Below are 144179 nucleotides of genomic sequence, written 5' to 3' on the forward strand. Positions count from 1 at the left end.
CTTCAACGTACCTTGATTGTTCTGATGATATGAGCAGGGGTAACAGCGGCTTCGGCCTGTTTGCAATGACTTTAGAGATGAACTTGTAGATGACATTACAAAGTGAAATTGGGCAAAAATTTTCTGGAGTGATAGTGCTGTCTTCTTTGGGGATGAGAGCAATAAAAGTTGAAATGAGCGAAGGCAGTAGCCAGTGAAGAGATCGAGATTCCTCCATCACTTGCCATAGTTCCCCTTTTATGAGCTCCCAGAATGAGTGGAAGAAGGTGGTGGAGAAGCCATTCGGACCTGGTGCTTGGCCTTCCTTGAGCTACTTCATAGCTAAGTCCACCTCCTCGGGCATTACAGGTCAGAGAAGGAGTTGGTTGTGTTCTTCAGTAATGACTTTTGGCACATGTTGAGTGATCTTTTCTATGGCATTCCTTCTGTCAATTTGGGGTTCTTGTAGGACTTCCTGAAAGTAATTGATAAATTCCTGTTCGAACTATGTATGATCCTCCACTCTTTCCCCCCCTTGCTTTTGGATAAAGGAGATAGTATTGTGCATTCTTCTTTGAATAGTGGTTCTGTGGAAGAATTTGGTGTTTCTCTCGCCTTCTTTCAGCGATCTGATTCTGTATTTTTGCTTCTAGAGAATTTCTTCCTGCTTGTTTCTCTTCTCCATTTGATTATGTATGTGCTTCTCCTGTTCCAGAGTTCCGTTCTTGTACCCCTCTGTTATTATCTGTTGTTAGAGATCCCTCATTTCCTTGTTGAGGTTTTGTTGGGCCTGAAAGATATTGCCAAAAGTCTCCTTATTCCATCTTTTGATTTGGTCTTTCAAATATTTGAGTTTCTATTGGAATTGGAACATTTTTTATCCTTCTGGCGCCGAGAAGTTGTTCCAAGTATGTCTGATGAAGTCTTTGAAAGCAGGATGAGATAACCAGCATGCCTCAAATCTGAAAGGACGTATGGTGGAGTTGCCTGGTCACTGCCACTGGAGCGCTATAGGCCAATGATCAGAACCAGAGTATGGGAGGATGGATGTTGAGAGGTCGCCTCCGAGATGTATTGCGCTATCCGAGATGAGGAATCTGTCAAGTTTCGAAGCAATTTGATACTTCCCAGCCCTACAATTTCTCCAAGTGTGCATGCCATTGGGTGTTTGCATGTCGATAAGCATGTTGTTGTGGATAAAATCTTTGAAGTGGTCTGTTTCCTGATCCAACTTGGCCAGGCCTCCCTTCTTTTCCTCTAACTTGGTGATCATATTAAAATCTCCACCTATGAGCCATAGAGAATGTTCTCTGTTGGAGTTGAGAGTTGCTATGGTGTCTAAAAGAGCAATTTTATTGGGAGCATCCTGCGGAAAGTAAAAGTTGGTCAGGTGACCATGTATGTTGGTGCCAATTATATGAAACGTTGCCTGGATGATGTTGTGGGATGTGTGGAAATTTGACAGAAATATTGCTTGCATATTCCATACAATTGCTAAGCCTCCAGATGCACCTGATGCATCCACTGCTACTGAGTGACATCCTGGCCAAGCTTTTGAAAGGATGCTTCCCAAGGTGTTATTGTTGCACTTTGTTTCCTGTAGGAAGAATATCTGGGGTTGTTCCTACATTATCATATTTTTAATCATTCTAAGTTTCCCAGGGCTATTGAGCCCTCTTACATTCCATGAGGTGAGCTTCATTGTTGACTGTGTGGAGTGGGCCTATAGTACTTTGTCAATTTAGCATATCTGCCTGAGTCGACCAAGATTTTCCCTACTACTATAGTTCTCTAGAGATATGTCTTTCTTCCCCTCTTTTTGGAGTCCTTTGGAAGGAGGTTGCCATCACATTGACTTCTCGGTTGTATACCCAATTGTTGTTGCTGATATGCTCTAGATAATATAGTATCCAGAGTAGTGAGCTGATGCTCTTGGATTTTATCATACTCCTTCTTTCTACAAGCTTGCTCCAGTCCAAAAATGTCTATCCCTTTTAGATCTATGCTCTCTGGTTCTTCATCCATATGCTGCGCTTGACTGATTTCCTCTGAGATAAGCGCTAATTTCCAGGATTGATTTTGTGGTTCATCCGTCTCCACGACTTTGGATGTTCCTTTAGGGTTTTTTGGGTCTGCTATGGGAGTTCCGCTTGATTTAGATTGAGCGCCCTCAACTTCCATATCCTTTAATTTCTCATTAAGTCCCTTTTGGCTCTCTTTGGGGGTTGCATTGTCATCCCTGGGGAAAAGTGATGCATGGGAAGAACCAGGGGGGATGGAATGTAGAGGAGGAGATGGGCATGGAGCTGTGCTTCGAGTTCAAGGGTTGCTCTTCTGAGGCTTGTGCTAGAATTTCAAAGTTATTACTCGTGGAAGGGATAGAAGCCGTCTCTTGCTGGGGTTTTTTCTCGGTGGAAGGTTTTTTGTGCGCTCGTTTGCGGCTAGGGACCTTGGTAAAACCATCTTGGGTCGGCAATTCAGAGGGATCGGAGGCAGTGGCTTTGGCATTTAGTGAGCAATCCCTAAAGAGATGCCCATGAGCATGACATTTGCAGTAGCAAAAAGGTACATGTTCATAATCCAAGGGTTGAATCCATTCATAATCATCATGAGAGAGACTTACCGAGTCCGGTAGGGCTTTGTCCAAGTGCACGAATACACAGATGTGGACATGGGATGTGTATCTTCAGAGCTTCATCTCTTCCGCTACTTTTATGTATTCCCCCAGTCCATTTCCAATGTCTTTGAGCAGCCCTTCATCCCAGTATTCCTCTGGAAGCGAATACATTCTCATCCACACTGGAGCCCAGGTGAGGTCTTCCTTATCCGGGTTAAATCTTGCTACCCAATCCCTTAGATACAATCCTTCTAAGTTGAAAAAGTATGGCCCCTCATCCATGATTCTGAACTTGTCTTCTAGGCACAAGAATATCACAGTAAAGAACCCCTTCGGTCCTAGCTGCAATGTTATATGGCCCTTGGGTTTCCATTTAGGGGCGATCCAGCCATACAAGTCTTTTTCTGTTGGCTAGAATCCTATAAATTTTCCGATGAGTGCATGATCCGTCATATATTGGATTCATTTATTGATCCTTTGATTGGGTAGTTCTATCTTGGGTCTTTCAGCTGCTATTGGTTTTCATGTTTTCGAGGTGACCTTGGTCGTTTCCTCTGGCTTGTCTTTTCCTTCTAGCGTTTCACTGCTCTTGTCTGACTGACTTGCAGGTGCATTGGGCTTATGCTGCTTCGGCATCTCACTGTTATCTGCCTCTGCATAGATCGATCGAAAGACTAAAGACCCTGTTTGCCTTGGCGGTGAGGTATTGGATGAGAGGGAGGGCTTTGAGGCCCCCCCCTGCGAGGGATCCATGTGCTTTGTTGTTATGCCTGCGGTACTCTGCTGAGACCAGGAGGTCAGGCCCTCGGTGGATGCTGAGTCGTGCTTGTCTGTGTCATCTCAGAAAGTCACTAGAACCCTACTTGCAGAGCTCTCCAAAGCCAAACCTTCTTAGAAAATCTTCCATTCAGGAATACAAATCTTTACGAGCTTGCTTCAAGCCATATAAATCCTTCTTTAACCTAGAGAGATGGGATTCCTTTCCGTGGACCTCAAGTTCTTGAGGTTGTTCAATGTATGTTTCCTCATCAATGTGTCATTAAGGAAAGTGGTCCTCACATCCATTTAATGTATTGTCCATCCCGTAGAAGCCTCAGTAGAAATAATAAATCTAATTGTTGTGTACCTGGATTTAGGAGCCAAGGTTTCATCATAATCAACTGCTTCTTGTTGCGAGAATCCTCTAGCTACAAATATTTCCTTGTATTTATCAATATTTCCATAAGCTACGTGTTTGATCTTATACACCCATTTGGAAATCACAACTGATTTGTCTTTTGTTCTATAAACAATTTCCCAAACATCATTCTTCATAATTGTCTCATATTCTTCTATCATTGCATTCTTCCAAAAATTTTGTTCTAAAACCTTTTCATAGATAGAGGGTTATGATTTAATGAATTTGGTCATATATTTTGCATAGACAAAATACCTCTTGGGTATTTTAGTTTCTCTAAATGTTCTACTTGGAGTTGAATGTCCTTCAACTTCCTGTAAAGTTGTTCTAAGCCAAGGAAGTTTTTTTCTTTTCTTTGGAATGATAACATGATCCATAGGTCAGCTTCGTCCTTCAGGTTCTTCATGATGATCAACTGAGGGTTTTCGATAAATATTCATTGTAGTATGTTCATTGGGAAAGAGAAGTTATCCTTCTTCATCAGAAATAATGGATATTTCTTTGGACCTTTTTTATGCAATATTTTCATCAAATGTGACATCTATGATTACTTCAATACGATATTTTTCTTTGATGTTTTCATGTAATATTTAGATGAATTACTGTAGCCAATAAATATTCCTCTCATACTAGTAGTTTCCAACTTCTTTCTCGTGTCTTTGGGAATGTGAAATAAGACTGGACATCCAAAAATTTTGAGATAATCAACTCTAGGCTTCTTTCAAGTAAAAGCTTCCTCTCGAGTCATATCACTAAGAATTTTATGAGCGCTTCTATTTTGAATGTAGACTACAGTCATAGAGTCTTCTCCCCATAGGAATTTGGGGAGATCTTGATCATATAACATGGTTCTTACAAATTCTTTGATGGATTGATTCTTCCTTTATTCTACACCATTATGTTGGGGATTATAGGAAACTATTAGCTCCCTCTTAACCCCATCTTCTTTGTAAAAGGACACAAGTTATTTAGATGGATATTAAACTCCATTATCAAATATCAAGGTCCTGATATTCCTTTCTATCATATTTTCAACTTCAGATTTGAACCCTTGTAATTTCTCGAATACTTCATCTTTAGAATTCAAGAAATATATCCAAGTCTTTCTGGAATAGCCATCAATAAATGTTACATAGTATTGATGACCGCCAAGTGGTTTTTCAAACATAGGGCCATAGACATTAGAATGGATTAGATCCAAAATTTCCTAGGATCTTGAGTCACTACTAGGAATGGTTTTTTCACACTTTTTCCAAGAACACACCCTTTGCATATTCCTTCATGTTCTTCTTTCGATTGAGGCATACCTATAACCAATTGACTTAAGGATGGAAATATATTGTTGTGGAGATGGGAATATCTTTTATGACATAATTCACATGGATTGATGTCAATCTGTGCTAAAGCTTTAGGAGGAGTTAGAACTCTATACAACCTCCCCTCATGAATCCCAATATTTCTAGCATTATCTATACTTGATCCCTTACCCCAAAGAATTAATTTTCCATCAACAAATTCTATCATGTTTCCTTTATCTTTTAAACAAGAAATAGGAAGTAATTTCCTTTTCAAACCTATAACATAAAATATGTTGTTGAGATGAATGTTTTGACCATATTCTACCTTGATGGAGGTGCATCCAATGCGATTGACTGGATAGTTATTTTTCAGTACCAACCCTAGGTTAATTTTTCATGTAATAAAAGATATTAATAAAAGAAAATAAGACTAAGGTCATGGGACACATATTCCAAGATAAATGTTGGGCCTACACTATAGTGGGCATCACTTGTGGTTAATAATGACTATGGAAATTGGCAAAGGAATTGGAAAAGGAAAAGACACAATAAATCGAATTTAATTATGAAAATAAAGGAAAAAGAGAGAAAATGAATTTGAAGAGACACAAATTTAAATGCAAGGAAAATTAGAGGAAAATGAAAGAAAATGAAGAAAAATGAGACATCAATAATAAAACGATATTAGAGAAGCAATTCATAGCTTTTATTAGTTCAGTTTTGGCTCTCTCCTTTCATCCTCTCTCTATCACACTCTTGCACACTTAGGTTATTCTTGGAGAATTTGCGCATTCACTTAGAATTGGAGAAGGGAGGAAACGTACAAGCAAAAGAAAGAAAAGGAGCAAAAGGGGAAGGTTGGATCAACAACTTTAGTAGGAAGATTTTGAAGGTAACAAGTTGCATGTGTGATTTCCTTGCTTGGATGTGAATGCATGGTACATGCATTTGTTTATATGGTTTATTTGATGTAATTGGCATGGTTTATCCTACTTTAATAGTGGTTTCAACATTTTCTTTCCATTTCTTGGATAGCCATGGTGTGATGGGATTCATTCTTGGTTGAGCTTTGGGTTGTCGAAAGGTTTTGGAACGAGATGATGTGGTCTCAAGAAAATACCAAGGCTTGGGGGTGGAAATGGTTTTCTCTAGGATGGACTTGAAAGGTGGGTGGAGACATGGAAATTCATTAAGGTATGGTGAAGAAATTATGAGGCATCCAAGCTTGGTTTGATTTTGTGATCTCGAGACTAGTTTAGGTGAGATCATGATAGCTTGAGGGTGGAGGTGGTTTAACCTATGGAGTCCCTATTTTATTATGTATTGGCTTATCCAATGAGATCCCACATTCATGCTTAGAATATGGCATAGGGTTGAATTGCTAAAAGAAAGATTTGGTTCAACCCAATCTATGGTCAGGTGGTATGTGGAAGCCCCTGACTTGGTTGGATTTTGCATAATTTAATATGAGCTATTATTATAATGTAATCAATGAGAAAATATACTTGTTATTATGTGGATTTTATGGCTGATTTGTCGTGGTTTCTATTCTGGTTATATGCATGCTTCTATGATGTTCTCTAGTTATGGCTCTTGTTCATGATTTGATAGTTTATTGAATGGTTGATCAATGCATGTGCTAAAAAGTGTTATTATAGCTATATTAAGTGGGAATCGAGCCTTGTTGGTGATTCTCAGATGAATTTCAAAATTTTATGATCAGATATGCATTCATGACTTGTAGCTTTCATGTTTACCATATGTTTAACAAAATGCATGTCATGTACTACGCATGTTCTAGTCAATATCTTGCTCAAGTATTGATTTTTTAGCATTATTATCATCATTTCATGATTATGGAATGTTAAAAGTAGTTCTAGGTAGTCGTTTGGAGGATTTCCTGAAAATGTGGCATAGATCTCGTGATTGCATGGACTGAATAAGAGATTTTGAGTCATAACCACTGACAGACATGCTTGTGGGTGTAGTTATAGCCTCATAACCACATGCATGAAGTGTCAATGGTGCATTTTTGGATTTAGGTAAGTGAAAAGGAGTTCTAGCTCAGGGATGGAATGCCTGCGATGGTTCTTATGCCCTTTAGTGATCTATAGTCCTTGAGGGATGGTAGTAAGATTTTAGTTTGTAGGCCCCACTTCCATAACTAGAACTTGGAGGTCGGGTCATGTCATAGTATCACTAAGCTCATGTTTACCTTGGAGATGTTGTAAAAGTGGATAAATGTGAAAGGGGAGTTATATATTGGTATCAGAGATTCTAGGTTCAAACACTTTGACTAGATGGGCTAGATGTGATTGTTATGCATACATTTCAATTTTATGTGTGTCTACTATGCATGCATTGCAGTACCTATGGTTGTCATGTATATAGATAATGTCACCATTTTTTGTTATCATGCCCAATGTTCATATGTGGATATGTTGATGTCATTATATATACATGTATATCATGCTAATCTAGACTAATATGTGTAGACGAGATATCCTCCCCTAAAATGAATTGAGGTATAAGTTTTATTATGTTTCTGTTTGGTTTATCTAACATTTTATGTTTGTAGGAAAGAGAATGTCAAAGATTAAGAGTAGAATGGTGGATTATAGTTAACATGACTCCCCTTATAGGCCTGATGTGAATTCCATGGAATGGGAAGAGTTAGTTCAGATGAAAGGAGAAGATTACTCTTTTGATATACGAGATACACTGAGGAGTCTTGAGGGAGAGATAAAAAGTTGCAAGAAATACAATAATAGGTTAATTGAGTCATAAGAAATACTTTCCAGAGCTCAGTAAAAGTAGGCAAAAGTTAATGTAGTGATTCCACAGAGTCTTTCAAAGCTGCATATTCAAGGATAGATGGTGATCAGTCATGGAGATGGGCAGGAGGAGAAGACTAATGGGGCATATGGTAGTAGGTCTCACAGGAGACACAAGTTATAAAGACATGGTACAATCATAGGTTCATTCTTAAATACATATGATATTGGGATTTGTACATATTAATTCTATTATAGTTCTTATTCTAGGATACATCATCATTATCACCTCTAGCACCATAGGAGGAGTGAATAATTTCCAGAGGAGTTTAAGAAAGTCAAGCCTCCTATTTTTTATGGAGAGACGAATATATTAGAGGATGAAGAAGCATAGTTTCTTAGGATCAATATGCTCTTCAGATTGCATAACTACTCAGAGAACATGAAAACCAATATAGCTACCTTCACTCTCAAGGGGAAATCACATATCTGGTGGGAAGATGTGAAGAATGTCAGAAGCATTGGAGAAGAGGAGCTGATTTGGGATGAGTTTTGAGAGACTTTTGAAGGAGAAATACCTATATAAAATATAATTTGATGATAGGGCCAAGAATTTATACAAGTTTAAGATGGGTTCTATGACAGATGATGAGTACACTAGAATATTCTTGGATTTATCAAGGTATGTGCCTTACCTAAAGGATGATAAATAAAATATTCAAAGGTTCATCAACGGGATACTAGTAGTATTCAAAGACCAGATTGAGTTTCGTGAGCCTCGGTCGTTGTAGGAAGCCATAAAGAAATTGAAGCATTGTTATTAGTATTCAAAGTGCAAGTCTGAGAACAAACGTAACTATAAAGGGAATGAGAATACTAAGGTAAAATGGCCTAAGAAGTGGGGAATATCTCAAGATGCAATTGAGAAAGAGAATGTGGATCCTTACAAGAAGTTTAATGTAGCTGAGAAAGGAAATGGATCTCAGCCTAAAGAGAAGCAAAATAAACGTAATGGTAGCAGACCATTGCAATGTTGTATTTATGGCAAGGATCATCAAAAGAAGGATTGTCCTTTATATAAGGGTGGTAGAACTCATATATACAGTGCCTAGAAGGCACATCGAGTTAGGGACATTGGTTAGAGCATTCCTTGGATCTATACAACGATTGATAACAGGTAGGTGGATCATTAGGCATTTATTATTGAGATGGAAGGTAAGCTATTTGATCAAGCTGTTTCCATTATTATTGATATTGGATCTAATTTTAGTTATGTTATACCTGACATGGTGAATAAGTGTGGCTTGATTAAAGAAGTGAATGCAAAATCTTGGTTGGTGCAGTTAGCTACAGGGACCAAAGGAAGAATTCATCATTGGGTGAGATCTTGTGCATTTGAGTTGAATGGTATGCCTTTATCAACACATCGGTTTCCTTTGGGTTCATATAACATGATTTTGGGTATGGAATTGTTTTTTACTCATAGGACCATGGTAGATTGTTATGAGAAGGAAATTGAGTTCCTGGATGATGATGGAGAAAGGAGAATCTTGCAGGGAAAGAAGAAACCTACATTAATGAGAATAGTTGCAACTATGAAAGCTAAGTGCAGTAGTAGGAAGAGGTGTGTAATGTTTGTAGTGCATATTTCCAACGAGAAAGGGAAGGATGTGGAGAATGACGAAGTCCTTAGGAGGTACCATATTTTACAGTAATTTAAGGATGTGTTTCCTGCAGAGATTTTAGAGTTACCACCTCATGAGCAAGTGTATTTTTATATTCAGTTGATGCTAGGAGAAACACCAGTATCAAAGGCACCTTACAGGATGAGCACTCTAGAGATGGTGGAATTGAAGTTGCATCTTAAATAAATTCTTGATAAGGGATACATAAGGCCAAGTGTGTCACCTTGGGTTGGACTAGTGTTGTTTGTAAAGAAGAAGGATGGTACTTGTTGAGCCTCAGTATTGCAACAAGGATGATGCAACTCCTAGGTCTACTAACTTTACTTTATCAACCTGGGGTTTCATACAAACTTGGAGGTGAAAGTGCTATATGCAGAACAGATGCAACAATATACTCTTGTCACTTTTCAACTGGGGTGATAGACCACTAGGGTTTTCAAACCAGTGTTCTATGGACTAGAAGGGGTTTGACTACTAATAGTGAATATAAAGCTAATATTTAATATGAGAAAGTAAATTCTTGTTGATTTATTAAATGAAAGTGCTAGATGAAAAATTCTATGAAATGCCATGAAATCATCTAGGTAGGAAATGACATAAACTACTTGCAAAAGAGAACTAATCTAACCTTGCATTTTATCTTCTAGTTATTTGGAGTAACTAGACATGGAAAGTTATTCTATCACTCTACTATTTATATATGCTTGCAAAAACTATCTCATGTTGAGATTGTAGAAAAAGAGCCTTTTAATTTCTAAATTAGAAATGTAAATGCTATGTTAAATAATTTAATCTTTGTAGGGGATAAAAGCATAGAAGAGCTGGTATAAAATGACACTTAGAGGCATGGAAGTCAAGTGTAGGGCCTACCCTATGCTCAAACTATCATTTCTGCTCAAAACAGGTTTAAACAATCTGCTACAGGAGATCCTGTAGCTGCTACATGAACTACTACAGGATGTTCTAGTTTACTATAGGATGTCCTGGTTTTCTACAAGAAGTTAGCTAAGGGCCATAGGAAGGTAGGGAAGGTGAAATGAACTTCTAGAAATATGTCTGATGGTGAAATAGGGTGTAGAAAATTTTCACATTACCCAAGGCTCATCCCATCACTTCAGGATGGTTGAATTTGCCAAAGGTGGTTGTCCACGGTGGCTACAAAATAGAAATTTGGATTAGGGGTTGGTAGCCCTTGGCAGAAGGTGGAGAAGACTTGGATGCGCCTGGTGGGATGAGTTCCTCCCTGCAGATCAACAATCCCTACAACAAAACATGTTCTTCCCTTCATTTATGCATAATCTCATATAAACAGGGAAAATATGAGTTGAATTTGAGAAAATTGATTTATTGATGGATAATGACTAGATCTATGAAATGAAATTCCTTTTTAAACTGCAACAAACTCAAGAAACAAAAGGAAAACTGGAGGTGTTTCCAAGAAATAATAAACAATGATTTATTCAATAATGAACCCTAGGCTATGCAATGATGAAAAGATAAATCTATTTTTGGGGTTGTGAGAGTGGGGATCTCAAACCATGATCCGATGAAGGAGATGAGGAAGAGGCCACTATCACAAGATTTTTTGACATATTCTTTCTCACTACTGTACCCTTGATCTACTTCTTCAACTATTGGAAACAAAACTAAATAATCATTCAAATACTTGTTAAACTAAACAAAGCTAAAATAACTTCAGTAACTAAATATGATTTTAATCTAAGAATACATCTACAAAAAGAGGAACCTCTGCTAATAAGGTTGGGCCCTAACCCAAGAGCTGAGTCAAGTTAATGTTGGATTAAGGTAAACCTTCTCATTATAATCAAAATGTCAATTACAACAAAAAATTAATAGTTACAATTTTTCATCTCTAAATTGCCTCTTTGCTATATGAAAAAGTCAAATCCTAATGAGGCCCTTGGCCTTATTATTTATACAAACTGAATCTACCAACATATTCCTAAAAATTAGGAAGACCTAGCTCCCAAACTAGAGAATGACTTGTCTTCACTGTCACTCGCTTGGCTTCCAATGAACTCAGTTGGCTTGGTTGCTTGTAACTCTGAGCTGATGAGATATGATGGAGGAATCTTCAAATTATTTGAGGAGATAAGGAGGGATAAAAATGTCCTAAAATCCCTCTTGCTTGTGCACTTCAAGTTCCTGCACTTAAATGAGCACAAAACTAGTCCAATTCTTGCAATTAATGCATATTATGCCACATGATATAACATCTCAACTTTACCCTTCTCACTAAGAAAAATATAATAAAATATGTAAATAAATGTGAGAAAAGTTGATTTTAATAAGCCAGAGAGTGGCATTAAGACCTATATAGTTTACTTATTGATGAGCCTCATAATCACCCCCTACTAAAGGTGTTGCTCATCCTTTGAGCAACTTAGTCTATGTTGATATCTTTCATAGCTCTTATGGCCTCTGTAACATCCAAGGTCTCTGTTGATGGAGTTTCCTCTTGAGGATAGAACCCTGCATGTTTCTCTATTTTTTCCCACTTCTTTCTTTCCTCCTCTTCCTTCCTACCTTCTAACAAACCCAACAACAAGGGTGGACTGAGTTTCAAACCAATCCAATTGATTTTTGGTCTCTACATGGAATTATTATACAGTGGGATCCTTTCCAGTGCATTCCTCGACCTCTTAGGGAAATGGTACTCTCTGATCCTTAGATTGTTTTGTAGGTTTCTGCATCTCCTCTAGCATGCTTTCTAGCCTTGTTTTCCCAGCAACCTTAAGGTATTTTCAAAGTGGGTGATGGCATGTTCTTGTGTAGTTAGTTATCTTGGTGCAATTTGGGCATCATTGGATATGATGTTTTGGCTGCTAATGAAAGCCATAGTATTTATTTTTTCTACTTTGATGTAAAGGGACTCCCCTTCCTCTGTTTCCAATATTCTCTTCACCTCCTTAGCCATGGCCTCCTCATGAATCATCCATGATGCAAGGGCTATTAGTTGTAAATCTCCCAACTTTGAATTTGGGTCCCACAAATTCAAATTTGTTAAGGCCAAGTTGTGTAGGTAAAATTTAGATATCTTGGCCTTATCCTCTAGGGTTCTTTTGTCACATAGTTCAATTATCTTGGAAAGGCATAGTCCCCATTTGTGCTAGTGCCTTGATCTTAAATTTCAACCATTGATGCTAGAGGTATAGTGGATACGATCTTGATGGCATCCTGTACTAAAGTCCCTCCATGGAGTGGCTTTCCATGGTGGCTAATTGGCTCTCCCTTTCCTGCAACTACTTCCTTAGCCATGTGCTTTCTTCCTGTAGTTGGGATCTCATCTTATTCTCTATATCTCATATCACTCAACTCCCTACCCATCTCTAGGAGTTTTTGTTCCATATATGATCCAAAATAGATCTAGAATAGGCTTCTAAGTTTAAAAATGTTCCTCATAGAGGAAAATGAAAGTCAATGGCTACTCTTGGAAATAGTCCCATTACATAGATCTTGTCATTGTGAATCTACTGCAATTTGAATGGGCTAAAATGGACTTCAGATGAAGAAGTTATCGTAGAAAGAAGATTGCCCATTGTCCTTTGAAAAGGAGGCAAATTCTTAGAAAAATGGCATAAAAGGCTCTTTAAGGAAAAATCACATTGGAGGGTTAAAAGGAGGACTTAGACCGAAGGCAGAATGACTCCCCTAATTATTGATCTCTGATATATGGGATCGGAGGTAGGCTACATGCGATATCAGGACCCAGGCAGAGCCGATTACGATAAAGCAGGATCAGATCTGCGGATCGGGTCAACACAGTCCATGGTATATGGAAAGAACCCCCGAGCTATTACATATGTGATATGCTGATGTGATATGCCATGATGTGATATCGACCATCGGATCAACGAGTCAGATCAACGGTCAGGATCTGATCGAAGTAATCGACGATCAGCGATTGGTGATCCCTGATACAAAGGGCCAATGCACATTGCAACTTGCAATTGTGATATGCTAATAAAGGGTAGACATGATGGGAATTATAAGCGAGAATGCATAAAATTTAAAATCTGGTTTATTCGGATTTTCTTTGTATTTCACGTATATTGAGGTTTTGACCTCCTGCCTAAGCGATTGTGATATGTCGATAGAAGGTGGACCCGATGGGATTATAGACGCAATTTCATAATATTTCAAATCTGGAAATTCAGATTTTCAATGGATTCCCGTGTATTGGGTTTTTTGGCCAATACACCATGCAATTGCGATTTGCGATGGAATGGTGGACCCGATAGGTTTATAGATGCGGTTGCATTCTATTTGAAGTTTGGTTTTTGCGCACGAAAACGTTTTTCCTATGTATTTCCGTGATGAGCCAGAAATGGGTTATTTCATGGATTTCATTCAGAAAGAGGCCGCCGGTTCATTTTCCATTAGAAACAACCATCATTCCTTGTGCCACGCTTCAGGCGGGCGTTTCTGTAATAGGGATGCATTTTGAAGCACGAAGAGGCAGAGGCGGGAAAAAGAATGAATCCTTATGATTGAAGGGACAGAGGAATGGTTGTGGAAGCCGCAGAGTCAAAGGATGACTTTCAAAAGCCAGAGAGCACAATTGACAAAGAGAGCTGAAAACTGAAAGCTGGGAGTCACTTGGAGGTAAAGCGAAACTAGAAGCTCACTGCAAGAGCCGAGTGCCAGAAAGCTTGAGAGCTTCGGAGCCAGAGGGCTTAGTAAAGGTAGAGCCACCAGATGTTGGAGGCAAAGCCAAATGGATAGAGCCAGATAGCTAAGAGAGCCAGAGCCAGACGAGCCAGAGAGCTGAGAGCCAGAGCCAGTTATCTAGAGAGCCATAGCCGCAGAGCCAGAGAGCTTAGAGAAAACTTCTAAGAGCCATGGGCTGTAACGAAGTTGGAGAACATAAAAGAGATCAAATTATCAAGATATTGTTGTTGTCCAAAGTGTGGTGAAGATAGAAAAAGGTGTTCTAGAGACAGTAAGAGAATTCTGAGGGAGCTGGTGGAGGCAAGAGCTCAAGATAGCTCAGAGCACTGATTGAAGGAGTCAAAGTCCAGAGAAGCCTAGATCTGTCTACAGAGTATGGATAGCCAGGGGTAATATGGTATTCTAAACCCATAGGTTCAGTTGTAAACCAATGGAGTTGAGTGTGGAACTTGTAAAATAAAGATTACCATAATCCGAGAGAGCCTAGTATAGTTGACTAGAGCTCACGGAGATGTAGCCCAAGAGTTTTGGGTGAACTCCTAATTATATTGTTGTCTTATGTGTTTGCTAGTTTGCTGCTTTATTTACTATTATGTATGTTTTACATCAGCATAAGCAAATGTACATAAGCACTTGAATAGTCTAAAAGCAAACACAAGCATACACCTATTTCAAGCATTATTAATTCTGCAATTGGTTAATCATAAGGTCTTGGAAATATATAAACTTTGGAGTGGGAGAGGTTCTTTAAGCTTGAAAAGAAGCTTTTAGGTCCCCATTTCAGATTAGGTGGTATCAGAGTGAGTTATATTAAAGCATCAAGTTGGTTAACCCCACCTTCAAATAAGGTGATATCAAGGCTAAGTTATACTAGAGCAGGTTGCATCATTCAACAAGTGGTATCAGATCAGAATGCTAGTTGACAGAGCAAAAGATTGCTTGTCTGAAAGGTGTTTGGGTAGTCAAGGATTGATTATCTGATTGATTGTATGTTTGTTTGTAGACTAACTATTGTGTGAGTTTGCAGAGGTGAAGGGAAAGCTACTGATAGTTAAGTCCATGAGAGGACAAGAAGGAAGGAGGGATGAAGGCATTCTTCTTATTGAAAATGACCTCAAGGCAATCCTTGAAGCACAAGAGGTTTGTTGCAAAAGGTTGCTTGAGTAAATCTCTTTGTTAATCTTGTTTGAAGTTCTTTTGTTCATTGGCATAATGAAAACTTCTACAAGTGAGTCCTTAAAGTCTTCTTTCTTCACAAGATTCTTTGATGCGGACATGAAGCAAGACTTGTTCATCATGATGGACAAGGTGAGAGAAATGTATGAGGATGGAAGGAAGAGCAACATATTTAGAGAGAAGTTGAATTCCATGGAGGAAGAGAAGCAGTTTCTTTTTGACAAATTGTAGGAAATGGAGAGGCAACTTCATAATGCAAATGTGAACCTGGAAAGGATGCATGAGTTTGAGACACAACTCTTTGTTGCTAAAGAAGCCTTACTCAAGTATCATCTTGAAGAAGAGGTAAACAATTCCTGTTTATCTTCAAATTCCTCTAAGAATGTTTGGATTGGTTCTTTTGAAAAATATACCAGAGGCATAGGTTCCAAGTTAATGTCCAAGATGGGCTATGAAGGAAAAGGCTTGGGCAAACATGCACAAGGTATTGTTGAGCCAATAATGGTTGAGGAAAGGCCTAAGTATTTGGTTCTTGGCTATGGATAGTCTTATGGAGAAAGTTCCAAAGCTTCCTTGAAGGCCATTGAAACAGTTCCAAGGAGTTTCATTTCAGGTCTTATACCTCAAGAGTGTGAAGATTGTATTTTTGGGGAATGCAATAGTGTGAAGCATACTTTGCAGGAAGAAGGCGTATATCATCATACACTTGAACCAGAGAGTTGTGGAAACTCTGAAACCATTGAAGAGGTTGATGGTGTTCCAAAGGGAGCTACTTCTTGAGGTTGATGGTGTTCCAAAGGGAGCTACTTCTTCATTCAATTCACCTCCTCATGAAGGCAATAAAGGTGAAAGAGAAAGGTATAAATATGGTTCTAATCATATTCCTTTTTATGTAAAGCATGATAAATTTCCATGTAAGAATTGGAAAAGAATTGCATGTTCCTTTTGTGGTTTGGATAACCATCATGTTTCTAGATGTTGGAAGAGAATGGCCACATACAGGAAACTTTTGAAGGAAAGGAAGCAAGAAGCCAAAGGTTCGCTGGACAGGGCAAATCATGCTATCAAGAAGGTGCACATGTGTTGCACTTACTGCCAATATAAAGGACATGTTGCTGCAAAGTGTTATACTTTGAATCCAACAATGCTTCCACAAAAGTTGAAGAAGGCGGAAAGAGAAAATGGCAGGAATGGAAAGAATGTTTCCATGAATGATGTGTTTCAGGATGATTGACATGTTGATGCTGATGTACAGACAAAGGAAGCACCTTTGAAATGGATTGGTAAGAAATGGTAAGAGTTCTTATCCAATTAAGATTGCATGTCTATTGAAGAATCTATTTGCATTTCTTTGTTAATGGGATGCAAGTTGCTGGATTTTACCAAGAAGGTGAATGGAAAAGTTGAGTATGCAAACTCACTTTATTTCTACAACATTATATTTCATTTCAGCTTTGAAAGCATAGTGTACTTAAGCAAAAGTTGAAGGATTAAATGCATGCATGAGCATGATATGCATGAACACAGGGATGTTGATGATTTCCTTGTATTTGAACATGTAAGTGTAATTAACATGAAAGTTTGATTGCTTTGTTTAAACATGCATGTAATATTCACTTGGGAAAAGTTGATTTACTCTCCAAGATGGAGATAATGATGAAGTGTTTCATCTTTTCAAAAATATTCCTAAAGGTCTTTTTCGACATGCTTGACCTGAAGGGTCAATTGTTTTAAAGGCATGTTTTGTTGACTTGTTATCTAGTCAATCATTTGTATGCAGATGTAAAGACATGGAGGTGTTCACAAGATGTGAAATCTATTTCTTTTGTTGAAGTAAGAGTTTACGCCATCCGGTTGTTGTCTGTAACCCTTTTGTTGTTAACAGTTGTTGTTAGCAGTATGTCAAACAGGTACAAATGAAAATTGTGTGAAGCATATGTAACTTCACATTGGTTTTAGCCACCTTGGATCAATGATCAAGGCAGAGAAGTTATAACTACCTTCTGTGACCTTCTCAGCAGGAGTTCTGCATGAAGTCAAGGAGGAAGACAGTTCTTCCCACGAGGACCAACACATCCAAGAAGGAAAGTGGTTAAAGGATTTGGTTCAGAGGAACTATGCAAGGCAAGTGTATTGAGGCAGAAAGAAGAGGGTGATGCACTCTCATCTACTGTTCAGATCAGTATATCAGACTTTTGGGGACCAAAAGTTCTTTTAGTGGGAAGGGGTTATCGAAAATGGATCTAGAATAGGCTTCTCAGTCTAAAAATGTTCCTCATAGAGGGAAATGAAAGTCAAGGGCTGCTCTTGGAAATAGTCCCATTGCATAGATCTCGTCATTCTGAATCTATTGCAATTTGAATGGGCTAAAATGGACTTCGGATGAAGAAATAATCACAGAAAGAAGATTGCTTATTGTCCTTTGAAAATGAGGCAAATTCTTAGAAAAATGGCATAAAAGGCTCTTTAATGAAAAATCTCATCGAAGGGTTAAAAGGAGGACTTAGACCAAAGGAGGAAGGACTCACCTGATTAGCGATCTCTGATATATCAGGTTGGAGGTAGGCTACACTCGATATCGGGAGCCAAGCAGAGCCGATTGCGATAAAGCGAGATCAAATCGGCAGATCAGGTTGGCACAGTCCATGGTATATGGAAAGAACCCCCGGGCTGTTGCATATGCGATATACCGATGCGATATACCATGATGCAATATCAACTGTCAGATCGAGGAGTCAGATCAAGAGTTAGGATCTGATCAGAGTGATCAGCGATCGATGATCGGTGATCCCTGATACAAAGGGCCAATGCACATTACGACTTGCGATTGTGATATGCCAATAAAGGGTGGACCCGATGGGAATTATAAGCGCGAATGCATAAAATTTGAAATCCAGTTTATTCACATTTTCTTTGTATTTATCGTATATTGAGGTTTTGACCTCCTACCTAAGCGATTGTGATATGCTGATAGAAGGCAGACCCGATGGGATTATAGAAGTGATTTCGTAATATGTGAAATCCAGAAATTCAGATTTTCAATGTATTCCCATGTATTGGGTTTCTTGGCCAATACGCCATGCGATTGCGATTTGCGATGGAATGGCGGACCCGATAGGTTTATAGATGTGGTTGCATTCTATTTGAAGTCTAGTTTTTGTGCCCAGATAGTGTTTTTCCTGTGTATTTCTGTTACAAGGAATAAATGTGAAGTTTCGTGGAATTCATTTGAAAAGAGGCCGTCGGTTTGTTTTCCATTGGAAACAGCCATCATTCCTTGTGCCACACTGCAAGTGGGCGTTTCTATAACAGGGATGTGTTTTGAAGCATGAAGAGGCAGAGCCAAGAAAAAGAATGATTCGTCATGATCGAAGGGACAGAGGAATGGCTGTGGAAGCCGCAGTGTCAATGGATGCCTTTCAAAAGCCAGAGAGCACAATTGACAAAGAGAGCTGAAAACTGAAAGCTAGGAATCGCTTGGAGGTAAAGCGAAACTAGAAGCTCACTGCAAGAGCCGAGAGCCAGAAAGCCTGAGAGCTTTGGAGCTAGAGGGCCGAGCAGAGGCAGAGCCACAAAAGGTTGGAGGCAGCGCCAGACAGATACAGCCAGATAGCTATGAGAGCCAAAGCTAGACGAATGAGAGAACTGAGAGCCAGAGCCAATTAGCTAGAGAGTCGGAGCCGTAGAGCCAGAGAGCTCAGAGCAGACCTCTAAGAGCCATGGGCTATAATGAAGTTGCAGAATAGCAAAGACATCAAATTATCAAGCTATTGTTATTGTACGAAGTGTGCTGAAGATAGAAGAAGCTGTTCTAGAGACAGTAAGAGAATTCTGAGGGAGTCGGTGCAGGCTAGAGCTCAAGATAGCTCAAAGCACTGATTGAAGGAGTCAAAGTCCAGAGAAGCCTAGATCTGTCTATAGAGTATGGACAGCCAAGGGTAATATGGTGTCTAAACCCATAGGTTCAGTTGTAAACCAATGGAGTTGAGTGTGGAACTTGTAAAATAAAGATTACCATAATTCTAAAGAGCCTAGTTGAGTTGACTAGAGCTCACGGAGACGTAGCCGAAGAGTTTTGGGTGAACTCCTAATTATATTCTTGTCTTATGTGTTTGTTGATTTGCCACTTTGTTTACTTTATGTATGTTTTACCTCAGCATAAGCAAATGTACATAAGCACTTAAACAGTCTAAAAACAAACACAAGCATACACCTATTTCAAGCATTATTAATTCCATAATTGGTTAATCATAAGACCTTGGAAATATATAAACTTTGGAGTGGGAGAGGTTCTTGTAAGCTTGATAAGAAGCTTTTAGGTCCCCATTTTAGATCAATATAGCCCACATCTTCTACCTTCTTTGACTTCACAATTTGCATCGAGTGATGTGTCTTTCCTATTTCTTTCTCAAGCTATGAGAAGAGAGGGATTGAAAGTTTTTGTGGTATTACTCTGCCTCCCTCAATGAACTTGTAGTAAGAGCTTATATTTTTCTGTGGGCTAGGATCCTACAGCTCTTGGAATCACCCCTCAGATGTTTTTGGAGAAGATGCCCCCTCTTTCACTTGTGGTGTTTCTTCCTTAACTTCCCTTTGCCCTTGATGTCCTTCCTATATATTTTTCTGTCTTTCCTGTAGGACTGATAAAGTTTCTTGTGGAAGGAGTTTTCCTCTCTGTATTGCTGTCACAGGTGCCTTCTCTTGCTTTGCTGATGTTGACCTAGTGAAAGGATTCATAACATAGGTGATGGGAGACTTTGGGGTAGCTCATTTTTATGTTTCCTCTTCAACTTTCATTCCCAAGGAAAGTAGTTCTTCCTATTTTTTATGTGACTCTTCAATTATGATGTGAGTCCTTGTGGGTGTTCGTGGCCTCCGTTGCCTGATTCGGGTGCTTCTTCCTGTTTTGAAATAGAGGGCAGTCTCCCTCTGTCTTTTCCCTTTTGACTTGATGGGTGTGCTTAGGGAAGTCAAGGAATCAATTACATCCTTCTCAGTGGGCTCATGGGTCAACCTTGGAGATTTCTCCCCTTGTTTGGTATGTTCCTCAGGGCTTGCCTCTTCCTTTTGCTCTTCCTGTTCTTCTTCTTCTACCTCCTCTTCTTCTTTTTCCTCTTCTTCTTATTCTTCTGCCTCTTCTTCTTCTTCTTCTTCTTCTTCTGCCTCCTCTTCACCATTAGAGGTTGGGCCCCTATCATATTCAAGGGCTTGGATTTCAATTATATCCACTCTATTCATGTCTCTAAATGTGGACCATAGAATATGAATTCTTAATTGGCTCAAGGCATCCTCTAGTATTAGATTAATGAGTCCATGATGTGCCAATTGTTGATGTTTCCCTTCTTGTACCTTTTGGCTCATGTCTATCATTGACTGCAACAAGAAATAAGGCACACTGAGCCTTTGGTTTATGGGTAGCTCCTCTCCAAATCTCAACTCATGGAGGAGTCTAAATTGGTAGCCATAGACTACACTGAGCCTCCCTTCACAAGAAATGTATTTGAGAATGTGATAGCTCACCTCATTCCAAGGATAGGGAAGGCTCTCCCTTCTGACCCCATTTTTATCCTCAATTGGCTCTTCGTCATCTAGGAAAAATGTTTTCTTAGAAAAAGTAATTCTAGCCTTATCCTCCTTTCTCCATTGCACCCCTTGAGGAAGTGTGGTGACTCTGCTAATCACCTTAGGGTTGATTGTAATTGATATCCCCCTCACCACAGTAGTAGCACTGGTTCTAGCCTAAGGTTTGAGTGCCATGGAAAATTCCTGAGCTATATCATCATTTTACCATATGATCAACTCAAATAAGCCCAAGCAGTGATGCTTCCTAAATATATCTACCAGAGGGGGATTAAGATGGATTCTGGATATCTCTGTGGGTTCCGTTTTGTTGAACCTTACTGCCATTTCTCTTCTCTGGTTAATTGACTATAGGAGGCTTTCTAGGCTAGCCTTAGTGTGAGCTCAAGGTGATTGAGAGTTTAGAATTTTTGGTGGATGACTGCAATTTTTACCCTTTCCTATCTCCACACAATTATCTTTAAACTTCACAAAAATATGCCTAAACCCTAGGCCCATTGTAATTACTAGAACATTTTAGACTTGTCCTTTTTTCCTTCCCTAGTTATCAAGTCAAAAACACAAGAGAGATGGGCCACCTACCTTTCACTGTGATGCTCTGGATGATGAGAATTGCTTGCCAACTGGATCCTAGGCATCCCCTTGTAGATTTCTAGTGAAATTCCAGTTCTTCCTATAGCTCCCTGAGCTTCATGTAGTTCCTGTAGCTCTGCTTCCTATAGGGTGGCCAAAACAAGGTTTTCTTACTCGATGGCTCTTCAAGGTGGTACTAGTCTCTCTGATCTGGAAATGAACATTTTTTGCATAAAAGTTTGGAATTTTTTCTATTTATGGTCGATTTCTTGGAATGTTGTGTTGGCTGGTAGTTGTACGAGATTTCCTCATTGGGACCGTTGGTGAACATTCAGTCTCCCCTCACAATTATCACCCACTCTCACATAACTAAATCGACCAAATTTTGGATTGGTGCTCGTTGATGTGACATTCCAACATGGCATGCTGACTAGGAGTTTACTTTTTGTCTTCGAGCTGAGGGTGTCCAAGTTAACTGGCCACCTCCATCTTATAAAAAAGAACTTTTTCACTTTCCTACACTTTTATCATATTATTACTTGGGGAAGAGTCTAGATGGGGTGCCATACCTATGCCTACTTTTTCTAGTCGATGCATGCTAAAGGATGACCTTGTTGTTCTTCTTGTTTAGGTAAGTACTCTTCTTTAGTCACTTTTTTGTTGATTTCTTCTTGTTGATGTGTTTGTCTACTTGTTGTTTCTTGTGTGCAGGCACTTGGTATCCTTGCTGCTGCTGCTAAGCTCTGGATAGGAGTAAAAAGTGATACTAGATCTCTCTATTTTCATTGGTGGTGAAGGATACTGCAGCTTAGGCTTGTTGTACTCATAGCATAGGCTGCTACATGAGATCCTGTAGCTGCTACAGGAAACCTTGTAGTTTCCTTTCCTTCATTATTTTTTTTTTCTTCACTTAGAGGGAGGTTGGGTGGTGGTGTAAGAGTTAAGAAATCGTGGTGAAGTAGATGGAATGATGGATGGGTGAGGCCAATGATGACATGTCCTTTGGATTCTCCCTTTTTTTGTATTTTTTTGGCGTTTTCCTGTGTTTTCCTTTTTATGGACATAGGGTCATGTATGGACATGAGTTGATGTTGGGTGAGAGATGGTGAGGTGTAGGGTCCTTTTTTTTAATCTAGAATATGCCTACATCATTTTTTTCTAATAGGTACCCCTTTCATGTAGTATTTCATGACATCCTATAATGTTACATGATCTTCCTATAGCAGCTATAGGACATCCTATAAAAATCTAGAAAACTACTCGAAAATTGGTTTTTGATGCCTGAACGTGGAGATGGATGATGGGGACATGGTAGGAATTCATGAGATGAAGTGGGTGGAGGATCAATTGAGGTGATTCTTAGCTTGTTTTCCTTGGAACTCTTTGTCATTTTTTGTCTTTAAAAATCTACAAAATCACAAAATTTTATTAGTGATCAGGTTTGAGGTCTCTACCATGGAATTTTTGCTTTTTGCTTTTTCTCTTTTTCGTCTTTTTTTTGAAAGACACACTGGTCGCCTAAAAGGAGCTTTTCAACCTGTTTTCCTTCCCTAAGCACCTCAAGGAGGTTTTCAACCAGGGGATTTTTATTGTCCTTTTTTAGCTCCTGGGATGACTCAAGGAGGTTTTCAACCCAAGAGTTGGCCTCAAGTGCCTCATAGAGGTTTTAACCTAGGTCCCTTATTGTTTTTATTTTTTTCCTTTTTTTTTAAAATAAAAACAGTCTTCAAGAATTGGGTGAGTTGGAAGTTGATACACTTCCTTACTGATGGTATTGATGAACTCCTCCTATGATAGAGGCCTTTTATAGGCTTTTAATCTATACCCATTGATAAGCAAGGGCATACGTTCTTCATCAATGGACATGATTTTCATAACGCATTGTCGCAGAAATTTTTTATCATATATGGGCCCAACAGTCATATAGCAAAGCCAAATCTCCTTCTTTAAAAACTTTTCCCTTGATGTTTTTGTCATGCCAAACCTTTCTCTGTAATTGAATAACTTGAGTGTGTAAGAGGGCCTGCATACTGAATTCATCCAAACCATTGAGCTAGAGAAACCTTTCCTATTGTGCCTTTGTAACATCCAGATCCAACTAGGCTTCCATTCTCAAAGCGTTTTAGTCAAGCTCAATGGGCAACATAGCCTTCTTTCCATAAACCAAGTCATAAGGGGTGAAGTGAGTGGTTGTCTTCCAGGTTGTATTATAGGCCCAAGTGTCCTCCACGAGTCTGTTAGCCCAATGTTTTCTGTTGATTCTCATAACCTTGGTGAGGATGCTTTCCAATGCTCTGTTAGTAACCTCTACTTGTCCATTGGCTTGAGGATGATAAGTAGTTGAATTCTCATGTTTGATCTTATGTTGCCTCAACAAATTCTCAATCAGGTGTGATGTGAATTAATATCCTTGATCAATGATTAGTTCTCTAGGTTACCCAAATTTTACAAAATACATTCTCCCTTAAGAACTCAACCACTTTCTCTGTTTTTTCTACCTTAACAACCTTGGTCTCAGCCCACTTTTTCAAATAATCAGTGCATACAATTATGTACTTTTTTGCCCTGATGGTGGATCAATGGGCCCAATGAAATTGATGCCCCACTTGTCAAATGGATTTAGAGTCACCTGAGGTTGTAGAGTAATTTCATCCTTGGGAGTAGGTTTCCCCATTCTCTGAAAATCATTACATCAACTGGTGTATCTTCTTGTATATTGGTGGAGAGTGGGCCAGTAGTAGCCAACTTCAGTACCTTGAAGGCTATCCTCTTGGCTGCAAAGTGACCTCCACAAGGCCCATCATGATAGGCTTTAAGGATTTCAAATACTTCCTCCTCCCTAACACATCTCCTCAAAATTTGATCTGGGACTAGCTTGAAGAGATTGCTCCTAATCCAAGTGAATGGGGCGCTCTTTCTTAAAATTCTTCTTTTTTCCTTGGAGGATAGATTTGGAAGGAACTGTGTAGCCACTAGGTAGTTGGGTATGTTAGAAAAACACGGAGGGAGAACTTAAATAGAAAATAAACACTCATCTGGAAGATGATCATCACCATTCCTTCCTCACTTGTAGGCAAAGAAATTTTAGACAAAAAATATGTAACTACATTTTCCCTACCAGGCTTATAAATGATAGTTAGATCAAATATTTTTAATGAAAGAAACCATCTAATGATTATGGCATTCACATCAGGCTTGTTCATAAAACATTTGATAGCAGCATGGTCAATATGTACGAAGTTTTGGTAAACATTGATGTAGTGTCTAAATTTTTTCAAGTTATGGACAACAGCTAGGAGCTCTTTTTTTAGTTATAATGCAGTTTAATTTAGCCTTGGATAAATTTTTGCTAATGAAGTAAATGGGATAAGGAAACTTGTCATCTATCTAGCCTAGAGTTTCTCCTATAGCTTTGTTAGAGGCATTAGCATGGATGTGGAAAGAAAGAGCCCAATTTGGGCCTTGGAGTATGGGTGCAGTAGTCAACTTGTCCTTTAAGGTTTCTAGGGCCTCTTGGCATCTTTCTGACCAACAAAATTCAGAGTCCTTGGGTAGTAGTCCAAACACTGGTGAGGCTACTTTACTGAATTCCTTTATGAATCTCTTATAATATCCATCTAATCCCAAGAAACTTCTGACATCACTCTGCCATAGAAAAATTTAGGGGCGAATGTTAGCCCATGGGAAAAATTTAAGGGGTTATATGTTTTGGAGGGGCAAATTTTATATATTACATCCATTTTCTATAATTAGCCAAAAAATTATTTATAATATAGATACTTATAATATTTTAGCCAATAAAAAATAAGCACAAATAAGCCATCAATCCCCGATTCGCCTGGTTTGTAGGTCATATTTGCTTCCATCCCCCGATTTCATGTCACATTTGTTTCTAATCACCTTGATTTCCACTAATGGAACTGGTTAGGGGATATTTCACCCTATACCATTCTGGAAATCGAGGGTAGGGTTCAAGGTATTTTTCCTCCATAGAGAAGTGTTACTGACTCTTCTATTCGGTTTTCGAAGATTGGAGAATGGTGATTAATGGTTCTCAATATCTCCCTCAATTGACCGAGTTTGCAGGATCTTAACCAAGCACCCAATGACCTTATCGAAATATGGAATGCAGGTGACCAAATTCACCCTAGAATTTAACGGTTTTCTTATCAAATGATGGAATGCAGGTGACCAAATTCGCCCTGGATTTTAGGGTTTTTCTGTTTGTTCGTTTGTCTAAATTTGTATCTTTAGACTAAAGTCCTCATTGTTGAGTTGCGGGTGTGTAGGAGTCCCCTATCTCACTAAGTTTTGTACCGGAGATGCTCCTACATGATTGATATTCTTGTTACCTTACAATTTACTAGTCATCTGTGAATTTCACTCTACCTTGAACAAAGTAATCAAGGATCACACCTTGATCAGAGTTTCCCTAGAAGTGGACCTCCTGTTTCTTGCACAGTAAAACCTATATGGAATATCCAAATTGTGTACAAAGGTTCCTATATGTGGTGATGCTGCATAGATTTGACGGAATTATGTTTGTGTACTCGCATCATAACGGTTTACCAGACCTTGACCTTTAGTGATCTACTTGTAGGACACCACCATCAACCTAAAAAAAGTGAATTAGGGTTTAATACGTGATAGCTAGGGTTTTGTTTATTTGTATTCATTGTTTAGTTGGTTTCTTGAAGGATTAATTTATAGCAGAAATTCAGGGTATCGTTGGATAGTGGATTTTGGTAACAATGGTTGTAGAATCTTATGAAATACATATCTAGGATTGTACTATTGAAATTTGAAGGATATTTTTGATTTGGAAAATTGGTTTTACAGTGTCTTCAATTGGAAGTTGTAATTTGAGCAGAACTGTAATTATGCAGATGCATAGAATTTACATGCCAAATGTTGGATGGAATGTCGAAAAGATATGTAGTTTCATGGAATGCAATGCTTGTTGGATATGCCTAGAATGGGTATGCTAGTGAAGCCCTGGAGCTCTTCAACCAAATGCATTTGGTGAACATGACAACCAGTTCAGTAATGATGGTGTCTTTAATCTAGGTGTGTGCTCATTTAGGAGCCTTGCCACAAGGCCAGTGGATCCATGAATACATTGTTCACAATACAGGGTTTGAGTGGGATGTGTTCGTGGGGAGTTCTCTAATAACTATGTATGCCAAGTGTGGGAGTATAGAGCTTGCACGCCAAGTTTTTGACAAAATGCCTGAAAGAGATGTTGTAGTATGGAATGCAATGATTGTTGGATATGTTGAGAATGGAAATGTTAATGTACCTTTAGCACTCTTCCATGAAATGCAGCTTGCACAAGTTACACCTGACTCAGTCACCATGTTGAGTGTGGCACAGGCATGTGGTCATTCAAGAGCCCTGTGGCATTGTAAGTGGATTCATGCTTATGTTATTAAAAGGGGATTCAACTTAGATGATGCTTTGGGGACTACTCTAATAGACATGTATAGCAAATGTGGGAGTATAGAAATTGCACGGTAATTGTTTGAAAAAATGTTAAAGAGAAATGTTGTCTCATGGACTACAATGATCGTTGGGTATGCCCAACTTGGATGTGTTAATGAGGCATTAACATTTTTCTATCAAATGTGGTTAACATACATGAAACTAGACTCAATCACCATGGTGCATGTTCTGCTTGCATGTCTCCAAGTGGGAGCTTTGCGACAGAGCAAGTGGGTTCATGGCTATATAGTTAAAAGTGGATTTGATTCAGATGTTGTGGTAGAAACTAACCTTATAAATCTCTATGCAAAATATGGAAGCATAACTACTACACACCAATTGTTTGACAAAATGTCTAAAAGAGACACTTTTTCCTGGAATGAAATGATTGATGGCTATGCCCAAAATGGACATGTAATTGAGTGAATAGAACTTCTTAATAAAATGCAACTCACAGATATGAAACCTAATTATGTTACTATGGTGAGTGTGCTCCCGACATTTTCTGATCTATCAATTCTACATCAATGCAAGTGGATCCATGGTTATATCATTAAAAGATGATTTGAGTCAGATGTGCATGTGGGGAATTCCCTTATAGACATGTATGGAAAAGTGGGAAGCATAGATTTTGCATTCTGTTTCTTCAATAAAATGCCTATAAAAGATGTGGTCTCATGGACAACAATCTATCCATGATTCGAGGATATGGAATTCATGGCTACAGTGATGATGCCGTTGCTTTATTTTGGCAAATGCAACAAATAGGAGTGGAATATGAAGGAGTCACTTTCGTGTGTTTCTTGTCTACATTCAACCATACAGGTTTGATTGATAAGGGATGGAAAATATTTGATATCATGATTCAATATTGTTGTATTACACCCAAGGTGGAGCACTATGCCTACATGGTTGACCTTTTTGGTCGCTCTAGGCTTGTGGATAAGGCATATGATTTTATTGAAAAGATGCCATTAGAAACTAGTATTAGTGTATGGGGAGCCTTGTTGAATGCTTGCAGAATTTATAACAATACTGATCTAGGAGTACGAGTTGCAGAACACCTTCTTGACTTGAAGCCTAAGAATTATGCATGTTATGTGTTATTGTCAAACATCTATGTTGCTGCTGGTAGGTGGGATGATGTAGCAAAGGTGAGAACAATAATGAAAGAGAGGGTTTTGAAGAAGAATCCAGGATTCAGCTCGATTGAGGTAAACAACAACGTGCATACATTCTTTGTGGGAGAAAAATTACATCCAGAATCTGAGAAAAATTATGGAATTGTAGATTCTTTATATGGGGAGTTGGAGGCAGTAGGGTATGTGCCTCATAGAATTTTTTTTTCATGGCGTAGAAGAGGAAACAAAATAACATATTCTCTATAGTCACAGTGAGAAGATGGGTATTGCATTTGGGCTTATCAATAGATATCCAGGAATCCCTATCTGAATTATGAGAAACCTTTCATGTATGCAATGATTGCCACAATACTCCTAATTTGATCTCTAAGTTTGTTTGTTGGTAGATTATTGCGAGGGATGCAAACCATTTTTACCATTTCAAGGATGGATTGTTTTCTTGTAGAGATAGTTGGTTCCACTAACCTAAAAAGGTAACATGATTGAGACAACTCATCTACAGATATGGCCTACCTTTGCTTTAGGCGTGCATAGATAATTGTTGACACATGTTTGGCTACTAAGACTCACTAACTCGAAATCAAGATGGATAACAAGTAACAAGTATTATATCTAATCCTTCACCAACTCAAAATCGAGCTTGATGACAAATAACAAATATTATGTTTAGTTTCTACAGGCTTATGTATATTGCTTGCCTAGAATCAATGCTTTTGACTGTAGATGGTGTTTTTATTTCTAGTAAAATATTGATGTGCATTGGCTTTGACTAGGAAAATTCTTGTATGAGATGACTATATTACCTAAAGTCATGAGAAATATACATAGATATCCCATAGCATACTCAGAGGATTTCTAGTAAAGTATTTTGGACCATATCTGTAATGTAAAGGTTGCATTCATTATCATCATGCAGTTTACTGATTAATTGTATATGTTAGAGTTCCAGAATTATTGCATATGATATTCCCAAATCAACTTTTATATGGTCATATTATATCTCTGTATCAGTTGTATCACAAAAATGTGAGTTGAATTTGAATTGAGATTGTTGCCAATTTGAATAATATTAGAGACTACAAGTTAACTGATAACTTCATTAACATTTCCATTGCTCAAAATGGTTTCAATATATGATTATTTATATAATCTTCTTACAACTTGTATATTTTTATAGAGAAGTGTGGTTTCCTAGCATGTTTATGTATGAAATTAGGCTAAAGATAAATGGAAGGAATTTGACAGATTTTAACCTTTGAGCATTCCCAAAGTATTTCAGGTTTATCTAAATAAAATACTTAGCTTGTTGTTTTTCTACTTTATGATTTCGAGAAGCAAACAAAAATTACTTTTATACTCAACTCTATCCTTGAACTCTTAAATGAAACTCTACACATGTATCCTTTCTATTAAGAGTGTTGATTTTTGTTGGTTCATTTCCTTTTCAATTGTGACTGATGCTTGTTCCAAAAAATGTTCTCAGTCTCAGACTCCTGAATCTTTCCAAGTCCACTGAGTCTCCACTAAGAAGAGTGACTCCTAGACAGTCTTCTGTCATAGTCCCCACTCGCCAGACTCCTCTGAAACTTGCCAACACATATTATGAGTATTTTTTTTCTCTTTCCCAAGTCTGAAAGATTCTACTGAGTCTTCCTAATTCATAGCCCAGTTGAGTCTCAGAAGAGTCCAGGTCTGGCGACATTGGTTTGAAACAATTTCTTTTTCAAGTCAAGTCATCACATCTTCCTGTCCTTCCCACAATATTTATGTATGTCTCTATGTGTGTAGGATGCGTATGTGGATCTATTGTGTAATTTATTTTGTTTGTGTTAATCAATCATTGCTAAGATGAACTTTACAACAAACTAGTTTGTAACTGAGGTGTAATGAACATAACTCTCCACAAAAAAGTTGAACTCTTGTGCAATGAAGAAGTTGTTTCATCTATGGGATGAAAATTTTGTTTGATAGTACTAGATTCAAACCTTGTATAGTGGAGATAATTTTACAGCACTTGTTGAACTTCATGTTCCAATTTTGGTGAGACTTTGACGTGGTATTTTATCCCAGCTTTCCCAAACTGTTGGGTATTGCAAAGAAAACTTTGAGGTTGAATTACTAAGAAATTTAGAGTAGAGGCTCGGAGGAAATACAACAGTTTCAATTATGTTTCTTTTTGTTATTTTAGTATTTTCACTTCTTGAAATTCTCTTTAGACCACCATATGTTGGGAGAGGATCTTCAATTTCTCACATGCATTGTAAATGTGGTGATGTAGTAGTGCTGTTTACCACTAAGGAAATGGCCTTGTACTTACTTGATGGTAGAATTGGTTAATATTATTTCTATGAATGACTTTTACCATAATGAATATGGTCTTATTTTCTTTTCATGTGTCTTTTGTTCCATAAAAGATAGCAGATTTCTAATATGTTTTATTAGATACTAACTTGTTGTCAATGTACCAACTATACAAAATTGCTAATTCAAAAAAGAAAATTTATGATATGTTTTATTAGCCTTGAATTTGTGAGGTACATGTCAAAGTCCCCAGTGCCACCTTTAGTTGTACCTGTAACACCACTTGAACTCTCCTTCCCCATAAACACCAAATAATTCAATCATCACTACTATAATTGTAGAAAGAGGCTTTATAATCATATATTGAATAATGCCAAATTTAACAACTTGGAAGAACCACTGCCCAACCCTCCTTGGACTGAAGAAACAATTTAGAGGGAAGGGTTTCTCTACAAATCCCTTTTCACAAAAACACACCAATATGGGTGTTGTGGCATTTGAATGCCCCTGCCTCTTCGTGAAATCAATAGTTCTTTCCTCCCCACCTAAGCAAGCTATGAGATATCTTCCAACACAATACATGGCAAAGGACTCATAGCAGTCTTGTTGGATTTCAACATCAACTTCAATTGCAGGTTTCGCTAATGAGGAAAATGATTCAACTCAGGATTCTTGTAAGATAACAGATACTCAAAGAGAAGGAACATTCAAAGAGAGCGCAAGAAGTACATAAGTGATAGTAACAATGATTGCCCACATGTGGAATGTATTCCCTTCTCTACTGAAAAAAGAATTCAACAATCTTCAACGAATTTGTATATTTTGCAATACTTCACATAATTTTGTAAAATTTCCATTCCTCCCTTCCTCCCATTGAATCAATTGTTCACAAGTAAATCTATTTATACGCGCAACTAAATCTCATCATTGATCATAAATATTTGAGTTTCCTTAAACCAAAATGTACACTGAATATTAAAAGGGGTCACCACAGATTTTTTATTTTTTATTAGAAATGTTAGCCTATATTTCAATATCCTTGTAGTAATACTTGATAATTTATATTCAACCCATCAAAAAAACTAGTTGGATTTTATTTTCGGCAAACCATCAATCTGTAATAACCCTAAAAAAAATTAGAAAATATGGAAACTTCTATGGTAACCTTCTTGTGTACATAGGTTTAATTTGGTTTTTGACTGCCACCATCGCAGGAAGGAAAACAATAAAAATCACCTACAGAAAGAGAGCACGAATCCACATCTATATGAATGAGGGCAATGGTATTACACATATAAGATAGAGAAAAATGGTCAATTGTTTCAGAGATACACCTTTTCCATTTTTTACCTAGAATGAAAGCATGGAAAACCACGAAGTACTTCCACAAATCCACTTCTATATGACCAAGGGAAATGGGATTACACATATAAGAAAGGGAACAATAATGAATTCTTTTGGATATATCTATATATATATATATATATATATATATATATATATATATATATATATATATACTTGGAATGAAAGCATGGAAACCCCAAAGTACTTCCCCACATTTCATGGATGGTACCGCAGGCAAATCATTGGCCCTGATCATGGGGTCTCACTCCAAGGGAATTGGAGAGAGTTGAATCAACAAAAACTAGCAACAATAGTAAAGAACTTCACACAACATGTCTGAATCTACTCTAGACCATCAATCCAACCCTTGGGGTTAAAATCTTGGTGATATATCTATATGTAAATCCTTTCCATTCCCCTCCATGGTGTACCCTTTAATTATGGTAGTCCATGATGTCACATCTGTGTGTAACTATTTTGCAAACAATTATTGGTGTACATATTTCATATTCCCATATTTAACGTTTATGTCAATGAGTGTATTCTCGACGAAAACATTTAGCTTGATCCGATTGTTCAAGATTATTTGAGAGGCCAGATGCCCCTATCATATGGTAGACCCTGTGGAGGGTAGCTGATAGTCTGCCAATATTTGAACACCTTGTGTCGTATATCTATTGAATCTCGGCCTTTTCATTGTGGGGTGGGAGGGCATTGAAGTATTGTTTCCAAACAAGGTGTGCTTAGGAAGATATAGAGGGTAAACATTGAGATCTGAGCAAGGAGTAGTGGTATTAGCTAGGTCAATGAAAATTATGTATTAATTTCTTGCAAGCTACAACAAGGCAATAACAATGCTTGGCACAAATGGTTCTTTCCAAGCAGTCTAAGCTCCACCTAAGTTTAGGAAGATATGAAAGGTAAATCTTGAGATCCAATCTAGGACTAGTGGTATTAGTTAGGTCAATGAAAATTATGTATTAATTTGTTTCACGGTAAAGCAAGGAAACAATAATGCTTCGAAAACATTGTGGCTACATTTGAGAGGCCACATGCCACTGTAATATGGAAAACCCCATGCAGGGTAGTTGATAGCCTGCTAGTATTTGAACCTATTGTGTTGTATATTTGTTGAACTCTGGATTGTGGGGGAGAGGAGGGAATTGAAGTAATATTTCCAAGCAGTGTGAGTTCAAGAAGATATAAAGGGTAAAACCCGAGAGATGAGAATGGTCTAGTGGTATGAGGTAGGTCGATGCAAATTATGTATTAATTGCTTGCATGTTACATCAAGGAAACAATGATTCTGGTTACAAATTGTTCTTTCTGTTAGTTTGACAACGAATTAGTAACTTTAGGTAAACTGTAAATAGACAGTTGTATACCGAATAATTAGTTATGTAACGATAGTTGGTGATATAAAACTATCAAATGCTCATGAAATAAAACACGGAGAATCATTGTTTAATAAAAGTTCCTATTAATTCATTCAGTCTCGTGTCTTGGCTATTCAGTTATTATTTAGTTATTGCTTTCTTGTTTTCTTCATTATTTGGATTTCTTTTTCAACAATTGGTATCAGAGCTCCGAGGGCGGTGTGCCTAGGCGTAAAGAATTGGTGCTGCTGTTTTCTATCCGCATGAGAAGCCTTGAGAACCTGCGCTGTAAGAACTAGCGTGACCTGTGCTAAGAAGAGGCCAGAATCTGTGGCTGTGCTGTGCGTTGCGATTTGTTGCATGAAGCGAAGACCCACCTACGCTGAGAAGAGGCCAGAATCTGCGGCTGTGCGTTGATTAGTTTTTTCCCTTTGTTGTGTTGGAAAGACCAGAGTGTGTTCTCTGCGTGAATTGCTGTCTGGAACACTGTTAAGAGTTCAGAACCTGCGTGTGTAAAGACGAGAATGTTGTTTCTCCTGCGTGAAAGGCAGATTGATGTGTGTTGGAGCAGAAAGGGTGCTACTGCGTCCTGCGTGAATTTTTGTCCAGTGCCGTGGGGCAGAGTGAATTATTGTCTGTGTGTTGGAGCAGAAAGGGTGCTACTGTGTGGCGTGAGAAGGAAGAATGTGAATCAAGTGCTGCGTGTCCTGCGTAAGTGCTGTGTGTCCTGCGTGAAGGTTCAGAAATCTGCTTGTGCATGAGGGAGAAGTATTGCGTGTCCTACATGAAGGAGAGCACTGCCTGCGTGAAGAAGAGGTTCAGAAATCTGCCTGTGTGTCCACCTGCGTGTGAAGGAGCAAAGGATGTCCCGGTGAGAAGAGCAACACTGCTTCGGTGGAGGAGCCTGCTTGCTGCCAGAGGCCTGGCATGTGGAACCGGGTAATTTTTTTTATTATTATTTTGAGAATTTTTCTCAGAAATTTGAATTTGGAGGAAAGCAACTCAAAGAAATCCAAGAATTATTTTTCTTTTCCAGAAATTTGTGAAAAGAAAGGGTGAAAGGAAACAAAGGATTTGAAATTTTTTTGAATTGGGGAATTATTTTTTTTTACAAAATTATATATAGAAAGACTGAAACCCTAGGAAGGAGGAGAAATGGCCAAGATGTCGAATGCCAAATTCGAGGTGGAGAAATTCACCAGAAAGAGCAATTTTTCTCTTTGGAAACTGAAGGTTAAGGATCTGCTTGTGCAACAAGGGTTGCAGAAGGCATTGGATGGGGCAACTAAGAAACCTGCAACCATGACTACTTCAGACTGGGAGGACTGGGAGGACTTGGATGCTCAAGCTCTCAGTACCATCTGGTTATGCCTAGCGAATGAAGTTCTCTTCAACATTGTTGAAGAGACTACGGCGTCAGGATTGTGGGAAAAACTTGAAAACCTCTATATGACAAAATCATTAACCAACAGAATTTATCTGAAACGATAGTTATACAGTATTTGAATGAAAGAAGGTTCAAATGTTGCAGAACATTTGAATGTTTTTAATACACTAATTTGTCAATTAACAGATATGGAAGTCAAAATACAGGAAGACGATAAAGCCATAACCTTGCTGTGTTCTCTGCCTGAATCATGGGATCACTTCCTAACTTCAATCAGCTTTAGCTCTGCTGATTCTTTGAAGTTTGAATCAGTCGTGGGAGCTCTTCTGTCTGAAGAAGTACGAAGGAAATCCAGCACTGAAACAGCTGCATCAGAAGCCATGGTCACTAGAGGACGCTCAAAGGAAAGAGGAGAAAAACCAAGGGGGTCTTCCAGGTCGAAATCGAAGGGCAAAACGTGTAAGGAAAAATGTTGGAACTGCGGTAAAGTTGGACACTTGAAGGACTGTTGGAAACAGAAGGAATCTGAAAACTCGAAGAACAAAGCGAATCAGGTCGATTCAGGTATGATAGACGAAGTTTTATCTGCTGAAGAATTATGTATGATAGATGAAACTTCACCTGAATGTAATGTTTCTTAGAGTTTTGATAGCTGGCTGTTAGACTTTGGTGCTTCGCATCACATGTTCCCACATAGAAATTGGTTTACCTCGTATGAAAATGTAAATGGTAGTTCTGTGTTTATGGGTAACAATGTGTCATGTTAGACTCTTGGGATGGGAGATATCAGGATTAAGATGTATGATAACACAGTTAGGACATTAACTAGTGTTAAACATGTACCTGATTTGAGGAAAAATTTAATCTCTTTGGGAGTGTTGGATTCAGATGGTTATAAGTTTACAGGTCAGGATGGCGTCTTGAAAGTCTTTAAAGGAGCCCTTGTGGTTATGAAGGCAGAAAAGGTCGGAAATCTTTACAGGTTAAAAGGAAGTACTCAGGTCAGTGAAGCAGCGGTTGCGTCAGAAAAGGAAGAAGCAGGTACTCGTCTGTGGCATCAGCGATTGGGTCATATGAGCGAGAAAGGTCTTCATATACTGATGAAACGTAAATCTCTTCCCGGTCTGAAATCCTTAAATTTAGATTTTTGTAAACATTGTGTGTATGGCAAATAGTGTAAACAGAGATTTAAAGTTGGAATTCATAATAGTAAAGATGTTTTAGACTACATTCATTCTGATCTGTGGGGGCCTTCCCCTATTATGTCATATGGAGGTGCATTGTATTTTTTAACGTTCATTGATGATTACTCCTGTAGAGTTTGGGTCTATATGCTAAAAAGGAAAGCTGATGTATTAAATGTCTTTAAACAATTTAAAGTAATGGTAGAGAAAAGAACAGGCAAATCTATTAAATGTCTAAGAACTGACAATGGTGGTGAGTTCACTTCTGTTGAATTTGAACAATACTGTAAGGATGAGGGCATTGTTAGACACAAAACAACTGTATATACTCCTCAGCAAAATGGTGTTGCTGAGCGTATGAATCAGACTCTTATGGAAAGATCCAGAAGCATGATCAACAACGCTAACTTGCAAAAGGAGTTGTGGGCAGAAGCAGTATCTACAGCTTGTTATTTAGTTAATAGATCACCTTCAATAGCAATTGACTGTAAAATTCTTGAAGAAGTTTGGACAAGTCAGTCTTGTGACTATTCTCATTTGAGGATATTTGGCTGTGATGCTTATTCTCTTATTTCGAAAAATCAGAGTTCAAAATTAGATCCAAAGTCGAAATGTTATGTCTTTGTTGGCTATGACTATGCAGTGAAAGGATATAGGTTGTGGGATCCTACATTGCGGAAGATAGTCATTAGTAGAGATGTAACATTTGATGAATCTTCTTTGTTAAAATCAAATGTTGAAAGAATTGAACAAGAACAGGTATCACCGAGTCAACAAGTTCAATTGGAGGCTAGACCTTTTGGTGACAGTCGAAAGGAAGGAGAAACTTTTCGAGAAAAAGGTGTTGAAGACACAAAGGAAGCCGTTGAAGCTTCTGAACCAGTGCAAGTTTCTGAACCAGTTTAGCAACCAGTCGCTCTGAGAAGGTCTACAAGGGAAAGGAAAACTCCCAAAAGGCATGAAGATTTTGCTTCATCTTTTGCTTTGATTACTGAAGATGGGGAACCTTCTTGTTATCCGGAAGCAGTAGATGATACAGATAGCAAGAAATGGAAAATGGCTATGGAAGAAGAAATGGACTCCTTAGCCAAGAACAATACCTGGGATCTTGTAGAGCTTCCTGAAGGAAGAAATCAACAGGTTAAAGGCTCAACTCTCTAGGACGTTTGATATGAAGGATCTTGGAGCAGCAAAACATATCTTGGGCATGGAGATACATAGAGACAGAAAAAATGGTAAGCTTTGGTTATCACAGCAGAAGTATGTGGAGAAGGTACTTGAAAAGTTCTCTATGAATAATGTGAAACCTGTTAATGTTCCTCTAGCTTCCCATTTTAAGCTTTCTTCGGTTTTGAGTCCTAGAGCTGATGAAGAAAAGCACTATATGTCTCATGTACCATATGCAAATGCGGTAGGCAAGTTATTGTATGCGATGGTATCTACAAGAACTGACATTTCACATGCAGTTGGAGTTGTCAGCAGGTTCATGGCACATCCAGGTAAAGAGCATTGGCAAGCAGTGAAATGGGTGCTTCGATATCTAAGAGGCACAAGTGATCATTGCATCGTCTTTAATGGTAGTGAAGGATCAGTCTGCGGATATGTAGATGCTGACTATGCTGGTGATTTGGACAAAAGAAGATCTACTACAGGTTACGTCTTTACTCTTGCAGGTGGAGCAATTAGTTGGATGTCAAAGCTTCAAGACACGGTTGCATTGTCCACTACTGAAGCCGAATATATCGCTGCTTCATATGCTAGTAAAGAAGCAATCTAGTTAAAAGGTCTGCTCGATGAAATTGGAAGAACGCAGGAGAAAGTGAATGTACTTTGTGACAGTCAAAGTGCTATTCACTTGGCTACAAACCCTGCCTATCACAGCAGAACCAAGCACATTGATGTAAGGTATCATTTTCTGAGACATGTGATCGATGGCGGAAAAGTAGCTTTTAAAAAGGTCCATACACGAGAAAATTGCGCAGACATATTCACAAAGCCAGTTACAGTAGAGAAGCTGCGGTGGTGTTTAGCTTCTCTTGGCTTGCAGGAAAGATGATGAATCAGAAAATTGTTGTCAAGGTGGAGTTTGTTAGTTTGACAGCAAATTAGTAACTTTAGGTAAAATGTAAATAAACAGTTGTATATCGAATAATTAGTTATGTAACGATAGTTGGTGATATAAAACTATCAAATGCTCATGAAATAAAACATGGAGAATCATTGTTCAATAAAAGTTCCTATTAATTCATTCAGTTTCGTGTCTTGGCTATTCAGTTGTTATTCAATTATTTCTTTCTTGTTTTCTTCATTATTTGGATTTCTTTTTCAACACTTTCCAAGCAGTTTGACTTTAGAAAGATATGAAACGTAAACCTTGAGATCCGAGCAAGGACTAGTGGTACTAGTTAGGTCAATGTAAATTATGTATTAATTTCTTGTAGACTATAACAAGGAAACAATAATGCTAGGCACAAATTGTGGCTACATATGAGAGGTCGCATGCCCTTGTAATAACATAGACCCCATGCAGGGTAGTTGATAGCTTGCCAATACTTGAACCTGCTGTTTTTATTGGATTGATATTTTGTATCCATAGAAAATTTTAGGATTAAATCTTAGCCCATGGGTGAAATGGAAAACACTCTAACTTGGAAATAGACTACACATTGCCTCACCAAAATTATGTGTTTTGGTACCAAGTTGTAATAAACATACAATAATTATAATATAACAATTAAAAAAATAAATCAATTGACACATATTACCTAAAGTATGTGACTACCTATCAACCATTATGACTACTGAATGCCAAGTACACCATCACATGACTTTCTAATTATATCATTCATCTAATATCCTCCTTTTTTTTTAATACATGAGAAACATCTTTATATTCCATAGGAGGAATACACATATTTCAGTCCTCGAGGGATTACTTAGACAAAAATGCTCATATCCATTACAATAAATACTCATTATGAGTTCAACACATTGTCACATGTAGGCTTTCTCCCTACCACCTATGGTAAACCTAGTTGACTTTCCGTGATAAATATCTTTATATTCCATATAAGGAATATACTTATTTCTATTCTTGATGGATTGATTAACAAGCCTTGAAACCATTACAAGAAATACTCATTTTGAACTTTGTTAGCCCTTTACAAAGTTTTTATTATTCAGTGAAAGATTCGCCAAGATCTTACAAGATTTTATAATACATTGAAAGATTCGCCATGATTTTACAAGATAATATAATCTGGTGAGAGATTTTCCACGATTTTACAAGATAATATAATATGGTGAGAGATTCACCAAAAAAATTATATACACATATTATATTATTGATAAAATCACCTTTCATTTTTCCATGTATCATGGGGATTCGCCCATTTATTACACATATAAATTTAGGGGGGTTCTTAAAATTTTCCCTGCACTCTGCTTCTGAGTAGGGACCCTATTTATGATAGAAATTTTATTTGGGTCTACTTGTAGTCCTTCCTCGGATATTGAGTGACCTAGAACAGTGCCTACATTCATCAATAACTCACACCTCTCAGGACTAAGGGATAGGTTTATTTCAATGCACCTATTTAATACTTTCCCAAAGTTAGAGAGAGCCTCCAAGAAATCACACCCATAGGGAGTGAGTCATCCATATACATTTCTATAGAGTCATGGGCTAGCTCAGTAAAGATGTTCAAAACTACCCTTTGAAAAGGGGTAGGGGCATTACATAATCCAAAAGGTAGGACCCTAGAAGAGAAGGTATCCCAAGGACATGTGAATGTGATTTTATCTTGGTCCTCTGGGTTGATCTGGATCTGATTGTGACCACTGAATCCATGCAGGAAAGAGAAGAAATTCGTTCTTGCAAGACCATCCAAGACTTGATCAATGAAAGGTAAAGGGAAATTGATCTGAATTTGAAACTACTTGTAAATGGTTTGCAAGGTATTCAATTCAATTATATACATGTTTAAAAGATGTCCATGTCTTGCAGAAAAGAAACAAATGAAATTTTCAGCTATTCATGACCCATTTAAGTATAGCAGATTTATTTCCTTTTACTGTTTAACACACTAAAATGAATTTGTTCTGCAAAATAAATCAACCACAGATGCAAAATAAGTTGATGAAGTAGTTCACCCCTCCTGGGCTACGTCTGCTGGGTCCAAGGCTCCCAAATGGGCCTGTCCTCGTTTTAATTAAATGCTCAAAATGAACATATAACTGAATAAAAGTATCTACAGGTGGAATAGACTGTAAAAATGGATTCAAAACACTTGAATCCTTCAGGATTGACTACTGGTTCACCTCCAATGGATACCTGCAACCCTATACGGTTCTCCCAATACTGGGCCCTAGTGGCTCCTAGAACTTCCACGGCTCCAAAACCTCTGTGAATGACCTCATATGGCTTTCAAACCTGTACCAATGACTTCAGAAGGTCGAAGATACCCAAAATCAAAAAAAAATTCGTTCAAAACGGACTCTCCTAGCCAAAGTTATGGCTCATTAAAGATTCCCTCCAGTTTGGCCTAAAAAAACTCAAGCTAACTATAATTGGGGCCAGTTAGCTCCGCCAATTATGGCGGGACCGCCCAAATTTGGTGCTCCGCTAGAATAACCGTAATGGTTTGGTTGAACTGCAGTTATAATAAATAACATGTGAACAGTCCCGGCGGTTTTTGGTTTACCTCGGAGTTTGAGCCGAACTGTTCGGGCTAACTATTTGCTTACCATTGATGTCCGCATATATGTGACCACGTATTTAACACATAACTGTTATGTGCTAGCGGGTTATGAACAAGCTCCCGGTTCTGTTCACTATGGTCATATGTGTGCGGGCTGGCCCCCTTGGGCCCCGCCCTTAACCAATTGAAACTTTAATGCAAGTTTGTTCCACACGTTAAACAAGTGTTGCCTGTGTGGTGCATTGGTAAAGAATTGTAATTGTGTTTGATAGGTCGTGCGTTCAGTTCACAACAACACCAAAATTTTAAACATATGCGCCCGCATACCTTTGCTGATGTCACCCAGGCCACGTGGCAGCCTTTCGGCCTGCCACGCGGCAACCTATGATTGGCTGCCCAAAAACGAATATTCCAAGGAATATTTTGTGGAATATTCTTTTTTAATTTTTTTTTTTGAAAAATTCAAAAATTAAGGGTTATTGGGCGATTTTGTTTTTGGCATAACTTTCTCATACGGCGACCGTTTTTCGAACCGTTCATGGCACCGGAATCAGGAGGACAAGCACTTTCCAGTCGTTTAATTTTGAACCAGTTCTGAGCACTTTCATTTTTGAGCATTTTACGACACTTAGGACATCAGCACCTGATCACACCTCCCCATTAGGAAGCTTTTGGACCCCAAAAGCCTTCAACTACCTGTTAAAGAGGTGAGGGTACAGCTCCCTCACTCTCCCCACCTCCATCCACTTTTCCTTGTTCGGTTTGCTGCCTTTGAAACCAACCCACACATAATCTACATTGCCCCTCCTTGAAGTGCGTGTCCTTCTGTCAAAGATTGTATCTTCTTTCAGCTCATCTAAGAATTCTGGTGAGAAATCTTCTATAGATGGTAGCTGAACAACACTTTCATGATCAGCAATAAAAGGAGGTTCATACAAACGTAAGTTCTCCACATTGACAACAGAATACATTTGCATGTAGGAAGGCAAATCTAATTGAAAAGCATTATTTCCAACCATCTTGAGGATTTTGAATGGACCATAATGAATAGGCTTTAGCTTTTTACCTTCTCCTTGCATCCTTTCCTTACTAATGTACAACCATACCTCATCCCCTTCTTGAAACTTGTGATCGACTCTATGCTTGTCGTGTCTTTCCTTGTACTTGCCTTGACTCTTCTCAAGTTGTTCTTGAATTTGCTGATGTATTTGTTGAATTCTTTCAATGAATGAACGAGCTTTGTCAATATCACTATGTCCCTCAATGGTGACATCTTTCTCAAGAATGAAATCAAGAGGTGATTTTGGCAAGTAACCAAAACAAGCTTCAAACGGTGAGGTGTTTGGTGAAGAGTGCTTGGCACGATTGTAAGCATGTTGTATGTAGTGCAAATGTTCATCCCAAAGATTTGGATGCTTTCTACAATATCCTCTCAAGAGGTGCACAATGGTTCTGTTCACAACTTCGGTTTGTCCATCTGTTTGTGGATGGAAAGCAGTACTTTTCTTCAACTTTGTGTCCATCATCTCCCATAGGTTGGACCAAAAATTCCCCACAAATCTGGAATCCCTATCACTAATAATGGAAGTAGGCAAACCAAAGTGAATCCATAAATGATGAAAAAATAATTCAGCAGTTTCTTCAGTAGTTATAGTTTTCTTACAAGGCATAAGTATACACATTTTGCTGAAATGATCAACTACTACATATAAATATTCATGCTGCTTTCTAGATTTTGGCAAACCTCCTACAAAATCCATAGAGATGCTCTCCCATGGTCTAGAAGGTACCGACAAAGGAGTATACAAACCAAGCTTCCTATTACTAGGCTTGCTTGTAGCACATAATAAACAACCTCTTATGAATCTTGAAACAGAATCTACCATGCGAGGCCAATAGCAATACCTCTGTAGATGTGCAACTATTTTGCTTACACCAAAATGGCCAGCAATAAGAGAAGAATGAGCTTCTCTTATGACATTTATTCTCTCCCCCTGTGGTATACACAACTTTCCCAAATGAAACAACAAATTGTGATGCATGTGATAGTCATTTTCCTCTACATGATTCCCTTTACTCAAGTTAGCATACACATCTTTAAAGTCATCATCAGATGCATATTGTTCTATGTAACTATCATGTACAATGGAATCATTCTTAAGTAAAGTAACAACACCAATAATAGACCTTGAAAGCATATCAGCAACTTTATTCAAAGTACCTTTCTTGTACCTTATTACCAAATGGAACTGTTGCAAGAAGCCCATCCATCTGAAGTGTCGTGATTGTTGTAACTTTCTTTGTGATTGCAAGTACTGTAAGGGTTGATGGTCGGTATGTATAACAGTTTCTTTGCCCATCAAATAGTGTTTCCACTTTTTGACGCTTTGTACCAATGCATACAACTCCTTATCATATGTAGGATAATTTACAACAGCACCATTAAAAGTTTTAGAATGAAAAGAAATAGGCTTACCATGCTGTAGAAGAATTGCACCCATGGCATAATCACTAGCATCAGTTTGTATCTCAAATGGCTGTCTCAAATCCGGTAATGCAAGGATCGGAGCTAAACTAATCTTCTCTTTCAAAGATTCGAAAGCTCTTTGTTGCTTGCCTCCCCATTGGAAAGCATGCTTCACACTTGTCACTGCATGCATAGGAACTGCTATAGAAGAGAAGTTAGAGATGAACTTCCTCCAATATTGAGCTGCACCCAAAAAACTTCTTACCTCTGTTATGGATTTGGGAGTAGGCCAATTCATAATAGCCTCTATTTTAGCAGTATCTATTCTCAAAGCATCTCCTCCTACTATGTGTCCCAAATAAACCAAAGAAGTCTTTCCAAATTCACACTTTGACATTTTAAGAAATAACTGATTCTTCTTCAAACCATCAAGTACTTTCCTAACATGCATGAAATTATCTTCTCTAGACTTGCTGAAAATTAAGATGTCATCTAAGTAGACAATAACGAAATCATCAAGAAAAGGACGCAAGACATCATCCATTACCCACATGAAAGTTGCAGGTGCATTGCACAAACCAAACGGCATCACAAGCCACTCAAAGAGTCCTTGTTTGGTTTTAAAGGCTGTCTTGCAAATGTCACTTTCTTCAATTCTTACTTGATGATATCCACTGCACAAGTCTAACTTAGTGAAATATCGAGCATCTTTCAGTTGGTCTAGCAAATCATCTATCCTTGGGAGTGGGTAACGATTCTTTACCGTTATCTTGTTCAAGGCCCTGAAATCAACACACATACGCCAAGTGCCATCTTTCTTTGGAATCAATACAATTGGTGACCCACATGGCGAAGTACTTGGCCTTATGAAACCCTTGTCCAACAAGTCCTTGATTTGCTTCTTTATTTCAGCATTCTCCATAATAGACATGTGGTACATGCCTATGTTTGGAAGAGGACAATCTGGATGCAAATGGATTTCATGTTGAATCTCCCTCTTAGGAGGCAAACCTGTTGGCTCCTGAAACATCTCATGATATGCATCAACTACATCATATAGATCTGATTTAAGTTTTGGATCACAATTGTCAAATGACTCATGATTCACATCAACCTTGGGCTTAATCATAAGAAGAACAAAATTGTTACTTGAATTGACCAGCCCTTTTACCTGTCCTGCATTCACCACACTATATTTTTCTTCTTGCGATGAGTTCTAACAATGAACTCCTTGCCATCTTTGAAAATATGATATTTGTTTTCATGGCGATGAAAGATAGCTTTCCTGTCAAACATGTAAGGACTTCCCAAAACAATTCCTGCTATATCAAAAGGTACCACATCAAGTTCAACTGTGTCAATAAAATGTGCAGTAATTGCAAAGCGCAATGTGCACTTTCTTGAAACTTGTAAATTTGCATCCTTGCAAATCCATCCAAGTGGATATGGTTTCGGATGTGGAATAGTCTCAAGTTTAAGCTGCTTGACCAAGTCCTCTAACATAAGGTTTGCTTGTGACCCACTATCAAAAAGTGTGTCAATTTTAGTATGTTTTGAAATCACCCTCACATGGAACAGTTCAATTCTTTCTTCCTCATTAGGAGCTTGTACATGGCAGTTTGAGGTACTAGTGCTGGCTTGAGTTTCAATTTCTTTTCCCTTCAATTTTTTCAAACCCATGGCTGCAATTTTGGTTTCATCACCTGAATCATCCCCTAAATCCTGTGGTGTAGATGTAGTACCAGCAGTTTTCTGTTTCCCTTTGGATTTGTTAAATTGAGGTCTTTTTTCAGGATGTAATTTCCAATAGTTTTTCTCCTCATGGCCTGGTTTAGAACAGTGTTTACAAATCACTTTCTCACTCTCCTGTTTGACAGATGAATTCTTTTTGCCCTTTCCCTTGGAGGCTTTTTCTTTGTTTTTCTCCTTGGGGGTCTTGTTTCTACCCTCTTCAAATGTGTTTTTTCCCCTTGCCTCTAAATGGGTAGCTTGGACACAAACCTCGTCCATGCTAGTAGGGTTAAACATCAAGATGGTGTGTCTAAGGTAGCTATGCAAGCCACCAATGTATTTCAGCAAGGTTTCCTGGGTCTATAAATCTACCCCTAACAAGAGATCTCTTCTCCTGAATTCTTGGGTGTAGTCTTGGACACTCTAACCCTTAAGTTGTCTGAAATTTGCCAGTTCATAATGGCTTTCTGCATGTCAGCAAGAGGATAAAACTGTTTTTTAATGGCTAATGAAAATTCAAGCCATGTTAAGGTAACCTTACCAAATTTCTTGATCTCCTCTTTAGTCTTGGCCTCCCACCAGACCAATGCTGCTCCATCCATTCTCAAAGAAGCCAACTGAATCTTGGTGGCATCATCATGCATAGTCTGGATCCTCAAGTAAACTTCCAACTGCCTAATCCAGTTGTCAAGCTTTTCTGCATTCACTTCACCATTAAACATAGGTAATTCGAATTTTACATCAAGCTTCAAAAAAGGAATTTTTCTAGAGGATCTATGCTTATGCACAGAAGAAGAAGACGAGGATGAAGAGGAAGAAGGTGACGATGGGGGTGGTGGATCACCATTACCTCCATGTCCTTTCTTGGAATGATCATCATCCTTCTTACCTCCTGAAGAGCCCTCTCCTTCATGTGGATGTTTGGACCCTTCTCCAGCCAATTTCTCATTTCTTTCTTGGTACAATATCCTCACCATTTCAGTGAGGTCTAAGAAAGCCTTTCTGAAGACTCTTTCTTCTTCTTTTGGATCCATATCTGCAGGAATTTCTCCTTCATGTTCAGACATTCTTGAAGCTTCTACTGAGACTCTTGAGGGTGAAATTGAAGGTGGAGGGATGGCTCTCTAGCCTTCCTTGACTGAGGATTCTCTCGTTCTCTAGTCAACTGTCCTTCCCCTCTTTTAAGTTTCAACCTGGTAAGCATCAATACTTGCAAGATAGTTAGAAGATCTTTGCACAAAGACAATCAAAATACAACTACACCAGAGATTGACTGAAAGAGCATTTATCTACTTTGCAATTGTATAACAAGAGCATTTCAAAGGCTTCCTGGCTCGTTTCAGGCTCTGTCTATAGTTTATTTGACTGCTTTTGATACAAAGAAACAACAACATAGCTCTGATATCAACTTGATCTGAATTTGAAACCACTTGTAAATGGTTTGCAAGGTATTCAATTCAGTAATATACATGTTTAAAAGATGTCCATGTCTTGCAGGAAAGAAACAAATGAAATTTTCAGCTGTTCATGACCCATTTAAGTATAGCAGATTTATTTCCTTTTACTGTTTAACACACTAAAACGAATTTGTTTTGCAAAATAAATCAGCCACAGATGCAAAAGAAGTTGATGAAGCAGTTCACCCCTACTGGGCTACGTCTGCTGGGTCCAAGGCTCCCAAATGGGCTTGTCCTCGTTTTAACTAAATGCTCAAAATGAATATACAACTGAATAAAAGTCTCTACAGGTGGAATAAACTATAAAAACACATTCAAAACACTTGAATCCTTCAGGATTGACTACTGGTTCACCTCCAATGGATACCTGTAACCCTATACAGTTCTCCCAATACTGGGCCCTATGGCTCCTAGAACTTCCACGGCTCCAAAACCTCTGCAAATGACCTCAGATGGCTATCAAACCTATACCAATGGCTTCAGAAGGTCGAATATACCCAAAATAAAATAAAAAATCGTTCAAAAGAGACTTTCCTAGCCAAAGTTATGGCTCATTAAAGATTCCCTCCAGTTTGGCCTAAAAAAACTCCAGCTAACTATAGTTGGGGCCAGTTAGCTCCGCCAATTATGGCGGGACCGCCCAAATTTGGGGCTCCGCCAAAATTTTCCGCCAGAATAACCATAATGGTTTAGTTGAACTGCAGTTATAATAAATAACATGTGAATGGTCCTAGCGGTTTTGGGTTTACCTTGGAGTTTGAGCCGAACTGTTCGGGCTAACTATCCGTTTACCATTGATTTCCGCATATATGTGACCACGTATTTAACACATAACTGTTATGTGCTAGCGGGTTATGAACAAGCTCCCGGTTTTGCGCACTATGGTCATATGTGTGGGGGCTGGCCCCCTTGGGCCCCGCCCTTAACCAATTGAAACTTTAATGCAAGTTTGCTCCACATGTTAAACAAGTGTTGCCTGTGTGGTGGATTGGTAAAGCGTTGTAATTGTGTTTGACAGGTTGTGCGTTCGATTCACAACCACGCCAAAATTTTAAACATATGTGCCCGCATACCTTTGCTGACATCACCCAGGCCACGTGGCAGCCTCCGGGCCTGCCACGTGGCAACCTGTGATTGCTGCCCAGAAAGGAATATTCTGTGGAATATTTTTTTTTTTTTTTTGAAAAATTCAAAAATTAAGGGTTATTGGGTGATTTTGTTTTTGGCATAACTTTCTCATACGGAGACCGCTTTTCGAACCGTTCATGGCGCCAGAATCAGGACGACGAGCACCTTCCAGTCATTCAATTTTCAACCAGTTCTGAGTACTTTCATTTTTGAGCATTTTACGACACTTAGGACATGAGCACCTGATTAGAAATGGTATTTTTTGGTGGCCTTGTTTAACTCTATGTAGTCCACACTGATCCTCCATTTTCCATTCTTCTTTGGGACTAGAACTAGAGAAGACACCCACTCACTATCTGAGATGGGGTAAATGAATCTTGCATCCAACAACTTCTGTAGTTATTCTTTAACTATGTCTTTGAGGGTTGGGTTCATTCTCCTCTGAGGTTGGCGTACTTGTTTGCATCCTTCCTTAATGTAAATGTGGTGAGTACACACTGAAGGGTGAAATCCATTCATTTTCTTATAACTCCAGGCAAAGGCATCCAGGTTCTCTCTTGACATGTCACATAACTCCTTTTCCTGATGTGTAGAGAGAGAGGGGTTGATTTTCAATGTTTTAGCTAGATCAAATTATATCATTTTGACATGAGTAGGACTTGAGTCGGCTAGGCACAAATCAGTCCAAGGGTTATCTTCAGATTTATTTACTAACTCATCAAGAGACAAGGTGTTGTGGGGCTTATTCTAGAGGTTTTGATTAATTAGGTCGTATTCATCAGGTTGGCCCTCTCCTATAATAACATATAGGGTAGAGATGGGGTAATATGTGGCATGGTATACTTCATCTTCCTTTTCCTCTTCCAACCATAAGGGTAAGTCATGCTCTAGATATGGTTGAGCAGGAGGGTACATGACCAATTGTTTGGACTAATGCGCATTTTTAATGGTCATATTCCCAGCCCTGCAACTTATGTAAGCATCAACCATGGCTAGCCATGGCCTTCCAAGGATGAGAGGATAACTATTGAATTTGTTCTTACGTTGGAGAACTAAAAAGTTAGCAGGGTATTCCCAGGAATTAATGGAGACCATCACATCCTCAACATCTCCCTTAGGAGCTAGTGTGGATCTATCTACAAGATGGAAGACTATTGTGGTCTTCCTATCGATGGTGCTAGACCTGCCAACATGTTAAGGGGATCTCCCCAGTAAGAAGTCCCAATTAGACCTCAGACTGTTTGGTGTAGGAGTCCCAGCAGTGGTTTGTAAGGTAATGCCTTGAACACAATGTCACACAAAGGCAGGTAAGATAACTCTGTCAGTAGCAAGGGTGTGACTGATGCAGAGAGTCAAGGAATGTGTATGAGAGGTTACAACACTTCGAAGGGAGAGGAAGGTGAAGGTGAGCTCGAGGTTGAAAGGGATCAATTCTAATTTGGCTAGGGACACACCACACAAAGGACATCCACAACTTCTGATGGAGCAGTCCACTCGGATGCGGAAGTCACAACATACAAGGTAAGATAACACGAATAGCACTCATGGATTAGTCCGAGATGAGTGTGATGGTTGATATAGCAAGGTTCTTCAGAAAGGTTTGTCTGATGTCCGGCAGAACAGTCAACATGGATGGTGACATCATTAACAACATATGCAACACATTAACAAAAAGATACATATAATTTTATACAAATTAGTTCATATACAAGTACGCAAGTTAAACAACATATATCATTAAGGAAACCGAAACAGTCCAACTACAATAACAACATATGCATGAAAATGTGTTCGCTCTTATTATTAAAGGAGTGTCAGTCACAATCATACAATACACCATGTAAACCTGCTAGCTCCGACAGTGGAACATTATAGCCACATCCGCCTGTTCCTCTAAAGAGATGTACTAGCTTTGTGCAGTGGAGAAGCCAAGGCGTGTTACAATACTATCCAGGCCTTCTTCAAGATAGTATTAGTACAAGCTTGGCTGACCAAAAGCCTATACAATGAGTTATGAGGGACTATTTATAGCAAAGGGTGGGGTGACCCTTAACATTCCCCTTTGTGACCGTTCAACTACCCTCATGACTCTTCACCTACTCTATGACTGTTACAATCACTCTTGATACTTGACTTACTCTTGACATGACTCAACATTACAATGCACATGTACTCATGTGAAACAACATGGATGGAGCAAGCCTTTGAAGACATCACTAACACTCGATCCACTGTGGTGAGACCAACTCTTTTACATGCTTATGATGGTTAAGGTGGTGAGATGATGCCAAGCTTGGTCGTCCGTGATGGTGCGCATGTACCTCATGGTGACATCTTGCTGAAGCAAACTCTTACCTTTGTTGCAACTAGTGCATTGTTTCGGCCCCTTCATCCAACCCATCTACTAACATGCACATGGTCTTATTGGGTACGGTTGATCTAGCAACACACTAATGCATAGTATTAGTGTTGACCTTCAAGTGTGTGTTGGTGGTCATGAACATCAACTTGCCGAAGTGCATGTTCAGCCCCAGTTGGAATTGCTTCTTTTCTTCACCTTGGTGAGTGTGTTGAATGGGTTGAATGACATGCGTGCACTCAACAACATGCATGCTACTGGATCCTTTCCATGCGATCAACAACAATGTTCACCATGTTTGCTCTGTGTCAACTGCTAGGATCGATCCTTAACCTGTACTAGCGTAGTTTCATCCGTGAGTGCATGTTGCACCCACTCATGTTCCTCTTCTTGCTGCAACTCATTGGACTGTCTATGTAGCTTCATCTTCTTCCTCAATTGCTACTTCAGCACATGCAACTCCTTCTTTGTTCCATCTTCTACCTTCACGTGATCTTCATGTTGCGCTATCACTTCATAGCCTGAGTCTCCAAAGTTGCTTTCATTATCAGTGGATCTGCTTGATTTTGCAACTTTGCTCTGCCTCTTTGTTGTCAACAACCTTCCTCTTGCATTTGTTGCATTTTCTTCATTCACTGCGTTCGTTTCATACGGTATGCAGCCTTCAGCTGTTGTTCATGATGCTTATCGTTGTGATGCTACTGCTTGATTTCCTTGTCCACGAACAACTTGATGTCTTCGTGAGTAGGCAAGCTCATAGACACTTGATCGACTGCATCCCCAAGCGTTCTCTAAACGGTGTCTTCGTCTCTGCTCTCCTGGAAGCCATTGTACATGTACTATTGAGAGGAATATGAACACTTGTGATAGTTGGAGACATGGAAACACTCATAGCAATCAATCTATTAGTCGAAAACCAAAATGAACATGAGAACTGACTTGAAACATACCTGGGTGAATGATCATGAAGGTTGTGCGATTTCGATCAGGAGGTCAGGAGACGGACTGCCAAGACTGCACAAAGAATAGTCCAGGATGCTCAGAGACTGACTGACTACTAGAACTATGCAATGCACAGTCCAGTCTAGCTACTAAATGCTGGGATTGCGTATTGCGCAATTCAAGTTGGGAAGGACTGCTGGCCCAGGGACAGATTTGCGCAATTTCTTGAGCCAAGTAGCCACTATCCTCTAGAAATGCCCAAAACAATCATGGAGGCCAGCGTTGGGCAAGAATGTGCAAATCTGGAGAGGAATGTGAGCCTTCCTTCCCCAGATTACACAGTACAGTGTCGGTAAAGGTAAAGTCTGGACCAAGGTTGGCCCGACTTGCCGACGGGCAACTGAAAGAAACTAAGATAGTAAATGCATGGAAACACTAAGTGATAGTAGAGGTGATTGATAGTGCATGCAAAACATGAATGAAATATTCAGAAAACATATCAACATGCATGTGGGTGAGGCAGTTCGCCAGTTGGGCGAACGTTTGTGAAAAATGGTTTCATGCATGCGACAACAGTAAGATAGCAATGAAAAATAAAACAGAGCTAGGAAAAGCTAGAATACATCTCAACAACAGGAGGCGTTCAAAGAAATCAAGCAAACAAAAAGTGATAGAAATGCAACACAAGGCATGGGAAGCGAGCTTACCCCAAAACAACTGAGCTGAATGTGTCGACTGCTTCTAGATGTGATGTGGGATGTCAGAGCTACAAGGTTGATGTGAGGAATGAGCTCTTCAGTGTCTGGTTGATGAGTTTTGATAACATTGAGGTTGTGACACACATGCCACAAAACTAGGGGAAGCGACACTTGGAGGGAGTTTCTGAATTGTTCCTTGCATGTAACCTATAACTACTAAACATAGATCCCTGAAACAAAGGATGCCTTTGCATGCTACCTTGGGAGAAAGAACCCATGCATGCAAAATTTTTTCACTCAATTGTAGAGGGAACCTCTCAACTCAACTACACATGCAAGAGACTGCTTGACTGCTAGAGAAAAATGTGCATTTCTGGTTGGGAGCTGGGTTAGCTGCCCAGGAGATTTGTACAATTTCTAGGTTGAGCAGCTAACTGTTGCCTAGATTTGCACAGATCCTAGGATGAACAACCTATTGCTGGGAAAATTTGTACAAATCTTACTAGGAGGTTTGGCTCGAAGGATTACGCAATCTTGGAGCCCAACAGATTGTCAAAGAGGATTGTGCAATTTATGGAGGGAAGGATGGTTTCCCTCCAGAAATGTGCAATTTTCAAGGGGAAGCTGCTCAGCCCATAGCTGGACCAAGTCCGAGTGAGCAGCCTGTGAAGGGGAAATATCAAACTCTAATCAACAAGTTATCTTTGAGCAATAAAGACACTGAAGCTTGAGGACTTGATGAAGTAAGGCAAGCTGCTATGAAGGTTGGTAGGGATGCTCCAAAACCGGCTAACGCAAAATTTTGGAGGGTGGTTGTAGCCGCTACAAAACTTCCTTAATGATCCTTGGAGATTTAGTTTAAGCATGGTCTCCTTAGTCATCACATTGATGGGAAAACCAAGATCAATCAAGCTATGGGGGACAATGATGCCATCAATGTGCACGTCTACCATAGGACTTCAAGGGTCTAGATACTTCAGGAAAATCACTCTCCCCAACATTAAGTCAAACATTCGTCCAATGACATTAATGGTAGGGGTTTCTTTCTTTCTCCTCCCAATATGTTTGAAGCATTTCTCCTTGATTAACTTGTTTTATATGGGGACATCCTGATAGCTTGGAGGAGTGGGATTTTACTACACAAGTTTTTCAATTCACACAAAAGTTCAGTCTCTTCTAGGGTGTGGTGGCTAGGATGGATTAGTCTCTCAAGAAAAGGAGGTGGATTGGCTTGAGGAAAAATCTCTTCATTTTCCTCTTGAAGATCCTCAAGTGGAGATGGAGGTAGGCTATCCGGCAGCACTCTTCCAGACCTGAGGTTGATTTCTTGAATTTTCACAGCATAGGTAGCGTAGGATGTCTCTCCAGTATAGATTTGTTGTACCTTCTTATTGTTCGGGCTCGAATTTTTCTTAGTAGGAATTTGAGGTTGGTTAGGTGGAGCAGGGTGAAGGAGTTGTGGTTGAGATGGAGGTGGAGGTAGTAAGGTTGGATGTTGGTTGAATGAGGGCCTCCACCCCTGTGATGGCATATTCCACCAAGGTTGTGGGGGAGCATATGGTTGAAATGATTGATTGGCAGGTTGGGAATGGTATTGAGGTGCACAAGACTAGGGAGAAGGTCTGGACCATGAAGGATGAGTAGGAGGACACCAAGGGGGAATGGACGCATTTTGATTAGGGTTGTAATATGAAAAGGATTCCCCTTGCATGCCCTCCTGGTATGGTCGAGGTCCTTGAGGCCTCCGTTTTTTTATATATATCAGAGTTTTTCAGTCACACCTTTAGTTCCTTGATACACATCTTTCAATCCAGTGAGAGAAGGGAACTTGTCTATGGAGTGGTTTTCCTCATAGACCAAGCAGATCTCTATAAGATTAAATGGACATTCATTTCTAGGGTGCCTCTTAGTGCATCTAGGGCAAAAGATAGTTAAGGCTCTTTATGCTTCCTCCTGCTTCCTATTGATCTCCATGGTGTCCATTTGTAGAGAAATGGTATGAAACATTTCACTTTAAAGTCCTCCAACATGTTCCCAATTTCACTTTTGATGGATGTGTTGGAGGAGGATGAACTGGCCAAAGCTTAACTAGCCCTACCTTTCTTTATGGCTACCCTAGAATGATTTTTGAAAACTATCTTGATATCATCATAAGATAGCTCATAGATGTTCCCTCCAAACAACATGTTTATGGTTTCTAGGATATCTTCCCTAATCCCTCTAAGGAGGAATAACTTGAGTCATTCAGGATCAAGGGTGCATCTGGACCTTTTGTAGCTATGTTGAAACCTTTCCTCATAATCTTCCAAGGATTCATCATGTCCCAAGGTCATTATGAAGATTTCTTCTTTGGTATCCTTGGACCTACAGTAGTCCATATACTTGTCATTGAAGGATTGTTGCATTTGAGCTGAGGAAGTGATGTTGTCCCTAGGTAAACCCATGAGCCAGCACAAGGTTGCATCCTTAAGGGTGGATGGGAACAATTTCAACTTTTAGTCATCAGAGGTATAATCATAAGTTCTATAGATGACAACAAACTCAAACAAGAAGGTATCAAGGTCTTTTTAGGTTAAGCCATGGAAGTGAGGAAGGGCAGAGGGGCTTATGTTTTTCATCCTAGCATCTCCATTAACCTCTCTAACAGGAAAATCACCTTCATTTCTATTTTTAGCCATGTTGTAAGTGTGTGGAAGGGTTTCTTCTTATTCTTTCCAAATACGCTCTTCAAAGATCTCTGGTTGTTCGTATAATGGGTCCTCTAGCTCCTTTGCAGTCAGAGAGGGAAGCTAGTAGCCACTGAAGAAGAGGGAGGGTTGGCTGGTTGATGGTGTGGGGGTATTTGAAAAAAAATCGTAAATTGTCTCTACTCCTACGAGGCATGAAAGAAATTGGTTTTTTTTTTTCAAAATTACTTGCAAAATAGAAAGAAAGAAGAAATTGCAACTATCTATTGAATGCAAAATAGAAAGAAAGCAAAAATTGCGACTATTTACTGAATGTCAAATAGAAAGGAAAGCAAAAATTACATCTACCTAGACACCTCCTCGGCGATGATCTCACAAAGTGTTGAGCCTCACTATTGCAGCAAGGATGCTGCAACTCCTAGGGCTACCAACTTTACTTTATCAACTTTGGGTTTTGTACAAACTAGGAGGTGACAGTGATATATGCACAATAGATGCAAAAATCTACTCTTGTCACTTTTCAACTGGGGAGATAGACCACTAGGGTTTTCAAACCAATCTTCTATTGACTAGAACGAGCCTGACTACTGACAGTGAATATAAAGCTAATCCTTAATGCAATAAGGTAAATTCTTTCCTATTTAGGAAATGAAAGTGTTGAATGGAAAATGCTATGAAATGCCATGAAATCATCTAGCTAGGAAATCACACAAACTACTTGTAAAAGAAAACTAATCTAACCTTGAATTTTATCATCTAGTTATTTAGACTAACTGCACATGGAAAGTTATTCTATCACTCTATGATTTATATATGCATGCACTAACTATCTCATGTTGAGATTGCAGAAAAAGAGCCTTCTAATTTCTAAATTAGAAATGTAGATGCCAAGTTAAACAATATGACCTTTGCAGGGGAGAAAGGAATGGAACAGTTGGTCTAAAGTGGAACACAGAGGCATGGAAGTCAAGTGGAGGGCCTACCCTCTGCTCATACTATCAGTTTTGCTCAAAATAGGTTTAAACAGGCTGCTACAGGAACTGTTATAGGATGTCATAGTTTTCTACAAGAAGTTAGCTGAAGGGCATAGGAAGGCAAGGAAGGTGAAATGAAGTGTTGGAAAGATGTCTAATGGTGAAATAGGGTGTAGGGAAGGTGCACATTACCCAAGGCTCAACCCAACACTTTAGGATGGTTGAATTTCCAAGGTGGTTGTCCACAGTGACTACAAAACATAAATTTGGATTAGGGGTTGGTATGCCTTGGGAGAAGGTGGAGAAGGCATAGATGAGGCTGGTGAGATGAGTTCCTTCCTACAGATAAACAATATTTGCAAGAAAACATGTTCTTCTCTTCATTTATGCATAACCTCATATAAACAGGGAAAAGATGAGTTGAATTTGAGAAAACTGATTTAATAATGGCTAATGATTGGATCTATGAAATGAAATGCCTTTCTAAACTACAACAAACTCAAGAAACAAAATGATAATTGCGGGTGTTTCCCAGAAATCATAAAAAGTGATCTATTCAATAATGAACCCTTAGATATGCAATGATGAAAAGATAAATATATTTTTGGGGTTGTGAGAGTGCGGCCCTCAAACCATGATCCCATGAGGGAGATGAGTAAGAGGCCACTGTAACAAGATTTTCTGAAGTATTATTTCTCACTATTGTACAATTGATCTACTTCTTCAACTACTAGAAACAAAACTAAACAATCATTCAAATACTTGTCAAACTAAACAAAGCATAAACAACTTCAGCAGCTAACTATGATTTTAATCTAAGAATACAAGTACAAAAAGGGGAACCTCTACTGCTAGGGTTGGGACCTAACCCAAGAGCTTCAGCCCTTTAAGTCAACTAAGTGCTAGATTAAGGTAAACCTTTTCATTATCATCAAAATGTCAAATGCAACACAAAATTAACAATCACAATGTTTCAGCTCTAAATTGCCTCTTGGCTATAACAAAAAGTCGAATCCTAATGAGGCCCTTGGCCTTCTTATTTATACTAACTGAAGCTATTAATAAGTTTCTAAAAACTAGGGAGACCTGGCTCTGAAACTCAAGAATGACTTGTCTTCACTGTCACTGGCTTGGTTGCCAATGAACTCGGTTGGCTTGGCTTGTTGTAACTCCGAGTTGATGAGATATGGTGGAGGAATCTTCAAATGATTTGAGGTGTTAAGGAGGGATAAAAATATCCTAAAATCCCTCTTTCTTGTCCACTTCGAGCTCATGTGCTTAAAATAGCCCATAACTGCTCCAATTCGTTCAATTAATGCATGTTAGGCCACATGACATAACATCTCACCTTTACCCTTCTCACTAAGAAAAATATAATAAAATATGTAAGTAAATGTGATAAAAGTTGATTTTAATAAGATAGAGAGTGGCATTAAGACCCATATAGTTTACCTATTGATGAGCCTCATCATTACTATCAGATTGTCCATCGATTATAGGAAGTTGATAATGGTCACCATCAAGAACAGGTATCAATTTCCGCAGATTGATGACTTGTTTGATTAGTTGAAGGGAGTAGCAGTGTTCTCAAAAATTGATTTGGGATCAAGATATAATTAGGTGCACATAAAAGAATAAGACATTTTCAAGACTACATTTTGTACGAGGTATGGGTAGTATGAGTTTCTGGTGGTTTCTTTTGGTCTTATTAATGCTCCAGCCATTTTCATATGTTTGATGAAAAATGTGGTGCATCCTTATCTGGAAATTGTTGTTATATTTTTCATTGATGATATATTGATATACTCCAAGAATGAGGAGGAGCATGCAAATAACCTTGTAGGAGTGTTGATATTGTTCAGAGAGAATCAATTGTATGCCAAGCTGAAAAAGTGTGGTTTCTTTCAGTCTCATATTCACTACTTGGGACCTATTGTTTCCAAGGATGGGATAAGACTCGATCCAAAAATGATTAAAGCTATTATGTAGTGTCCAACTCCTAGGAATGTCGATGAAGTCAATTCATTCATGGGACTAGCAAGTTATTACATGCGACACATCAGGAACTTCTCAAGGATTGGCTATCTTATCACATATTTGAAGAGAAAGGGAAATATGTTTGAATGGACTGAGGAGTGTGCAACTAATTTTGATTTGTTGAAGAATTTTATTACAAATGCTCCAATCTTAAAGATTACAGATCTTGATAAGGAGTTTGTGATTTGTACAGATGCTTGCAATAAAGGACTTGGTGAAGTCCTAATGCAGGAATGATAGGTGATATTTTATGAGTCAAGGAAGTTAAATGAGCATGAGAACAACTATGTGACTCATGATCTTGAGTTACAAACTATCATTCATGCCTTGACCATGTGGAGAAATTATCTTCTTGGCAGGACATTTATTCTGATGAGTGATCATAATGGATTGAGGTATTTGTTTGACCAACCTAATCTGAATGTCATGAAAGCTAGATGGTTGACTATCCTCATTGATTTTTATTTTGAGATCAAATACATCAAGGATAAGGAGAATTTCGTTGCAAATTCTCTTAGTAGTAGAGTGTAGACAAATCATATTTCATTTGTGAGCTCTTATGGGACAGATTTGCAAGATCAGATCTTGTAGGTAGGGTAGCATCATGAAATGTACCAATAGTGAAAGAAGAGGTTGCAGCAGTAGGGTGAAGGTTATAGGGATGAGGAGTATCACCTCACAGTAGATTGCTTGGTTAGATTTAGGAACAAGATTTATGTGCCAGATAGAAGTGAATTGAAGAAGATTATCTTCAAGGAGTTTCACTGCAAGCTAGTGTTGGCTTGATGGGTCTTGACCCAGGTTTAGAGTTAGTTGCGCCAACCAACAAAACCCTAAACTACTGGCCCTTTCGGCAACAATCCCCATAGCACAGGCTGCAGTCTCACCCGAAGCAATATTGGGGGATGAAAGAACTAGGTTTCTGCATCCAGGGGTCTGTGTGATGGGTTTTCTATTACTTCTAGTGCTTTATCGTGACCTTCGTGAACCCTAAATCCTTTAATTGCAGAAATCACAGTAACTTACAATAACAATATTTAACCCTTCTTGGAGCACTTAAAACATCCATGGCATCATGTAAACTATTGGATCTACTACTTTCACACACCAACTAAGTGTTTTTTTAGATAATTGTAGAAAACAAAGCAAATACACATAAATTGCATAAGTAAATGTAAAGGAACATATACACAATTATAGCTCTAAAGTCGGTCTTTATTCATATAATCTTTTTATTACAGACTCTTCTTCCCTACATACATAGTTGTAGGGGATCACGCACTCAGCTTGTGGACTTACCAAGGTCTCTATGAAAACAACAGTAGGAGCCTTCCCCTTCACCTAAGTATAGGAAACAAACTTTCCTACCTCAAACTACTTTCCCATACAATGATCTTCAACTACTAATTACCTCCTATGACTTTATGACTTCTTTATATAGCTTCTTCTTTTGCAATACCATGGTTCATGAACCATGGGTGCATCACAAACATCGTATATTCTAACAAACTAAGGGACTAAAGCACCTTTTGACTCCTATGACCTTCATGCTTCGCTCCCTCAAAATGAAGAGACTTTACATAATTAACAAATTTAGTTACAAAATTTACCCCAGGGGACCCTCTCTCAATAGGCCCCCAACACAATTTCTTGAATCTTCCTTGAGTCACTCTATTGTTGGTGCCTCGATCTTTGCCTGTAGCTCAATGAAATCAATCTTTAAAACCTATAGGTCTGTTGTTCCTTGCATAGGAGCTTGTTGCAATTCCTCGACCAACTTTTGAGTAGTTAGGCCTTCAACTATGAGGCTCATGGTCCTTTGAATCTGTTGCATCCTTTTTAGCTTACTCTGCATTAACAAAGTCAACTGGCTAGCCTCATCTTCCGAAGGCTACATCCTTGAAGAGATGATCACTTCCTCTCAGTGCAGTCCTTGATTGCATCTTCCAAGATGGCCATTTCTTCCTTAATAGCAACTCTGTGCTGCTCTCTAACATGTGGAGGAGTACCGGAATGCATCTTTAATTGTAACTCTAATATTTGCAGCTGTAGCTCAAACTGGACTCAGCCAATTTCATCCTTAGACCCTTTGACTGTAGCGGCCAGATTTTGAATCTTCTCCGCAGAGGTCACTTCTCCTAGGATATTTAGCTCTGGAAGCTCACTGTAGGCCTGAGCAATAGCAACTTTTAGCTGCTAGCTTTGCGTGGCTACCTCCTCTTTTTCCTTGAGGGCCTATGCATTTTCCTCAAAGATTTGCTGTTTTTTAGTCTTTACCTCATTGAACACCAGCAAGGTGTGTTGCTCTCATATCCTTATTTCATCTAACACCCCTTGGTGCAAATTGTGTAGAGTCTAAATAGGCAGTGCATCCAAATTCAGATTAAGAGTCTTCATCTGGAGTAGCTATGCCTACCCTTCAACTGAGTCACTGCATAGGGACCCTTCTAACAGTGGTATTGCTTGGAGATCCATGGTGATTTTAGCATCAAAGGCTAACCCACTTGCTTGATTCAAGCTCACTTTCTTCCCATTCACCTGTCTCACGCTCGCTTCAATTAAACATGTTTATACTTGAAAATCCTGCAGGCCCTGTTGTACCTTACTGAGTGACTGATGGTACTGTGCTTCAAAATGGTTCATGAGGTCCATCATCTCTTCATGGACAACATCCCTGATTTCGTTCAATTCCCCCTCCATGAGGACCAAAGGCGTCGTACCCACTGATTTATCAGACTTTTTCACCTTGCACTGCCCTGTGGAAGTCCTCTTCTTCCTCCTCTTGACAACGAAGGTGGACTCCAACTCCGCGCCCCCTTCTTCTTCCACCTCTATTTCTTCCTCCCCCTGTGTTCTCTTGGGGTCTGAATCATCAACGTCAATGGTGGCATGTGACGTAGTCTTTTCCTGCAATGCTTTATTTTCCTTGGTCGTCACTTCTTGTTGGGAATAGGTTCCGCCAAGAGCTAGTTTTGGGGCTAAAATCCCATGTTCAAGGCAGAAGCCCCAAATTTTGTAATAAATATGTAAAGTCTCCACATTTTGTGGTCGAAGAGCATGAAGAGGTCAAAGGGTTGCCTACCCTTGTTTTGTGAAGTATGATGTCAACTGTAAAGATCTACCCATGGTCTGTGGACCATGGGATTGTATAAAATGGGAGTCTTAGAAAAGTCTAAGGAAGTAGTAACAAGAAGAAGAAGGATTTTGGGTAAGAATTTCTAAGTGTTCTCGAGTCTTAGCATAGGTAGAGGCTCTGCAACTGAGTGCGTAGAGGCCTAGGGTGGAAGTCTGTAGCTGAGTGCGCAGACCCCTGCATCTATGTGCACAGGGAGGATATACTCTATACTAAACTTGAGATATCAATAAAGAGAATTATTCTGCAATCACTGTGTATTTTGTCTCTGTTTAATGTATATGATTATATTATGTTACAACCTGGGTTTACATTATAATGGTTATTTGATGCGTGAATGTATTTGATTATATTTGTTAATTGAACATGTTTGGAATGGGTTCCCCCAAGGACAGTTTTGGGGCTAAAAGCCCATGTTTTGGGACAATTTTGTAATAAAGTTGTAAAGTCTACATTTTGTGGTTGCAGAGCCTGAAGGTGTCAAGAATCATAAAGGGTTGTTTTCCCTTATTTTGTAAAGTATAAAGTCGGTTGTAAAGATCCACCCATGGTTCGCGGACCATGGGATTATATAAAAAAGGAGCTAAGTAAGTAAGCTCTAAGTAGCAAAGAATGGAGTAAGGAGTTAAGCATTGGAGTCTTGGTAGAGAATTCTAAGTGTTTTCAGGTCTTAGCGTAGAAAGAGGCTCTAAATTTGAGTGCGTAGAGGCCTAGGGTGGAAGTGTGAGGACTCTTGCAGCTGTGTGCGCAGGGCAAATAGAGTCTGTATTTACTTAAAGATATCAATAGAGAGAAGTATTTTTCAATTACTGTGTATTTAGTTCTTGTTAATGCATCTGACTATATTGCATTTTGGGTTTATTTTAAAAATTTTATGTGATGCACGAATATATGTGATTGTATTGGTCAATTGAACATAAGTATGGATATTAGTTTATGCAGAGCTAACTATGATTGATTATTAAGATAATTAAAACACTTAAGGTAACTTGGGAACCTATACAATACGTTGTCATAGATGCACGAAAGTACCTAGATCACGGGTTAGGGCTGTGCGAAGGTCAATCATCCACCCTCGTGGAGGTACTGAAGGGCGGAATAAAGGGTAGATTGACAGAGCCCTAAGGCTTAGCAACCTACGCGAAAGTAGGTTTTGAGGGTATAAATTTACATCATGACGATCTCAAGGTGCAAAAACTTGGTTCCAACATCCCCCCATACTGCTTCGGGTGGGACATCGATCTGCACTTCGTGGGTTGATGGCGAAAGGGCCAATAGTGTAGGGATTTGTTTGGCTAACTAACGCTAAACTTAGGTCAGGCCCGACAAAGCCAACAAGACATCTTCATCATCAACGTGAGTGTGATGAGAAGTAGCTTCTCCATATTTTGGTTCATTTCTAGAGTACCAAATCTCCTCAACCTTTTCTTGAGCCACATGGCTATCTCCAACATACAAACATTGTAATTTTTCCAACACTTCCTTTGCTGACTCACAATGCCTCACTTTATCAGCATCCGACTTAAATAGCCCCTTCATGATAATCTTCTAGGATTCTTCACTCTGCTCACTCTTTTCTCCATTCAATACGGAGAGCCACATATCAACATCCAAGGCCATTAAATAGGTTACCATTATAACCTTCCACATATCATAGTTTGACCCATGTAAAAATGGAAATCCTTTTGTTGTTAACCAAACTCGATTAGCCATTTTTTCCCTTTGATCTACCTTCTAGCAATTAATCTATTCCTGAAGGAACTTGGATCTGATACCAATTGTTGGAAAAAATGTTAATACTGAGAGGGGATGAATCAATATTAAGGATACTTTCCTTTCTTTATGCCAATTTACTTTTCATATTAAAACTTCAAAACAATCCATATACTAAGCAGCAACACATAATAAGGCAACAATATGAAATCAACATACAAGCACACACCATGAGAATCATACACATGAGACATAATGTTTTACATGGAAACCCTTTTGGGAAAAAACCACCAAAGCTTGTTCTTGTTATTGATGTAAAATAAGAGCACCTACTCAATTACATCAATCTGTTTTGTGAGAACCCACTCACAGGAATTGCCAACTTCTTTTGATTGTTTTCTAGCACCCACTAGCAGGAAGCACCAACTTCCTCTTTTTGTAGATCCCTGTCCAACTTACAAAAAGTACCATGTGAAGCACCAACTTCATGGATTTGCTGTAAGCACAAACTTGCATCTCCTTGGGTTTATGAAAGCACCAACTTTCAGGAGGCACCAACCCCCAAGCCTTCTCAAGCACCCACTAGAGATGGAAGCACCAACTTCTCATAGGTAGGCTCCAACTCACACACAGATAGGAACTGAATGTTGTCCATAATTTGGCAGCCACTCTGTATGATGTTAGCTCTATTCTCTTCACAACCTTCGACCCACGCAACACTCTCTGCACCTTTGCTTTCTCTACTCACTCTGTAGCATCACACTGATCTTCTCAACAACAGTCACTCATAACAGCTCCTCACAACACTCTAATGTTCTTATCCCTCTGCATGATCTGCAACAACATGTTGTTTCACTCACATCACTCACAAGCTCAACCAAGCCACATAGTCCTCCCTTCTCTCTTCTCTTCAATTGCATAAAATTATCACTCGCCCTTTTGATTTCCACAGCACACACTCACCTCTCGACCTAATTTATCTATACAGGAACCTTCAGCCTCTCTCACACAACAACGCAACTTACAAAGTTTCTTACCTCTATATAGGCACTCTCTGCCTTTCTTAGCCTTGCACAACACTCACACATAGAGATTTTCCACTACACTATTTTGCAACTATGTTTCTTCAACACCTTTGGTCATCTGAGCTCCTGGGTTTTGTTCCTCTGCTGCCCACTAATCAATGCTATCACTTTTTGTCTTATTTTCACATTGCCCGAGTGTAATTCAGCATGACTTTTCCATTCTGTTGTTGCGTTTGACTAGGTCCCCCCCAATGCATTAAACATGAGAATGACCACTTGACTATATTCTCCATACTAATAATTAATTCTTAGTGCACCTGCACATTCCAATCAGGCACAATCCTCTCTGTGGGAAACTCTCCTATCACTGAGGTTATTCATGCTTAATCATGGTTTTGCATAGCTTGACTGTACTTCGGGATAGCTTGTTTATGGACCATTGTCCTTTTTGCCCTATGTCAAAGTTTTCTGAAGATCCATATGACTCCATGAACCAACTCTGGTGATATGCATTTCTTCTTCGGTAGCCGACCTATTCATATACCAAACTCATTGAGGCATGCATCGGAGGACAGATATGACCTATCTCACCTCAAGGAAACCACAACACTCTTCCCTAAAGATCGTGGTCCTTGTTGCCTTGACCTAGTGATCTTTGATAGTCTACATTAATCCTAAGAACAAATCCTCTACTTCTGCATTCAATTTCACAGTTGCCAACCCATACACCTTTAATTCTTTGTACTTCCCTATGAGAGAAATTTCACATTATTACTCCACAGTGGTGCAATGTTTTGATACTCCTCCATCGTTTGGAACTTAGCTCCCTAAGAATTTACTATCTCATATGACTAGGCCCATGATCATTGGCTGAATTCCATATCGGAGCCCCCTCTACATTGTAACTTCTATGAAGTTCCGATTCCATATTAGCTCCTTCTACTTAGCCCTCACATTGCTTCTCAACATAAGACCGCTAGTTATGACTCACTGCTTAGCGTTAAGGTGTTAAGCCTTTAGACTCCTGCCAGGGGCCATTCTACCTTTTTTAACTGCTTTGTGCCCTTGGTCCTTTGAACTCTCACAAACATATACCAGCCCAATATCGGAATCCCCCTTTATCGAAACTTTTACAAACTACTCCTGGTGTATAGTTCTGATACCTCAATCCTCCGATTGCTGACTTCTGATATGACGTCATCACTCCATGTGGTGACTTCTTAGTGGTGACATGTGTCACCTAGTTCTGGCCCATGCCATGTGTCCTGTCATACTTCTATTTCACGGTGACGTCAGCTTCCACTGTAGCTTATCAGAACTATTCATATGCTGCCATGTGTCCTATTGGAGGAGAGAGAATAGGGCCCATTGTTGAGCTTCAAAACTACCTTTTCCTTAACAACTTTTCTCCTCCCTTTTCTTTGTTTTTCCATGAAGAAAATGCATCCCTGTCATCAATAACTAGTATACATTGCCTTAAGGAGAACATTTTAGTGATTTGCATGTTATACTTTTATGTTTGTTGTTTGAATAAGTTTTTGTCTTTTAGCTACGGAACGCAGCCTATTCTGCAACTAATAGGCTTCAACAGCTACTTCCATGCTTTTATAGGTTCCAGGTGTCAGAAGGAGGAAATAACTACACGGGCAGCTTGGAAAACATCATGACATGGATCGTGTCCTATTCACCTAGCCCAAGTTGACAAGGAAGATGGTACAAGACTCTGGTCAAAGGAGAAGTCAAACATAGAGACCTAAGGCAAATAGGACTTTGTTTTGTACATGTTTCTTAGTGATGGATCCGAAATAGTTTCCTGAACCCACAGACTTCAATAGCCATCTGTCCAAACTAAATCCAACAGCCATCACCTTAGATTTATGTCTCCAGCAACCAAGGAAGAGAATTCTGTGTGCCTGTCTGCCTATGTGTTTTTTTGTTGTAGCTTCTTTTTATCCATAAAACAGTTGTATAATTTCCCTATAAATACCTGTGTGAAGAACGCAGAACCAGTTCGAATTTTTCTCATGTATTAAGTTTAGATTATTGCTCTGTAATTTTGAAAACCCATTCTCTATTTTTAATATGAAGACTGTGTATTTCATGGATATCTGAAAGCGTTTGTTGGAGTGTTGATTAAGTACGCATAACCTGAGCAGCTGCAGAGGGCCCCTGCGCTGACTAAGGTTTCATTTCATTTTGTTTTGTCTTTTATAGTTGAACTGTAAATTCACTGTTTCTTCCATAATGTTTATAACCATTTTCTAACCTTGTTCATAATGCAGTCTTTATAATTTTCTCACTAACGCAGAATAGCTTATTTCAGTACAGAATAGTTCTTTTTGTTTAATTTCTTTCTAGTTTCTTATCGGTAGCTTGAAGTTGAGTTTAGTAGTGTAGAGTAATTTATTTCATTTGTTGTTTCATTAGTCTTTAGGTCTTTAATTAAACTAATCAGTGCCATTACTGTCTTTCCATTTTATTACTAGTTTAGTGACTCATGTTGTAGGTGAATGTTTCTAAAAAGCCCTCCTAGTTGATGATTCATCTTAAACTAAGTGGTTGAATACTTCATTTATACAATGAGTCTTTTCTGCACTAAAGTATTTATTTTCTCTTAGAATAATAAATTACAGAATTCCTCAAAATGTCATCACAAGGAGGTTGTTCTCCCAAAATTGTGAGGCAAAGTAACTAAGCACTTCATTTAGTTTCCATAGTAGATTAGTTGCAATTTCATTTTTAGTTTTAGTATTTCGTTTAGCTTTGTTGCAATTTCATTTTCAGTTTTTCATTAAGTTTTGATTATGCAATAGACTAAACAGTAGCTGTAATCTCACTTTCAGTATTTCATTTTAGTTTTGTTTCCATAATAGATAGTTTCAATTTCACTTTTAAGTCCTTTTAGTTCACGATTTGGAACAATAATAAGAGCAGAAATAGAAACTCTATTTTCATTTTCTTGGTTAAACTTTACTTCCAAATCTGGCTTAAAGCACTTTTAGTCCTCATTTCATTTCTCTGGATTCTTAGCAGAAGTAGATTTAAGATTTTGTTAAGTACATTGTAAAACATTAGGAATTAAAGGATCAAACCCCCAAAACAACATAAAACTCAAAAACAGTGAGGTAAGAAGGGTCATCTAGCACATATAGTGCACTACACTTCATCAATTTATGATACCCGGATTGATAATTTATGTAGAGCAATTTAGGACACTAAATTGACCAAACACCCATCATCCTTGGTTTCACAACAAAATCCTTTGTTATCCTTATTCTAGAAAACCTCAACACTTTTAAAGGGTTATTGGAACTTACTGATATCGCAAATTTTTAAAGTTTAATCACTTGAAGAAGTTTTGATATTGCGATCCTCGATATTATGATGTTCCGATACGTCAATCTTCAGGATTCTGATATACTCCAACCTCTAATACAAAGTACCTTTATGTACCATACCTCCAATATTCTCATATCTCCAATATATCGACCTTTGACATATCGATGTGCTGATACACTAATCCCCGATATCTTGGACCTCCGATATTCCATCATTTTTAGGACTTCAAGTCCCTAAACATCGACAAGCCATAACTTTTGAGCCAAGAGTCCATTTTTGGACTTCCACATATCATTGGAAAGCTCTTCTAGAGCATGTTCCAATGGAGAGGGTTTGATGTAGCCTTTGAGCCCATCCGCTACCTCTAAGATGGATCCAAAATCTCTACCACTATTTTTCTCCTTGACTCTCCAAACCGTTGAAATCACAACCACCAAAGTGATCATTTTATCTGAAGCCTGCAACTACCATGGACTTCCATCTGATCCATCATTGTAATCATCATTTTATGGCTTCTCCCATAAGCCTTCTACTATGATGATTCTCTACATGATGCCTGCAACAACCATGGGATTCCATCCTGACCAACATAGTAGTCATCATTTTATGGATTTTCCAATAAGTTTTCTATTGTGATGATTCTCTACAGAGCACTGTAGCAACCATGGGATTTGTCCTCGACCATCACAGTAGTCATCATTTTATGGCTTAATTAGTAAGCCTACTACTATGATGATTCTCTACTTAAAGATTGTAGCAATCATAGGAATCCTTTTGAGCCATGAAAAACCATGCGATTCCTCCTGGGCCATCACTGCCAACATCTACCATGACAAGCATCCAAGCTATTCTGGTTGACATCAATGCCAACACGCCTACCAACAGTTAAGCAATGAAAATTTCCCAACACATCTCCCTAGCATCACTATTGACATCAATGCCAACCACTTGCAAATATATTCACTAGGCCACTAGCCATCCAGAAAATGCTAACTGTACAACAAGTATCACAGTTGGTCAATGATTCTCTACTTAAAGATTGTAACTATCATAGGAATCCTTTTGTGCATTGAAAAACCATGGGATTCCTCCTGGGCCATCACTGCCAACATCTACCATGACAAGCATCCAAGCTAGTCTGGTTGACATCAATGCCAACACGCCTACCAACAGTTAAGCAATGAAAATTTCCAAACACATCTCCCTAGTAGCACTATTGACATCAATGCCAACACACTTGCAAATATATTCACTAGGCCACTGGCCATCCAGAAAATGCTAACTGTAAAATAAGTATCATAGTTGGTCACAAGCATTACAGGGTATCTCTATCCTTGGACCTTCATTTTTCATGGTTATGGGTCATCAACAAACCCACGCTTCATTAAATTCCATTTTTTAGGTCACACACTATTAGTATCATAGTTGGTCACAAGAATTATAGGGTATCTCTATATTTGGAGCTTCATTCATCATGGTTATGGGTTAACCACAAAAAACCCTTCTCTTTAGTGGCTCTTCATATTCAACAAAGACTTCTCAGGAGGGAACTTCACGGAATGGGGACCATTGCTTCTTAAGGGGGGAGGAATGATCTAAATGGAAAGTGTCATCTTCTCATGGTATTCATCCACCCATGGTATTGTAAGTGGCATCTACCCATGGTATTTACTCATCCATGGAATTTACCCATGGTATTGTAACTAGAAAGGGCTATAACTAACAAGTCACATTTTGTAAAAGGATGGATTTTCACCACAATTTAGTTTTTACGGTTATTATCTATTTTAATAAAAAATAGTATCTTTATGGTTTTGCTGTGTGTTCTCATATTTTTTTATCATTTCAATTTTTCAGATCTTGGGTTCCTCCCACCAATATCTAGATCAATCATGGTCATGGTTGAGGAGGATTTTTGTTGATTGGTGAACTATTGTCTACCACTTCAATGATAACCTACTCCTACCCCACTAAACCAAAAATAGCCGTCTGAGGTTCTTCTAGTTCTAGGTCCTTTGATGTTGGAGTTATCATATGTCTCTATAATCATGGAGCCTCCTCTTTTATAGAAAGGTTTTAAATTCTTTGAGACAATGGAAAATTTGGTTAGCCATGGTGAATATATATGTTTTCTAATAATAGAAAAACCCACCAAGGATGATTATATTTAAATCAAAGAGCACATCCATAGTAAAAGATAAAATATATCAAGCAACAAACTATATGGATATAGGTGCCTTCCAGAGACTAGCCCAGACTGGGTAGGGTCTAGGTCAAAAGAAAAAATATTACAAAAATACCTATGCTAAGCTCCCTATACTATCCTTTACTGGCACAAGGTATCCCATGAGTGTTATAGAGCATCACCCCCTAGTAATAATAATATGGTGATCTAAAATTTTGTCTTAGGTAACTGAGGCATTTCCTAGCCAAAATCACCTAGGTAATTTCTATAAAGAATGGAAAATAAGGTACAACTTTGCAATCAAATGACTGGGAAAATAATCATGATTCAAGACCACGTGTGTGGGTAGGGAAACTCAACCTAAAGCCTCTACGATGGATTGTTCAAAGAAAATTGTGTGCACCCCAAGATATCCCTATATTCATATAATCTAATGAACATAAAAAAAAATGGAGAGGTAATGTCTCTCCACATGCTTCCAATGCATCCTCCTACTTAAATCATATGTTAGAGGAGCTTCCTAGAAAGTGGTCTATGCAATAATGGGTTTTTCTTACTCTCTAATGACCTCTAGTATCAATTTTAGTGGCCTTGGAGAATTCGTTCTCCAATCCCATCCTAAGGCCCTACACCCTACTTTATGTTGGTTTGGTATAAATGTAAAAATTACTAGCCATATTTTATTAATGTTTAGTTTTAGTGTCTTTTTAACACAAGGGAACATATTGAAATTTTAATGGTGTTCAAAATGACTCTTAACAATAAAAAAAATGTAAGATATATGACAGATGCAATTTATTCAATTTGATGAACACTATTTAAAGAAGAGAAATATATATATATATATATATATATATATATATATATATATATATATATATATATATATATATATATATATATATATATATATATATATATATATATATATGTTTTGTGTGTGTGTGTGTGTGTGTGTGTGTGTGTATTCCAAGCAATGAAAGAAACCTCACAATCTCTCAATGGTCACTCAAATCATTCAAGTATTCAAAACAAATATGATGTATACTTCACTCATACAATCCAATATTACTAATTATATTTGAAAGATACAAGTACTAAAAAAATAAACTAAGCTTTGATACAGTGATGTGTGATGTTTTAGCTATGTAACAAGGGAGAAAAAGACACACAAACAATCAATAAAAAATGTTCAAATATGGAAAATAATGCAGGAAGCCAAGAAGCTAATCCATGAATGTTACAACACTAGCACACACTCAAACCAGAATTACATTATCTAGTAAACACACTTGATTTTTTTCAATTTTTCTCAAAGTTTTTCAAACAAACAAGAAACAAGTACTAATTACGTAATAAATTGAACCTTTAGACTCATGATGCCATATTTAAATCACCTATCAATAAATAAACCACTCAAGCGTCTAAACCAAGAAATGCAATTCAAACTAGGAGAGATAGAATAAAATCCACTCAAATTGATTAGATATAATGATGGAAAAGGTTTTTAAGTCTAATCTAAGAGAGAACCAACAATCTTTACCTTCAAGAATCTACCAATAAACTCAAAAAGGATGAAAAGAACTCATATTTCAACTAAGAATCCCTCATATAGTCATCAACACTCTATAACACAGTATAAGAGGTGATGACAATGGTATTATCACCCCACTACAAAGGGCAGAAAGTGATGACTATAGGAATATCACTTTGTTAGCAAGGGATTAGAGTGATGAGGTTCATAAGTGATATTTTTTGACAAATCAAAATCAAATATTTACATTCAAGAGTGGATTTCACCAAAAAAGGAAATAATATCTAGATAGAAAACACTAATCAATTCTCAGTGCACAATAAAAATCAATAAGTATCAAGGATTTTAGGAGAATTCTAAAGCACATACCCCTAGTAGAGGTTCAAGTTCTCTTAACTATATTTTCCTTACTATTTTATAAGACATTTACACTCTTAAAACCTACCCTAGATCTATACATATATAAGGTCAACCATTTAATATATTGCATATATATAAATTCTTTCAAAAATTGATATATTTAGTTGTAGGGAAATATTCTTACATATATTTACTGTTGAAGGTTAACCTATATTGTAGTTGATGTAGTTTCATGTACAATCATTGTAACTCTTAAAGACATTTTCCTAGCTACTCAAATGTGCATCCTGTAAATATCACAAACAAGGAATCCATATCTTCCACCAAGAATAGAATATTTATTATATCTAATGTTATAATTTCCAAGTAAATCCAAATCCAACAAAACGCAACCAAATGAACACAAGAATTGGGGGAAATATACTAAAAAACACTTTGAATAAGACACAATTCTTACAATATCATAACACAGATGCAAGCATCCCCTTCTAACACCTTGATCTTGACATTTCCTTGGTTAATAGTCCAAATTTAGGCTCACCATAACATGAAAGAGACTTCAATTGATAATTCCACCAACATTTACTTACAATATGTCTCTATTTCTCCTCCTATCCCCTATAATGGTATTCCTTAAATAGGACTCTCTTTGATCTAGGAGGATGTGTTTGGACACCTAGGGATACTGGAGAAGTTAGCTTAAGAATCCAATTACTAGACCTTTTACAATTCATATCATTCTTATTAGAATTTCTCATCTTGAAAATATTATTTATAGAAGGTTGGCCCCTTTATATCTCCCTTACTGAGGACATAAAGTGATGGTTTTCTTTTTCATCACTCCCTTATATAGGCTTGTGTTGGCTCTAGGAGGATGTATCTAGACACCTTGGAAAAAGAGAAGTTATCTTACTACTCTAATTATTATACTCTTTACAAGGTATATCATTCTCATTAAAATTGATCATCTTGGAAACCATATTTATAGAAGTTTCAACCCTTGATTCCCCCCTTCATGAAGAAATAAATTGATGGATATAGCATCATCACTCGTTATACACTGCATCAAAACAATGCATCACTCTTCTACAAGTCATCTGGAGTGATGGAGGGCTCAAGATTGTGTTTCCATGGATATGAGAGGTGTATCTCAACTCTCAAACTAACGTAAGTTAGGATAAGGTTATCCTTATAGCCCAAATGTGGTAAATAGGTTAATAAGAACACATAATGGACCCAACCATTATTTTGAAATATTGACCCTCTTGTGCAAGAATTACATTATCCCTCACTCAGTGAAACCTTAGTTATAGATATAATCAAATAAATGGTATTGATGAAATGAAGTCATAGGAGAGGAGCACCCCTAGATAAAACTCAATTTTTAGTATCTAGTGTGGTCAATGATTTATGAATATAAGGCCCAATCAATTTTTAATGAAAAATTATCACACATTTATTAATTCCGTGGAGGGACAATTTTTGAATTTGGCATAGGGTAATAAATTGTAAACCATGTAGTATAAATAGGCTTTTTCAACACATGCATGTGTCTTTGGTTGGTGCCCATGTGGTCACAACACCCATACAAACCAGAGTCATTGTTTTACAAGATTGACCTCTTTGTGTGAAAATTATATGATTCCTCACTAAGTTAAACCCTTATTTCAATTTTTCTTTTAATGAATTAGTATCCATGAAAAAAGTTCATGGGTGATGGGTTCCCCTAAATAAAACATAGTTTCTTATTTCAAGACAACCAATGGTTCTTTAATCCAAATATCCACCCATGGTGGCTCAAGCTATTGTTCTAAAAGATTAACCCCTTCTACAAAAAATGAATTATCCCTTATTCAACGAAACCCTAGTTCTAGAGATCATCAAATAAAATGGTTTGTATGAAAGAGAATCAAGGGTGATGTGTTCCCTTAGCTATAACCTAGTGTCTTGAGTTGAATGCAATTGGTGTCTCACAGATTCAAGGACCAATCAAGTTCTTATGGCTAGTTGTAAATCATTTGTTGAGGCCGTTCAAGGAATCTTTCTGAATTTTGTCCAAGGGAATAGAATCCAAACCATGCACCATAATTGAGCTCCATCAAATATGAAGTTACATGTCTTTGGATAAGACCCATATTATCATGCCACCCATAATTTCGTAGGCCATTATTTTGCAATATTGATCACATTGTGGAAAAATTGCAATATCCCCCACTAAGAAAAGTCTTGGTTGCGAGAGTTTCATCATTTCAATATTTTGATTGGTGGTGTTGAAAAACATCAAGGTTGTTATTCAGATTCACTCATGTGCTAATGAATATTCCAATAACCTAGGTGTAGAGAAGGGAAATAGTGTTAGACCGACGAACCAAAAAAATCATTGTCATATGTAAATGCATTAGAAAAGATGTATTCAAATGTAACATCTATATATAGAGATAAAGTGATTGGGGAAGGAATAGAGAGAAATGAGGGAATAGGGAAAAGGAGAATGAGATAGAAATATAGAGACCTCAGGGAAAGGAGAAAGAGAGGTACAGGGAAAAAAAGAGAGACAAGGGTAGGGGAGGAAGAAAGGTAGAAGGAGCTAGAAATAGGGGGAGATAGGGATACAGGGAGAGAAATGGGGGAAGCGGGAGGGATAAGAGGAGAGAGAGGGAGGTAGAATGAAACGTGGAGGGGGAGAGGGAGAGAGAGTATGGGGAGGGAAATATAGGGAATGTGAGAGAGAGAGAAATGGATAGTGGGGTAGAGAGAGGGAGAGGGGAGGAGAGAGATAGGGAGATGGGGGTATGGGTGAGGGAAGGAGATTCAGGGAGACCCTAGCTCCAAGAATCATAGCTTTATGATATTTTCATTGGCGGTGCTAAAAAACACCATGGTTATTATTGGGAAGCCCTCATGCATCAATGAAGGTTTATATAACTCAGGCATATAAAAGGGAAATTTTGTTTGAGACATGCACTAATACAATATTAGTCATCTGTAGATGCATTAGAAAAAAATTATACTTATGTAATATATATGCATTGAAATTAATACGTTTCTAATATACATACATCGACATAGAAGATAACATTGGACATGTCATTCTACCTCTTTTGTATAACTACCTAATTTCAATCAAAATTTAGACAGTCAATATCATATATATTAATAATGGTGTCCATCAATCTCTTGTGCTATGAGTGAGGCAGAAAGTAGCATACCTTTTGTAAGATTTGAGTAGAAATTGATTGTAGTTGGACCTTTGGGCCAATGAAGAAGTGTGCAAAGTGATATCTCACTACACCTAGTCTATAATCCATGAATACATAATTAATATTTTTTGAGTTTCCATCTATTATATGATATTAACTCTTAAAAACCATCAATATAATTGTAAATTCATTACCTTCATAATCAATTAATGATGTATTTATAGTTTACTTCCTTTGTATGCATTGTATCAATCAATAATTAGTGCCCCACTCATTGTTTTTTTGGAAAAAAACTACATTTATGTGCCCTACAAAAAATTTAATGTATGTTCAAATGAAAATGTCTAGGATGTGAGATATATTTACTTGGTTATATGAGATCAGATATAGGACCATAGTCTATTGAAATGGTTTATGATCCTCCTATAGATGAGTTGTTTCAAAAACTACATGTGGGTCTACTACAATTGATACACGATCCAATTTGTCATCCCATTACTTTGATTCACAATCATCCTATTCAAAGATACTACATGCTTCACAAAATAAAGCTAATTTTTATGTCCTTCTTTCAAACAAATCATTTTTCTAGTTGTGAACTAAATGAAATGCGTTAATTCCTTGTAATCGGATGTGATGATATGAACATGAATAATCTACATTCACCACTTCCCAAAAGTTTTGTAGCACGTGACCTACCCATGTTGATTTTTTCTACGTATTTTTTCCTTTTGAAATCAATGTAGAGCACCATCAAACTATGTATTTTTCATCTTACATGTGATAATTTCTTGTAATTTCATATCCTCCCTTCATAATGTATTTTTTATGTATTCCCCAACACCATTATTCTCACCTTTACCATACCCAATTTCATAGTAGTTCCAAATATGGGGCATATAGTATGTTTTGTGCAATATACTAAACCATTAGAATACAAAAACATATTTGAACCAGCTTGTTAGCACCTGGATTGAACCTTAGGCTGAAGGAAGGCAATGCCAGGGTAACCACAAACAACACTTAGCCCAGTAGCTAGCCCTACTAGGCCATGAGAGGGCTCTATCCATAAGGATCTCAGCAAAATTCACTGGCTCTAGAAACTAATAGTAGGCTAGGTATAGTAGCATAAGGTTTGGTTTGATTTTGAAGGGTTTTATTGGATCAGGAGGAGCCAAACAGTTAGGGCAAGGAAATTAGGTCAAACCTCCAGGGTGTTCGATGGGGCAAGGTAGGCACAACGATCAAAACCATAGGGTTTGATGGATGAGGTGAAAAGACAGGTGAGGAGCTAGGAAGAGCATGTAAACCTCATGGATTATTCCTAAACTGAAGTAAACATAGACTATGAAATGTCTACCCAAAACAGAGCATAAAGGTTATGGATTCTGTCTTTTAGACTTGTATACATTCACATCAAGAGTATGAAATGATGAAATGGAGTCAACAATAAATTTTAACACATGAAAACATAAGAAAAATTGAATTGAGCATCATACCACATGGATCCCAAATAAATAGCTGCAATTTTTCATTAAACTCCTGTTGTAACTGGTACAAAATGATGTCTATCAAAGCCTAAGAAATCCTATTGAATCGAAACCTTTACAATGAGAAATAAAAAGAAGATATAGACCTCAATTCAACCTCCTACCATCCTCAAGGGTCGAATCCTTAAAATTAGGAACTAATCCATCAAAAGTTGAACAAGAAACTGGAATCTAGGCAACCCTAACAACTTGCCTTTAAAAGGGAGGAAACTAATTCATTTGACTTCAAGAGAACATTTTATCCAATGAATATACCCTCCAATGACTAATAAGAATCTTATTTACATGCCTAGTCACCATTTACATCAGTAAAAACATCATCCATGAGAGAAAACCCAAAAGTTACAGTTATGGCACAGTAAAGTGAAATTTTAGCAGAAAATTGTCATATGCGCAGCGCGAGAAGGCTATGTGTGGCACTTGTTGCAGGGCCATTTTGGAGGCTTTCCCAGTGTCCAAATTGAGCTCATGATAGCTCACTGGAAATCCTGACCTGTTTAATTTCCAAATCATCCTTTATTCTTCCATTTTGAGTTGATTTGACCCCTAAAACACAGATTCTCCCAAGACTGCTTCTATGCGCAGCGCCATGGTCAAAAAGAGGGTAGAAAGGTCATTTTTTGGGTGTTTTTTGACCTTGTAACCAACTAGTTTTGCTCCAAAAACTTGGAAAATGCATAGGGAGCATTCTTAAATCATTAGGAATCCAATGGTTGTCATCTTTTAGCCATTGGATGCTCCTAGGAAAAGCTGGCGCTGCATATAGAGCCAAGATTTTTGTGTCAAAAACTGCTAAATTCTTCAAAAATGCAAAAATTCTCAAAACTTCCTTGAAATTCCTCAAAATTTGTGGGAGAACACCACCATCAAGTGTCTGGGTCAGCCAAGCAATCTTCAGCAAGCAATCTAAGCCTATCACCCTCCTTTTTGCCTTTGAGGGTTTGTTTTAGCCTTGTCTTCATTTGCTTGACTCTTATGTTACAAATCTTGTTCTAGGTCCTGTAATGGTGAGCCATGTGCCTGATGATTTGATTTTCCTTGTTGGCCCTTTTTAGTAGCTTTTCCAATGCAAATTGACCCTGTCAAGCCATGTTTCTCTATCCTCTTCAATCTCCTTTCCAAGCCTCTATTCTGTAGTCAAGGTGGCTGGGGTCTTTTCCTCTTGCATTACTAATTTGCCTTTGTCATCTTGCCTCTTTGCCTTGAGAAGTTCTAGCTCCATGAGGACCTAATTTTCACTTAGTTGCTGCTTCTCTTACTTAAGGTATGAAATTACATACTTAGCTCTCACCAAATTTTCCATCAGTGCTTGGATTTGTGCATCTTTTTCCTTTATGATATATTTTCATTTGTCGCCTCATCTTGAGCCTCCAAGTCGACTATCTCAATTCCATAATGAATGTGTGTCTGTTCTGGTTCATCATGTTCCATCAAATCAAATTCCCTTGCTTCTTCATCATTGAGGCTTTTCTCCAACATCTTTTCCTTCCCTTTTTGCACATGTTGCACCTATTGTGTTAATGAAGAAGGCAAAGCCCCTTCCACCATTTGTGGAGCAAGAATTTGCCTATGAGTTGATGAAGAAGGCAAGGCCACTTCCACATCAAGTGGAGTAAACACTTGCCTATCCACTGCAAACAAATTTCTAGCCTGTCTCTGATATGTCTTGTAGGTTTCTGTCTTCTCAACAACTTTATTCTTTTTAGCCTTCTCACTTTTCTTTACTTTGGTACTGCTGGAAGGCCTCTCTACTTCTTGAGGCATTAGTGGAGGAATCTGAGGACCATTGAAGATGTCATTGGCAATAAACATATCCCAGGAGATGTTGAGGAGGTTGAGATGATGTATCACAATAATATTAATCAAGGAATAGTGATAAATACTATTCATCTGCTGAGGGTATGGCCCTTTCTGTACAATGTAGGCCATCTTCTAAATGTTCTTGAATAAGAAGTATGGGATGTCCAACACTTTCACTCTTGTGAAGTGCATGAGAAGCCTAATATGATAGGTGTATAGTTTGGAAAATATACCCTCACATGTAAAATACTTCATAATGATCCTCATCATAGGGGCATACTTGTCGTGAAGGAACCTGAAAGGAAAGGTCCTCTTCTTTTCATTCCTGTACTTGGATTTGATGTATGGCTCATAGTAGTGCTCATGAAAATCTCGTGCTTTATACAATTTTTCCCACACATTCGGAATCCTTGTAGCGTCAGCAATGATGGAGGTGGAAACTGCAAATGTCACCCCGACAAGAGTTACCCTGCTATCATGGAGAATTCCTATAAAAAGCCTGGTCAGCTCAGGATGAGGTTGAACTCTTTGTACTTTCTCACAAAACTCAGAACATCCCAGATACTTGAAACAAGAGACAGTCATAGGGGAAGCCTCTAAATCTCTAATGTTTGATGGTTCCTCTGATAATTCTGCCTCCCTTATGTGGTTTTCTCTGATGCTGACGTTCATCTTCCATGCTTTCACTGCCACTGTTTTCCTCCTCCTCATAATCTTTATATTCTTTATCCATGTTTTTGAGTTTTAATCTTTAGAAACCCTAGAGAAGGTAATCAGGAAGTGGGTGTTATGGTGAGTAGGGATAGTGGAAGGGGGGAGGAGTTTGTGCAATGTAGGAATGAGATATGTATGATGTGAGAGTGAGAAAGTGGGGTATTTTTAATAGGGACTATTTTGTAAGTAGGGGTTTAGGGATTTTGTTTGGGGACTAGGATATAGGGGATAAGTTTATTTGATAGTAGGGAATAGGGAATAGGGATGATATTTATCGATATGACAATAAGATATGGGAATGAACAGGAACATGATAAGCAGGGAGGGTTTTTAGACAACCTAGGGTTTGAAAATTTTAATAGCGAACAAACTCAAAAATCTTGAAATGAGTGCTGGGAGGACAGCTTAGGGAGTATACTTACTTTTTTGAGGTTCTGTGTAGCAAAATGATTGATTTGAATGTTTGTTAGGATAGTTTTGATGGTTTCCAACCCTATAATAGCGTCGTGTACAGGTGCACAGCGCCCTGTTGTATGTGCAGCGTCGTTCAAAAATACACAGGCGTGTGGGCTCTATGTGCAGTGCTCCGGATGTATACGCAGCTCCCCGCCTACATGTGCAACGCTCGGGCTCTATATGTAGTGCCCAAGCTCTATGAGCAGCGTCTATGGTTTCTTCGGCCACCAATTTGGTGCAACTCGATTTTTCTCTTTGACAAATGAGCGTGATGATGTTTAGCTCATCCCTTTGAGGTTTTATAACTGTAATTTTCACTATAGGGACCCACCAATTTAATCATTCGCCTTTTAAAATTTCTTTCTAATGCTTTTGAGTGGATGATATGCTTTAAGGCTTTGCATTATGGAGTGTATAGCGGGGAATATATGACTTTAAGCAACTTGGGAAATTAGAGACTTTATCATTAAATGAATTTGACAATTACAAATAAATCTTCCATTTTCAACTCACAAACGATGTTTTTGAGATGAAAATCTAAAAAGAACCAAAGAAAACACCCATATATCAATTTTAATTCAAAGAGACTAAATGACCTTTATTAGGTCTTCCCCACACTTGTTGCTTTCCTTTATTTGGATACAATAATGATCGTAGACCTAGAAAGATGAAACCTAATGACCTAAATGAAAAGTGAAGACTTAATTTCATGACTAATTTTTACTGAGATGACAAGAGTGACAGAAGGTTTTAAAAGCTCATCCAACTATGAGAGTGTGTTAGCAGACATCTTTGTGACGGAAAAGACCAATCCTAACTCAAACAACCATGAGGGAATCAATTTCAAAGTATGACCTAGCGGAATGACTTGAAGTTGCAAGGTGAGACACCTAAAATGATCATGTAAAAAGAGGAATGTGATCCCTTATGGAAGTATGCAAATACTGACACTAACATTGGCCTTGTTGGGGATGGTAGATCCTTGGAGGTGTCAAGAACACCCTAGACCAAGTGCCTAGCTGATTGGGCCAATACGGTCAAACAAATGAAATACTAAAATTTTTTGAAATTTTTGAAAAATGACTTCATACAGACTGAAAACTGACTCAAAACCAGCTCTAGACAAACTCAAAAACCAACTAAAAAAATCACAAAGCATTTAAGCTTTATAGCCTTCACTTCGGGCCCCAAGCTCAAATGACATTGTACTTCAAATCTTGCAAGGATAGTAAACTGGTATATACAATGACAGTGAAACGACTTTAGCAAGCTACATCATAAATAACAGTGTTTCAGGAGCCTACCATTCACCAGTCCTCCTGAGCATTCTTGACCAGCCATTTCCTTCAATAAAAATTCATTCTATCCTCAATAGACTGAGATTTTATAAGGTCCTTTCCACAGATTGTCAAACTTACCATGTTTCCCTTTTTCTTTATTTCGTGCATCCCATCACAACATCCCATCACAACACTACATCTTCCAACTAAAACTTTTCTACCTTGGTCTTGCGGTTATAAATTTTCTTTATCTTCTCTTGCAGTTGGAAATTATTTTGAGAAACCTCTTCCCTTGTTTGTTGAAGGTGAATCATTTGATTGATTCGGCGTTGAATATCATCTTCTTCATTGTGGCTTCTTGCAATAATGTCATGATTGGGAGTACAAGTGATGTAGGAAACATTGTATCAGTACCATAAACCAATTCAAAAGGCGACATACCTATCTATTTCTTACTGCTCACTCTATCAGCCCACAAAGTATTGACAAGATTTCGATTCCAATTCTTCTTGTTTGCCTCCAACATTTTCTTAATAATGTTTACCAAGGATTTATTTGAAGACTCGGCTAGTCCATTGCCCTGTGGATAGTATGTCGTGGAATGGTCCAATCTGATGTTGTACTTGTTGCAAAACTCAACCATCCTTTTTACTTAAACGATGTTGCATCATATGTAATAATCTTTTGAGGGAAACCAAAACGAGACAAGATATTGGACTTTAAGAACTGAATGATTACCGTGTCTGTAGCTTGCCTTGTCGGAATGGCTTCGATCCATTTGGTGAAGTAATCGGTGGCTGTCAAAATCCATCTGTGCTGTGCTGATGATGTAGGATGGATTTCCCATATGAAATCAAGCCCCCGCTGGTGGAAGTGAATTGAATATAATTTGCTTGAAAGGAAGAGGAAGCAACTTCCTTTTTCCATGAAAAACTTGACATTCGTGGCAACTCATGACTATTTTATATAAATCTGAAAATAAAGATGGCCAATAATACCCTACTCTCAAGATTTTATTAGTTGTTGTTTTCCAAAACAAGTGACCCCCACAATCTCCTCTATGAAAATCATTCATTACCTGCTGAGCTTCATTTTCAACCAAAAAATTAAGAAGAACCCCTCCCAGATCTTTCCAATAGAGAGCACTATCCAAAATGCAGAATTTTGCAGACTTCAATTTTAGTGATCTACCTTTACTTTTCGACATTCCAGGAGGAGGAGAAAGATGTTGAAGAACATATACTATATCGGAATACCAAGGTGAGTTGAGAAACATTTCTGATACCTGAATGAGTGTGCCACCATCTTCTTCATCTGACATTGCTACAATAAGATTTATGTCTAGAGCATGAAGATTCAACTCAGCCATGAGTTTTTCCAAGCCTTGACCTTTGATCAGTTTCGTGGGCTTAATCTCAAGATCATACTCTAACATCACTACTATCCACTTACCTCTTCTTCCTTCTGGATCAGTTTGCATGAGGACATCTTTGACAGCCACGTTGGGAACATATGCTATGGTATGCGAATGCAGAATGTAAACTCGAAAATCCTTCAATGCCTTTATAAGAGCCAAAGCTTGTTTCTCAATGATGTTATAGAGAATAGAAAAATATTTGATAGTCCAACTAAAAAAATCAATGGGCTGCTCCACCTGATCCTTCTTTTGCATCAACACCGCAGCCAAAGTATGCTCAAATGCAAATGAAAATATAATAAAATCACGAGTATAATCGGGACTGATCAAAACAGGGGTTTTGTTCAAAGCAAGCTTTACCAAGTTGAAATATTTCATGGCATCTTCAGCCCATTTCACAGTGTTTTCCTTCTTCAACATATTAGTTAACTCACACAAATGCTCAACCAAATTTGGTATAAATTTGCGTAAGAAGTTCATCTTACCATTGAAGGCTTGGATCTCCTTTTTATTGCGCGGAAAGTCTATTTGCTGAATTGCCTCCACCCTAGAAGGATCAATATGAATACCATCTTTGGAAATTATATGACCGAGGAGCTTACCTTCCTCCATGGCAAAAAGACTCTTCTTTGGATTTAAAGAAATCCCAAACTCCCTGCATTTCTGAAAAACAATCCTCAGGTGGTGTAAATGCTCATCATCAGAACCAAAAAATATTGTCAAGTCATCTAAGTAAACCACTAAGAAAACATCCTTCTCGTTAGCGAAAGCTATATCCATGGCCCGCTAAAAAGTGGCCTCGACATTCTTCAGCCCAAATGGAATCTTGGCATACTGAAAAGTCCCCCATGGTGTTGTGAAAGAAGTTTTGTCTTGGTCTTTTTCGTGCACCAAAATCTAATTGTAACCTGAGTAGCCATCTAGTAGTGACATCTGTGATGCTCCAACTACTCTTTGCAGAATGTGGTCCATCTTCGGAAGAGGATAATTATCTTTCAGGGACACTTTATTTAGGTTCCTAAAATTAATGCACAACTTTATCTCTCCGGTATTTTTCCTTATCGGGACTAAATTTGAAACCCAATCAAAAAATCTTATTGGAATAATAATACCAGATTTGTATAATCAATTTACCTCTTTCTCAATGGATGGTAACAGTTTTGGATTGATTCTTCTCAAATTTTGCCTAAAAGGCTTCTGATTCAGTTTGATGGGGATAATGTGTTAAATAATGTTCTTGTTGTAGACCTTCAAATCTACGTAATCCCATCCAAACACATCAGAAAATTTAGACATTAACTTAACATACTTAGCCTTTGACTTGGAAGATACTGTTTTTGATAACTTAACAAGCTTGGGCTTGTCCACTATCCCAATGTTTACATCTTCGACTCCTTTGTCGGTAGGAACCAAGGTTGGTTTTCTCACCACATCATCTTGATCAAACAAATCCTCTAAAGGTATAAGACCTCTAGGAATAACATTATCCTTCAGCTGTAAAACAACCATATGATTTACCTCAATGTCTTGTTCATCGGAATCACAAACAACATCAATGAAAGCATCCTTAAACTTCTCTTCATTTTGAAAAAAGGAATTAATTTCATTGTCATCCCAGAAAACCTGCCAATATCTCAAATTATCAAGAACAATAGGCCTATGTTTGACATGAATTTCAAATCTATTGCTCGAATTCATTGGAATTTTAAGATTTCTCAGTGTTATAGCAAGTGAATCAACAATGATGTTTTGACTTCTCGGCACTGTTGTCAATGTGTATTCTAGAAACATCTTCAAGATATCCAAGACTGTGTTCCTATAAGCTCTCATTCGCGGATGCTTCGCTTGATACTCTCCTTTGAGTTTTTTAATCACTAACTTTGAATCACCAGATACAAAAATCCTTTTCGCACCAAGCTTCTTCAAAATCTTTAGACCTGTAATCAATGCCTCATACTCCACTTCATTGTTAGAGAAATCGAAAGCTAATTTATAGGAACACACTCTAACATTACTTGGAACTTTGTTTTGCTAAAAAATAGGAGTGCAAATCCAAATTCCAATACCCGCACCATCCTTACCCAAAGCACCATTGAAGTCCATGCTCCAAAGGCCGTCTTCGTCTTCCAGATGTTGGAATTATGCTTTTGTTTCAATCTTACCTTTGTTGGTTGCTTCATTTTTCTGTTCTTCACTGACTTTCTGCTCCTGTGGAGGCTGCTCAGAAGGAATTGCCACTTTTTTCTTTTCTTGATTAAGAACTGCTCTAAAACCCTCAGAAATTTCTGGTACATCATCTACTTCTACGAGCTGAATATCTACATCATTCAATCCACTATCAGTGTACAAAACAAAAGACTCTAAATCTGTATGTACAACATTTATCAGATGATTTATGGGCTTCTCTTTACTAGTGATCATATATTTCATCTTCTTTTCCCAGTACAACTTCCTCAATTGACCGAAAACAGGGATTGTAGCATAAGAGAAGTCAAGTTGTAAAGTGCCTTTGAGTTTGGCTCCCCACGATCTAGACAACAACATACCAAATCGAGGTGGTATATCAGCTACTACCACGTCCATCAAAACATTCTTGGCTGGGATTTGATCTAAGGAAACCACTAAATCTTTGATGAGACCAATGCAGCAAACTCTACCAGAATCAAATGAATACAAATCATGATATTGTTGGGAGATATCCAGGCCCAAATTTTCCATGATAGCCTTGGGCATCAAATTGTGATAAGATCCATAATCAAGCATAACATTATGAAGAATATATTCATTCAATCTAAGACTCAAATAAAAGGGTGGGACTGCGCTATCTTCTAGCTGACCTTCTATAGCTGGACCAAAAATAAGTTCAGGCTAATCATCCTCAACATTCACCATTTCGGACAAAGGATCAATTTGCAGTATTCTATACACATGGTGTTTGTAATGGCTATTCTTAACAAGCTCAGTCAAAGGAATGGACACTTTCAATTTAGCAATTTCACTTTCTAAATTAAAATATGTGACCTTTTCTACCTCTTTGACAACGATGTCCCTCTTATCTGTTTTCTCCATCATTACGCTATCCTTTTTTTGATTGTCTTTCTCTTTTTGCAGTTGTACTTGTTGATGGTTGATTTACCTTGCTAGGATTCTGATCAGCATGCTCATTTCCTCTTTTCTAATTGTTTGAGAGATCACTCTTTGACTAAACATCCGTCCCCTTTTGAATAGGACTGACCGGCACATCTCTACTCCTCAAAGAGTATTGTTTCTATTGTGCGCTCAAAGAATTCATATAGCCATGCTGATAATCATCAGATTTAGTCTCCAAATCAACATCATTTTCTAAGATGTAGTCCTCATCCTTTGGAATGTTAGAACTTTTTGCATACTCCCCATCTTCGGTCAGAAATATAAGCATACCATCTGCAGTGAATAAATGATTTGTTTCAATTACCGGATCTTCCTCCTCTTCTTCTTCCACTCCTTGAACATAATTCTACTATAACAGGGTTCTGATTTGCTATTGTTGTTCTGCTGGTTGTTACGGTGATTTTTCCTCTCTTTTCTCGATTGAGAATTGGGGCTGCTACTGCCCTCTAAAGTTTGGGTTTTGGATCTGCGGTTCAGGTCTGTTTGAGATGGACAACTGGTCAACCATCCTTTCCATTGTTTGAATCAATGTATCCATTTTTGCATCTGAAGTAGATGTTTCTTCTTTCATGATCACTCTTTTCTCTTTTCTCATTCTTGCTCTTTTGGCTTGGCCATCAAGTTCGCTTCTACGCTCACAACATTCTTTTGCATGTCTTCTAGAGTTGTAGGATCATGTTCCCGTAACTGATATGCCATATCAACATCAAACCCATCTGGAAACTTAATCAAATCCAATCCCTCTGGTGGTTTGATATTTGCAGGAATAACATTGTATACTACATTAAATCTCACACAATAGTCTTGCACGCTCTCGCCAACATTTCTTTTGATGTTCTCATATTTAGACAAAATCTGAAGGGGATTCTTCTTCACCTCCCACCGATTTAGGAACTGCCTTTGAAGGACAGGTAGAGTAGTGATAGAAGTTGTTGGTAGGGCTCTAAACCATTTTTGAACTTCTCCTCCAAAACTTTGTACAAATAGCCTCATCCTCACATCTTGAATTTCAACTTCACGGAGGTCAAAGAAATCATTCATCTTGTCTATGTGTTGTTGAGCTGTAATGATTTGAGTGTTTTCAAACAAAGGTATTTTGGTTTGATAATCAAGGGGCATGGCACCAAGATTTTGAGGAAAAACAAGGGGTGCATATCGGGCAACTATAACTGGATGTGGGGGAGGTGGTGGATTTAAAACAGTGATTGGGATATTCAGTATAATCAAAGGAGGATTAACAATAGTCTGAGTGGTGTGAATAGTCTGTGAAGAAGAAGGTGGAGGATGAGGAATAGTTTGAGTGGTAGTAGATGCAATAGAAGTATTTCGAAAATCGAAAGATGGCCTATGAAACTTATTTTGCACCTAAGTGTTTAAGTTTGAAGAGAGGTTCTACAAGTGATCAAGAGTGTGAATAAGCTGTGACCCTGATTTATTGTGTGAAAACAAATCTTCAATGAGGTTATGAATAGATATAGAGGAATAAACAACTGTCTGATCAATCCAACTTAAAGATTTACTGCAAAATAAACTCTGCTCAAAATTAATATCAAACTCAATGTCCTGCAAAGTTTCTAACCTTCCCGGGAGTGAATTAACTCTAGGAATGAAATCCTTACTTGATTGTTCTCGTGTTAAACTAGATCTCTCTGTAACTTTCTTATATTTTTTCCCAATGCTTTGAGGATCACTGATGATGGTCGGAGGATTCAGATCTAGATTGGATCTGGTGTATTTTCAGAAAGCCATTATGTCTAATTTTGAAAATCAAGATATTTCTTTATAACTTTCCAATTCAGCCTATTATTAAATTCTAAAACTCATCATCCACAAGCTTAAGAATTTAAATAAAACAACTTACTGGGTTGATTAAAGTTTGATCTTTCAATTCCCTAGTATGGTCGCCAATATCTTAGCACCTGGATTGAACCTCAGGCTGAAGGAAGGAAATGTAAGGGTAACCACAAACCACGCTCTCTACGTAAGGATCTCAGCCAAATTGAATGGATCTAGAAACTGATATTAGGCTAGGTATAATCGCACAAGGTTTGATTTGATTTTGAAGGGTTTTGCTGGATCAGGAGGAACCAAATAGTTAGGGCAACGAAATTAGGTCAAAACTGCAGGGTGTTCGATGGAGCAAGGTAGGCACAACGATCAGTACCTTAGGGTTTGATGGATGAGGTGAAAAGACAGGTGAGGAGCTAGGAAGAGCATGTAAACCTCATGGATTCCTCCTAAATTGAGGTAAACACAGACTGTGAAATGTCTAGCCAAAATAGAGCATAAACGTTATGGATTCTTCCTTTCAGACTTGTATACACTCACATAAAGAGCATGAAATGATGAAATGGAGTCAAAAATACATTTTAACAGATGAAAACATAAGAAAAACTAAACTTGGCATCATCCCACATGGATCCCAAAGAAATAGCTATAAGTTTTCATTAATCTCATGTTGTAACTGGTACAAAATGATGTCTATCAAAGCCTAAGCAATCCTACTAAATCCAGCCCTTTACAATGAGAAAGAAAAACAAGATATAGACCTAAATTCAACCTCCTCCCATCCTCAATGGTCGAATCCTTAAGATGAGGAACTAATCCATCAAAATCTGAACAAGAAACTGGAATCTAGGCAACCCTAACAACTTGCCTTTAAAAGGGGGGACATTGATTCATTTGACTTCAAGAGAACTTTTGATCCAATGAATCTACCCTCCAGTGACTAATATTCATCTTATTTACATGCCTAGTCACCATTTGCATCAGTAAAAACATCATCCATGAGATAAAACCCAAAAGTTACAGTCATGGCACAATAAAGTGAAAATTTAGCAGAAAATTGTCCTATGCATGACGCGAGAAGGCTATGCGCAACACTTGTTGCAGGGCCATTTTGGAGGCCTTCCCGATGTCCAAATTGAGGTCATGATAGCTCATTGGAAAGCCTTTCCTATCTACGTTCCAAATCAATCTTTATGTTCCCATTTGGAGCTGATTTGACCTCTAAAAAATGGATTCTCCCAAGACTTCTTCTATACGCAGCACCATGGTGAAAAACAGGGCAGGAAAGTCATTTTTTGGGTGTTTTTTGACCTTTTGACCAACCATTTTTGCTCCAAAAACTTAGAAAATGCAAAGAGAGCATGATTACATCACTAGGAATCCAATGGTGGTATTCTTTTTTCCATTGGATGCTCCTAGGTAAAGTGCAGCACCAGTGGCGCTATCCATAGAGCCAAAATTTCTGTGTGAAAAACTGCTAAATTCTTCAAAAATGAAAAAATTCTCAAAACTTGCTCGAAATTGCTCAAAATTTGTGGGATACCACCACCATCAAGTGTCTGGGTCATCCAAGGAAGCTTCAGCAAGAAACCTAATCCTATCACCCTCCTTTTTGCCTTTGAGGGTTTGTTTTAGCCTTTTCTTCATTTGCTTGACTCTTATGTTACAAAACTTGTTTCGGGTCCTGTAATGGTGAGACATGTGCCTGATGATTTGATTGTCCCTGTTCACCCTTTTTAGCAGCTTCTCCAAATGAAAATTGACCTTGTCAAGCCATGTTTATCTATCCTCTTCAATCTCGTTTTCAAGCCTCTGTTCTATAGTCAAGGTGGCTAGGGTCTTTTCCTCTTGAATTACTGATTTTCCTTTGTCATCTTGCCTCTTTTCCTTGAGAAGTTCTAGCTCCATGAGGACCTGTTTGTCACTTAGCTGCTTTTTCTCTTGCTCAAGGTATGAAATGACATACTTAGCTATCGCCAAGTTGTCCATCAGAGCTTGGATTTGTGCATCCTTTTCCTTTATGATTATATTTTCATTTGTCACCTCATCTTGAGCTTCCAATTCGACTATCTCAATGCCACGATGAATGTGTGGTTGTTCTAGTTCATCATGTTGCATCAAATCAAATTCCTTTTCTTCTTCATCATTGAGGCTTTCCTCCAGCATCATTTCCTTCACCTTTTGCACCTGCTGCACCTGTTGTGTTGATGAAGAAGGAAAATCCCTTTCCATCGTTTGTGGAGCAAGCATTTGCCTATGATCTGACGAAGAAGGCAAGGCCCCTTCCACATCAGGTGGAGTAAACACTTTCCTATCCACTACAAACAACTTTCTAGCCGCTCTTTGATATGTCTTGTAGGTTTTTCTCTTATCAACGACTTTAGTCTTTTTAGCCTTCTCACTTTTCTTTACTTTGGTACTGCTAAAAGGCCTTTCTTCTTCTTGAGGCACCGATGGAGGAATATGAGGACCATTGAAGATGTATGGGATGTTCAACATTTTCACTCTTGTGAAGTGCATGAGAAGCCTAATATGATAGGTGTATAGTCTGCAAAATCTGTCATCACATGTAAAATACTTCATAATGATCCTCATCATAGGGGTAGACTTGTCGCGAAGGAACCTGAAAGGAAAGGTCGTCTTCTTTTCATTCTTGTACCTGGATTTGATGTATGGCTCATAGTAGTGCTCATCCAAATCTTGTGCTTTATACCATTCTTCCCCCACATTCGGAATCCTTGTAGCATTAATAATGATGGAGGTGTACACTGCAAATGTCACCTAGATAAGAGTAACCCTGTTATCATGGAGATTTGCTACAAAAAGCATGGTCAGCCTAGGATGATGTTGAACTCTTTGTACTTGCTCACAAAACTCATAACATCGCAGATAGCTGAAACAAGAGACATTCATAGGGGAAGCCTCTAACTCTCTGATGTTTGATGGTTCCTCTTTGATAATTCTGCTTCCCTTATGTGGTTTTATTTGATGTTGAGGTTCATCTTCCATGCTTTCACTGCCACTGTTTTCCTCCTCCTCATAATCTTTATCCTCTTTATCCATGTTTTTGAGTTTGAATCTTTAGAAACCCTAGAGAAGGTAATCAGGAAGTGGGAGTTATGGTGAGTAGGGATAGTGGAAGGGGACAGGAGTTTATGCAATGTAAGAATGAGATATGTATGATGTGAGAGTGAGAAAGGGGGGCATTTTTAATAGGGACTATTTTGTAAGTAGGGGTTTAGGGATTTTGTCTGGGGACTAGGGTATAGGGGATAAGTGTATTTGACAGTAGGGAATATGGAATAGGGATGTTATTTAGTGATATGACAATAAGATATAGGAATGAACAAAAAAATGATAAGTAGGGAGGGTTTTTAGACAACCTAGGGTTTGAAAATTTTAATAGCGAATAAACTCAAAAATCTTGAAATGAGTGCTAGGTGGGTAGCTTAGGGAATATACTTACTTGTTTGAGGCTCTATGTAGCAAAAGGAGTGATTTAAATGCTTGTTAGGATAGTTTTGATGGTTGTTGGCACTATGCAGAGTGTCGTGTATAGGTGTCGAGCGCCCTATTGTATGCGCAACATCGTGAAAAAATACACGGGCGCGCGAGCTCTATGTGTAGTGCTCCAGCTATATGTGCAGCGCCTTTCGCCTATGTGTGCAATGCTCGGGCTCTATGTGCAGCACCCACGCTCTATGCACAGCACCCACGGTTTCTTCGGCCACCAATTCATTGCAACTTGGTTTTTCTCTTTGACAAATGAGCATGATGAATTTTAGCTCATCCCTTTGAGGTTTTATAACTGTAATTTTCACTATAGGGACCCACCACTTTAATCATTCTCCTTTTAAATTTTATTTCTCATGTTTCTTTCTAATGCTTTTAAGTGGCTGATATGCTTTAATGCTTTGCATTATGGAGTGTATAGCAGGGAATATATGAATTTAAGTAACTTGGGAAATTAGAGACTTTATCATGAAATGACTTTGACAATTACAAATAAATCTTCCATTTTCAACTCAAAAACGATGTTTTTGAGATGAAAATCTACAAATAACCAAAGAAAACATCCATATATCAATTTTAATTGAAAGAGACTGAATGACCTTTATCAGGTCTTCCCCACACTTGTTGTTGCCCTTTATTTGGATACAATAATGACCCTAGACCTAGAAAGATGAAACCTAATGACCTAAATGAAAAATGAAGACTTGATTTCATGACTAATTTTCACTGAGATGACAAGAGTGACTGAAGGTTTTAAGAGCTCATCCAACTATGAGAGTGGGTCAGAAGACATATTTGTGAGGGGAAAGACCAATCCTGACTCAAACAACCATCAAGGAATCAATTTCAAAGTATGACCTAGAGTAATGACTTGAAATTGTAAGGTGAGACACCTAAAATGATCATGCAAAAAGAGGAATGTGATCCCTGATGGAAGTATGCAAATACTGACACTAACATAGCCCACACAACCATCTAACCAAATCCAATATCCCCATATATGTATTTCCATCCGCCAAGTGGTCAAACATTTGAAAGCAATGTTGCACATAACGTAGGTCATGACACATATCATCACTTTTGTAAAAGTTTTTTTCCTTCACTATTATCCTCTTTTCATTATTTCTATCTAGCCCGTGCATATATGCGTATGTACAATTATGATAAATTTATCTTAATGATAGTATTGGTTACATATATCATTATGAAATTAAAGGATGTATTTCTTTACAAAATCCAAAATTGACAATATAGTTCAATGGGAAAGGGGTCCTTGTGTATTCTAAATTGTTCATCTCGTCTTCATTCTACATGCACATGTTGAACACATGCTTCAGTTTTATAAAAAAAAAAATATTCATGAAATCATATAATCATACCTAATGACACAAAAATAAGGTCCTAAGAAAAAAGATATGATGAATTTGAAGGTGCAATAAGAAAACATTCTAGCTTAACTCTCCTAAGACCTCACCAATGCAATATTTGTTTTTAACGTTGTCTAGTTCAAAGGTAGCATATTTTTAGCTCTACATGTCTACCATAATCCTACCTAATATGTGCTACTTGCATTCATTGGTTCACTAACCCAGTAATGCAAATCCATTTCACCTCGATCATGTCCCATACAAACAATATTTTCATAATATTTTTGTTTTTTGGGCCTTGGACATATGATGCTATGAATAAATTCTCTCTATCAAATGAGCGATATTATGGATGAGAAATCCTACATGAATTTTGGATGAAAAACACATTCGGTGTGTATATATGCTTCACAAAAATAATCAAATTCTATATGGTATGTACAAAAAATATTTGTTAGAACCTTTGCATAGTCTAACATACCAAGGTTTACATTTCTTAAAATATATTAAGCCTAGATTCAATTCCCATTCTCATTCTTTATTTCTCATAGAGTTCTGTCATTAGAGGAAATTTCGACCTAAAAGAAGAAAAACTACTTTTTTAAATGTATTTTTGTCTTATCTCCATATAGGTTTACTCAAATTTGAGGTGTAGGCACCCATTAGATGTTGAATTCAATTCCACATCAACGAGTACTCATTATGCATATGTTTGCGAAGACCCGCATTGATAAAAATGAAGATACCTTAAAAAAATGTGTTTAACAAGTTTTCTTTTAATGTATCTTCAATTTTTATCAATGTGGGTCTTCTCAAAAGTATGTTTAATGGGTACTCGTTGGATGTCGAATTTAATTTTTCATCCAATGAGTGTCTACACTTGAAATTTGAGTAAACCTATAAGGAGATAAGTCAAAATTACAATTAAAAAAAATCTTCTTCTCCCTCCAAAATTCATAACTCTTATTTTATTATTTTAACTATTATTTTATTATTTTTCCTTACGATTCCACTTTTAGGCTTAAATTTCCTTTAATTTTGTTTCATGTCAAATAATTGTTTAATGTGGCATTAATTACCTTTACACCCTTTTCTTGATTTTATCATATATTTTTTATTTTATTAAGGCCTAATATATTTTTGCAAAGAATTTTGTACTAGTTCCTTAACAACATCAATTACCTTCACATTTCAAAAAGGAAAGCTACTAGTTAAGGCCCAATAATCTATAGGACATGGGTTGTCAAGGTTTTTATTACAGTAAAATACTTTCAAATACTTTTTCTATTTACCTTAAAAATTTGATATGCTAGTGATGTCAATAAATGTTGTGTTGTGGACTTTTTTTCATCTGAAATATATTTATATTCCATATGAGGAATATGCACATTTCAATCCTTGGAGGGACTATTTAGAATCGACAACAAATATCAAAGCCATTACAATAAATTTCATTGTTTCACTTGTGCAAATTGAAGCTAGGTGGGGAGGATAATAATCATTCCTTCCAACCATCTAAGATGAGCCCAATCAACTTCCCTATGAACTTGTTTATAATAGATTTGGATATTGTAGGATAAAACATGCTACTATATTTTGAATGAGTAATATTTTCAAATGTATTAAAATAGGCTTGAATATTTCTAACAATGTGATTACTAAGTGTCTAAAATTCTAACTATATCAATCTTAAAATTATCCTAACAATAGATAAATAATGTGACTTTAACAAATTCAAATATGATTGACATTTAGATGAATTATTTCTTGATTCAAAGATTTGTTTAGAATTTTTTCGCAATGTCAATAAAAAATTATTCTATGTAACATACCTTTTATGCTTTCTATTGAAATTTCATCCACATTTAAAAATCTAAAAGTACTTCATCATGCGTTAGATACCTGAGGTAAAGAAGGTGGAGAAGTGTGGATCCTTTCACTAATGTTGGGTGTGGAGCATGATTATCTTCTTTATTCAGAGGTATCGCCGCATTGGACCATAGCTCTTAATGAGGCGGAAACACCACCCGTTTAATCGTTGTCAAGGGGGCCAATGACTATTTTATGAGCGCCCCCCCCCCCCCCCCGTTCGAAGGTAGAGCACCTGAACCTAAAAATAGATGAAAAAATGCCTTGTAAAATATTGTAATTTCATAGTGAATATGGGTTGTTCATTAGGCAAATGATCTAACGGTATAAGTTATGTTAATTTATGGTTTTTTCCCTAGAAGGCAACCCTCAATTTATATGAGGTAATTGTATTTTAGTTGTGTATATGTGTATTCTAAGCGAGAAAGAGAGAGGAGATTATGTGAGAGTGAAGATGAAATTACAACAGACCTTTGTAGGTTGTATCTCTTCATTTTATTGGATAATATAAAAGGAAGGACAGACTGTTTCTCTGTGGACATAGCCCAAATTGGGTGAACCACGTATATCTGTGTCTCTCTTGTTTTATGTGTTTTTGTTTCTACAATATTTTATACATTCCATTGCTTTGCAATATATAATTTTCTAACAACCAATATATTGTACCACTTCATTCACCCGATGGAAAAAAATAGGAGTGAAATGGAAATTTGTTTTTTTTGTATATTGAACATATAATTTTTCAAATTCTACTTACATATGAGGATACTCTTCACCAGAAGGTTATAAATCATTCAATTATTTAGGTCTTTCTTTTGGATACTAAACATCGTCAAATTTTTGAATTCCTTCTTCAACTGTGTCATTGCTTTTTGATGGAATATTAGATATAAATTTGCTTCATGCTATAAATTCAATGGACTCCATTGGAGTCATATGCTTCACTTTTGGAAATGAGCTAGATTCTTCCCTTGCATCCACTATGCAAGAATTCTAGCTAGTGATGGATGGATTCCTATGTTTATCTATACCCATTATTATCTTTTAGATTAGATCTTGGAATTTTTCATGGGGTAAATACTTCATTATAGAATTTTTTCTTTATCAATTGTGTATATTTTCCATCTAAAATAGGTTCTAATAGAACAAGAATATGTAAAAAATAGTCAAGGAAATCACTAAAAAAAACCACTTGCAACATAATCTTTCTCACAAGATTTTCATGTTCTAACAAGCATGTGAGTGTTGTTAGGATTCAAAATGAAATGAAGAAACAAGGTTTGTTTTTCCTTATATAGGAAAAAATATTCATGCACTTATTTAACATACATAATTACTATTACAACATCTACACCAATCGAAAAAGAGGAGGATTGTGAAAAAAAGAGACAAAAAGAGTGGGGAATAGGGAGACGGAGAGATGGGTTTGTTAGAAAAAAATAGAAATAGCGACAGATATAAATTAGGAGACATGGAAATATAGATAGAGGAATAGGGAAAGGAGAGGAGAGTGTGGGGTGGAGGGAGGTGAGGGAGAGAATGGGTGATGGGGAAAGGAAAAGGGAGATTAGGGGGAGTAAGGAAAGGGACAAAGAAACAAAAAGAGAGATGGGGAGAGGGAAATCGATAGAAACAAATTGGAAAAATGGGTACAGAGAAGGGTGAATGTGAGAGAGAGAGAGAGACTGGAAAACAGAGACAAATAGATGGGGATATTAAGGGGTGGGAGAGGGACATAATGGGCAGACGTACGGAGAAAGAGAGAGAGAAAGTAGTAGGGAGAGAGAGAAAAGGAGGGATAAATGGGGGTTGGGTGAAGTAGGGTGTAGTATACCTAGGGGGATAATATGGGGTACAGAGGGAGGTACCCAAGGTAATAATGTGATGTAAGGATAATAAATAAATGGGCCATAGTTAGTAAATAATGTGAGTTAACCACTTTATTTAATAACTATGTCCCATTTATTTATTATCCTTACATCACATTATTACCTTCGGTTCCTCTGTCTATACCCCATATTATATCACTGGGTATACTACATAGGGAGGGAGAGATTTGGAGAGAGAAAAAGAGATAGAGAGAATAATAGAGGGAGTTTAGGGAGAGAGTCTTTGTTAGAGAGAGAGAGAGATAAAGATTAATCAAAAACAAGAGAGAGAGGTAGAAATAGGGGTTGGAAGAAAGGGATGCATAGATGGGGAATAAGGTGGAGAGAGAGAAATGCTTATGGAAATAGGGGGTATAGGAACATCTAGAGAGGGAGGGAGAGAGATGTGGAAATAAGAGAGAGATATATGGGGGAATAGGGGAAGGGAGAGGGAGAGTGATAGATTGGAAAGGAAGAGGGAGATATACAGGGGAATAGAGAGAGAGAAAGGGATAGAGAAATGTGAGAGTAAGACATGAGAAGGGGGGGGGGAAGAGTGATAGGGGAAAGATGAGGGGGAGATAGGGAAAGGAAGAAAGAGGGGGTCATATGGATTTAGGGTAGAAAGAAATATAAAGGGAGACTTAAATATTGGTAGAGATAGAAGGGATAATGAAATTGGTAGAAAGAGAGGGGGTTTTGGGGAAAGAGAGGGAGGGAGGGATATAGGAGGAAGATATATGGGGGGGAGAGATAGAGAGAGAGAGAGAGAGAGAGATAAGGAAAACAATAGAGAGAGAAATGCGGGAATAGGGGAGAGAGATGGAGAGAGGGAGATTGGGAAATTAGGAGAAAGAGAGAGATATGGAGGAAGAAGGAAAGGTCGAAGAAACAGATATGGGAAAAGTAGGAGGACGAGAGTGATATGGTGGAATAAGGAAAAGGAGAGAAAGATTTAAAAGATGAGACATAGTGAGAAAGATAAGGAAAGGGATAGGAAAAGTGGGAAAGAGAGAGTGAGAGTGATGTGAAATGGAAAAGAAGGGGGGATAGGGAAAGAGAGAGAGATATAAAAGAGGGGCAGGGAGAGGGGAAGATATAGAAAGGGATAGGAAAAGGGGTAGAGGGAGAGGGAGGGGATTATTGAAAGAGAGAGGAGGAAAACATAGGGGGGCGAGATTGGTAATAATGGGGGAAAGATACAGAGAGGAAGGACTAGATAAGGGGGAAGAGAGAGGGATATAGGGAGAGGCATAATGGGAGAGAGAGAGAAAACTAGGGAAGGGGGTAGGAGGGAGGGATAAGGATAGAGAAAGGAATATAGAGGTAAAATGTGAGGGGAAATTAGAGAGTGAGTATGTGTGTGGGAGGGAGAGGGAGAGAGGGAAAAGGAATGAGGGGGGGAGGCAAGAAGATATAGCAAGATATAGCGGAAGAGAAAGTGATATATAAGGAAAAATACAAGGTGGTGTTGATGCCTCGAAAATCGTTGCATCAACATCGAGGAAAACCACCCAATCCGGACCTTAAAAGTAGCTCCTTTTCTGTTTGGTGTGGTGGCTACGACTGGATATAATGGGACTAGTTTCCCAATGATTTATAAATGGGATGGATAAGTGATCAATTTTCTAATATCTAATGGGAATGATGGATGATTTATTCTAAAATGCAACAATATAAATAACTAATCTATCCCGGGAAGTCTTTCTCTTAGTGCAATTTTTGATGATTCTTATTGACAAGTAGGCATATAGATGACTCTACTTATAAACAAAAATATTTATTCATATGATAATTACTTTGTTCAAGTAGTTGAACAAAGTAATAATTAAAACATTATCACACTAATCTTTATATATTATTGATACACATACATATGAAAAATAACAACTCTTAAACATTCAATAGTGATAAGTAAAAGAATTGTTGTAAGAGCATATACATATATCAATAATATCAAAATTGAATAAATGTTGATTCACATAAAAGCATGAAACAAAAAATAGATAATAGTACCATATGTGTTTGAGTCTCCTCCAATATGAATTGCATTCAGATCCTGCCTTTCAACTTGGAAACACTTTTACAAGAAGCAATAGTGCATATCACATAAAAGTATTCTTCATCAAAACTCAGAATTAAGGTCTAGTTTTTATAAAAATAAATATATTAGAGGTACAGTAGTGCAACATCCAATCCAAGTCTTAATACAAAAATTTGAGGACCCTTTCTAAAAACATGAAATGGTCTATAAATACTATCTAAACTAACAAACTATGAAATAAAAATGCTATGTGCTGGTATAACCAAATCAAAAATATGTGAAAATCTTCTCGAAATAGGTATGTTGTAGTCGGTTAGAATGATTCACTATATTCGTTGCTTATCTTGTGTTCTGAGCTGGCAAATGGCAAGCATCGGTTGCAGTTCTGGCGAATGACTCATGCCCGAATGTAGTTGGGTAGTGTATGTGGTATCAGTAATTTCGGGAATCATATAACCAATTGCATCAGTGAGGCATTTTATCACAATTCGTTGACTGTGTGGTTTAACAAGGAAAAACCAAAAGGTTTCCCATGTTAAAGTTTGAATACCTGCAATCAATCTTTCCCTTTTTTCTAGCTCCTGTTTCCATGTCTATTCCAATATTTTTATTGATGGAAGTTTCCCTGGAGAACATTCTGTAATTAAATTTGGCAAATAAAGAGTATCATTAATCAATTCAACAAGATTACTTTTGTCGATCTGCATCTTGATGTCGCCCTTTCTTCTTTCATAAGTTGAGATTGCCATTCAAGGAATAAGATTTCTTTATGCGATTCCAAATTTGGGGTAGATTTGCAGCTTTTTCTTCTTTGGTTTCTTGCCAAGAAAGAAACTATGTTAATATTTCATCTGCTTACTCCAATTTCTGTCTCGCATCAACTAGCTTATCAATCATAAATGACGAAATTTCACATAGGGAAGAACGAGAGAGATATTATGACATAATAAGCTTAATTGATTAGACAATGCTTCGGTAATTTGGAGAGCTTCCGATTTGAATTCTCCCACTTGGGGATATCCTTTGAATCTTTCTATTTATAGTGATAGTTGAGTGATTTGTTCTTCTTTTGATTTGCTCAATTGTTCATTTAATGATTGTAGCTTGCTCAATGCTTGGGATAGTTCTTGTTGCTTCTGAATTGCATGTTGATCAATTCTTTGTTTTTCTTTGAGCAATTTCTTGTTCAATTCTTCATTTGATTGTTTCTGGGCTGCTAACTATTGTTCCAACAGCTCTACCTTTTGTTGCTTCTCTTGTACCTGTGTTTCCAACAAAAAAATCATTTGGTCCTTTTCTTTAAACAAGTTGCTTACCTCTGATGCCTTGTCCATTGTAGCTGTTGTGTATGCTCCAACATACTGAGAGAGTTCAGTGAGATCTTTGGAAGGGTTGACTTCCTCTCTCCATTTGTGAAGTTAAAAGAGGAGATTGATCAATTTTCCTCTTTTTCCTTTGTCTCCTGATTATAGCCCTATGCTTAGGGCTATAGAAGACATCCAAGGGTGGTATTTCTTCTACATGTAACACAATTTCATGGGTTGGATTCTCGGGGATTATTTCTAAATCCCTTTGAGTTATGGGTGGGTTGTTGGTTCCCTTAGTCGGAACTGTATTGATTGTTCATTTCTGACCAATTGTTACCTCAGGAGTGTTGAATCCTTGTAGACTTTCAGTATTACTGATGATAGATTCAAATTGTTGCCATTCTTCTAGCAGTTTAGGGTCAACATAAAGGCTTGTGTCAATGAGTTCACCACCTTTTTCTTGTCCCTGCTCCCACTCTAGCGATTTTTCTTTTTCGAGAATCTTCTCCAATACAGGAGTCTTGTCGGTAGTTTTTTGTTCAGTTTGACTTGATGGCTGAACTGTAGGGGTTGTAGCTAATAGGTCCAAAGGCAGAGTTTGCAACGTCTGGGCTCTGAGCCTATTGAATGTTTCTAACCCTTCTTCTCCATATTTGATTCTAGCCAATCCTTTAACCTAAAAAAATATTTTAGCTGAAGCAAATAAATCATCAAAGACATCTACTTCATGATCGAATTTGGCAAATTTAGCTTGAGCGGTGACATTATGAGCAACCTTGTTTGGGTCATATTGCCTGTTAGGAATGGTGGCAAGATTCAACATTTGAATCTTTTCTACCTCTTTTTCTGCATGCTTGTATTCATGTAAGGTGAAAATGCCACATCGTAGGGGGAATATGGGCCACATCTGTTTTTTAGAATCCCTAAGGGTTCTTGAAGTCCCTTCAACAGTTATCTGATATGCCAATTCCCATGCTAACAATTTATTAGGCTCATACAGAGGGAGAACATGAGGTTTGGTGAGACTGCCGAAAAGCCTCACATAGGTAAATTTATCCTCTCCAAACCAGCTGCCTACTGCTTTTAGATTAGTTGCTGCATCCTGGGATAACCTGGGAGTAGGCTTATTGAATATAGAATAATATACAGGTGAAACAAAACCATTGCAAATTTTGTACAGGTGATTTTTATAGTGTGCCTTCAAGAACTGCTTGTGATAAATATGAATTAGGTTGGGATCTTGGGAAGTCCACTTCCATCTGAGTATCAGGAATTCAGAATTGAAACAAATAATTTCCATAATATATGCACTGTAGTAGAAAGGGGGAATGATCCGGGAAGTTGTAAATGATTTCCTTTTGTATTCTAATATCTCAGTGGCTAGTCTATTAGACAAAATATTTTCCCAATCCATAACATAACCAATAATCGCAGCTTCCATTAACGGGACCATATCTATAGAAAATTTGGCAGAATCTTGTTGTCCCCATAGTCTACACATCATAGCTCCAGCATAGCAGTAAGGAGAAGCTAATGAGTCGACAAAATACTTACCCAATGAATCATGCTTATGTTTTTTCGTGAAATGCCTCCATTGCTTGATAGGGTCCGACTCCAAGTCATTTTCCTTTGCAAATGCTTCTAAGAATGCCTTGTTGTAGCACTTCTTTGGCTTCAGTAGATGGTACATTTTCCTGAGATCTTCAAGCTTGAATGAGCCGAATATCCTTCCATCTACTGTGGAAAATTTTCTATCTGAAGTTGGGATTTTCTCAACCACCCATCTTACCACATCAGTATATGGCAAAATTTTGGCCCGCGCTGCTATCCTGTGAAGATAAGAACAAGCAAATTATTTGAGAGTTCCCTCTAACTTATTGGTTGAATTGGTCATGGCTTCCTCTGATAATTCTTCGGGCTCCTCTACTTCTACCAGATTATAAATGCTCTCCTAGCTTGCATTTCCTAGACCGAGACATATTGTATCTGATATTAGTCCTTTCTTGCTCGGTCCTAGTTCCTTGACTGTAGGAGTTGCTGTGGGCTTCTTTTATTTCTTCCCCATTTTCTTTGGATTTACGGATTCGGAGAGACTCTGCATAGAAAATTTCAAACCGTAACACAGAGATTTCGTCGCTGAAAGCCAATATTACAATGAACAGAATTACAATGATTGACATACGATAAATCAAATGCAGTTAAGAATTTACCATGAATTAAATATTTTTGAAGAATTTATTCTTAACTGTCAAATTTAATAGCCGTTCGAACTGCCAATCATGGTGAATTAATATCATAAATAACTGTCTCGTCGATCGTATACCAAATTATTATTTCAAGCGTGTTTCAGATTTCCTCGATCGGCGATCGGCGATAAATCACAAATCGCTATCGGGAGTTTCAAAGGGAGAGGTTTTAGCATTGGCAATGAATATCTCCGATTGCCTAAAAGCAATATTATAATGGAGCGAAGTATTATGCATGTGTATGTTTACCTTTTGAGATGTGCACCCAATTGATTGAGTGGAAATTGGGGTTCGGGTTACGCTTTATCCCTTTGTCATTTTATATTTCCGATCACCAATTGCGATATCGGATCAAAGGATTGGATGAGGTCTTATTTTTGTATACCTTTGATATCTCCGATACCCGATTGCAATTTCTTTTATAGGATCGGAGGATTTGTGGAGGCCCTTTTTGTGTATGTCCCTTTGTCATTGTGATATGTGATCTCTGATTGCTTTATCGCAATGTAGAATTATTGATAATTTTTTTTTAAAGGAACATTTTGGATTTTTTAAAAGGCTTTACGAAATGAATCATTTACATCGGGCCTTTTACTAGAGATTTTTCTTGTAATGAGGTCAATACCATTTTTATTTATTAATTCACAAATCTAACTATGTTTATTAAAAAAGGCACCCATTCTTATTAAAAATTTTGTGTAACAGTGTTTTAGAAATGGGGGGTTGTTGTACAGCACAACAATTGGCGATTCACTGGGAGAAACAACTATCTCTGAGAAAATAATATAATATTTTAACTTTCTTAATCTGAAATTCTTAATGGATAGAGAAAATCTAATATAACTAGATAATCACAAACTCTGAATATAACGAAAACTATCTTTGCTATTTCTTTCTTATCTCAAAATTAAATACATTTTAAGTTTTAATCAAACCTTGATTGGTTGATAATGATAGAACAAGAGACTTCTCCAACTTATCTTGTATAGTGACTCCTTTGTCACAGGTAGAGCCACTGCTACCAACAAACGTCTATAGTCTCGGCAGGGTTACCTTTTAACCATTTAGTCATTCATTGTCCCATCCACTTTAGAGTATAATTTAAAAGAATGAATCCAAAAGATATGTTTCCAAATTTATTTGTATTACATTTTCTTTTTTCCTTATTTATTTATTTTGTAATAGAAAAAGCCATTGTCCTAGTTTGGTGGCCAGCTGTTGATAATGCCATTCACTGGTTGTAATTTATCTGAACAAGCTGGCTCGTGATGAGACCCCTTGTCTTATAATTATAATCCATTTCCCTATTTTGGTATGCAGTGCTGGTAATTTCAGTTGAACTAGTCGCTTATGATCATGGTAAGTAGGCTTCTGATGAGACCTCTTATCTTTTATATCAAATATATTTTAGAATTACACTCTCAAAAATTATAAACTTTAATGGATGGGGTGAATAATTTTCTCCTTAACACAACATGGATGACAATTTTCAAGAGTTGAAGATGCTAAGATTGAATGAGTCTTTGCCTTGTATTGATAACCCTTTTTAGATTTCTAAAAATTAGAACGATTTATAGTATTTTTTAGTTTTGAGAAGATTTCACAAAAATAAAAAGGGTTTTCAGAGTTCATTTATACCTAATTTCCCAGAATTTTCCTTTTTCTTCAAGGCTTCCATCTATCAAAAGTAAATATTAAGACTGTTTTCTTTTAAGTAACCTTTTTAAAATAGTAAAGGCCAATAGAAGACTATTCACAACCTTATTTTCTAAGAAAGAAAATAACTAATTATTCACACAAATATAGCTGAAAATTGAATATTTACAAAGTGAGAAGGGGTTACCTCCTCAATTGAAGAATTTTTTCAAAATAAGCTCATTGATAGGAAGAGAGTCTCTCTTTCCTGATAGATCTTGCAATATGAATGTTGATGGGCCTATCTTTTCGCTGATTTGAAATGGTCCGAGCCACGTTTTCTGAAATTTAGTGTGTTTTCCTTTATCTTCATGGGCTTTGTCCCATTTCAAAACTAGATCACCAACTTGTAAATGTTTTGAGCCGCTTGAAGTTGTATCAAAAGAAGACTTAATAATTTGTTGATGTTTGGCATGTGTAGTTCGGGCTTTCTCCCTTTCTTCCTCTAGTTTCAGGATCTGATCATGTCTTAATTGAATAGAAGATGAGGGATTTTCTTCAATAAACTGCACTAAGGCTAGTGATGGAAGTACTAAATTTGATGGTATAACAGCCTCCTTTCTATACACTATATTAAATGGAGAAGTGCCTATTGAGGCCTTCTGTGTTATACGGTCTGCCCATAATGCAAATATCAAAGACTTGTGCCAATTCTTATGATTCTGATCAATAGTTCTCTTAATGATTTTGATAAGATTTTTATTGGTGGATTCTGCTAAACCATTACCCTGAGGGTAGTAGTTTGCAGAATATTTCAATTTGAATCCTCTTTTGATAGCAAATTCAAGTATAGAATTACCAGAGAAATAAGATGCATTATAAAAAATAAGAGCGTTTGGGACACCAAACCTGGTAATGATGAATTGGTCTATGAATTCAATGATTGCCTCAGAGTTTGTTGTCTTCAAAGGAATTGCTTCTACCCACTTAGTAAAGTAATTAGTAGCTATAAGGATATAACTGTGCTATTTGGATGAATGTGGGATAATTTCTCCAATGACATCCAATCCCCATTGTTCAAAGGGTTGTTCAATGTTGACTGGTTGAAAAGGAAAAGCTGGCTTCCTTTGCCTTCCACTGGTAGTTTGACATGTTTTGCATTTCCTTACATACTCATGAGTATCTCTAAATAAAGTGGGCCAATAATACCCATCATGAATAATTTTTTGGGCTGTTGTATCAGCTCCAAAATGACCTCCAGCTGGACCATCATGTAGTTCCTGCAAGACCTTTTGCGCTTTAGGTTTTCCTAAGCATCTTAACAAAATTGAATCATAATTCCGTCTAAAAAACACATCATCATCAATCATGAAGTTTTTTTCCTTCAATCTTATGGCACGTTTATTTTTATAGGAAATATTAGAAGGAGCATATCCATTTTTCAAATAGAATATCAAATCTGCATATTGGGATTCAGGATTATTGGTACTTAACTCATTGATTTCTTGGATATTGTTTGTACCTTCATGTTCCTGAATATTAGAAGCTCCCACTAGCAACCTGTAAAAACCTTGGCCTTTGACAATATTTGCTAGTCTAATGTCCAAATCATATTCTTGTAATGTTGTGATCCAATTTTCCCTTTTTTCTCCCAATTCCCTTTGAACTAGTAATTGTCTTACTGCTGAAAAAGGGACTAACTTTAGTATGAGCCTTTAAGAGAAAGGGCCTAAAGTGTTTAATGGCTTTGTATACAACAAAGGCTTGCTTTTCAACTTCATAGTAATTAAGTTCAACACCTTGAAGATTTGAACTATTAAATGAAATTGGTGCTTCCAAGTTTTGATCATTGATTTGTGTCAGCACTGTTGCGTAAGATGAATCAGATGCAAGAATATATAAAATGAAATGATTCGAAAAATTGGTAGTGCTTAAAGTAGGAGGATTTATGATTGACCGCTTGATTGAATCAATTTCCTCTCTTTCTATAGGCCCCCATTTAAACACTGAATTTTTCGTGATCATGGTTTGTAATGTTAAAACAATCTGTGAAAAATATGGAACGAATATTTTTACAAAGTTAATTTGTCCTAAAAATGATTGAATTGATTTTTTATTATGTTGAAATGGAATATCAGAAATCTCTTTGATTCTGTATGGATCAATATAAATACCATCTTTCGAAACAATGAACCCCAAGAGTTTACCTTGGTCAAGAGCAAAAAAAAACTTCTTAGGATTGAGTGAAATGCCATAACTTTTACAGTGTTCAAAGATTTGTTTCAAATCACGTAAATGACTTGATCTTTTCTTAGAGAACACAGTAATGTCATCCAAATAGACAACTATTGATTTGTTGATTATACCTTTGAATGCTATGTCCATCACTCTTTGGAATGTAGCTCCAGCATTGATTAATCCGAAAGGCATTTTTTGATAGGCATAAGTTCCCCACTTAGTTCTGAAAGTAGTCTTAAGTCTGTTATTGGGGTGCACCAAAATTTGGTTATACCCTGAAAAACCATCTAAGAAAGACATTAGTTTAGAACCAGCTACTGAATGGAGAGCTTGCTCCATTGTTGGTAGAGGAAAATTATCCTTTTGACTTGCTTTGTTAAGATTTCTTAAATCAATACAAATTCTAATGTCACCATTTTTCTTTCTTACTGGCACCAAGTTGGACACCCAATTTGAATGTCTAACAAGGAAAATTATCTTAGCCTTCAAGAGTTTGTTTAACTCATCTTTTATTTGACTTTCGAGGTTGGGACGAATTTTCATTAATTTCTGTTGTAGTGGTTTTTCTTCAGATACCATTGGAATTGTATGCTGTATGATAGAAGTATCATATGTTTTCAAGTCATCATAATTCCAAGCGAAGACATTTTTATACTTATTCAATGATATGATAAATGCAATTCTTTCTTCTGAAGTAAGTCCTAATCTCAAATTGATGTTTCGTGGCTTGTCCTATGTACCAAGGTTTATTAATTCAAATCTGAAAGTAGAACTTTGGAGCTTTGAATTAGTAACCTGTTTAAGCCTATCTTTGATGTCATAAAGATCTTCAAGTTTGACCACTGGTTTAGGTATTGAATTTTCTTCAAAATTTTCCTTCATTTGAAGATCATGTTTACTCGCCAGTTAGTGACATTATCGGGATTTGATGGTCTAAAAATTAACTCTACTGAAAATCTATCGGGACTATAATCCTTAGATGGAAGGAGCTTAGAAGCGACATTGGCTAGTAAATGTGCTATTGCATTCTGAGATCTAGCAATGGGAGAAATATTAAATGCTAGAAAATGAGATACAAAGTCTTGTACCAATGGTTGATAATGTTTAAGGTGACTAGAAAGACAATGTATAGTATTTTTGACTTGTTTTATAACAATTTCAGAGTCACCAAACACTTTCAAATATTGTATCTTAAGACCAATTGCTTTATAAAGTCCTTGAATCAAGGCTTCATATTCAGCAGTATTGTTTGTGCACTCAAATTCTAATCTACATGATAGCATGGTCTTTTCTCCCTCAGGACTAACTAAAATACATCCTGCTCCTGCACCTTCATTAGATTTAGACCCATCAAAATATAATTACCAAAATAAAGGTTTATTTACAGTTTTATTTACAATTTCATCAGCAATTTTAACACACCTTGATGTATTTGTTTGGGAAAAAATTTCAATTTGAGATTTGAAATTATTAACCGAGAAAGGTGATGATTGAGCAGTAAAATTACCAAAGAATGATTCAGATGAGTAGTTACTAAGAATGTTATTGTTGAATGCTATAAGTTGGTTTTCTTGTTCAAACTATGTAACAGTATGAGCCATATGCTTCTCCTGATCAATCTTAATCTGATTTGGCTTTCCTTTATATGGCAGCCACATGTGGGACCAATCAGTAGAAATGTAACCATGAAGTTTCTCAGACCAGTCTCTACTTAAAATCAAACCATAGAACTCAGGAATATCAGCAATTAATATGTCAATTCTCTGAACCACTCTTGGATCAGCTGATAACCTGATGGTAGCCAAGTTGATTTCTCCTAATACTTGGACCTTAGTTCTATCCAACTAGACAATATGCACTGCAAACTTTTGGGGCTCAATATTCAATTTAGAACAAACCGAGGCCGGCATTATATTCGATGAAGCCCTTGAGTCTATTAGGCAATTGTGTAGATTTCTATTATAAATCTCGTAGGTCAAGAGAAAATAAGGAGTATGAGAATTTTATCTATCTCGGATTAGAACAGAATGAGTAGCTTCTACTCTACCAGGTGGTTGTTTACCTGACTCATTAGCAGTTTTGGACAATACAGCATTTGGAAGCAGAGAAGAAGGTACTGCATCCAATTCCTTGAGCAGCAATTTTTGTTGGTGTTTGAGTTTACTAAGCTCAAACATACTGATATTTGCTTTCATTTCCTTCATGTCTTCAATGATGTTGTAATCCATAGAGTCTGTAACTACTAATGTTTTAGATGTTGAAGGTGGATTGGAAGATGATGTCTGATTTGGAGTAGGAGTGACTGTAGACTTCTTTGTGGGAGTATTTTCCTTAGTAGTAGTACCCATGTTCTTTTTCTTCTGAGTTACTTGAATAGGTTCTAGAGTGCCTTTACTCCTGGTACTTACTGGGAAAGCTTCCTGTTCATTTTCAGTATCAGAATTGGGAGAAATGAAGTCCCACATCCCATGACATTCTACAGTTACCTCTTCTTCAATTTCTTCAAATGATAAGACGGTATCTTCTTATTCATTGTCCTCGGGGTCTGAATCTGCGTTAGATATAGCATTTGGAGGTTTTGATTCTGGTTTCTTAAAGTTTCTAACTGGATTTTTAGTTGAAGTCTCAACTACTTGTTTCTTGATTTCTATCATTTCATTTGACATAGTCATTAGAACATTTTGGAGACCTTCCACATCGTATGGATCTTTAGCCATTTTCTTCTTTGAACATCTTTGAAGGAGACTTTTTTAGATTTTCTATCTTCAAGAGAAGCTTTCTTTTCTAAGGCGATGATACGTTTTCCACAGCATTTGCCTCTTTCATATTTTCTACTAGGGTGGGTTTTCCATCTCTATCTACAAATATAGCTATGTTTGAAGGTAAAGCTATTATATACCATTCACTTCTAACTTGTTATGTAGGCTTAGAGGCAATAGGAATCTTATTTAAGAGTTTATTAAATCGTGAATTGAACTCTTTTATAGGTTCTCTAGATTCTGCTTTAAGATTTGAAAGATCATTGATTAACGTTGCTACAGATCTGACATCATCGTATGTAAGAACTGTTCTTGAAACATATTCCAACTAGTAATGGATCCTGATGGTAGGGAAAAGTACCAAGATCCAGCTGATCCTTGTAGGGTATAAGGGAAAATTCTGACAACCACATCTTCTTCAGTAACTCCTTTTAAGTTGACTGACAACATAAAGTTGTTTATGTGTTCGTCTGCCTATATGCCTGCATCTGGATTGAATTTTGGCAACCGTTTTTTAGGATGAGATGGCAATGGGTTTAAGGGTGTAGGCATGGAAACTGCACCAGCACTGCTCCATGGTTTCTGTGCCATTGTTGAGCTATTAATAGAGGATAGCGCAAATGAAGTTCGAGATGCTTTGGAAACAGATATCAAAGTTTGAGATGGCTGAGAAACAGATGTAGAAGTTGTAGTTCCCAGTTGTACGACAATCTGGAGTGGAGGAGTGGATGGTTGACTTCGCAATGGAAAAGATGAAATGGATGATGATGATGAGAAAGTTTCACTATCAAATCCTTCAGTAGTCTTCCTTGCTCTTTTCCTATCAGGTAAAGGTAACTCAGTAGGTTCAATACCAAGCTTTTCACTGTGAAGTCTGGTGAGGGGGTGAGAAGGAACGAATTGCGAAGTCACACTGTCTTGTGATGACTTAGATTTCTGTGGTGATGTGGAGAATTCTTGAAGTTTGTGGATTAGAGATTGTACTTTAGGAGATTCTAGAGTTGATTTATCTGAGAGGTTTTAGGGTTGAGCAGTAGTTGTTGTTTTCTCAACTTCTCGCCTGAACACTGGAGTTTTAGCATGCAAGGGAGAAGTCGGAGGTGAGTTGGAGGGAGATTTACTCTCAGAATGGATTATAGATTTGGATTTTCTCACCATTCAAATTTCATGCCCTCCTTCTAGCGCCAAAAATGTTGATGCCTCGAAAATCGTTGCATCAACTGAGGAAAACCACCCGGTCCGGACCTTAAAAGGAGCTCCTTTTTCATTTGGTGTGGTGGCTCTGACTGGATATAATGGGACCAGTTTCCCAATCATTTGTAAATGGGATGGATAAGTGATCGATTTTCCAATATCTAATGGGAATGATGGATGATTTATTCTAAAATGCAACAATATAAATAACTAATATATCCTGGGAAGTCTTTCTCTTAGTGTAATTTTTGATGATTCTTATTGACAAGTAAGCATATAGATGACTCTACTTATAAAAAAAAATATTTATTCATATGATAATTACTTTGTTCAACTAGTTGAACAAAATAATAATTAAAACTTTATCACACTAATATTTATATATTACTGATACGCATACATATGAAAAATAACAATTCTTAAACATTCAATAGTGATAAGTAAAAGAATTGTTGTAAGAGCATATACATATATCAATAATAGCAAAATTGAATAAATGTTGATTCACATAAAAGAATGAAACAAAAACATAGATAATAGTACCATATGTGTTTGAGTCTCCTCCAATATGAATTGCATTCAGACCCTGCCTTTCAACTTGGAAACACTTTTACAAGAAGCAATAGTGCATATCACATAAAAGTATTCTTCATCAAAACTCAGAATTCAGATCCAGTTTTTATAAAAATAAATATATTGGAAGTACAGTATTTCAACTTACAATCCAAGTCTTAATACAAAAATTTGAGGACCCTTTCTAAAAACATGAAATGGTCTATAAATACTATCTAAACTAACAAACTATGAAACAAAAATGTTATGTACTGGTATAACCAAATCACAAATATGTGAAAATCTTCTCAAAATAGGTATGCTGCAGTTGGTCAGAATGATTCATTGTATTGGCTGCATATCTTGTGTTCTCAGCTGGAAAATGGCAAGCATTGGTTGCAGTTCTGGTGGATGACTCATGCCCGAATGTAGCTGGGCAGTGTATGTGGCATCAGTAATTTCGGGAATCAGATAACCGATTCCATCGGTGAGGCATTTGATCACTGTTCGTTGACTGTGTTGTTTAACAAGGAACAAATAAAAGGTTTCCCATGTTAAATTTTGAATACCTGCAATCAATCTTTCCCTTTATTCCAGCTCTTGTTTCCATGTCTCTTCCAATATTTTTATTGATGGAAGTTTCTGTGGAGAATATTCTGTAAATAAATTTGACAAATAAATAGTATCATTAATCAATTCAACCAGATTACTTTGTTGTCGATCTGCATCTTGATGTCGCCCTTTCTTCTTTCATAAGTTGAGATTACAATTCAAGGAATAAGATTTCTTTATGTGATTCCAGAATTTGGGGTAGATTTGTAGCTTTTCCTTCTTTGGTTTCTTGCCAAGAAAGAAACTCTGTTAATATTTCATCCGCTTGCTCCAACTTCTGTCTCACATCAACTGACTTATTAATCATAGATGACGAAATTTCACATAGGGGAAAAACGAGATAGATATTATGACATAATAAGCTCAATTGATTAGACAATGCTTTGGTAATTTGGAGAGCTTCTGATTTGAATTCTCCCACTCGGGGATATCCTTTGAATATTTCTATTTGCAGTGATAGTTGACCGATATGTTCTTCTTCTTATTTGCTCAACTTTTCATTTAATGATCACAGCTTGCTCAATGCTTGGGATAGTTCTTACTGCTTCTGAATTGCATGTTGATCAATTTTTTGTTTTTCTTTGAGCAATTGCTCATTCAATTGATCATTTGACTGTTTCTGGGCTGTTAACCGCTGTTCCAACTACTCTATCTTTTGTTACTTCTCTTGTACCTGTGTTTCTAGCAAAACAATCATTTGGTCCTTTTATTTAAGCAAGTTGCTTACCTCTGATGCCTTGTCCATTGTAACTGTTGTGTATGCTCCAGCATACTGAGAGATTTTAGTGAGATCTTCAGAAGGGTTGACTTCCTCTCTCCATACCACGTTTTTTATCTCCGTTTGTGAAGTTAAAAGAGTAGATTGATCAATTTTCCTCTTTTTCTTTTGTCTCTTGATTACAACCCTATACTTAGGGCTGTAGGAGACATCCAAGGGTGGTATTTCTTCTACATGTAACACAATTTCATCGGATGGATTATTGGGGATTATTTTTACATCCTTTTGAGTTATGGTTGGGCTGCTAGTTCCCTCAGTCAGAACTGTATTGATTGTTGATTTCTGACCAGTTGTTACCTCAGGAGTGTTGAATCCTTATAGACTTTTAGTATTACTGATGATAGAATCAAATTGTTGCCATTCTTTGAGCAGTTTAGGATCAACATAAAGGCTTGTGTCAATGAGTTCACCACTTTTTTCTTGTCCCTGCTCCTGCTCTAGTGATTTTTCTTTTTCAGGGATCTTCTCCACTACAGGAGTCTTGTCGGCAGTTTTCTGTTCAGTTTGACTTGATGGCTGAACTGTAGGGGTTGTAGCTAATAGGTCTAAAGGAAAATTTTGCAACCTCTGGGCTCTGAGCCTATTGAACGTTTCTAACCCTTCTTCTCCATATTTTATTCTAGCCAATCCTTTAACCTGAAAAAGTATTTCGGCTGAAGCAAATAAATCATCAAAGACATCTGCTTCATGATTGAATTTGGCAAGTTTAGCTTGAGCGGTGACATTATGAGCAACCTTGTTTGGGTCATATTGCCTGTTAGGAATGGTGGCAAGATTCAACATCTGAATTTTTTTTGCCTCTTTTTCTGCATGCTTGTAGTCATGTAAGGTGAAAATTCCACATCGTAGGGGGAATATGGGCCACATCTATTTCTTAGAATCCCTAAGGTTTCTTGATATCCTTTCAATAGTTATCTGATATGCCAATTCCCATGCTAACAATTTATCAGGCACATGCAGAGGGAGAACGTGAGTTTTTGTGAGATTGACGAAAAGCCTCACATAGGTAAATTTCTCCTCTCCGAACCAACTGCCTACTACTGTCAGATCAGTTGCTGCATCCTGGGATATCCTGGCAGTAGGCTTATTGAAAATAGAATAATATACAAGTGAAACAAAACCATTGCAAATTATGTATAGGTGATTTTTATAGTTTGCCTTCCACAACTGCTTGTGATAAATATGAATCAGGTTGGGATCTTGGGAAGTCCACTTCCAACCGAGTATCGGGAATTCAAAATTAAAACAAATAATGTCCATAATATATGCACTGTAGTAGAAAGGGGGAATGATTCGAGAAGTTGTAAATGATTTCCTTCTATATTCTAATATCTCAGTGGCTAGTCTATCAAAAAAAATATTTGCCCAATCCATAACATAACCATTAATCGCAGCTTCCATTAACGGGGCCATATCTATAGAAAATTTGGCAGAATCATGTTGTCTCTATAGTCTACACATAATAGCTCCAGCATAGCAGTAAGGAGAAACTAGTGAGTCGACAGAATACTTACCTGATGAATCATGCTTATGTTTTTCTGGGAAATGCCTCCATTGCTTGATCGAGTCCCACTCCAAGTCATTTTCCTTTGCAAATTCTTCTAGGAATTCCTTGTTGTAGTGCTTCTCTGGCTCCGGTAGATGGTACATTTGCCTGAGACCTTCAGGCTTGAATGAGCCAAATATCCTTCTATCTACTATGGAAAGTGTTCTATCTGAAGTTGGGATTTTCTCAACCACCAATCTTACCACATCAGTATATGGCAAAATTTTGGCCCGTGTTGTTATCCTGTGAAGATAAGAACAATCCAATTCTTTGAGAGTTCACTCTGCCTTATTGGTTGAATTGGCCATGGCTTCCTCTGATAATTCTTCGGGCTCCTCTGCTTCTATCAGATTATAAATGATCTCCTAGCTTGCATTTCCCAGACCAAGAGATGTTGTATATGATATTAGTCCTTTCTTGCTCGGTCCTGGTTCCTTGACTACAGGAGTTTTTGTGGGCTTCTTTGATTTCTTCCCCATTTTCTCTGGATTTACAGATTCGGAGAGACTCTGCACAGACAATTACAAACCGTAACACGGAGATTTCACCGCTGAAAGCCAATATGACAATGAACAGAATTATGGTGATTGACATATGATAAATCAAATGCAATTAAGAATTTACCACGAATGAATTCTTTTTGAAGGATTTATTCTTAACTATCAAATTTAATAGCTGTTCGAACAGCCAATCATGGTGAATTAATATCATAAATACCCATTTCGTCGATCATATACCAAATGATTATTCCAAGCATGTTTTGGATTTCCTCGATCGGCGATCGGCGATAAATCACAAATCGCTATCGGAAATTTCAAAGGGAGAGGTTTTAGCATTGGCAATGAATATCTCTGATTGCCGAAAAGCGATATTATAATGGAGCAGAGTATTATGCATGTGTATTTTTACCTTTTGAGATGCACGCCAAATTGATTGATTGGAAATCGAGGTTCGGGTTATGCTTTATCACTTTGTCATTTGATATTGCCGATCGCCGATTGCGATATCGGATCGGAAGATTGCATGAGGTTTTATTTGTATATGTACCTTTGATATCTCTGATACCTGATTGCGATTTCTTTTATCGGATTGGAGGATTTGTGGAGGCCCTTTTTGTGTATGTCCCTTTGTCATTGCGATATGAAATCTCCGATCACTTTATCGCAATGTAGAATTATTGATAATGTTTTCTTTAAAGGAACATTTTGGATTTTTGATTATAGGCTTTACGAAATGAATCATTTACATCGGGCCTTTTACTAGAGATTTTTCTTGTAATGAGGTCAATACCATTTTTATTTATTAATTCACAAATCTAACTAAGTTTATTCAAAAAGGGACCCATTTCTTATTAAAAATTTTGTGTAATAGTTTTTTAGAAATGGGGTTTGTTGTACAACACAACAGGTGGTTATAGAGAGATTGTGTGTGTTAGAAAGAGTACGGGGAGAGTAATAGAGATAGGGGTGAAATATGTATAGGGAGAGATAGAAACATAGATAGGGAGTGGGGGAGACATAGAAATGGGTAAACAAAAGGGTAGAGAGAGAGAGAGTGAGGTGTTGATTTTTCCTTGGCACTTGAGAATCAGGTCTATGTGTAAAACTTGATCAAAAAGAAACTAAAATTCCATAACACCAAGCAGTTTTCACAAGGGAAATATAGAGTAGTCAACTAGTGGAGTGAACAAGAAAATTTTCAACCTGAAACTTGTTATATTACAGCTTTAATACAAAAAACATAGGGCTCCTGTACTAGGGATCATGGCCCTTACAGTTAGCCTCGATAAAAGGAAAAATAGGGCTTGATATCAACAACACATGACCTTTAATCTTCCCTTAAATCTACCCTTGAGTAATTTAGTAAACCATTTTTCTAAATTATTTCTCATTAAAATCCAAAAAACCCAATGAGAATAATTAAATAAATTATTATTTATTCAATATTCTCTAGAAATAATTATTAAATCATTATTTGATAATTATTTCTTATCACTTTTGAATTAATCACCTTGGAATAATTAAAGAAACCATTATTTGTTTAATATTCCTTATTTATGCCCTATTTCCCTTATGATATAATTATTAAACCATTATCTATTTTTTTTTCTTTCTTAATTCTCACAAAGTGATTAATAAATCATTTTTATTTGTTAATTACTTCAAAAACATTCTAAATAAATATTCTTGACCATTTTGAATATCTTTTCCCTCTCAAAAAATATAATAAAGTATTCACAACGAATAAATTTTAATTTAGTCAATAATATTTTATTATTTTCTAATTCTCAATCTATGCCAATATTTTGTTATAAATAGAGGGTTTTCTCTCCATTCTTCAACATGACCATTTTCACCGTCAACATTATCGCCTCATAGCATTTGTGCTCCCACTTGATTTCAATCACCTTTTTCTTGTTTTTCTTCCCACTACAAATCAAGAGAGAGAAGCACATTGTTGAAGCACAATGACAAGGAAGGACCCGTCCTATTGTCACCTATTACACCTTTTTGTAATTGTGTCAAATGATGTCAAATGCTAGCCAAAAGGCGATTCAAAGTGAAAAAAGGCTAAAGAGGAGAGAAACTATCAGAGGCTGAAATCATGAGGAGGAAGCCAAAATCAAAATCCTAAGTCTTGATGCCAAAAACAAAGTTTAAATCTAAAGGGAGGGTGAAATTTTAGAGGCCGAAATCTAAGGAGTGTCAAAATTTGGGACCCGATCACATCAGAACCTGATATCGGGAAGACCGATAGGAAGGTATATCAGAGGACATTTTATCATAGGTTGGTGGCATCAAAACCCTTTTAAGTTTCTTTTTGAAAAAATTATGATGAGAGATGATCTGATATATCATGGTATTCATCCATAAGCATTCAAAAGTATCAAGGGCGCAGAATAAGGCGAGACCTTAGATCATATTCCATCGAAACTATGTTTGAATTAGTATTTAAAAAATCTTCTGATGGAAGGAGCTCCGAAATCATATGGTACTTGGTCACGAAGACTCAAGGGGACCATGGAAAAAGAACTATGCGTAGCACCTAAGTGATAAGATAGAATTTCAAAGGATGGTCTCCATTGGAACATTCTTGTAATTCCTTTTTGAAAATCTTACGATGGAGAGAAGCTTTGAAATCATGTTGCAATTGGTCATGGAAAACCAAAGGGACTAAGGGTATAGAACTGGATATATCACCTAAGTGCTAAGATATAATTTCAGAGGATTGTCTCCATCAAAACTCTTTCTAATTCTTATTGAAAAAAAAGCTTTTGATGAGAGGGTCTTCGATATAGGTTGGCACTTGGTCACAAATACCTAAAAGAGCCAAGGGCTCAGACCAAGGCTGACCACCCAACCATTAGAAGGAATTTCTAATGGAAAGGCCATCAGAACTTCAGTTTAATTGTTAATGGGAGAACCTCCAATGGAAGGAGCACTGAAACCATATGGAATTCGGTCCCCAAGACTCAAAAGAGCCACGAGCATAGAGCTAAGTCCAAGCACGGAGAACTACGAGCCCATTGGAAGTAGGAGCTTTCATAACTCCAATGTTAATTCTTAAATTGAAAACTTACGATGAAGAGGGCTTCTGATGTTGAATGGAAAATGGTCATGAGAGATCCAGAGAACCAAGGGCACAGGGAAGATTTAGCACCTAAGTGTTATGGGCCATATCAGGATTCAAATATTGTAACTCTTATGTAAATTCAAATTTGGAAAAGTTACGATGAAGATGGGCTCTGATATATGGTGGTTCTTGGTCATGGCCATCCAAGGAACCAATGGTGAAGCACGAATTATAAAGGGAGATAGGCCCCTAACAAGAGCCCAAAGAATTTAGCACCCAAGCGTTGACCCTGAGGTCACAACACCGACTCCCATGGTATAAATAGGAAGAGGACCATTGGAAGAGGAGCTTGAATGCATTAGAATTTTATGTTTTCAAAATGTTATTTCAAATAAAGTTATGAGGATAGAAAACTTTGATAGTGGAGCACCTATGCGTCAAGCCTTTGGTCATAGGTAGTGTTCCCATGGTTGAGAAGAGATGAAGGAGGTTAAGAAAAAGGAGCTAAGATTGATCGAAGGTATTTGTTTCCGTAATGATATTTTATAAGAGATACAATATGTATCGAGTTTCGATAGTATATCTTGGAGTGTATGTAGATGGATGGGTTCGCAGTTATGTTACAAAGAACCACTAATTCCACCACACTTGATCTCTTCCAACTCCAAAAAAGGGAAATTCGAGAAGCTAAGGGGAGAAAATGACAGGCATATTGGTAGGTAACCATGAAGGAACACTATGGAAGAGACGTGGTGTGATGAGAGGAGATCACAGGAATTGAAATGGAGATATTTTGTCATGTACATCATTCACTTGACCCATACTTTGTTATTTTGTAATTTCTGTGTTTTAAAGAAAAAATCAAATCTGTTGGAATCATTTGGGCACCAAAACCTCTGCATGCTCAAATAGTTGGTAGTTCAAACAACTGGAGCATGACTGAGATATTTTGTAATTGTTGTTTCAAGCTACCCATCTCCTTATGAATAGGAAGAATAAACACATTCTAAAGGTTCCCAAATTTTGTATTCCAGGGTCCAAATTTTATCTCTACAGAGATTCCGAGTTCTATTTATAGAGAAGGAGGTTCCAATTTTGGTCCAAATTTCTTTTTCCACAAGTCTCCTTTGTTTCTTCACATTTTCACATGTTTGGGCTTGTGGTATGTAATTAATTATGGAAGATTAATGAAGAATCCTAGGTGATTCCAAGAATTTGGGGTATGGAGTATGTGTTCTCCTCTATATTTCATTTCATATGTGTTTCTCTTCCTATGAAAGTGTGTAAAGAAAGTTTTTGGATTCACACACAAATCATGGATTTACTTATGTTATATGGTAGCAAGCAATACCTATGAGATTAAAAATTTACTATGTTATTTTGAAGCATATAGTACTTGTGAAATCTAAGATTTTCTATGTTATGTTATAACAGAATGTACCCATGAAACATCGAGCTATAAATCTTAAAATGTGCTCCACAATTTCTGCGCTTTCATCTTCTTATTCTTTCATAATTATACTAGGAGTTATTGCTGAGGATTTTTTGTTTATCCATCCCTCTGCACTAAATTCCCTCCCCACTTTCTGTCTTCCCATATTTACTGCAATGACAAATTTTAAGCTTCATTCTCTGTGTGTCGGCCACTAGTCCTAAAACATTTATTGTTTGGAATGATACATAATTCATGTGTATATTCAATATGTCTCTATGAAAGGAAATCAAACCAACCACCTAAATCACTTTTATTCATCTCTTGAGCTACATCGAGTTATCTTTCAAGAGAGACTAATATTTCCTAGGCATTGAACCTTTCCTCAACCTGGGGGTTGTCTCTAGGAGCTACAACACATCCCATGGAGGGGGAAATGCAGAGCCATTCTATAATTTATCCTCACTAGGTGTAGTCATTAATAAATTTTTCATTTATTCAAGTCCTTCATTGGGTTATTACACATTGATTTTATGTTGTTACATGTCTCTATTTGCAATATCTATTTTGTTCCAAGTTTTTTCTCATGTTTTCGTTGTAGATCTGAAGCATAGAAGCAACCATCTTTTGTTGTTAGGGTTATAAGTCACCTATAACTTAAGTAAGGGATTTCTGCTCACTTGCATAAAAACTTTACACTAAAAAATGGAAACTCAACTAGGTCTTTAGCACTATAGTCATCAGAAAGTGGAGACTCCACTGGTGTAGTGATTCAGAACCTTGGTGACTATTGTTTCAGCTATTTAAAAAAAAATCCATAATTTTTATTTCTCTCAATTTCTTGTAACTCAACAACGTCTTTAGCACTTTATTCATAAAAAAATGGCGACTCCACTGGTGTAGTGATTCAAAACCTTGGCGACTATTGTTTAAGCTATTTTCAAAGTTTTTCCATAATTTATATTCCTCTCCATTTCTATTTTTATATTTCTTCTATTTTTTTTTTTAAATTCTCTGTTTTTGTTGGGGTTTTTCATATTTTCATAGGTCATAGGTACCATCTGAGATGGAGACAACACAATTTGGGTTAGATTTGCCGAGCGAAATAAGAAGGAATAAAACACACTTTTTGGTTTAAAACGTGTGGCCCCCAATGCAATGTTTGGCCCAAAAATTACAACTAGTCGAAATCTATAGGTCAGTAAATGCGTTCTACAATTTTTCAGAATTCTTTTTTAGATCTTCTAGTTTTTGTCAAGGCTATTGCATTTGTGTTAGGAAGGGTTTATGGTTATTTTCTATAACACCCTCCTCCCACATCTACAAAAGCAACCAGCCAGCTAGGGTAAACATTCGACGAGAGGCCACTATGGTATGATTCGACCTACTAAGTCATGTTAAGGAAGTGGAACCAATGGAAACACACCATACAAACATTCGACATCAGCATTAGGACCCTCAAGAACCAATCCAACCTTTCTACCAACCATCCCCTGGGTACCACTGATGTTTTTTACCACTTGACCTCTGGATGCTCTCATGCTATGAGAATGTCAATGTCTATGGACCTCTGGACGCTCTAACAGGCCTACAAGCTAGCTCCCGGGGAATTTTTTGCGTAGGATTGTGCCAGCGTCCCTGGGATTTGAACCACTTTTTCAGGCCTAGAGCCAAGGTCACTACCCATAATAGAATGACATTTTCATAATAGTAAGATAATGGGGAAATGACATTGAGAAATAAATTACTTGAACAAGACCTTGATTGGACCCCTACTAGCCATGATAGGCATTTCGTCAAACATATCATGAATATGTAATCTACAAGTGTAAATAACATATCTAAGCATAGGGGTCTCATACATAGCTGAGAATTGCAAAGAAACATTGATGCCTCAACACATCAACTATCATTTCATCCATTAGGTCATAGATATAATGTTCGTTCATTTACAAGTAAAAAAATGATGAGAGCCATACATAGATACTATCATAAGACACATATATAACCAGCATAATAGCAACAAAAATACCAATGAAATCATAGGCATACGATCCACATATAAACTAGTGTAATATTCACATAAATACAAGGAGAAATAACCTCATATTGATTATGGAAAATTCAAACCTAGGATGGGACTTCCACGTTTTAGAGCCTAGATTTGCCTCAGGCTAAAAAGACAAGGTTCTAGGTCAACATCAAACCACGCTCAGCCTCGTAGCTAGCCCTACGACGACAAGAGAGGGCTCTCTCCAGGTCAATCTCAGCGAAAAGTGTTTCAAGGGGGCATGAGATGACTTAAAATGGGAAACTAATTTTAGGCTAGTAAATAGATATGAAAGAGGTAATTTATTGAATGACTGAGTTTTCTGGGTTATATGGGACAAAGCACAGCCTGAGCTAGGAAATTAAATCAAAGACACAGAGTACTTCATGAGGCAAGATAGGCAGGAGGTTTAGTAATCAAATTTAAATAATATGGAGTGGAAAGAACGTTGAGAGGTTGAAAAGGGCATATTAAATGAATCCTTTTCAGATAGAAGAAGAGACACAAAGCATGAATGCCTTCCCAAGGCAGAGCAGTAAACTGGATTCTACCTTTCTTACTTTAAAGCATTCAAATGGAAATGATCATGAATGGACAGTAAAACATAACAAGATACATGAAACAGAAAGAAGAAACATATGCTAAACTCATACCACATGAATCTCATGAATCAGAGTTGCATCATTTTATTAATCTCCTGGCCAAACTATACAATGAAGCGCTGATTTTTTCTTCCACACCTTTCCCAGAACTCTGACGCCTTACAAATGATTTTCAATACAATAAATAAACTCCACTATGAGAAAACAGATCGACCAAAAATGAGGGATTATTTAATCATCATTAACAAACAAAAGATGAAGAGCCAGCCATCTGTTCTGAAAAGGTGCAGCGTTACATGTGAAATCTGTTTGATGACAAATGAGTAGGCAGAAACTGTAGCGTAGACCCTTTGAATCATAACTAAAGTCCAAATAGGTAATCGAATCCTATTTCTTTGCTAAATTTTGAGCCTAGAATAATGTATTTGCTGATTTTAGGCCTAAAAACTCTACTTCTTGAATGCCACTTTGCACATTCCTACACAACTACCCTCAAATTTTTGGAGATGTGTTTGCCACTTTACAGAAATTGGGAAAAGGTCTCCAATATTTTAATGCTAAAATATGGGTCAAATCTGCCACATATGTTCTTTAAATCTGAAGATGAATCGAATGCCCAAGTATTGCAATGACTACCACCTAGGACATTTTTCAAGCCTTGCTGGAGGTCAAATACTTTTGACGAGTTATGACTAGACACTTATGCAACAAACTTTTCCAAACAGGGCACTGTAATTACTAAATTATGTTAATTCTGACAAAGAACTCCTTGTATGTTTGGAAAATATTATGAAATCGCAAATGGATATCATTTGCTTGACTGTCAGTTATTCAACAAAACCACGATGTTGGCCTGCTCCAAAATTTCTGCCAATGCCTCAGATGCAGCTTTCAGATGTTCTTGATTGCTTAGCACAAAGCGCAGAGTTGAGATCTTCAAGACACAAGATATGATATCATCATAGACTTTGAAGGCTTGGCATGGATAGCTGGATGAAATTCGTACAACATTTATCAGATAAAACTTTATAGGAATGCAGGACCTTCTAGCTTCAGTATCTGTGACAGAATGCAAATCAGTGCTACCCACTGGAGACTGCAGTATCCATAATTCTGCCGAAAGCTTCAACGAATCAGTGGCCAGAGATATCAGGGTTAAAATAATGTTTGATATGTTCACTTTGCTAGCCATAACCTCCTTGCCAACCTCTAGTTGTAGCAAGGATACAACGCCTTTCCATGATATGTCCAGAATTGTAACTAAATTCCCTCCACCTGTAGCTGCTAATATTCCCAGCTCATATAAATTTTCTATTGTACAGGATGCTATATTAACAATATGAGGCATAACTTCCTTTCTGCCATCATTTACAGAAATGCCATCTTTCTGATAAGTTTGCATCAGGTCAGAATTGGAATTGATGCTCCTGCAATAAATGGATGAGAGTCTTATTGCTGCACCAAAGAGCTCTTGCCATGCTTTAAGAATTTCTGAATGAAAATAGTCATGTGGCTTTCCTCATTTGAATCTTCTGTTGTAGAAAACGAGTGGAAATGAATTCTACACCATTTGCTTGCCTTTGTGGAAAGAATGACATATTGAGAAAAAATTTCAGAAGCATCAACATATTGCAAGTATTGTTGTGCCACATGTAAGATAGAGGCATTACATTTGTAGTGAGAGACCCCAAAACATGAATTTTCTTCCCAAACAGCTACAAGGCCTTCAACAATCTGACACAAGTTAGAGGCGATTGGAGTGAGTTTGGGCAATTCTCGGGCTTCCTGGTTGTGTGCGCCACACAACATGCCAAATGCGTCGCACAGGCTGTGTGCGTCGTGCTGGAGTAAATTAACACTGTGCAGAGGCACCCAATGCACCGCGCTCCTCTAGTGTGCCGCGCAAGTTGCCTAGTGCGCCGCGCACTGATCTTCAACACAATTTCAGCTTCTAAACTCTGTTTTCACTTCCTTGATTTGTCTTGACTTTTGCTGATGTCTTTGGCGTGCATATGGATCATCGAATGTGAAAATAACTCATGACAAACCCATTTCTGCAATATTTTGAACTTTGACACTTTACACCTTTAATACATACTCTGTTCTTTGTTTCCACTGATTTTTGAGCTGATGATGAATCTTGTCAACTTTTGCAAGCGTGGTGGCATCAGATTTCGGCAAAAAATGACCAGAGGCTACATTTGAACATTTTCAACTGAAAAACCTTGAAAATATACATGGCAATTATTTCAAAAGATGAAAAGATGACTTTTTCTTCAAAACGAGGTTTTGAAGAAATGTCATGATCAATCAGTATGACAATGAAATTTTCGAAATGAAAGCATAGTTTGAACCTCCCTCTGGCATGCTAGCATTATTTGACATTCTGAAGACCAAACCCTAGGCCTAGGAACTGAAAGACTCTTTTTTGACCAAAACACCATCTATGACTGTAAATGACTGAAATCAACTTTGATGATCTTTGAGAAATTTTGACCAACCCAGTAGGTACAACCATGAGGGAAACAAGTGAAGAGACCCTTCCGTTAGACATTGGCATGACCCTAATGGAATGCAAATGGAAGAGCTGAATGAGAACCTAAAATGAGATGCAATAAGAGAAATGATCTCTGACAGAGGGATGACCAGACCGACTCTAACACCATGTTCCACCCGACCGTAGAATGGATGAGTCAAATCTCTCTTCAGCCATTCACTCTTTGCTATATTCCAAGCATGAATGTGGGATCTCATAGAACACATTAATCCAAAACCATCCAGGTCTTCCAGAGGTCATCCACCTCAACCCATCAAACAGTGATTCCACCTCACGGATGGAAATTCCACTACCATCCTCAGATTGGTCTTTATCCAAGCCTTGCAGGGCTTCCAGAGTGTTTATCCAACCAAGGCTTCCAAGACTAGTAACTCAACCCACAATTGTTACCAAGCTTCCAGAGTGTTTGTCCAACCAAGGCTTCCAGGACTAGTAACTCAACCCATCATGGGTTTCCAGAGCATTTTTCTAACCACGGCTTCCAGGTCTAGTAACTCAACCAAATTTTTTACAGGGCTTCTAGAGCGTTTGTCTAAACAAGGCTTCCATAACTAATAACTCAAGCCAAGCTAAGGAAACATGAGAATGAACCAAAACAGAACAAGTAAAAAAAATCCATCATCACCATTGCTATCCAAGAAATGGAAAGGCTAGGCAATCCACTATCAATCATGGCCATCCTCCATGCCTTGACAAATCTCGACAAAAAAACAACATGGATATGCCATGCATGCCAAAAATAGTGAGGAAAACATACATGCAACTTGGTACCTACAAGAAAATCCCATTGTAGCTACTAATCCCGATGTCCTCTTGTGCTTCTTTCTCTTCCTTTGCCTTCTTTCTCCAAAAATCCAAGTATGTCACACCCTCCAAGAGTGCTTCAACAAAACTCTAAGTATCCAAGAGTATGAGAGAGAGAGAGAGAGAGAATAATGAGAGAGCAGCAAAACTAAACTGCAAAAGGTTACCAACTGATCCTTATAAGGCTTTTTATGAATGAGGCCTCTATTTTCTTCATTTTCCATTATTTTCCTTCATTTTCCTCCTCACATGCAACCTGTGACCTTTCACCTCCATTTTCTCCTAATTTCAATTATTTTCATAAATAAATGTGCCAAAAATTCCATTTTTCCTTTTCAAATCCTTAGCCACTACCTTTACCAATTTCCTTAGCCATTGATAACCAAATGAACACCCACACTAGGATGTCATCCCCAACATCTAGCCTGGAATAAGTGTCCCATCAACCGTGGTTATTACTTTACCTTTATTAACTTTTATTACATGGAATTTTCACCAGGTTTGTTACAAAACCATACCCCTTGGGGGAACACCATCCTCAGTGTTCAACAACACCTATAAACACAAAAATGCTATAGAAAAATATATTGTTGATGGAGCTTTATAACTTAGCTTGATGCAGTATTTACAATGATTAACCTGCGGAGAAGCAAACCAGCATGAAAACATAACAAACATAACATCATAATGACATGACACCCATACCAATTATTGGAGCTTTATAACATAGATCATGGTGGTATTTACATCCATATACATATGTACATATACCAGCATCACCAAAACATGTACCAAAACATATACCAACACATATACCAAAACATCATACCAAAACTGCTTTTGCCTCAAACGGAAAATAAGGAAGGATACATAGCCCACATCTGATACGCCATCTCCCATTTAGCTTCATCGGGCCGAAAGTGCTTCCATTGCATCTTAACCTACTCAATTTCTCGGTTCTGGAGCATGAACACCTTTTTTTGTAATATACACTGAGGCTCTGGCTGGAATTCTCCATCTAGTTCTAGTATAATACAGACTAGTCAATCACATGATTAGAACCTTTAACATACTTCTTAAGCAATGACACATGGCAAACATCATGGAATTTCACTGTCAGAGGCAGTGCAATTCGATATGCTACTGGCCCAATCATCACAATGATATTGAAGGGTCCATAAAACCATGGTGCCATCATGGCACATGATCCAATCCATAAGGATCTCTTCTTCGGTTTGATGCGCAAGTACACATGTTCCCCAACCTAGAACTCATTGAAAAACATATTCTGATCTGCATAGCTCCTCTATCTATCTTGTGCTACCTTTAGATTCTTCTTGATCACCTGCATTTCCTATTCTGTGTATGCCAACATGTCTGGTCTGACCAATGCCCTGTTAGCTGGATCGCTCCAACTGATGGGAGTATTACAACTCCTCCCATATAATGCCTCAAATGGACCCACCTCAAAGATTCCTGATACCCATTGTTGTAAGCAAACTCTACCAGTGGAAGATACTCTTCCCGCTTTCATTGTTGATGTATCACATACATCCTCAACATGTCCTCCAGTATCCTGTGACCCTTTCTGTCTATCCATCTATCCAAGAATGATAAGTTGTACTGAAGGCCAACTTTGTGCCAAAACCTACAAACAACTCCTTCCAAAATTTTGAAGTGAACTTTTCATCCCTGACTAAAACAATCTTCTTCAAGACACCATGCAGTTTAATGACATCTCTGATCAATACCTATGCTACATCACTACCTGAGAATGTAGATTTCACAAGAATGAAATGTGCAACCTTTGTCAACCTTTCTACAACAACCATGATGGAATCATGTTGTCTCTCTTTCGTTGAAAAACCTGTGATGAAGTCCATGGAAATGACCTCCCATTTCCACTTTGGAATTGTAATCGGCTGTAGCAATCAACCTTGATGCTTACATTTAGCCTTCACATGCTGATAATCAAAACACCTAGCCACACACTCTACTACCTGTACCTGTACTTGTACCTATACATGTACTACCACCTATACCTATACGAGTACCCTACTATAATCTATGCACAATCTCCATTGATCTGACATCTTGATGACCTACCTGCAAGATCCTATCTTGTAATTCTGTACCATAGGAGCTCAGAGCTGCTAAGTGATTTACCTGTATCCACCTGCTAAGAGCATCTGCCACTCTGTTCTCTCTTCCTTTGATGTACCTAATATCAAAATCAAACTGAATAATCATAATCAACTACCGAGCCTAGGCTACCATTCAAATTTGGTTGGTCAAGTAAGTACCACAAACTACTATGTTCACTCATTAATATAAACCTCTTGCCTAGAAGACAATGTTTCCACATCTTCAATGCTGTATAATCACTACCAACTCAAGACCATGCGTGGGGTGGTTCTTCTCATGCTCATTCAGTTTTTGCGACTCCTAACATACCACCTTTCCATCCTGCATAAGGACTCCACCAAGTCATTTCTTAAAAACATATGTGCATACTACAAACTCTTTGTCCATATCTACAATCTTTAATACTGATGCATATGTCAACAACTACTTAAGCTGTGCAAAACTAGCCTCACACTCCTCTGTCCATTCGAACTTCTTACCTTTCCTCTCCAGTGATGTAATAGGATAAGAAATTTGCAAGAAGTTCCTGATGAACCTCATATAATAGCCTGCCAACCCCATGAAAGATCTCACCTCATCCAGATTCTTAGGAGCTACCCACTCCATGATGGCCCTTATATTTTCTTGATCTACTGCAATTCCCTCTTTGGAAACAACATGTCCCAAATAATGTACCTCAGTCTGAAACATACAGCTGATTCTCTGTCAACAACCTCAACACTGCTACTAAATTCTTGGCATGCTCTTCCTCATTTTTAGAATATACCAATATGTGATCAATGAACACAATAACAAACTTATCCAAGTATAGATGCAACACACTATTCATCAATAATATAAATGTAGTTGGAGAATTAGTTAAGCCAAATGGAACTACAACAAACTCATAATGCCCATACCTAGTCTAGAAAGTTGTCTTGTAAATGTCCACCTCTTTGATGCATACCTGATGATATATCGATTTCAGATCAATCTTTGAAAACACTATTTCTCCCTTCAACTGATCGAACAAGTCATTAATCCTCGGAAATAGATACCTATTATTGATGGTCACTTTGTTCAACTTCCTATATTCAATGCATAATATAAGAGTACCATCTTTCTTCTTCACAAACAATACTAGTGCACCCCATGGTGATACACTTGGTCTAGTGTATCCCTTGTCTAACATTTCCTTCAACTGTAGTTTCAATTCTACCAACTCAAGTGTGCTCCTCATGTAAGGTGATTTTGATGCTAGTGCTGCCCCTGGCACTAACTTAATAGAAACGTATACCTCCTTATGAGGTGGCACCTCTGAAATATCCTCAGGAAACACATCTTTGAACTACTATAAAATCGGGTACCTGCTCAAAACATATGCATCCTTGACTTCCTTGCCATTGTCACTGGAAATTTTCACTGCAAATAACATACACCCTTTCTTGTGACTATGCTTTGCTTGGATACTTGTCACCATCCTAACTGATGTGGATTTCTTCTTTCCCTATAAAAATCTTGATTCCCCATTGTCATCCAAGCACTCAATGCATTTGTCATAATAGTCTATCTTGGTTCTATGAAGATACAGCCAATCCATGCCCAAAAACATACTGTATGATCCCAATGGTAAGACATTCAAATGTGTTGCGGTAGGCATACCATTCAAATAAAATGCACAATATCTTACCTAATGATGAACTCGCTTCTTTGTACCTATAGCCAATTTCACAAACCAATATTCTGCATGAAATTCCTTACTCAAACCACACTAATCCACCAAGTCAGGACTAAAATAGCTATAATTAGAACCAGGGTCAATCAAAATAGAAATAACTTGATCACAAAGCTTACTATCCATCTCAATGATAAAGGCCTGATGGTCTGCCTGTTTGTTATCCAATGATGTATAAATATGAGGAACACTCTGAACAACATCCCCAACAGTTTAGGCATCTTGTGCACTATATATCTGAGGCCTAACACCCTGATTCTACGGACAATCTCTCCTGCGATGATCCTTTCCACACATCCAACTATCTATAGGCTTCCATCCCGCACCCTTATTCTTCTCCTCAGATCGATGTCTCTATCCTCTATCTAATGTATTGAACCTCTTAGGTGGTGAAACATTCTCCTTATTACCTGAATCATGTGGTCTTACTTGCTTCTTGTCCCATTTTCCTTTATTCTTTTCATTACCCTTCAGTCTGACTTAGTCTCAGATCTGTGTTTTGATTGTTCATGTTAGAGTCCTATAAATTATAGGATCTCAAGGTGATTGTGTATTTTGTATTTGTGATTCCATATTGTACATATTTTCAATATTCAAATAATTTCCAAAAATATGAAAAAGGAAAATGAAAAGAGAATATGTTAAAAAATAAATAAGAACCCCAAAAAAGAAAAAAATATAAAATAATACTAAAACTGCTACAAGTCCAAGTGCCACTACTGATAAGTTATTTCTTTTGATTCATTAGAAAATAAGGTTGTGTGAAAATTGTTTTTGAATGCCACAATGGCTGAAATTCTATTCAGGTCATACAGTTTAATCATGACTGAACACATTTAAATTTTTGTTCAATAGGTTAGTGAATGAAGATTTACCAAACAGTTTAATCTTGGTAAATCAGTAGCTAGGTAGAAATAAAATTGACTCAATTGTTTAATCTGAGTTAATGGCGAAATAAGTGATAGGATAAGGTAGATTTTTATAAAAGAAAAATGATTTGGGTATGCTAGTTTAAGTGCACCTTGCAAAGCAAGAAGAGAAAATGTTAGCTTAGAAAAATAATTGAAATGCAAAAGGGTAGGTAGAAGCACTATGGTGGTTAGAGGAAACACATGAAGATTTTATCCCAAAGTTAGATGTTAAATATTATTTTCATGTGCAGAAGAAAAAGGTGAAGGATTAAAGTTTTACTCTAAATTTTATTATATCAATTGATATTTGGTATATTAATCTCCTACTCCTAAGTTCTAGCACCCCAAAATCACCCCTATGCACATCTTTCGTCCACTCCTGTACACCACCATACGCTCCAGTATTTTCCCCGCTCTGCATTAAAATCATTTCTCCTGACCCCACCAAATGCCCCGTCACATCACATTAACTCCCTACCACTTCCCCCCTCATCTACACCAACCTTCTAACGTCTGACGACCAACAACATGTTTCAGCCCCCCCTCACCATCTAAAATTTACCAATGGGGGAGGGGGTCCGAAATGGGCAGTATTCTAATCGCGCCTGCCGCTAGGTGTCAACCCATATCATTTCACACCCCCCTCAAGTGAAACTGATAACGGCCTCCCCCCCCCCCCCCAAACAAAAAGATGTTCTTTCGCTTCTCGATACCACTCCTCTATCCGTTGTGCCCCTGCCACTCACCCTCTTCCACGTCATCTACCCATTAATCTCACCAATCACCTCCACTCCCTCCACAATTAAGTCGTTAAACAATTAAATGGCATAACCGTTAATTCAATGGATCTGTGCCACCATTAACAGGAAAACCATAATGTTATATAATCCTTCCATTTACTCATTCACCAGTTACCGACTTTCACATTTCCACTATTATTGCTCTTTTACAGGTATACCAGTTCAAACTACAACAATTTCACTTGGCTAGGAACATTGCCTGCTCACTCAATTTTAGGCCAATACCTTGTCTTCCTATCTGCAAATCCCAAATCCTCTCTACACACTGTAAGCTTGTACCATCCAGAATTTCACCAGTAATTCTCAATTTAGCCAACCATGCCTCCAAAAGATAAGGAACCAGAAGAACCTATGATTCCTCTCATCCACCCTCCCATTTATTTTCACCACGTCCCTTTGGCAGCCATAGAGTATAAGATCCATGAAACTCTTTCTGAATTTGACCTTTTCGAGATGTATTGCTGGATCGAGGACAAATATATAGATAAATCCAATTATATTCAGTTGTGGGAATCTAATTTGACCCACTATATTTTTCCTCATACCCACAACACCCCCGAATTTGTTAGGAAATGTCATGCTTGCTATTTTCCCAGTCAAAGAGCTAACATTGCCCCCACTGGAGAAATTATGTTCACTATCACTCCCAAAGCTATAGAAAAAATGATGCATGCTCCTACAATAGAGAATTCCACTTCTTTTTCCCATGAAGCACTTGTTGAATTGTATCAGAAATTTGACTTTGTTAAGAGAGCCAAAACCCTTCAGCTTTTCTTGACAGAAGATGCCACATTACCTAAGAAAAATCCTCCCTATCCATCCTCTATTTTCTCTGAGAGAGACAAGAAAATTATCACAGTCATCTCCTACTTCCTTGGCTATTACTCAAATCAGTGGGTAGATAAGGAAATTATAGGATTTCTTTCCATTTTCTCTATTGATTCCAAGCCTTCCATCTTGTTTAACTTCAGCTAGTTTCTTGCAGATTCTATCCATGAGAATTTTATCAAATTCCAGACTAAGGAGGTATTTAAATATGCTTCTGTCCTAGTTTATATGTTTTTATATTTTCAAGGAGACAACATCTGAAATCTTCCCTTACAAAACCTGGATGAAGAAGGAAATCAAAAGTAAGTCATCTTTTGGACTACGCTGGTGATGAAGGAACAAAAGGAATACTCATACAAATAGTTCATAGAGATGTTTGTACATCCAGCACCTAGTCTCCTAAGAAGCAGGCCAGAGCCAAGGATCAGTGAAGAGAATAAGAAAATTTTATAGCTATCAGACCAAGCTCAAACAGGGGATCCGTACCTCTATCAGAATTATATAGAACAAAGGATATTCGGGTGTGAGCTTGCGCCTTACAAGCTGCCAAAATTCCTCCAATGAGGATTTTTTCTCTAGAATATATGAGGAAAATTCTCAACATGGATGAGATCCACTTTGTAAATGCCAAGAAGAAGTCCCAATTCAAAATCAAAACACAAATAGGGCCTTTCATTTACAACCTCAGGGGAGTAGGGGAAGAAGCAGATAAGCTACTGAAATAGATGCAATTCAGCCTTAGTTTCACCTAATCATACGGTCCATTAGGGGTCATTTCTAAGTTAAGAATAGAAAATAAATCTACTCCTTATTTTCACACAGCCAGACCATAGATATAAAAGTATAAGAGCCACCTAGAATGGACTGAGAACACCCTACAAGAGGTTGAAGAGAAGCTTGTGTCATCCTCCACAGTAAAGACTCCTATCACAAAGGAGAAATCAGCAAAGAGAAGTATAGAAGAAGAGTCACCTTTAGGGATTGATATTTTCAGTGAAGGCTTCAAAATAATGTATAGAAAGAAGGCCATGCTTAGTTCAAAACTAAGCCTCAGCAAGGATTCATAGGAGGAGAACATTATCACCTCCAAATAGCCCCTTCTTTGCTCATTGATAGGTGATCACACTACACTCTCTCCCACTACCTCCACAGCTTCACAGGATCAACATCAGGTTATGCAAACTAGCACATCTACTACAAGGGAGACAAAAAAGAGTATATTTTACATTTTCAAGGAAATTAAAGTGACAAATGAGGCCTTGAAAATTAACACATGCGCTCAATTCTGGAAGCAGACTTCCAGTTCTCAAAGTAGCTTGTTGTCAGCCTTTGATTCAGATAAAGGTAAAATTAAAATGGCATTCCTCCAAGCACATATTCCCCAACCCAAGGTAGCATCAGACTACAAGATGACATCATCTTAATTTGATGTGAAAGACATACATCCCATTGACCAAATGGAGATGCACAAGAAGACTAGGTAGATGATTTCATCTACTCTTACTAACACTGCTATGAGTTTGTCTAAATTATAGGTTACATTAGCCAACGTTCAATCACAATTGAAGATGGATAAGGTCTCTGCACTTGCCAAAGACACAATGATCAAATCTTTGGAGGACTTGGTGATCAAAGTAGGTTATGACCTTGCAAACATTAATGTTTCAGAAGATATTGTAAGGAAAAAGAATTTAGACATAGCAACATTAAGGAAGAAGTTGAAGTTACCAGCCACGGAAGATCCTTTGGCCAAGGACATTGAAGAAATAGAGACACAAAAGGCAAATATGATTAATCTCATCATGGAGAAGAGTGCACAGTTGAAGCAAATGGAGACAGATATGGAAAAGATGATCAAAGAAAAGGAACAAGCTACCAAAATGTTTGTTGTCCCTTTGGAAGCACTCCCTATCTTAACAATTCCTACAACTACATCTTCTACAACAAGCACAGGGGCAGCTACTATTCAGTTGGAAAATTTAGTATAGAGCATGTCTCTCCATATCGAAGAAATCAAGCAATTTAAGGCCCAAGTCAATCTTCTGCAAGATCAGAAGACAAAGACTAAGACTTTCCATGCAGCAAAGCTATAGAGAGCTCAAAACCAGTTAGAAATATGGAGGAAATCGGCAACTAAGTCCTCTGTTTGCCACACATTGGCCCAAGTCAAAGAGATTATATGGAACAATATCATTGAGGAAATAGATGAAATCTAGCCATGTATCCAGATTGTATTTGAACAGATAGAGTTGATGGAGAAATCCAAGAAAACCATTTCCACTATCAACGTTGACTTGGGAGAAATGACTGCCATGGCCAACAACATCATAAAGTTTCTCAATTCCAAAAATAGATATGAGTTGGATGACTTAGGAGTAGATGATAGAACATAAACGATCCTAGAGGTAAAGAAAGTTTTAACAAAGAAGAACTTGGTTGTGTGGCTAGCAGAGAAATGTCACACTTTGGAGGTAGCAGTGAACAGGATTTTCACTAGAATAGAACCATTGAACAAGAAAGGTTTTCCTTCTTTATTTGTGATCAATGACAGATTGATGACTAGGGAAGATTACAAGAAGAAGCTCCAAGACATTGCAAAGGATACAACAAAGTCTTCCCACATCAAAGGTGCTATGATAGGAAAATCTTTTTATGAAGCTATCAACAACATGAGTTTTATCCAACATGAGATAAAACACATTTTTGCAGTAAAACCCACATTCGATCGCTATACCGAAGTAGATGAAATCTACCGCAAAGTAACAAAAACTACCATTCTAGATGAGGAGTGGTGGGATAAGTTATGTGAATTCCAGGATTAAAAAAACAGGTTATCTTCACTAGCGCAACACCCGAATAGTGGCCACTCAGCAACTATTCTCCTCCAAAGTAGTGCCAAATGTCTAGATCACTTCACCAGATTCATCTCTTTTGATCGCATTATCTCATTTTTGTTAGTTCAAAGTCAATAATAGAATGCCATGTCACTGACGCATTAATTGTAATCTTTTCGTAAATTTTGTTTAAATACTTCATTATGTCGACGTATTAGGGGTTGGTTCCTGAACATTGTAACTCTTTCTATAAAGCACTGTACTCTTTCCACGTTGTTGGAGCACCATTAATAAAAAGACCCTTCACAGGATACTTGTGCTATGAAATATCGGTGATGTTTTTCCTACTGTAATTGTGTTTTCATTGTTAATCTTCTTATGTTATGCATCTAAAACCTTATTGTAAAACAGGAGATGTGAAAAATAAGATATGTTTTTGAACACCTTATTTGGACTGCATTTACAATCTATATGTTTTATTCTACTTTGATTGAGAAATTCTTAAATGCTTTTCAATCCATGTTGAAGCACAACTTTTCTCCATTCCATAATTTAATTTAAAAGATCTAGTAAATCTAGCAAGCTTTCCCTGTGATTACACCTTTGAACTTTTGGTGCAGCATTCCAGTTTTATTTGACTCCATAGCCAAATGGAAAGAAAGTTTTTTCATCAAATTAACCAACCAATCAACCAAATTCAAGCAAACAACCAAGCATAATCATACATAGACTAAAATCAACCTAAAAACCAAGATAAATCATAAAGAGAGAGCCCTCTTTGAAGCTGGCAAGGCTAGATCCCAACATTCAAAAGTGGTTTGATGCTATCCAATGTATTTACTCCCACAACCTCAAAAATATAGAATGATAATAGTTCATAACAATTCTTTAGCTTTTGGATGGCCTCCTCCAATGAACCAGGCTCATCTAACTCAATCCTATCTTTGAATTCCATTGGTAACCCACTAGTGAATCTCTGAATTTTGGCCTTCTCCTCCATGAGGTAAGGCACATACCTCAGTAGATCCAAGAACTTGCTAGTGTACTCATCATATGTCATAGATTCCATATTTAGTTCATAGAATTCCTTTTCCCTATCGTCAAAGTATCTCTTTGACAGATACTTCTTCTTGAATGGTCACTCAAACTCACTCCAATTCAAGTCCTCCTCATGAATACATATGACATTCTTAACATCTTCCCACCAAATGTCTTCTTTACCTTTAAGAATGAGTGTAGCTACTCTAGCTTTCATGTTCTCTGAATAGTCATGCAACCTAAAGAACTTTCTCATGCCAAGAAACCAAGCCTCTGCATCCCGTGGTTTATTCATATCTCCATCAAAAGTAGGTGGTTTTTCTTTCTTAAACTCATCTAGCAAGTATCCCCTATCACTCTTCTTGTAAGGATGATAACGATGAAAATCGTAGTGCCTATCTGAATCAGAACTATAATAATACATGTGTCTATATCTTCTCGTCTCAAGAGTGTTCAACAATCTTCCATCTCTAACTGTGTCATCTCTATTTGTCTTGTGACCACCATACGACCTACTGCCATATACCCCATTAGTTATGTCCTCCTACTCATAGCTGATCCGACATGGTCCCTGTCACTGGAAATCTGACAAACTCTGAAGTATCACTACATTTACCTCTGCTTGTTTCTCTTGTACCTGTATGGCTTTGTCACCTATAACTTAAGTAAGGGACTTTTTCTCACTTGTAGAAAAAATTTACACTAACACATGTTGAAGAAGCACTTACACTAGCCATTTTAGTCGACTTACCTTGAAAACCTAATAGGTTCTTTGCCACCTATACACATAGAGATCTTGTTGCTCCAAAATCTCTACCTCTACTACTCATAAGGTCTTATGAAACTTCAGAATTTTTTCCATGATCAACTTCTCAAACGTTTTCCTTCACATTGTGATTTTCTTCTCCAAGAGTCATTGAACATAAGGGAAACTAAGTCTTCCCTCCAACAATAAATCTTCCTCTTCAATGGAACTATACTTAGGGTCTTCATATCTCTGCGTCTAACAATCTTCTTCTTTCTCCAATATTACTGATCATAGGCTACAAAATCAACCCTCCTAGCAGTCCCTAGCTACTCCAAGGAACATTGTACATAGGGCATGATTGAATAGTTCACACAATATTGATTTGTCACCCAAATGATAATACTTAGGGATACTCTCAATCTCTATCCAACGCAACTTAGTGGATATACCTATAGTCATCACCTTCAACATTTCTTCTCCAATGATTCTACCCTCATTTCTTCACTTCATTACCAACCTAAGTTTTGTCCCTTTACTCGCACCTTTCTTCACACATGAGATATCTTTCAACCCACATTTTAGGATGAGGCAATGCATAGAAACAACACAAAGGAGTACCTAGAACTGCAACCCTGATCATAGAGTTATCCCCACCATTTATCACTCCTTCTTAGGTTCTCTACCCTCTCCAACGTGGACAAACTTGAGAACAAAAACACATACCTCTGGATAGAATTCTTGTATGCTTGAATATGCACAGAATTAGCCCTACATAGGGCATGCAATATCATATAAAACCACCTTTATCCCTATGAAAAGAGATCTTCATAAGGGAACAACAAATTTGGCATACCTTTTCCTCATACCTAGCCATACTCGGCTTACATTCAGACTTTAGATAGACTGTGCATACTCCAATTAGTCCCTTCTTAAGGATTTGCAACCTATGGAGGTAGTTCACACTCTTTCTTGGGCAGAAAACACTTCAGAGATTCTTTCTTGAATGGATTCCAAATGAACTTCATTTGATATCTAATTATAGTGGTCTTAGTGGAGACATTTTCCACCAAGGGTCATGTCTTTTAATTCAAACTTACTTGAGCCTACATACAAAATCCCCACTAAAATTGGAAATAAAATTCTTTCATTTAAATTTTTTCCACGTCATTGAATCCCTAGGTGCCCCTTTTCACATCAAGGATTCCCCTCATGCATCCAATGAGGATAAAATGATTTTCTCCTTGGATCTTTAACCCACAACTTTGGGTACAAAGCCCATTTGCTTGGGTACATTGCCTGCAAACCAAATTTTGTGCATCAACTCCTCACAAACCTAGTATCCCATGGGTTTGTGGGAGTACCTCCTGTTAGGTTCCTATAGCAATAACAGTCATAATTTTGAATGACTAAGGTTAAGCCTTGTAATATTGTACATACCAAGTTGCTTTCTGCAAATGTTTTCCATATTATAAAATTTAAAAATGTAAAGAGGGTATGTCCTAAGAGAAAAATCAAAGGACAAAGAATAAGAGAAGGTCAAAGAAAAAATGAAAGTATATGAACCCCAAAAACAAAAAGAGACCATGAAAGTGTGCACGTCTAAATGCCACTGCTATTTACTTTTATGCATAATAATGATTGTGTGCAACTTGTTATTCATGCCACAATCCATGGTAATCAAACTATTTAATCTCGATTATTTCATGCTTTGAATTTGATGTTTATAGTTAGAGATTAAAATCTGACCAAATAGTTTAATCTTGGCAGATCATAGATAGGTAGATAAAATAAAGGAGCTCATAATCTTAATTTGAATCCTTTGATGATATAAGGTTAGAATTAGATAAATTACTTTTCAAAATAAAAATAGATAAGATAAGGGTTTGCTAACCTAAATGCACCCAAAGAAATGAAGAAAACATGTTAGGGTAAGAAACGGGTAAGTAGAAGAAAGGTTACTGAACTACAAAGTTGATTGGATCAAAACACATGCATCATGCTTAGACACATATTTCAACATGTATGATCAGTTATTGAAGAAAAAAACAAAGTTTTACAATTTCATATCATTAACTCCCCCTCATTCACTTTTCCCCTTTACTTACTAATTTCCTATCTACAATTATGTTCTAGTACTTTTAATCCTACAAGTCAAAGAAGCTCAGAGAATTTCTCTAAGTTTTGGTGGGACCGGACCCTCAGCTTAATGACTTATGGACATCAAATGCTAGAATCCCCTTCATAAAATTCATTCCCCATTCATTACCCCTATAAAACCCCTTTTCCTAAGGTTAAACACCATTGACCTAGGAAAAGTGAAAACCCCCCATGTTAAATCCCTTTTCGCTCAAAAACCCACAAAAAACCTTTTATCCTAAGTATAGAGCGATGTGCGCTAAATGCATACATTTTACCTTTTTACTTAAGGATATACCCACTCCATGTCATTTCATATTAATTATTAATTTTATTATATAATCGCTGATAAAACCCTTTTCCCGTATATTAGTTAAATCCCTATGTAAATACCCCCAACCCTTAGTTTTAATAAAAGATATATGTTTACCCCTTATCCCGAAAAAATAATAAATCCCCTCATTAACCCTACATAATCACAAATCACTTGTGATTAAAGCATTGGGCCCCCCTAAACCTTCGTACATTTCCTCCATGTTATTCCCTCGCCTGACCACTGTCTGATCATTTGCGCCCAAATCCTACGATCCACAGCCATATCGGGCTCACCCGACGCCCGACCTTTACCCAAACCTAAGTTAAACCTCTATTAAGCCCTGCCCGATGGTATTAAAGCTATGATTAATTCCTAAACAAACCCAAACTGCTGAGGATTAAAACTCTAGGTTCCACTTAAGCCTAAGCTTTTATCACCCGCATGTTTCCCTTGCCTGACTACCATCCGATCAACATCCCCTTCATCTAATGGTCCATGGCCATATCGGGTGTGCCCGATGGACAAATGTTACTCGCCTGATAAAGTGGTTTTCCCCAACCCCTCGAAGGCTATGTGTCAAGCTCTAGATTATATCAGGTGACCCATCCTAAAAACCACCTTCACCTCATAAGCGGTGCGATGACCCTTAATACCACCTCCCCACCAACATGATAAACCACCTATTATCCATAATATTAATTTTCATGCCAAGTTTAAAAAGTTGCTCGTTAAGACTTAAACCTTGAAAACCATTCTTTTTGTTCCTTTCGCCTCGTTTCAAAGTAAAACCCATTAAATCCTTCAACGCCACCCTAAACCTCTACAACCTAATTTAGCCTCCAATTATGTTCAAAACATTGTCATGACTCCTTCCCTAGGCATCCCTGTGCAAATAAAGCCCTCAATTGCCTTTCCTATTGATCAAGGTTTTCTTAATAAATTGTTGAATTTTGCAAGTAATTGGCCGAAGACTAGAGCTTGGAGAAATGGTTCTGATACTAGTCATAGAACTTGTTTACTCCAAGACTCGACAAGAAACCTATTCAAAAACATGTATTGAGAAGACAAAGGCAATTATCCAAGGAATAGAGAAGAAGACAATTACACACAGAGCCGAGAAGAAAACATTCACACAGAGCATTGACAGTCAAAACAAAGGAACCAAACAGAGTTTACATTTTGAAGAAAAATGAATAAAACATACAGAAACTTGACCAATATCCACTACCTGATGCTAATACACATAAAAAAAAGGAATTTATTGTTGAAACACACAGTAAAAGGTTAAATTGTACAATAAAAGGAAAAAACACAGTGAAGGATAAAGACAAGTTATCTAGGTGAAAAAATATCAGTGACAAAGAGTATCAGATGAAAGCCTGAAGTAAATAAAGCCTCCAGCATGATAATTCAAAAAGAAAAGAGCATAAAGGGCAAAACCAAACCATAAACGCTAGAAATACCACAATAAAATGGACAGCATGAAAGCAGTTCTCTAGCTGTCTCTATCTTCCTGCGAGAAGATATTTGTATTTCCTAGATTAAATCTCCAAGTTAGTTTGAGATATTTTGTAATAAAACCTTAGTATAAATACTTCACAAGTCGAAGTATGTTGGGTGGATTCTTAGACATTTCTATAGACTTCTTGATCAAAGGACTATAAAGCCATTGGAGCCTTGACTGATCCAGCAAGCTAGATTGATGAATAAAGACCAGATATTTCAAAGGATTCATGTGTTGAGTGAAGTGTAGACAAGTATTCTCTCACGTTGTTGTTATCTTCCTTAAAGTTTTTCCATAATGTTTATCTGAATCTGAATGGTATAACTGGAGTATTATCTCAGAATTTGTTTAATTACACTCTGTTATAACAGTTAGGCAAATACATGTTTTCTACTGATATCTAAGTTAAGGAATTCCTAATTGCTCCTTATTTTAGGTTGTTTCTTTATAATCTATATCAAAGGATTCTTAATTGCCCTTTTTTTCTGATTACCCTTTGCTCCTCGTTTCAATCCCGGTCTAATAATTCTTAATTTCTCTCTCACCCTGGTTAAAACCATTTTCACCGCTCTGGCCCTAAGACCTGCACTCTACTTTGCTATCTTGCCCTTTGAACATTCCCTTTAGTGAGTTGATCTAGTACTGCTGCTCTTTTCTTGACTCCATAGCCCAATGGTCTAGAGACATCATTCTATCCATCTGTTTAAAGAACCCTAGCACCCAATCTTCAATACAAATCAAAAACCCTTTGAACTAGCCTAAAATCCCAGTAAACAAAGCTAAATCATATAGAGAGAGCCCTCTCTAAGGTTAGGTTGGCTAGAGCCTATGCCCAAAATTTGGTTAATGGTTACCTTGGTCATTTTCTTTCTTCTAATAACTTCTATAGAAAATTCTAAGTGATAACATAGTGGTGACTCCAATGGGGAACCAACAACTCCTCAGTCCTAATAAAGCTTTAAGAAAATTCTAAATTTATATTTTGAGCTTCTTAAAGTTGTTTGTTAGAAGTTATTTTGAAAAATCTCACAAAAACATTTTTTTTTTTTGAAATTTTGGCTTCTAGGAAGACTCATTTTACTAGGGCTAATCCAGATCCCAACCTGATTTCAAGAAAATCCTAAAATAGGAGAAAGTTCAGTTAGTCAAATACCATTAGTTAAAGCTAATTCATGTCCTCATGAGTGGTTATTTTTAGAACAGCTTCCCTTTGATGTGCTATTTGATCTTTCATTATTTAGAACAAAATCTGAAAGTGCAATTGATGAAACTGTTCTAGAACCTGATTTCATTGCAGACCTTGAAGTCCAACAAACCAACAGATCAATTGATGAGTACATTCTGAAATCTCTACAATCATCCATTAATACTACCACTAACCCTGAGTTTTATGAACAATTGTCCACTACTTTGAGTTCACCATTATTCCCTTCAACTCCAAAAAAAATACCTTCTGAATTCCATTCTTCACCACCATTTATACCTTCACTCCCTCACGAACCTATCATTACTCATTCACCACCTACTAGTCTTGGTTCTTCATCCACTACTGCATTAATTGCAGGTATCTCAACCCCACATATTAACCCCTCCCAACCTAGAGAAATGGAAAACAGATATGCTCCTCTTGTTTTACCTGCCCAATTTCATGCTATGCCTGTAGATTATCAGAGTAAGATTCCCATGTTTGATGCTACTGGTCAGTACACTGCCCAACAGCATGACTTCTTTGAACTACATGAAATAGATGAAGCCGATGTCCAGATGAGACTCTTTGCCCAAACTTTGACTGGTGATGTCAAGAAGTGGTTTAAATCCTTTCCTGCGAACCACATAGTAGACCTAGCAAATTTCGAAAGGTTGTTTATTGATAGGTGGGAAAATAAAAAGAATCCCTTACAAATCCTTTCAAAATATGAGAATATTAGGAGAGGACCTAATGAAACTGTCCAAGATTACTGCACTAGATTCAATAACATATGTAATGCAATCCCAGTTAACCTTAGACCCCACCTGACTTAGATTAATAAAGTTCCCAGATGGTTTTGACACAGATATGACATACCCACTTACGGAAAGAAACTGCCCAACATTAGAAGAAATGCAAAGTGTAGTTGTTAGTGTAGAAGCTAATTTTTTAGCTAAAAGGGCTAGAGTTAGAAATGAAAGGAGAACTGCAAAGGATGAAACTTCACCATTTGATATTAAAATAGATAACTTAGCCAAAAACATGGAAAGACTAATGGAGAGAATAGGTAACATGGAAAGGAAACCCCAATGGGATAACCAACAAGAACCTCCAGTTAGAAATCCAAATTTCAGAAACAACCAAAACATTGGAAAAAATGGACCAGATCAGAACATAAGGCCTCCTTTTCAAGAAAATTATGCAGATACATCCCATCCAGAAGATCCAGAGCAAGATACACAAATTAACCTAATGGGAATAAATGATGAGGACACTGTTTTTCTAACCCAAGATGAGCAGGAACTGTATATGCTGCAGAAATTACAGGTACAGTTTGGGGAATCATTTGATTATAAACAAGGATATGACTCTGCCATCTTCGAAGTTCATAAATAGTATAATCTAAGAAGCAAAAAGAATGTTGATGTCCCTGACCAAACTAAGAAAACAACACAAAATCAACCCAAGAAAATAAAAGAAGCCCCTGTTTCAAAGATCCTCCAAATTCTCCCTAGGCAGAACCCAAATCCTTCTGGCCCCACAATTGTAGATATAACCCCTGATCAACCTTCTGCTGACCAACTGTCCACTTCAATTCCCCTTAAGGAACCAGTGGATAAAGCTCAAAACACCAGATTTGGAAATCCACATAAGGAGATCCCCAATAAAGAAAAAGAAGACAATCCTACTCAAATCCCTGCTGCAAATACTCAAAACCTTCAAACAGAAAAGGTTTCTTTTCCATTCAATTTGGGAGCAGAGATAGTAAAGCTAAATATTCCAGTCCCTTTAACATAAATAATCAATAATGAACCTTACAAATCATAGATAAACCAGACCTTAAACATTGCAGAAAATGAGGATTCAGTTAACTTGTTTGATGACCAACTAGAACTCATATTTGGTCCAGATGTTAATGGAAAACCATTAGAAGGGGGAGTTCCACCTTTTTACATTAGCCTTAGTATCCATGACAAAATTCTACACAATGCAATGTTGGATTCTGGGGCCTCCCACAACTTAATGCCCAAATTAGTAATGGAGAAATTGAACCTAGACATTACAAGACCTTACAAAGACTTATTCTCATTTCACTCTAGTCAAGTAAAGTGTCTAGGATTTATTAAAGACCTGTGTGTTACTTTAGTCCAATATCTTGCCAAAAGTATCCTTATGGACATTGTAGTGGATGACATCGCACCAAAGTATGGAATGCTATTATCCAGATCATGGGGAGCCAAACTTCTGGGATCTTTACAACTAGATATGTCATATGCAACAATCTCTGTTTCTGGACAACCTAAGAAACTATACCGAGAAACCTTAATGAAATATATGGTAAGTAGCTAGGATCGGCCTCAAAACTTTCCCATCTACTCCATGCACTTAGATATCGATTCTTTCATATTTTATAATGCTAATCAAACACAAGAAAAACTTTTAGACAATATTGATACAAAACCAGAAGAAATTGCAGTTTCTACACAAAATGAAACTAACCAGACTATAGAGTTGTTCAATGAACAAGAAGGTCTAATTGTTGTGAATGATGAAAAGTTTATTGCACCAGATAGTGAAAATTATGATCATGAGATACTATGGCATTTAGAATTTGATGGATCATTCAATAGGTTAGGAGCAAGAGCAGGAGTGTGGATATATAATTTGGAAAATAATTACTCAGAAGGCCATGCATATAGATTGAATTTTAAATGTACTAATAATATCGTTGAATATGAAGCATTAATTTTAGGTCTTAAGTTAGTTAGGAATCTAGGAGCTAAAAGAGTTTCTGTCATGGGAGACTCTGAACTAATTGTAAAATAGATTGATGTTGTATATATGACTAAGGACCCTAGATTAAGTTGTTATAGAGACACTATTGTAGAAATACTTAACACTTTCCTAGAAACAAAGCTTGCAGTAATCCCTAGAAAACATAACATGCAAGCCCATAGTTTAGCAATGTTTGCCAGCACCTGCAAATTACCCTTCCAACCTAACTATCAGTACACTACTAAATTTAGGCACAGACCTACAATTCCAGATAATTTGAAGAATTGGCAAATATTTTGTAATGATAGACAGATAAATAACTTTTTACGTTTAGATGAAGAGTTTGTAAATAACAATATAGATATTGATACATCAATAGATCATGACGCTAAGGATACTATAGAAATAAATGAGATAGAAGGAGATGAACTAGATAGATTTAACCCAACTAAATTCACCAAATCAGATGTAGATAACTTAGAGCTAATGGAGATTGATGAAATAATCAATGAAGAAACCGAAGTAATTAATCTCAAGGATAACTTCTTACCAAAGGGATTAACCCCTCTGGAAGATTTATTTGATTCAAATGATGTTCCTAGGAAACCGAAAATGGAACCATTAAGGTTTGATATAGAGGAATGCAATATAGGCACTGATGAAAATCCTAAATTGATCAAACTTTCAAAATCATTACCTTCAGCCGACAAAGTGAAATACATTGAGTTATTGAAAGAATTTCGGGATGTCTTTGCTTGGAGTTATGAGGACCTTAAATCCTATGACACCAACATCACCCAACACACAATTCCTATTAAAGAAAATCAAAAGCCTTTCAAACAAAAACTAAGAAGGATCAATCCTCTCTTATTACCTGCAATTGAAAAAGAAATTCAAAGGATGTATGATGCCAAAATAATTACACCAATCAGATTTTCTGATTGGGTCTCAAACTTGGTGCCAACTATAAGGAAAACTGGTGATATTAGACTCTGTTTGGATCTCAGAAACCTCAACAAAGTGTCACTAAAAGACATGTTGGCATTATGGCACAGGTTTGGAACTATGGCATAGGTGTTGTCCTTGATGGCAACTCACTCTGGTCACAGATCTTAGTTCAGGCCTTCAGAATGAAGGAAAAGATATATACGCAGGTTCACCTAGACGAAGATGTGTATACACGCGTGTTATACGTTACAAAAGCGTGTATGCGTATACACGCACTTTCACGCAAGGAAAAGCGCGTACACGTTGGAGAACTTACTTTTGTTCCGTGGTATTTAGTCCTTGGTAATTGAACCTATGGTTTTGGGCTATGGTATGTCGTCAGAAGTGTTGATCCCAAGTATTGGGTCCATGGTATTGTTTTATTATGGTTTTGGACCATGATATTGTGAAAGGCCTAAGACTATAAAAGAGGAAGGAGATCATTTGGCAATGGATCATCTGAATTATTGAATATATGATAAAGTGCTAGATCTGGAATATTGGTGATTGGGTTATGGTGCAGATCTGGATCTGAATGAAGGAGGAACCTGAGCACAAAGAGAAGGATAAGTTCTATTGATGGGTCATAATCTTAAGGCTTGAATAATAGTATCTTTGTATGATTTTGATCCGTTATATGTGGCACATGCTTGATCTATAAATCTGGTAATCTGGTTTAATTAATGTTTGAATATTTGAAAGAGTGAATTACCCTTTATAGATCTGTACGCAGGTTCAGTGAGGCGAAGACGCGTATACACGCAGTTTCTGTGAGCAAAAACAGTATATACGCAGGTTGGTTCAAACACAGAAGTGTATGCACGCAGGTTTCTGGTTATTGAAGTAGCGTACATCTCTTGAGTTGTGTTCTAGCTTCTTCTATTTATTGCTTTTGGGTTCAGAATTTGGTGTGTGGTTACTGTTACTGTGGTTTGGGTACAGTTGTCAAAGAAGTGTCTACTTGATTTAGTTATAATTGGTGAAAAGGATATTGATTGATGCAGAAATTCTTGATGATTGATTGATGTTCATGGATCCAGTCTGAAAATTTATGAAACATGGTCCCTGGAAGAAAGAAAAGGTTGTAGCCTTCTGTAGGCCAGCACCTACGTACTAGTATCTTGGCTAGTGCAAGAGCTAAGGGGGTTGTAGCTCCCTTCGAGGAGAAGCTGGAGAATGAGAGAGGGTTGTAGCTCTCTGCAGGTTGTAGCCTGTGTATTGGTAAAGGACTGCACCAGTACAGAATCATTTTAAAAAGAAGTTTCTAATTAAAAGAAGATAGAGACGAATTGCAGCAGATGGTTTTCACCCACATTGGGTTTCCACCTTATATCTTGTGTTCATGTGTGTGATTGTCTTCTACTCTGTTTCACTGTTTCTGGTTACTTTTTATTTTATTCTGATACACAGATTAATGATCATCATCTGTAAGATAAAGTAAATTATAAGTTTGCATGGTATACGCGGGTTTCCTTATACGTAGTTGCGTATATACGTGGTTTTAACTAACTGAAGTAGCGTATATGATCTGGATTTGAAAAAGGAAATAATTGACTTGATAATACTGATTCACCCCCCCTCTTAGTACTATTTCCAACAATTGGTATCATAGCAGGTCATTCTAAAGAAGCTTGATCGCTTGAAGGAAGATCCATCATCATGAGCAACTATGAGAGAGAAGCATCGATCAGGCCACCAATTTTTGATGGGACCAAGTTCGTCTATTGGAAGGTAAGAGTCACAGCCTATCTTCAATCTCTTGGTACAGAAGTTTGGGATATCATAGATACAGGGTATACCTTTCCATCCACAACTCCTACAGATTCCACTGGTAAGAAGCAATATGAAACAAATGCAAAGGTTGTCAATACTCTATTAGGATGTCTATCTCAATCAGAATTTGTCAAGGTTATGCAGTATAAATCGGCAAAAGAAATATGGGACAAGATTGTTCTGAGCTATGAAGGAGATGAACAGTTAAAACGAGCAAAACTTCAAACCCTCAGAATTCAGTATGAAAATCTTAGAATGCACAATGATGAAAGTGTGGCTAACTATTTCCTTCGTGTAGATGAGATTGTTAATTGTATGAAAAACTTGGGTGAAGAAATAAAA

The 144179-nt window shown here is 37.5% G+C and overlaps 2 pseudogenes; both read left to right on the plus strand.

Annotated features, from left to right (window-relative positions):
- The first annotated feature begins 26526 nt into the window (after positions 1-26526).
- On the plus strand, positions 26527-27068 carry LOC149202958 (pentatricopeptide repeat-containing protein At2g33760 pseudogene; annotated as a pseudogene).
- Positions 27069-27709: 641 nt separating this feature from the next.
- Positions 27710-28420, plus strand: LOC149202959 (putative pentatricopeptide repeat-containing protein At3g49142 pseudogene; annotated as a pseudogene).
- The last annotated feature ends 115759 nt before the right edge of the window (positions 28421-144179 follow it).

Source organism: Pinus tabuliformis, chromosome 2_1 (genome assembly GCF_031772625.1).
Source record: "Pinus tabuliformis cultivar Carrire ecotype Pingquan chromosome 2_1, CPIR1, whole genome shotgun sequence".
NCBI lineage: Eukaryota > Viridiplantae > Streptophyta > Pinopsida > Pinales > Pinaceae > Pinus > Pinus tabuliformis.